The sequence below is a fragment of the Topomyia yanbarensis genome, chromosome 2, assembly GCF_030247195.1.
Source record: "Topomyia yanbarensis strain Yona2022 chromosome 2, ASM3024719v1, whole genome shotgun sequence".
NCBI classification, from domain to species: Eukaryota; Metazoa; Arthropoda; class Insecta; order Diptera; family Culicidae; genus Topomyia; species Topomyia yanbarensis.
Window position 1 is genome coordinate 440,435,516 of NC_080671.1, and position 144,179 is coordinate 440,579,694.

The 144,179-nt window shown below is 40.7% G+C and overlaps 2 protein-coding genes across 2 annotated transcripts; both read right to left on the reverse strand.

Annotated features, from left to right (window-relative positions):
* Positions 1–4,256: 4,256 nt before the first annotated feature.
* On the reverse strand, positions 4,257–113,267 carry LOC131685594 (pair-rule protein odd-paired). Its single transcript, XM_058969443.1, has 3 exons — positions 111,780–113,267; positions 8,240–8,409; positions 4,257–8,047 (listed from the first exon to the last, which is right to left on the reverse strand). Exons 1-3 carry the CDS (start codon positions 112,750–112,752, stop codon positions 7,436–7,438), a joined length of 1,755 nt encoding a protein of 584 aa, XP_058825426.1. The 5' UTR covers positions 112,753–113,267; the 3' UTR covers positions 4,257–7,435.
* Positions 113,268–138,450: 25,183 nt separating this feature from the next.
* LOC131681038 (uncharacterized) lies at positions 138,451–139,526 on the reverse strand. Its single transcript, XM_058961743.1, has 2 exons — positions 139,435–139,526; positions 138,451–139,372 (listed from the first exon to the last, which is right to left on the reverse strand). Exons 1-2 carry the CDS (start codon positions 139,524–139,526, stop codon positions 138,451–138,453), a joined length of 1,014 nt encoding a protein of 337 aa, XP_058817726.1.
* Between the last annotated feature and the right edge of the window lie 4,653 nt (positions 139,527–144,179).

Genomic DNA, 144,179 nt, shown 5'->3' on the forward strand with positions numbered 1-144,179 from the left:
GTAAATTTTGAGTTATTTTACTAGTAAAAAATCATGTAGTACACTTAACTAAAAGATATCTGTACATACATCGAAAGGTAATTTTCTCAGTTTTCAAATGAATCCCTGATAATAGCGATATAAAGCATATTTTTTAGATTAGAGTCTTTTAAGAACTTGCAAGTCAATTACAGGAAAAGTTTAGAAGTCAAATTACAAGGAAACGAGAAGAGATAGGAATATTATGTTGAAGAACAAATTACGAATCGTCCTCAAACCCAAATTTTGGATAATAGATATTGCTACAATCATAATTCATTATTTTGAGAAAATTAACAAAAACCTCATCAAAAACACTAATTTTTAACTACTTTACAACTAAAAGGTAAATAAAACTAATTATCTGAAAGATATGAGAAAATTATTCAATAGAAAACTTTCTCACCTTTCCAATGGCACTAAAAGATCAAAAATACGAGATATACTTTTTGAGTTAGAGGTGTTTTAAGATAAACAAGTTTTTTACACAAAAAGTTCAATAACTCTGTAACGGTTGAGATTTGATGGTATGTGTAGAACAATTTTTTGCTCCAAATATGACAGTAAATCACCCCTCGAGAGATTCTTACTCATGAACCAAACACCCTGTATAACACATCCTCCATTCACTCGTACTCAGGCATTGTAATTCTCTCTCACTCACGCGAAAAGAAGCTTATCCGATGTCCAACTTTTCCGAGATAAGATGAGTCGCAAAATTCTCCGTCTCCACAAATAGCATGAGAATGATTTTCCGGATAAAATTTATTTGACTTTTTCCTTCTCACCGGAGAAGGTGATAAAATTTTAATTTCGTGGAAATCAATAAAAACTTAAAAAAATACACTTAATTACAAAGAAAAGCGGCAAAGAAAAATGATAGACTTGTGTTTTCGTGTTTTGGAATAACGGCAGGAAAGCAGCGAGCGAAGAAAAGATACCGTGAAAAACTCATTCACTCATTCTCCGGCTGTTTTATTTATCCGGAGAAATAACACGTTGTATTTATCCGGAGAAGTTGTGTGAGTGCCAATAACTTTTCGTGTGAAAATGTGAGTTTTTATTGTCGCAGTAGCAAACTATCCGAGCGCATTTACTCATATGAGCGATAAATGCAATGCCTGCTCGTACTCTTATTCACTCTTCACCGATCACTCCTCGACTGTCTGCGTCTGCGTTCCTAAAAAGTAGTCCAGAAAAGAAGTTATTCTTGGCATTGAAGGTGCTTTCGAATCCATTTCGGAAGTAGTACGAGGTCATAGAATAGCTTCATATATCTCGGACTGGATACACGCAATCGACATATGTGCTCATCGTTAAGACAAATAGAGAAAAGGAAACTGAGTGTCTGCGGATGCCCTCAAGGTAGTGTTGTGTCACCACTTCTGTGAAACCTTATCGCCGATGGTTTGTTGAGGAAACTTATGAGCTTGGGTTTCCGACACCTGCATTAGTACACTTTTTAATTTGATGCAGCTAGTCTTATGTGTTATTGAGCAATAGTGTATTCATGTTGGACCTACAGTTAATCCAACTAAAACATCAATAGTACTTTTCACGCAACGAAAGATTACAACCGGAGCTTATACATACATTGAAGTTCTTTGACTTTGAAATTATTGTCACAGATCACGTTGGGGTAATTCGAGACTCAAAACTCTGTTGGTCTGCTCCCATCGATTTCAGATTCAAGATTCAGTCTGTATGACCCTCGGCTAATGTAGGCGGATATTCGGCAAATCTTGGGGACTCAAAGCCAAGTACATTCAGTGGATCTACGGGTGACAATTCAAGCAAAATCTTTGTCTTGATGTCGATGACTGGTGCGTTTACGACAACAACTACAGCAGCTCTGGAGGCACTCTTGATCATAAGATCACTAAATGTGTTTCTGAAACCAGGAGCACTTTCTTGTGCAAGCCATCGGAAGGTTACTGGACCCTGGAACAGTAACCCAATAGATCGTGCAACTAGCCGCACAAGACTGTGGCCCCAAATGGTTACTTGGGATGAATACACACTTACTTGCTCCCAGTGACTTCACACTCACACATTGTTTTCCTTTTAAAACTATTTATGTGGGAATTGCTCCTCGTGAGGAATTTGGCTGGAATGAGCGACAACTTGAATATTACGTAGTTTCTTACATTGACGGTACATTGTTGGAGGGTGCCGGTGATGATTTCTATTGTCGTGAAATGAGATTAGACCTCATTCATCTTTGGTTTGATATTGGGCCGGGTTCCATGCACAAATCTTCACGTTTCTGTGTGGCGTACAATCAGCCCGTCAACAGGGAATTTGGGGTACAAGAATTTGTTTTTGCTCCGACAGCCAGGCTGCCGCGAAAGCACTCTGTTCGGCTGATTTAAGATCGAAATTAGTAATCGAATGTTGAAGCATTTCAAATGCTATCTACCTTCTATGAGAATGAGAGGACGAATTGTCTGCTATTGATTTCGTTGGTCAGGAACCAGTTTTACCACTGTCGATAAATTGGAAAAAGCACAAGGTACGCTCTAGGGTTTCGTCCGAACCATGCAACCATTGGCGTAACTTGCGTTCAACCAAAATCTTTTCTGCGGGGTGTTAGTTTGAAAATTTCAAAAAAATTGGTGCAGTTTTCCAAGCACAATTGTAAACTGTCAATTGGCTACTATTCAGCATGCTGAGTATTATTTGTGTGATCTTTGTGAATTCGAGTACGGAACTTTACAAAATTTGACATTTAACTGTCCTACAGTAATGCAACTGCGTTTCCGGATATTTTTTTCCATTCATAGAAGAACCTGTATACACGGAACTAAAACTTAGTGATACGCTGTTGTAACCACGGATGCTGATACTTTGATGTTCTCGACGTGCTGCGCGTCTCCATCAGAATTCTTAAAATTTTAAACTTCCGGAAAAGTCGGAGAACTGAATTTAATGCTATCGCGTTTTAGAAAGTCGTAGTTTGTTGCCAATTACGACAAACTGGCAAATGACTGGCAGGTTCATTTTGAACGGACGAAAGAGACTGATTTGTTTGCATAGATTTCTCATTTAAAATCACATACACAGCTAGAACTGTGTATGAAATTTTACATGTCTCCCACGTCAGTGTTCGCGTATTCATAACACAACCCTGAATTGGATGCGATCTCTCAATCCACGTGTCAACCTTCTTCCTTATTCCCGATTCAATTGGCATTCAATTTGTCAGCTACAAACGATTTACTATAATCGCAATCATCATTCAAAAGGATCATTTCACCTCGCTTCGTTTTGCTCCATTCAGCTGCTCGATCTCGCGATTACTCGCTGTATAGAAAGCTTGCTTGGATTTCAAAAGCCCGATTCCCTGTCGCGCATTCCACTCCTCGATCCATGCATCCATGCAAATAAGCGCAATAATAACAACAACAACAACAACCTGCTGCTCGGTCAAAGAACGCGCACTCCCGATGAGCTCTTTGGCCCCCTCAAGAGACATTCGAGAGGGTAGTTAGTTAAAAACGGACATGGCAATCTGCGATTGCATTGAAAGCGTCAAAATTCTTTTCAGATCTAAACAAACAATCAAACTTAACCGGAATCGAAGCTTGAGTCTATTAATTTGCAATTAAAGGGTGATCATCGGTGGAAAAAACTTCAAAACATAACCAAACTAAATTTAGTTTGACATCCGTTTGTCTGTGGCATTAGCATAAACGCTCGAATAGGAAAAATATTATTTATGGAAATTATACTTGTCATAAACCAGTTTTCTTTCTGCTTTCGGCCCTCAAACTCCCAAACAGAGATCGACCGACGACAACGACGACAGGCAGACTTCATTCAAGGAAAGAAAATATATATAGAGGTGTCCCATCCACCAGGAACAACCGCGCGACGACGGTGTGCCTCTTTTAATAAGCTGTCGGGGTCTGTCCCGCTGCCCCCTTATCCAGCGACTAGAGGTATTGAATGAGTGTGCGACTGATTTAATTTCCCATCTGTGGCGCATATTATTCGCCGTTTTGCCATTTTCCGATAGTTTACGATCAATCAGCGCGCGTCCCGGCGGCGTGGATGATTTGCGGGATGTTGTGAAACGGGGATATACACGGGCGCGCTAGCATAGCGCGGTTCGAGATTCTCACCGCGGTTTTCGTCGTTTCGTTGGTTGGGGATGGGCAACGGAGGGACTAATTGGAGTGCCGAATGGGATGTCATTTCTCACAAAGCAGGGAAAAATCATCTGGAATTTGTCGAATTCATTTACACATTTTTTTTATTTTTATTGTTTATCAGCTCTAAACAACTCTCGAGATGGGAATCCTTCTCCTCCGATTGGGCCTTTTCTTCTGCTGTTTGTTTTGCATATATTGAATATACCTTTAAATATATAATAGCTACCTTTTTTAAAATTTTAAGTATATAATTTACCTTTTCTTGTGTTTTTTTTACTCGAAATAGGGAGGGTTTTTTCGCTTTAGGCTAGTTATTTACTAAACTTTTCAAATATATTAAATTTTTGCCCTTAAACTACGAATCGGCGTTTGCAAATTGTGACGTGGCAAAAGTGTCAAGAGGTGACCGAAACAAAAGTTTTTTTTGCTTTTTTTTACATATTACAAGTCGCCTACTTTCTCTGAAAGAGGTACCCTCGTCAGGAAGGCAGCTTTAAGTATTTTTAAACCGAACAAAAATAAATACATTTCTTTTTCGTTACACCCTTCGCTTAAGGTTCTCTTATAAACTATATAGATCGTAGTAGGTGACGGTGTGACGCCTGCCTCTGCGCGTCTTCTTCTCTGTCGGAGTGGGGAGGGAGGGAAGAGCAGCGATTTGGAAACCTGTCAACTTGTCTCGCTACGTTAGCAATCGTTTAGCATTATTTTTTTACAGTTTATATAGGAAACAAATAGTTTAAAAAGTCAATCTTTGATTTGCTAATTGGCTATTTACAAAAGAAAAGCTACTTTCTACTCTTAGCTGGAAAGTCCATATCACACAGATTTTTTTTTCTGAGAATAACTATTTACACGGTCGTTTGATCGCTGCATTGTTTACAAAACAAATCTAGTTGGCGGTGGAAGGGGTTTGCTCCCGGTTAAACTATTCGGGAAATCGTTTCCGAACTCTGAATCGGTTCCGGTTCAAATTCAAGAACCGATTCCCAATCAATCATTTTCGGAATCAACGACGCTGAGTTCCTCTGGGTAAAGACTCGCCATCTCTATCGTTTGTTTACCATTTATCTGTCAGCGTCATTCCAATCGAGCACGAAACTAGAAAAAAAAACTCTTGAAAGAGAACAGCGGAGACTCCATTTTGGATCGATTGAATTTGGGTTTAGCTGTCAAAAAACGAATCGAATCCAACATTTCCTATCCTTGTAACATTGGACGTGTTGCCATACAATGTCGGTACGTACGTTGCCAAAAACGCTGTTTTTCTCTCCGCAGTTCTCTTTCTAGAGTTTTTCTACACGAAACCTGTCGAGAAGAATTCGAAGCGCTTTTCTTGGGATAGAGAGCTTGTGACAGGTCTCGTGCTCAACTGACAGACAACCTTATTCTGCGCGGCGTGTGACGTGAGGTGACTAAACTCACCTCACCTTACGTGACTTTTTTCACCCGATTCTGAGAATCGACTCGAGTGAGGTGAGATTCACCATTACGGTTAAATGGGCGTCTCACGTCACCCGAAATAACTCTTCAGGATTGGGTGAGAAAAGTCACTTAGAGTGAGGTGAGATTGGTCGTCACACGCCGCGCAGAATAGGGCCGAGAGAGATGATAAACAAACGATAGAGATAGCGAGCCTTTATCCAAAGGGATTCAGCGTCTTTAGTTGTTCGGCCCTATTCTGCGCGGCCTGTGACGTGAGACGACTAATCTCACCTCACTCTACGTGACTTTTCTCACCCAATTCTGAAGAGTCACTTCGGGTGACGTGAGACGCACATTTAACCGCAATGGAGAATCTCACTTCGCCCGAGTCGACTCCCAGAATCGAGTGAAAAAAGTCGCGTAAATTAAGGTAGTTTTGTCACCTCACGTCATACGCCGCGCAGAATAAGGCCGGTTGCATTTGTAATGGAAACCATTCCGAATAATTCTGAGCCGCTTTCCGAATATTTGTATCGGTTTTGTGCTTCGCCATTTGTCAAATTCGTGAAAGCCTTTAGTTATTTCTAGCCAAACATGTCCAAAAGTCCAAATTGCAATTCTCGACAAATATATGATTACGGTATAAAAGCCAACTGTCAAAATTCCATTTGAATGGGGAATTCCGGACAAACCGTTACTGACAGAACACTTGGCCCTATTCTGCGCGGCGTGTGACGTGAGATGACTAATCTCACCTCACACTACGTGACTTTTCTCACCCCATTCTGAAGAGTCACTTCGGGTGACGTGAGACACCCATTTAACCGCAATGGTAAATCTCACCTCACTCGGGACGACTCTCAGAATCGGGAGAAAAAAGTCACGTAAAGTGAGGTGAGTTTAGCGGCGCAGAATAAGGCCAACTGTTCACAGCAGCTTAAAAAAGAGAAAAATGTTCTCTTCTGTTTACTACCAACATCCTTGATTGGGGTGTAACGGTTTGTCCGGAAAATCCACTCAAAGTGAATTTTGACAGTTGGCTTATAAGCCCTAATCATATGTATGCCGAGAAAGGAAAACCTCCCTGTTTACTCTCTCATCCGTTGATAACTCAGTCGCTTTTACGTTTGCTCCTTGTCTGTTCACACAATCAAAAAAAAATCGAATCAACGAAAGATGTTCGGCTGAATTGTCAAACAAATGTCTTCGTGGATTGCCTAACATGCTAGTCGAAAGCAAAGTCTTTCGCCGTATACTAAAACAATGTTAAAAAGTTTTTTGATGACGCCGTGATAATCGAAATAGAAAATAAACAAAGAGAAGCTCCCATTTGCACTTAGGACCGTTTGACATGTTCGACTAGAATCGAAGCACTGCTGCTATCCCGCATCGCAGCAATCGCTGCCGGCTGACGCCAGTATTTGACAGATCGGCGCAGAACAGTTTTGCGGTGGTGCCCTTCATTGTTTACAATCGCGGTTTTTTTCTTCTTCTTTCGAGTGTTTATTTTTTAGGTGACGTGAGCTCAAGCAGGCACAAAATGGTACATATTTCGATCTCTCTCTATTTTCAACAAATCTCCTACTATTTTCTTGAATTGGTTTTGTATTTTTAAAAGCTATATATTTATAGTTTGGTTTTTTTGGCTTGCTTTAGAGTTACGTATATTTTTTTCCATTAGTTAGTAGGAAGTTTCGAGATGATGAGCTTGTGATCGTGATGTGCTAGATGAAACAGATACCTAAGCGGGGCGTGATTAAAGCAGCATGGGGGGCGCCGACGGTAGCGCCGCCACTGTTTCAGTAGTTGAAACAGAGCTCATCGAGCAACAGTTGCTCTCAATAGGCCGTCGTGGGCCCGTGATGCACCAGATGGTGATGATGGTGGCTAAAGTGGTTCAGATGGTTCATCGTGTCCGGTCCCGTGGGTGGTGTGGCCGAGTACCAATCGTTCGGATGGTGCTGCGGGTGGTGATAAAGCAGGGGATGGTTGTGGTGGCCAACCAGCATGGACGAAGCGGTTGCCGTTGCCTGCGGGGACACCGACGATGCCGGAGTCAGCTGCAGCTGTGGGGGCGCCAAACTGCTCGGATGATTCTGCAGGTGATGGTGGTGTGAGTGCTGATGGTGCGAGTGGTGCAGCTGGTGGTGCTGGTTTTGACTCAGGTGCGAGAGGGCGCTGTTCGTCGATGAAGATGTCGTGGAGGCGCCAACCGGTGACAGCAGGTGATTGGTGGATGGAGATTTTGTGTTATTGTTATTGTTGCTATTGTTGTTGTTGTTGTTATTGATCGATTCGCTGCTCAGTTTGCTCGAGTTGTGACTGTCATGCAGCCGACTGATCGACGGCGGGGTCTGCGTTCCACCCGTTATGATGCTATCCGAGCTGGACTCTTCGCCGTCGCTGTCGTAGTTGTGCGATGGGGATTTCTCTCCTAAACTTCCGTGGACCTGTCAAAGAGAAAGAAGATGAATATCTATTATAGAGCGCGACTGTTGACCGATGGGACTCGTGAACGAAAGTGCTCCGGCACGGAGAAGAGTTGAAATCGCGTTTCGTTCGTGCGTATCACTACTTCCAATCTCAACGAAAAAAGCTTATTTGCGTGTAAATGAAGAGAAAAAAAACGAAACGAAACGTACCTTCATGTGTTTCCTCAGCGATGATGGATGAGTGTAAGATTTATCACAACCATTAACACGACAGTTATACGGCTTATCCGATGTATGGACGTGTGAATGTTTCTTTCGATCTGATGAATTAGCAAATCGTCTATCACATCCTTCATGCTCACACTTGAAAGGCTTTTCACCTGTAGGAGAGAAAGAAAGAAAAACGTAACGGTGAGAAACTATATAGTAATGTGATCTATGTCAGTATAAAACTACAAGTACGCAACCAATCGCAGCTGGCCATGACATAACCGAAGACGATGACTACGACGACCGTCACTGTCAGATACTTTTGTTTTTTTCTGCAACTCTCTTCCTCTTCGTTCCGAGTTGCCGTTTCAACCAATCTGTACGGAGGAGAGTGGCTTATTCAAATGTTTCTGCGAAACAGTCATAAATCATATTCAGCGAAGGTCCGTAGCAAAGAGGAACCCGTACTGCCGACGAAGTGCAGCAAGCACATTTTTTGGATTCCTTCCGGGGAACGAAGAAGCTGGTGGTAGGCAGCAAGCTCAGTTCCACACGGGAGGCACTAGAATTTATGGCACCTTATCCTTCGTGTCGACTTTCGGTGACCTTGTCGCGCCCGATCGGTGTGCCGAGGCCTGACTGACAAAGACCCAAAAAACTTTCGAAAATTGCAAATATTTGAGTTATGGTTTTTATATGGCGTTTAACTGTAGTTTTGACTTTTTGTCTTTTTTTCAGGCTGGTGTAATCACTGCGAAGGTCATCCGACGGCAGGAGGTTATCGAGTTGGAAAAAAAATTGAACCAGCATTTGAAAGAAAACTTTGCTCGGTTGCTTGCAGCTAGACTTTTTTTTAGCTTTTTTCAGGTTACCGATAGGCGTAAAATTTATGTGGATTTTAATCCACTCCCTCAGGATTATTACCTCTATTAGCCGACGCACATAAAATATGGTAATGGTAATTATTCGTAGAAATTCACCTTTCAAAATCGTATAGAGAAGGTGCACCTTGAGCCCTTTTCCTGGCTTGAAAAATGTCCCATGGGAAGAGTAGGATTCGACGCTGACCAAAAGCCATAACAAAAGAGGAAATCAAAATAAAATTCAACCTTTTCTTTTTTGATTTTCGAAAATAAAGAATCAAGTCGTCGCACAGAAAGCCAGGGGAAACCGACCAGTAATACACGCATAAAAATGAGAAAGAAAAAGAAAAAAAAAACGTTCGATATAATAAATGATCAATTTAATATGTTTGCCCAATTTGGTTTTCTCGATTCCCAGCGCGAACCGAGGACCGGGCATTATTTCTCCTGGGTCCACTTGGTTAGGCTGGTTGTGGAAGGCTTTTTTCCCAAAATAAATTATTTCATGGCTCGTAAAAGTGCGAGGTCCTTCGGATCGAAACTGATCGTAAATTTCTGATTTTTCTTGCCTGCTCGGTCTTTGAGCAGGGTGAGCCGAAAGGAGTCAACGTCAAAGTTCCGGGGTCTACCCAAAAAGGGAAGGGAACGATGATTAAGGTAATAAATAATTTTCAAATGACTTGACAAGTCCGTTCTGTCAATGCGGGATCTCCGGCAGGCACCGGCCGCCGGAATGTGAAAGGAATCTTCTCCCAGCCGAAGATGATCCTTTTTATCGCTTTCCCTTGAGGCTATTCGAGGCATATCCTTTCGCTTGCCTGGTATGCCATGGAAGACACCTTGGCGCACACCCCTTGCTCACTTATGCTAAAAAGCGGATTTTACACTCAATAAACCCGCTCTCAAATGATCACTTTATTTGGCCAGAACCGTGTGTCGTTCCGCGTCCGTAGCACGCAGGAAGGTTGTGATTTCCCCCATCACAGCAGCCGAGCCGAAATCTAAACATTATGATTATATATCATCTGCAAAGCGTTTTATTAAAGCCTTCGGCTCACAGCACCCTCCTCGCCCTAAAGGCTCTCAGTTGGGGGAAGTTCCGAGCATAAAGACTACTACATTATTGTCGCAGGAGCTAGCTTGCTTCACAGTGTTGTTAGCCGGGTTGCGGTAGCTGGTGACGATGTCGCTGACGCGTCACCAGCAGCAGCAGTAGCCATTCAGCCCGTCGAAGTCTTGTGGGTGCTTTCCCCACGCTTGAATGTAGAATAGTAGATCGCAAGAGTGGCTCTTCTGTGCGGCGGGTAACGAAATTGTCTGATAGTTCTCGAAATTTGGGATAGCCGTGTTCCAACTCATTACACAAAGAATACATTTTTATCTTTATCGCATCAATCGATTGAACCAAATTTTCTCGATGTAAAAATATATAGGGCCACATCTTGCATTCAAACGTCTTGGTCCTTTTCCTTTCACTGGGTTAACTTACTGTCAAGTACGACCGATTGTGTCAAACAAAATCGTGTTTACAGTTTTGTTAATTACTTCCGGATTATCAGTAATTTGTTTTACCATGGAATGGTGAAATGCAAACGGGTGAAGAGTTTAATTCACATTCACCATTATTGCAATACGTTTATTGATAAAATCATTGAAAGTACAAGGAAAACGACACACTCACATTGACAAAACATTAGCCTACAAATCGCTTAAAACCGATGCAAATCTAATCTGTTTCCAAACGGAAATTACCAGTTTCCTTCTTCCTTTCAAATCATAGCAAGCTGGGCACATATGCCTTGAAAATTAAGGTGAAGATATGTGGAAGCCAGGACCGCACGCTTGTTGCTAGGCACCGACGCGCTTGTTTACATTAGGAAAAAAAATGAAATTCAAAGTGAAAATTCAAACGCACAAATGAGAGTTTTCGGACATTTTCCTTCGATCATCTGCATACTGGCAGAAAATTTGAAGTTTAGTGTGTGATTAAAGTGCATTTGAAAAAGTGTTCTAAAAATGAGAAGAAAAATAAGAGTGTTTCGAAAAGAAACCCCAGGTGAAGAGGGGTAATATTTTCGCACAAAATAAGAGTTACAGATGGTATTTCGTCAAAAACTCGGGTTGATTGTATAGGAAAATGTTCTAGCTTCCTCAAGTGGCAGTTTCGTGGTACACCGGCAAGGTTAGTGTATTGAAAAATGTATTTTCATATTTGCTCATGTCAGATACATGGTTAGGAACGGGAGAGGGGTGTGTGCGGCATAGGAGCTATGTTGTAGTTCGCATGTATAAATAATGTCCTTAAAGGTTCTTTACTGACGCAGATAACCTCACTTTTTTTGACCGTACAGGTTACATAAACTTAGAAAAAAATTGTGAACAAGTAGATTCACTCGAAGCAAATCACAAAGAATTTTCCTTAGTGCATGTAAACAGTACAAGCGAACTGTCAAAAAAAAAACACTCGGGCTCATTTGTGACGTCAGTTTTAAGTATTCAATACGTAAAAAAGCACCGCATTTGACATTTGAGCGAACGTTCGTACCTGTGTAATAATTTGAGGAATTTTTTTTTTCGGGAAAATCTGTTCCTAAATGGTCCTTTTCAGTGCCATTTGTTTGCATTGAACCATTTTGACGTTTGAATTTGCAGGAAAACTGATCGTTCACTCGGCAAAATTGGAGGCCAACAGACCATATCTGGGTGTTAGGGAAGTGTGGTAGTATAAAGAGACATGATCTCAGTGTGCATATTTAAAAGACAGATAACTCAATGGAACTGTTTTGAAACTATGATAAACAATATCTATAATCGATGAAATGGAAAGTTTGCATTAGTTACAGACAAATTTGAAATGCGTCGAAAATCTAAATAAAAGTAACTATAGATGCTTGAGAGCAGAATTACAAAATTGTTTCGATTTTGTTAGATTTTACTGTTTTCTAAATATGTTTATTACATTATTTTTGAAATGTAGTTTAGAATATAGAATGCGCTTCAGTTTACTTTCTACTTCTGCCTGAGTTAGATGTACAATCGAGCCATGTGAACGACAAATAGCAACCTCTCGATCTAGTGTGCATTGTATGAAGAAGAAAGGAAATATTGTATTTATTCTTGCCATCATAATTAAAGTTGACGAAAAAGCTTTGCACCAACAAAACACTGCAGTCGTTGACTTTAAATTTAGTTTAATGTGACCGATTTTTCGTAAAGCGAAAATGAAGATGAAAATGCAGGTTATGTTTAAGAAAGCCGCCTATCTTCAGTATCATCATCTACACAATGCAATATTAATATCGTTGAATACGTTAACCCAAGCCGAACGGTTCGCTAAATCACGTAGTTGAAAGTGACAACTTTAAAATTAAGATTCCCGTGTAAATAGATAATGATTATATAAAGGTAAGACTACACGACCTATCATCGCGTCCGCCTCCTTGAAAAATGAATGTCGCAAGACAGAGAAGTAGAATCCGTTGCATCTAATACGTTAAAAAACTTCTTCCCGAGTATTGCTAATGGTATTCTTGGGGTGAGAATGCGGGTCGAAACTACGTTATGCACCCATAAGGGCCAAACTCCTACATGCAGGTACTGTAATAAGACAGCACACCATGGACGACCTTGCGCGGAAGATTAAGAGAAGAATGAATCTCAATCGGTTGCCAGTCGATCTACGGAAAACCATCCCAAAACAAAGTTTTCATTACCAACACCTGAACCACAAGGGGTGGCCAAATTTGTGACAGTTGTTCAGGCCATAATGGCAACCGCAAAAGCAGCATTCAGCACCCCTAAACCAACTGTAAGCAACATCGGCGAAGAAGTTAACACTGAAAACCGATTTACACCCGTAAGTGCAAGAAGCAGAGAAGAACCTCTGATCGCGAGCACCACCACCGAGCAGCTTGAACGTTGATGACTTTGATGTGAAGGACAGAGTTTAAAGGACCCCCTGACACAGTAGGCGAGCAGGCAAATGTTTCTGCACCGCGAAAGTAGGTCTACGCGCGCAATGAAAAGTTGCGTTTATTTAAAGATAATGGAAAATAGTTCGTCATCCGAGTAGATCTAGTAGGGGATCTGAAGAGGAAAATCGCTAAGAGGGAAGTAAGATTTATCGTTTCACGTCAAACGCCAAACAGAGTAAGGGTGAATATTTCAATTGATTTTAGCACGATCTTCGAATGTACCTGATGGTGCAATCAGCAAGTTCGAATCGGCATCCGGAACGGCTTTTCGAAAACGGCGCTGTGGATAGAATGCGGCTTGTCCACCTGCTTTCGTTTCGTCGTCTATGCTCCTTATAAGCTCGTTGTGTAGTTACTTTTGACACCAAGACACACATACTGAACACTACGGAAAACACTTCGCTGAAGTCTTCAATAAAGAAAGACACCGTATCCAGGCTCGGTGGGATCGCTTGCTTCTTACGGCAGGAAAAGCGACGTGTGATCACAACCCAATTATGGAACTATTAATACGATGAATTGTGATCATGCGATCACCCGAGAAGGCCACCCCAACTACAGCTTGTCTTAGTATGGGGCATAATGTGAACATCCAGCGATTGGAAGTGGAATATCGGGCTTCCAGGAGGGATGAGTCCCAAGAGCAACCACTGAGAACGGACGGAGATAGCAGTCACAGAGGACACACTGGATGTAATGCTGCATTTGTGAGTAATTCTGCGCCTTGAAGATGCCAGTCGCTCGTCCTCGCGGGAACACAAATGCGTCTGATCATGCAGCCAATTCGTGATCCACACGAACTATCCTGCACAACGTGCGAAACAGACGGGGGCAGATGATCTCAGATAGTCGAGATGTTCCAAGAGGCATATCCAGAGTTTGCTGGATATCTAAATCAAAATTATTCGGGAATCAATCTGACTCAGCAAGAAATGCAGAGGGAGAGAGAGCTGAATAGAAGGAATTCAGGATCCCGAAGATGAAGTAGTTTTAGTCAAGATGTGAACGGTAATATTCTGCCAACGCACCTGGAGCTTGTACAGGTCTTCCAAGATCTTCAGCTAAATAATGCCATGGCGACCTAGCTATGCCTCGAGAGTCGCCTCACCATTATCGAGAAGGATCGGTACCTCCAAGGTAGCGACGGTTGAAGAGTCGGATCTCGAACGCCAAAAGATTGGCGAAATTATGTACTCGTGTGACTACGATCATTGCAACGACTGAGCTTCGTATTCAGGGAATTCATCAGCTGACGAAAAGGTCGACGCAATAATAAACCAATTGAAGCCCATTTTCAAGGTCAAGGTCCGTGGCTAGGGCGCGAGGAGGAATGAGTAGGGGAAGAAATCATCGAGGTGCCACTTGTCACCGTCGGAAATAACGTTGAACGCGGAGCTACGCGGTACCTTAGAAACTGGACAGCACCTCGACCAGCCGGTGTCCAAAACATTTGGTACAAGAAGCTGATCGTTGTACATTCCACGATCGCTGTACGTTTCAACAAGACTATGTGTGATCCACGCATATTGTCGGATTTATATCACCCGTGGTGCCACAACTATTCTTCCGAAGGACCCGTCCAACTCAAGAAAGTACATGCCAATCACTTGTTTATCAAGTCTGTGTCCAAAGTGTGCAAAATAGCACCCAGGCAGAGGAGTAGAAGGGATACACAAGGCTACTAAGACAAGCTGGACAAGCAGTACGTAACCAATGAAATCTTAATATGGCAATACCCCGTGGCGAAACGTACGAGTATCTTAAACTTCGGCAACTCCCCTGAATCAGCAACACCGACATCAATCTTGAACTCCAAAATAAGTTATCGAGTCGAGTGATCTGTGTCCTGAAGTCTTTCCTGAACACGGCGAATAAATAAAGAGGATATGTGGAGGCTGGAGGAGCTTTCGAGAATTGTTTCTGTCGTGCTTCCGACGACTGGAGGCGCTTCCAGGAAGCTGCTGGAAGCACTGGAAGAGTTGAAATTAGAGAAGGAGATGGATTCTACCCTGAAGTCGGCGATTCTTAGCACCTGCGCGATCGTTCGACTGATTGGGTAGTTTCTGTAACTAAGTTTTTATGTGTTTTATGTGAAATTTTGAAAAGCTTGTGTTCTGTAGTTACATTTCTTAACGTGGTTAACGTGGTCCAAATAAATCTTTGTTAAAATCGTAAGGAAACATGCTTCGAATTTTCAGATGGCGAATCCCACACACGAAAATGTTTCAGGTGTGAAGTTTGCTATACTCCCAACAGGACTTGCCGCAACATGTCGGTGATTCAAGAGCTCGTTGACGTTGGTAAAATTGAGGTACTACTGCATGATCTGCTCTATTGGTCGATTTATTCTAAATTCCTTTCTATTCTATTCTATTCCTGAAACTAACCGTCAATAAGTTATTCATCAGTGCTTCTCTTGTCAACATTCATATAATATTAAAGTGGCCGGCCGTAATGTATTCAATATTGAATACATTTCGCTGACGTCACAAATGAACTGTCAAACCAATTTTTGACAGTTTGGTTGTTCTGTTTACTTAGAAAAATTCTTTGCGATTTACTTCGGGCGAATCTAGTCGTCAACAAAATTTTTCTAAGGCAATGTAAACAGTACTAGTGGACTGTTGAGAATAGTGAGGTTATCTGTGTCAGTAAAAAACCTAATTGACTAATCCATGTGCAGTTATGTTAGTGCGAGATTGAGCTTAAATCGGGTGGGATTTTTGCGAAATAAGGTTAAATCAGATGGCGAATTGTAAACAACGCGTTATAAGTATGTTGTCTATACACATTGCAACTGTGTTGGTGTCCTAGATGTCAAATAAATCAATAGGAAGGTCCTAGCATACGTGAAAACAAAAACTGACTCTGTGCTCGTATATGTGACAGTTTCTTCGAAGCTTGGTAGTGTCTACGTCATCAGTAGCACGTTTTATAGGCTGTCTCTGTTCCCTACCACTAACAATTTTAACGAATGCTAGAACCTTGTTTAAAGTTTCGATCTTTCCCTTCAATCGAATCGTAGTGTGCGTTGCGTTCAATTTACGTTTGTTCATTCGTTTTTGCAGTCTCGATTGGATGGTGATAGTTTGTTTGATTTATGGTGAAGATATGTGGAAGCCAGGAACGCATGCTTGTTGCTAGGCACCGACTCGTTTGTTTACATTGAGAAAAAATGGTATTCGAAGTGAAAATTCAATCGCACAAAGGGGAGTTTTCGGACATTTTCCTTCGGTCATCTGCATAGAGGCAGAAAATTTGAAGTTTAAACGATTAAAGCTTCGCGGGTGTTTTTTGCAGTGGTGTGTGATTGAAGTGTATTTGAAAAAGTGCAATGAAAATGAGAAGAAAAATAAGAGTGTTCCGAAAAGAAACTTCAAGTGAAGAGGGGTGATATTTTCACACAAAATAAGAACTACAGATGGCATTCCGTCAAAAACTCGGGTTGGTTGTATAGGAAAGTGTTCTAGCTTCGTCAAGTAGCAGTATCGTGGTACACCGACAAGGTTAGTGTGTTGAAAAACGTATTTTTATGTTTGCTCATGTTAGATACATGTTTAGGCAGGGTAGAGTGGTGCGTGTAGCGTAGGATCTATGATGTGGCTCGCTTGCATAATGTCTTTAAGACTGTCCGATCCCAACTCTCGTTGTGTATTATCGGATTAGGTTAAATAAAAAGCGTAAAATTGTGAAAAATAATAAAATATTGTTCCTTCCCGCGAGTGCCGAACTGACACCGGTCCTCGGCTAACCGGAAATGAAAGTGGTGCTATATCGATACCATTGGCGGGTCCAGAGGGAGGCACGGGGGGACAACCTTATTCAACCTTAAAGTGTTCCAATCGAAAAGCATGTATACAACCCATTCAAGAATACATGTTTTTGTAAATAAATATGAAGTGTAAGATGTTTATTTAGTACATTGAAGCTAACTGAATCAATATAATTGATGAATAAAACAGATACGAGTAATCCTTAGAGACTTCCTTGAGCAACATCTTGAATAATTTCTGTGTATGGTTTGTCAATTTCTTCGATGCTCTCGCCGCATGTCAGGAAAGGCATCTCCAAAATTCGAAACTGCACCTTCAATATCATAGATCTTATATATTTTACCAAGAAGGTCCATTCCCCCTCCCTCCCTCTCCATTTACCAAACGGCTGGAGCCGCCTAAAGTTAAGACAGTACAAGCAAATCTCTTGTATTCATCAAAAAAAAAAAAAAAAACAAATTTGTTGGAATCTTTTGTACATTCAGTACAGTTTGCGTAAATAAAATCAATAATTAGAGGTTGGATTTTTGAATCTTAACCCTCAACAAGGCAAGCTAAAATCATGACTTCGAGAAGCACCCCATAAGATCAGGGACCTAAGATTCACTGAAATTAAAACAGTTTTGTTGGTTTAGATGGGTGTAGAGTTTACCTTCCTCGGCTAGCCACTCTCGCTGTAGTGGATAAGCGAAGAGTGAAAGACACTGCAGCGTGTACAGAAATTCTTTGCGGATTATTCGTCGTATGGAGGTCCCAACAAAGAAGTAAATCTCGCCTGACTGATTAACAGTTAAGGACCGTTGCAGGAGCAAGCAGCATAACACCACATCAATTCGTTTGAAACAAATAAATTCAGTACAATAAAAATTAAAAATGTGTTATCTCGCCAGAACTGAAGAAATTGAGGTGAAACCCGGAGCCTCGGAGCAAGCCTGCTAAAACCGAAATCTCCGGGTCAAACCCGGAGGGGTGGTAAACCTACTTCTCTGTATTGCAGCATGAAATTTTGTAATGCAACATTGCAAGTACGAGCTGCCAGATCGGGTAGCCAAATATCTATTTTTCCGTAGAAACAGAAGTTTATGTTGTTCACTCGCACATACACAACGACGTGTTTTTGAACTGAGAGGTAAATTTGATCAACTTTATCAATACAGTATGCCTGACATAAAGGCAACTTCCAGAAGCCTTTGCTCCATTTTCATCCTTCATAAGTGTCTCACATTGTGAATACCTGGTCTTATACGAAAACACCGGTAGTCAGTGGCTACCGTATTTGACAGGAATGCCGTTTCTTCCTCCTGTGACTCACTCAGACGGATAGTTTCGCCACGGAAAAGCTAAAAGAAACAATTTTCTTTGTTCTTCACAACACAACATGTTTCACACACGAATATTTCTTGTTGTTTGCTTCATGGTGACAGAAGCAGAAAACAGGCAGCACTGTTGTCTTCAGTAGTTGGAAACAGACGAAGATGGTTGGTATAATTCCGTTTGTGTGCGCAGCACGATAACCGAGTTTTACACGCGAATCCTTCTGTTCATGGGATGCAGAGCGAGCAAAGGTGCTTTAACCTAGGCTTAATGAGCCAGGGCAAGGTGTAAACACCTCTGTCCCATCCCAAAGAACCAAAGGAGTGACATTAACTTTCTTAGCAAAGAAGCTCCCAACGTTTCATCTTAACCACCTATTAACGGAAACGGTCGGTACGGTTGTCCTCGTTTCTTCCTCATTCAAGTTTCAAAACGATTAGTTCATTAAATGAATAATTCAATTGTCGTATATTATTGAAACATCCTCAAACCCAACTCTGCACACTAGGCCTGGCCGTTTTAATATTTGCGACATATTATGATATGCTTGAAATATTAATGTTGACAAGAAAAACACTATAGAATAACTGCAGTGTTTTCCAGGATGCTGTTCAATACTGGCTGTGTAAGGGTTCGAATAGAATAGAATCCTTCTGTTCATGCTACTTTGTGGTGAGAGTGAGATAATGAAATCAAGGGGTGTCTGGTGTAAAGTGCTCAAACTGAAAGTAATTTTGTTTGACGATTTTGAAGGGAATGTAACAATGGACCTCTTGTGTTATGTTAAGGTTCAGTTATACATTCATTATGCGCGATAAAAAAACAAAGCAGGGGCAGCGTGTCCACCGAGATTGCGTTAGAGATTGATTCTAGAGGTTCAATTTAGCGAATATAAGAAGAATAGATTTTTGAGCCACTACGCCAGACGCACCCTTAAGCCGCCGTTTCATCAAAATCATGGCTTTTAACTGTAACTATAGAATAATCGGAGATGTCAGTTTCGCACTTTTCCTCTCAAATATCACATATGAAGGTACTAGTTACCTGAGTCACTGATGGTGGTAATATTTACTTGGGATGTGTCATTAACAGAATGATGGCGCAATATTATTCTCAGACCACGCTGTATACATATGACAATCAGTCTCCGACATGTCAGTAATGTTAACAATCAGTACACTACGGAAAACCCTATCCAAGGGAAAAGCAATTATCAGCAGATACTGAAAATGCTCCACCGCAGCGAAAAATAATTTCTGCACGCACTAGTAAATTGCGTGCGAAGAATAAGATGGACATCCACAAACGAATGCGATGGACTACGCAATAAAAAAAAAAATTAAAAAAAAAGTAGCTTTGAGATTATCCAATCACATCTGCACTTCAGTGTTGATTAAAAGTAGTAAAAGTTCCATTAGCAATTTTTTAGATGATAAAACATATCAAAACAAACCCTCGATCCAAGTAGGCTGCTGAATGCCAATATTTGACGTTTTTAGTTCATATATTATTGCCCAATTTCCTCGTTAAACTGTTGAACTATCTCGCCGTCACTGACAAACATAAATATTGTCACAAAGGACACTGTTGTCTATTTCATACTAGCTCACGGTCTCCGCCCTCTCCGCTGGCAAAGCACGCGGCGGAGGTGGTGGATGAAACCGTTTATTATGTATTCAAAACCAGATCTTCATGCACCCACAAACAACCGCGCGTAGCTGGCTACATTGAAGTGAGAAGGGGAAAAATAAATGATCCCCCGCTTTTTGTGTGTTCGCGCCTGAGCTGCCTGGCTCTTGGCTCTCATGTTCCTTTATTCCCATCCTATACCATTACATCCTTTGTAGTGAATCACATCGTTTTTTTTTTCTCTCTTCTGATTCTGGTGGTTGTTGTTGTTACTGTTGTTGCTATACACGCGCGCTCGTACAAGCATATTGGGAGCGATTTTTCTTTCGCCCTATAGCAGAAAAACGGCCTACTTCATCATCCCTGTCTGTGATTGTAGCTCGTTTGGTCGGGCACGGATCAACTGTCTCTCGCGACGAGGGTCACCACCGTAGCCGCCGTCGTCGAAGAAGACTAGACGACAAAAAAAGGATTACCGCGGATGACATATTGATCTTGCTTATTGAAATAAATCGCCGCCCCGACGAAATCTCTGCACACGCACATACCGGGGACGCACGCAAGCAAGGATCGATAAATTTGAATAATTTTAATTAAATCATTCCCCGCTCCCTTCGATAGGAAAGCAAGGGAATTCTCGGTCACACAAGAATCCCAAAGCCTACGAGTAACAGTTATTTATTTCAATCGGTTTTGTTGGAGCGCCATCGCCGGGTCGAGTTACTCCTTAACCTCCTCAACTCCAGTCCAGAGTCCAGAGACTCGGTTTCGTCGTAAACGAAAACAACAACAACAAAAAACGACATTAAAGATGAAATAATTAATCGTTTTCGTGTTATGTCCGTGTGTCTCATTTGAATATTTAGACGCCGCCAGCCGGCGTCTAGGGCCGACAGACGCCCCAAAAGTCGATCCCCAGTTTCCGAACCCGGACGAATTAAACGTTCCAAATTATTGTCTCTCAATATTGGAACGGTTTGCTCAGGTGAGCAGCCAGAGCGCACACGCGTAATCTTGATCTTAATTTGATGAGATTCATCTTCTTTTAAACGTCCCCGTCTAAACGGTCGGATCGATTCGGCCACGGCAACCCACGGTGGAAGGAAGGCTCGTCGAAACTCATTCGGATGAGAAGTGTGGCGTCAACAGGTATTTTATCGCTTTCACTCCCGCCTGCCATCCGGGGGGGGGGGGACTCGCCTGCACCGGGAGGGAAATATCTCCGCCCCGAATGCAACGCACAGTGATGGGGTCTCCTCGGACTCGAACGTCTCCGGCGATGGTCAGCGATAGATAACGAATCTAATTAATGAGTGTGGTTTAATTATTACAAATGATCGGTGCTTGGGGTCCATGGGGTGAAACCGGATCATCGATGCTATCGCGGTTTTGATGTGATTAGGAGATGTCGTGTCGTGTCCCCCGCTGATGCTGGTTCCGATAAGATGGTTCAGAGGGGGTATAAAAAATAAGGATTTGTTGCTTATTGCTGGCTGGATGGGACATAAGTGAAATCGAGCGATTATTGGTCCCGGGAGGTACACAGGTTTCTGCTGCAGTTTGCAGCCGTGTGTCGGTTTCAAGCGAGAGATGCAACTAACGGAAGCTAGCAATAGCGATCATGGGAATTAGGTCTGCCAATCGAGATCTAGTATAGAGAATAACAAACCGATGGTAGATTCCAGAGTTTAACCGAATCGATGTTTTCGTAAATTATGGGGACAAAAACAGGAAAATTGCTGCCATTTAGAAATAACTGATCTTAAAACAGTTCCCGGTCAAACCGATCCGGAATTTAATTAGGAATTCTGATTGGTTTTATCTAGACTATTGCTTTGAGAGAAATGTTTTTCTACCTTTTCTACCCGGACTAGATTCCAACAAATACGAATGAAATACGCCAAGATAAATTTTGACATGTGCTCAAATAGTAGTAAATGCTCAAAAGAAAAGTCTAAACGTAAAGTAAACGGTGCGTTGGCATGGATAGAAACGATCAAAGCATGCACTGCGTTTGAAAAAGTAAAAGTTTACTTTTATTTAAGCTGTCAAACAGTTATAATTCGTTGTGCTTGTTGTCGTCGCAGTGTGATCCCAAACCCGAAAACTTGTTTTAATCCACCTAGTGGTGCAATTTCCAGTTGGCTGAAAATCCACGAACATATTTCCAGTCGATGAAAAAGAAAATGAAGCGAGACATCTCGAAGTGGTTCGAGTTCGTTATTGTGGAACCTCTTCAGGCTCAATGTCAGAAGTATCTAAGTGTCAATCAACATGGCTTCATATATCTGGATGGACGGAGTATGGAACGTCGCTAGCAAAATGATAGCTTTGTTCCAGTACCAGGAGAAACTGGAAGTACTCCGGAGCAAACAGGGAGAAAATCGTTCCTGTATTATCTTCTTTTCTTTTTCTTCTTCTGGTAGCAAATCGGAGTGAAAAGGAGCAAGAATTTTTTGCTCCGGAGCAACAGGGAGTGACTTCCGTGTACTGGAACAAACCTGATATTACTTACACCAACTTATCAATCCTGGAATCAACGATCGTTTTTTGTAGTTATTTCGATCCTACCTCACAGATCGAGGGAGAAAGAAAGAGAGAAATATGGTTATGTTTAAAGTGGGTAAAGGGTACACATAAGTGCAATAATGAGGTATTAGACGGGAGTGTGTAGCAAGCAGTCCAAAAGGCAGGAAGGCGTGAACGCACCCCACACGCGATGGCTTGTCAGTCGCGGGATGACGGCAACACTGGAGCTGTCAAACAAAAAATCGCTTCCCAGTAAAGTTCAGCCGGAAATGAATTGGAATTCTGGCTGGTTCCAGTTCGTATTCCGGCTCCAGTGACACAACGGATTCTAACTAGAATCGGTTGTGTCGCTGGAGCCGGAATACGAACTGGAACCAGCCAGAATTCCGGTTTCATTTCCGGCTGAGCTTAACTGGGTTGGTTCAGATGTTTCGAGAGCCGGCGGAGTGCAGACGTGAATAGGGTAGCCGTTGTGCGGTTGGAGCAAAACGGAAACCTTACTACCCAGTGATAAGTAAAGCATAATTTCTGTGTACTTCCCGGAAAAAAACTCTTGGTACAGTTAGTGATAGAAGTTTTCGGCATTTTCACCATCCCAGCAACCGGAACCGTGTGTGTTTGAGTGAGCGACAGACCGAGTGTTGCGGGAATATCCAGCTCGTTCGATTCCGACGGTGAACGGTATAGAAGAACACCTTTCGACGAGAACGCAAAGAACGGTGGTGAAAAGTGCGGTTTTCCCCAATCGGATCGCGACTCCCAGGCAGAGTTACAAATAATCGAATATATTATTTTGACGGCTGAAAATGAACCTGATGCGACTCGCGGTGAATAGAAAAAATATTCATTCAAATATCCATGTTGATCATTCAGTTGAATATCGTACAATATATTCATTTCACTAATTATCAAGGAAAATGTTTTCAAATTCCGGTAAAGCATGTGAAACAACAATCATCATCGCTTACATTGTGCCAGGGCCAACTTTGATGCGTTTGATTCGTTGCTGCACGGTCGCTTCGTGTAATAATCGGAGACGAATGAAAATCTGCATGGATGAATGGGCGGTTTGTTCGTTTGACGTTTTCAGCTGCGTCACTGAATATTGAAAATGAATGCGGCTGAATATGATCAATTTTCATTCAATGAATTTGAATATTTTTAACTCTGCTCCCAGGAATCCAAGTGCATACCGTGAGTGAGTTCGACTGTAGTTGTACCTCTGCATCTCGACAAAGCACAGCGGTTCTACTTCTGGTGGTTCTTTTTCTGGATCTCAAAAAACAGCAAGCACTATTGGCAGACAGGCGGGGAAGGGACGGGTGCAAAAAGTGATTTCTAGATGCAACTAGCTCGTGGAGGAATCAAGCGTAAAAATGACTGTGGGAAAGAGAAAAAGCGAAGTATCGTGGGTACTAGCAGCTTCCGGTAGAGTCCCGTCTGGCGATGATTAAATTGCAGATGTGTGTTCTGACCTGGGTTCTGACCAATCACTAGAAAACCTGTGTCCAGGAAATGAATGCGAGGAAGTCACGACGGTCAAGCGGTAAGTCTGCACAATGTCTCCATTTCCTCTTGCATTTTGCTTCTGCATTCATGTTTGGGTCAGCTAGCCTTTTTGTTCTGTTTTACAACATTTACTTCAACGTCACGAATACTTTAGGGAAGGTACCTTGAACCTGGGATATTTTTGCTGTACTTCCATGAATTACAACTAGTGCTGAAGACACCAAGAGTATCCTTCGCGGATGATCTCAAGATATTTTGTCTGATTCGCTCAGTTAAAAAATGCAGATTTCTCCAAAATTAGATTCCAGTTTTTGTTTCTCGGTGGAAGAAAACCACGAAAACAACTGCAGAAATTGAATGCGAATTTTGTTCTCTGCCAAAATCGTGTCAAAATTCTTACTAGGTACACTCAAGCAGGAGTTACCGTCAAGTTGCGTTTGCATCGGCGGGGAACCCCCCTTACGACAATTCGTCTGATAGGGTAACACTTATTAAGTCAAATAAAAAATCCGTACCGACAGAACCGGTGACTGCTGTTTAAGAATTTGCCTGGTCATCATGGTCAGCTAGTGCTAGTCCATTTGTATCAAGAAAAAGAAGGATTCTTGATGCTCGTGGGATCTTAGCCTCTCTACAAAAACAGTCGATTTAATTCTAGATAACATTAAATTTTGCAGTTTCATTCATTTAAGAACAAAATTGGTATCAAAAATACAATTTCTAGATGCCAGGCTCCACTGGAATCGCCGGACCGACCCTAGCTCGTGAGTAAGGGATCCGCCGTCGGAGAAAAGATGGATGGCGTACACTTGGTTTGAAAAAAGTTTGGCGTTCTGACTGGATAGAATATGACTTGCGAAAACAGTGTCGCATTCAACAACAAACGAAAAAAGATAAAACTACAAAGAGTAAGAAATCGAAAAGAAAGCAGGGTACAAGGTACAGTAACATCAACAACAATAACAAAGACAACTACAATAACAACTACAACCACAACAACAGCAAGAGCAATAAGAGCAGAAGCCACAATAAGTAGAACAACAACTGCAACAAAAATGATAACAACAACAACTACAACAAGAAGTCCAATAACTTCACCAACAACTTCAATGGAAATAGCTACGACAGAAACAACAACCACAACGACAACGGAACCAACAACAAAAACAGCAGTAACAACAACAACAACACCAACAAAAACAATAGCAAAAGCTTTCATTCCCACATGCAGCTATTTTAACTGCAATGAGCAATAAGCACCATAACAATCAACATCATTGTTCATCTTGCTCCTGTGAACGTTCGCATTTTCGTCAATTTTTACGCACTTTTCCGAGGCAAACCACGGCAAACATGACGCAGCTGGTAACAGAACATTAGTTCTGGATAAGATTGTTGCGCATAACGAATCACAACAACATTCTTCGAAAGCCGCTGAAATTTTGGTTTACTGTCAAAAGTTTACTAAAATATAGAGCGCAGAAAAGAGGAACGCAGTTCATAAGAATATATCGATATTTCTGTGTACCGAAATAAGTTGGAATGAGGTTTTTAGAGATGATTGTGATTTACGACTAACCCAAAAAAAGTCGGGTGAAGGAGTTCTCATCGCAGTTTCATCAATATTTAATTCTGAGCTTATTGTTTGATCAAAATTCCAAGAATTCGAACATGTATGCATTAGAGCATATATAGCTAATGAAATATACATTTTTGTCTCAGTTTATTTTCCGCTAGATTTAGCTTACAAATCAACATATAAAATTCTAGCGTAGTTCCACCGCTGGATAATATCCGAGAAGATCTCGATTCATTTGGAAACAAAAATAGCCCCAAGAAAGCGGATATCGGTGTCGGGAGAAATTCTGCCGCCGGGAAACTCTCAGTCGGAGTAAGGCGAGTTCATCGCAGGGGTCGCTAGTTGAGTAGATCGTGATAAGGCTGGGGGCTGAATGATTCACGGAAACAGGAGGCTAAATGATTCCTGAAATCAGCAGCTAATCGGCTCACTGTGACGAGAGCTAAATCGCGACGTAATAGATGAAGACGAAAAGCAAGAGAAGAGCTTAATGGCTCAAAGATCGAGCCATTTCATGGATCAAGTGAGGCTCCGAGATAGACGAGGAAAACTTGTGAGCAAAAGAAAGCGAAGCGAAGAAAGTGCAATGAAAAACGAAAAAAAATGTGACTGCGATTATTAAAGAACCGTATCGAGTCCATCTCGAAAACGGCAACTGAGTTGCGGATAGAGTAAGCATCGCTACGATTCAAATTATGGGTAAATTTTCCATACAAGAAGTATTTGACGGTAATCTATCATCGATGTACCGTTCTACAGTTCGTCGGTAGTGAGAAACATGAACTGGAGGACAACGAAATTCTACGGCAATATCGCGGACGAGATCTCCGACGAAAAAATGAACGAAGAAAGACTTCAACAGGGAACTTTTCGTTAAGGCTCTCTGCACATATGGATGCAGACAAGCTGAAGGAATTGTTAACAATGCCTAGAAAACTGAAGCCAAGAAACAGTCGGCGTCCACCCTTCTGGTGGAACGAGACACTAAGCATTAACGTCGTAGCGTCACGTTACGTGCGAGCAGAAAAGTGAAACCGTCGGAAAGAAACAGTTCACCAATGCCGAGCTTCAGGCAATGGCCAAGGGTTTACAAATGAAGAAAGCTTCCGGCCCTGATGGAATCCTCAATCTGGTATTCCCAGATGTGTTCAGGAAGGTTAGGGTGAAATGTCTGGAAGTAGATAGGTGGAATATCCAGAAACTGGCGCTGCTGCCCAAACTAGGGAAACTACCAGGAAATTGCTGGACACTCGAGAAGCTCTTGGAAAGGGTCACCCTCAACAGTTTAACGAAATGCATGGAGCGTGACGGCGGTCTGTCTCACAGGCAGTTCGGATTCTGGAATGGAAGATCAACGGTGGAAGCAATCCGGGCAGACAACCAACACCGTCGAAAACTGGTTGTACTACCTTATATCTGCACCCTTGCTTTCAATAGTGGTTACTTAACCTAGTTACACTTGATGATAGACATAAACTTAGTTTTAATCATATTTCGTGACAAGTGGAAGGCAACTGCTGAGGCAACTCTGCTGAAAACCTGCTGAAGTTCGATGATGACCGTAGTTAATTCTTCTAAAAGGTGGTCGCAGGAGATAGTCCTCGAAAGCAGGCTTTCAGATACAGGCGATCGAGAATTGCAGATAACTTCTGGCGCACAGTAAGTCTGAGGCGAAAAGGGCTTGAGAGCAGTTTCTCCGAAAGCGGAGTGTATTGAGGTGTATTCACTGGCAATGGTTTTCGTAACTTGGCACTTGAAATCTGTTTCGCCATGGGAGATGTCGAAGAGCAAAGTGTATGAACCGGCGTTGGACAGCATTGGATTCTGTCAAAGTCCAACAGAAGTATGAAGTATGTGGTTTGAACGTTATTCGAACAAATGGTAGTTAAACTGAATCGTATGGTGTTTCCGCGTGAATTGAGCATTTACTCGGGTTCTAAACCATTCTGTTTAAAACACTCCACATCACAAAGCTCTTCAGTTCACTCCGAAGAAACTCGGCACCGGTTTTGTCCTGCATTTGTCGAGAAAATTTCATGTCATCGGCAAAAGAAAACTGGGGTCTTTGTAATTTGATATTGATGTTATTAAAGTAGAGGTGGAATGTTACTGGACCTAGATGACTTCCTTGTGGGATGTAGCGAAGAATGGTGCAGAGAGACAGCCCTTAATACTGATTTAGAGTTACCTTCCATCGAGGTAGAAACGGAGCCAGCGCAGAGATTGTCCATGAATATCGCGTTCGTCCAGCTTCGCTAGTGCCATATCATGGTTGATTTTATCGAAGGCCGCAGATAGATGTAAATACAAATAGCATCGGTTTGCAATCCGTCAACGAACCCATCGAGTACATATGTTGTGAACGAGAGCAGGTTGGTCGTTGTCGATCGGTTAGGGCATAAAACCGTGTTGGTCATCTGTATCGTAGTGTTTGCAGTGAACTGCTCAACTTCTGCAGGGTACGGTGATTGCAGGCCAGATGAATTTTTGCTTGGTCATAATTCTATCAGCATGTTGCGCAATTACCAATTCTAACAGAATCGAGCGATACTGCAGTGTTTAATCAGAATTCTACCAGATAAGCGCGACCAGAAGATTTGCTCGATTCCTGCTAGAATTTTGTAGGATTGAAATGATGTAAAATAGACTAGTAAATTCCATTATTAGGCGTCCTGTATTGATTGGTACAAGCCTCCAAATTGAAAAGTTAGTCAATCGCTCCAGCTATTTTTTTATATTAATTTTTGACGAGATTTCTGAAGTTCTACTATAAATGACATATCAATCGACAAAGACAACCACCAAAATTTTCCACCGAATGAAGCGCCATCTATATCTCATTATCTGCATTCTCAGATAGGAACGCATTATGGCAAGTGCATGCTATCACTGCGCAAAAACCGTCAAATCGAACGACGACTTTTTCGATTCCGGATGTGCAATTAATGTGTAAAGCTGATGAAGTGTTATCGCTGCTATTGCTGGGAAAACGGATCTTGTCTGTGCTGAAATAAAGGCCGAGTTATCCAAAATAACCAGCAAATCTCGCGCCTCGCTAGAAAGTTTTCAACAGCTACTCCAGTTCGGCCAAATTCCGGTACCTCTCGACTACCTTAGAAACGTCGCCTGCCTGATCCGAACAATATTCCTGTTGGTGGTCAGATCTTTTGGTGCCCGCCGACTGATCTTCCTCCTCCTCCAGAAGTAGCACGTACTCTGCTAATGCAACCCGACCCAACAACGATCCTGCAGAGGACTCCGCAACGATTTTCAATGCCACTATATCAAGTTACACCACCATTTTGAAGGAGTGTTGCATACTGAGACGCACCGCAGTTGGCCCTATGGAAGCCCTCGATCTCACCGCCACAGTCGAATAATTACAACCGACGATTATCAGTCGTCTCGGTCTTGTGTGTGTGGGATGGCTGAATCACTGATCCGAACAATTGAAGCGCTGATGTAGTTCTCGCTTTCAACAATTTCTCTTGTATCTTGTGACCAGATGGCAACCTTTTCTCTCGCAGACCACAGTCGACCAAGCGACCTTGAGTCGTTCCGATACTGTTCGTGAGATTGACGAGAAGATCTTCCTACACGCTGAAAACGGCAACATGACTTCGCTCTGTGCTGAACCTGATCTGTCCTCCAATAACATCGAGGTTTACTACCAGAATGTTGGTGGCTTAAATTCATCAATGGAGAACTATTTGCTGTTGTTATAAAGTCATCGCCTTGACCGAGACGTGGCTCGACAACCGTACTCTGTCTCGCCAGGTGTTTACTTCAACGTTCAATGTCTACCGCTGTAATCGCAACGCCCTCAACAGCCACAAAACATCAGGTGGTGGTGTGCTTATAGCCGTTCGCCATGATATAAAAGCCCGAGACCGGTAGGCGGGCTCCGAGTATGTGTAGATATCAATCAAACTTGCCGATCGCCATCTGTTCCTGCGTCTCGTGTATTCGTTCTGGAAGTATGTGAACGAACAGCGAATAGAATCCGGTTTACCTTTTTGTATTGCATTTAATGGAGTTTTAGGCACCGGCGCTAAGTAAATTTGCCAACTGTTCTCCTACAAATTTTCTAGCGTTTTTTTCCGACGAGAGCCTTCCACCACAACAAGTCGTTGCCGCCACCAACATAACTCCCTATCCTTGCATCGATAACGCTGCCATTTTTGTAGCAAATTACAATCTGAAAGCATCTAGTTGCCCGGTCCCAGATCCCAGTCACCGTGAGACAAGCAGAAAGTTAGCAAAGCAAAATTGATTCTGGCAGAGTTTCTGCAATCATTTTGCGCGATTTGTGCGGGAATTCTGGTAAAGAATTCGCTCAAATGCAACAACCGTTTCTGACAGAAGCGGTTCAACTAACCGATGCGGGTCGATTTTAGCCAGAAACCAGCCAGGAATGTACGGCCAGGATTTCTGTACGCTTCCAGTAACAACTTTGTCAGATGTTCTGCTCGATTCGTGCTTAAATTCTACCAAGTTTGAATTGCCAGGATCTTTGCACAGTTTATTTCCGAGTTGTGCCAGGGTTTTGCTCGGTTCCTGTCACAATCTGCCAGAAAACATGAGCGAAACTGAGTTCGCCCTAGTTCAGCTAACCCGGCAGGATGCGCTCAGAAATCTAACAGGACTGCTAAACCAAGACCGACGGAAATCTAGCAGAACGGTCTCTGTCAGAAAATTTGGTGACTGGGAAGGCGTTTCTTGGATTTTTGTCAAAAAGTGCATCAGCGGGTATCTTGAACCACTTCGGCGAGTCTTCGTGCAATTACTCACTACTTCTTGCTGGAAAGCAGTGCAGCAGTGTTTCCAGTTCATAAAGAAGGTAAGAGAAAAAAATGTTTGATTTGAAACAATGTTAAATAGAGGGAAGATTGCTATCGCCTTCTCGTTTCAACATGAACATCCGATACCAGATATGATGATATAAATATAATACAAACGGAAATAATAGGAATAAATCTGGTTGCACGCCCCGTAAGGGTAATAAAAAGGAAAAAAAAAACATCTAATCGCGAGCACCAAGACACCTTTAACGATAGAAGATAATTAAATAATTCCCATGACGCAGTAGGCGAGCCGCGAAAGAAGGTCTCCGCTAGCAATAAAAAGTTTCGCGCACGAGATCCAACGGGTAATCAATAATATTTGCTTTTATTTTTATTTTTCACATATTGTAAACACATGAAAGATCCACGGCTCCGTTAAGCTACCACCATGAGCCGTGTCAAATAAGCGAAATAAAAAAAAACTGGTTGCACGGTTAACTAGGTTCTTATGTGCGTCAGATTTGGCAACCAAGACCCAGTTAAACTCATTCCGGAACCGATTCGGATTTCTGAATGGAGTCATTATGGATTCCAAATCAAATGCAACAACCGATTCCGACTCAGAATCGGTTGTTGCATTTGATTTGGAATCCATACTGACTCCATTCAGGATTCCGAATCAAATTACGAATGGTTTGACCGGGGAGATTTAGCTTTTTAAAACTTTTGAAAAAGAAGTTCGCTGTGCTTCAAAAATTAACAAACTATCCGTAACGTTAATTCTATATGAACTCTATCTCAACTGCAACGACCGATTCCTAAACAGATTGAGTGGGAATCGGTTTTGGCATTTAAGCTGAAACTCAACACTTGCCAAACATCCCACCGAGAAACCCAAAAAATTGTTTCTAAATCGTTCTACACGGGTCCAACAATGAGCGTCTGTTGAACGATTATTTGGACGTCGTCTAACGTTGGTCTAACGAACATCATCCATTGAACGGTTTTGAAACTAGCCATACTTAGGGAGATCAGAGATAGTGAACCGCTTAACAAACGTCAAATCGTTTAATGGCTGCGTGCGCATTACTCCAGTTACTGTTGTTTCCACAACAGAGCGACAGTGTAAATCAATCTGGACAACAATCCTCTTCAATCACTCAAAAGGAAGCGAGCAGTGTCCAGCTCAAAAAAACCCACGCTTCAAATCCCAGTTTTGAATGTAAAGCAAAATAAAATTTAAAAAAAAAACTTCAACAGACACTATTCCTACTAAGAAATCATATCAAAATATTCCGGTCAATCCCAAGCGATTAACATTCCTCAAATATCCCCCAAAATGCCCCGGCTGGATCTAGATCAACAAACCACGGCTAGTTCCCCGAATTTAACACGCCTGTCAGAAGTGGGTGGTACGCGCGCGGTTTACGGGGCCTCACGCGGGTCAAATATTAATTACCAAATTAAAGCTATTTTTCTGGCTTCACCTTCTGGGACCCTTCGAATCCTCTCCACTGAGTATGCGTCCCCGCTTCCCGTTCGCTCATTCCGTTCGATCGTTGCACGGTATGATTAATGATTTCTCAATTCCAACAAACTCGGGGCCCGTTTTCTGCGATCCTACCGGGCTGAGAGACAAAGGTACTCGGTGTATTGATGAAGATTTTTCAAATACCTTTAAACAATGGAGCAGATGGAACAAGATCCTCGCACAAAACAACAAAAAGACACGACGATCGGAGGGAAGAAAACCACACAAAGAAACAGACAGTTTGAGATAAAGTGAGGCACGGATGGACGAGAGAAAAAAAAACGTAAACAAAACGAAGCACATGTATCTTGAAACGAGATATTGGTGTTTTGTGTTGTGGAACCTCTGGAATTCTGCTGAACGCGCGCCTTGTCCGAGTTAAGGCAAAAAAAAATACGCTCAGACGAGTAAGAAATATTTAGCTGATTCGATTTCCACATGCCTGTCCGCTCGTATGATTGGGCAGGAATTTGAATATTACTGCCCAGGTATGTTTGCGTCACGTCGAAAGTTCCAAATCTGCGAGATTGGAGGCGAATATAAAACTAATTAAGAAATTATCTAAATTTATGATCTACATTTTGGAACCGTTCGTACCGTTGCCGAACCGGTAAATATTCATCCGCCGAGAGCACGACACTAATTGATTGCCCCCTCGACATGGTCGGCTGCGTACCGGGGTCACAACAATTAATCATGGCCGTCCGATTATCGATTATGCGATCCAACAGACAGGGGCTGGTGGTGGAGCTTTGCTTACGTTCGGACGAACGTACGTACGCCCGTCTCAGTCAAGATAGAGACATGGTCGTTGTTTTGCCAGCTCACACGCCTGCAACACATTTCACTAATAGCTGTTTGTCCAGGTGTCAGCGTTTGGGATTACGGTTCCGACGAAATCAGAAAGGTGACTCACCCAAAACCGGTACGCAGCCATTAGCGCGAGCTGTCAATCTGCAACGACGCTACCCCCGACCGAAGAAAGAGAGGGATGTCCCGCGAATGTTTTTCTTTTCACCAAACCGACTTCGTTTCGGTGGTGGGTCGGTTTATGCAACGCATCCGAGCAGGCCTGGATAATTGACTTGAATTAATGCGCGTCGAAGTCAAGTGAGGGCGCGTGCACCTTACCTTACCGGTGAGATTTATGTAAACCATTTGTCACACACGCTCGCGCGCGCCTTCCTCAGACGTGAGAATGCGGATGACGAGGATGCTGGTGATCCCAGGGGCATAGCGCGGGTGGAGATGCCTGCCCGATCAATTAGCGCCGTTCGGAAGAAATTGAACGTTAAATTTCACATTTTTCAAGAGTCGTTTCCCCAGCAGGTTTGCGGTTGGCGGTAGCGTGTCAGAATAATTTTCAACAAACAAATAGCGTGTAAATTAATCACTTGCCTCAAATTGTTGCCTCTTGACGGTTTCGTTGCTGGCCATGCGTGGATGTTTGTTTGTTTTTACTTGCCACGTTCGTTCTCGATCCGCGTCCGTGCTCGATGGTGTCCAGAATGGAGGGAAAATTCGGCGCAGTCTCTGGTTTCGGGTCCCGTTCCTTGTATACGGTTTGTCAATTAAAGCATGGCGCAGCTCTTGCGCCGTCGTGGCACGTACCAGAGAAAAAAAAACCCGGTCACATCGTCCGTGTCGACATGTCCTGACGATTCGTACGGGTTGGTGTGTGAGTGCGCATGGCAAACCGTATCTCGTAATGGATTTAAATTATTTTGCTTTTCTCATTTAGATCGCTGCCCATTGATAGTTCGGCGCAGAAGGCGAAGAGCTTACCGCGAAAATTGATCCGAGGTTACCGGGGAGAGGACAGGTAGGCAATGCGTGTTTTCCATCACATCACAGATGGCCAACCTGGGGACTGCACACCAATCGGAGGGAGAAAAAGTATCGGATTTCACGTGCTATTAGTGGCTTTTGTTTGCTGGTGAAGAAGATCTCGGGATGTTTTACAAGATAATCGTCCGTAGATCGAATGATCGCGATCAGTCCCGGGGTTAAGGTGGATGGGTTTTTTGGCAGACTTGAGATGAGGTTCTGAACAGAAGAAGTTGTTTAATATACTTATACGATTATTTCTATCTTCTATCACTTACGGTTCAATTGTTGCTGCTCACTTTACGCCAGCCCTTGACTAATAGGTCCTAAAAATACATCAGCTCTGGACTCCATGGTTGAGGTGGATTAGCGTGCTCGAACTAGAGTGCCAAAAACCTCCGATTAGGCTCCAAGATAGAGCAAAAGGTTACACAAAGACAGATGCTATTTGTTGTCAAAACATTACCTCAAAATAGCCTGCTTCGATCGGATCTATGAAATTGTTTAAGACTTGCAGTTTCTCAAGCAGATATGAAATAATGCGTTCCATAAATTTTTTTTTTCGATGAACCACAAAATGACTGGGATCTTGGCGTATTTTATTTACACTTGTTTGAATCTAGTCCGAGTAGAAACACGTTATTATCGCAGTGATAGTCGAGATAAAAGCAATTAGAATTCCGAATCATATTCCGGGTCCGTTTGGCTGGTAACCAGAGATGCCTGGCGATATTTTTAGAAATCTGTGCGTAGCGTATGTAAAAATCAGTGTAAATCTGTGCTTTAGGAAAGCATAATTTTTGTCGCAAAACAAGAAGTCGCGAACGTTCTTTTAGTTTGTTGTTCTGGCACGAGATAAAAAAAATAGAAATTTATACTAGTCTATGCATTGGCAATCCTGAATTCAGCAAATGAGATGAAATATTTTGAGATCGTCTGTGCAGGACCAGTGAGGAGTTTTCAGCACACACATACACGTCATTGAAGGAAAGCAAAAACATCAACGGTCCCAAGTAGCTTCCCTGCGTTTTATCTGGCAATCTCGAATGACAACCATTATCTCACGTTATGAGAGCTAGGAATGAAATAGCTGCAAAACCGGCAGGTAAATCATATCAGTTTGAGCGCGACAATAAACAATAAAAATAAATGAATCGAATTTTATTGTATGGCCATCAGATCTTGTGTACGGGATTTGCTACTTCGTGTGAAGTTCTTCTTTCTTATTGGAGTTTCATTAACTGCATCACCTGCTGTTGTTTGGAGTTCATCATTGGGCAGTGTTTAAAACAGACGACAGGCAGTGTTCAAAGTTTCAAACATCTTGAAATAAACGGTCGATACCGCATCAATAAAAGAAAAAATGCTTTATTGTTCATACTGGCTTGGGACGACTGTCATTTTTCGATTGCTTTGCTTGCTTATAGCTCTGGTGCCATACAGGTAGACAACAGACTAAAGGCGGAAACCCTCGTTTGATTCACAGTACTGTTAACAAGCAGCGCAAATTTAGCAACCCATCTGATCGAGATGAAAAAAGTAGAATTATCAGGTACTGGTATAGATCTTGAAGGGATTCCATAATCACCAGCTCGAGAGAGCGCCCAATGAAGTTATTCCACGATAGTTATTGATGTTTCGACACAAACTAATTGAATCGTACTTCAGTAGCCAGCTGACAACCATTCCTTCTCGGTATTGTACAGTTTTTTGAGAAGATGCTCCATTCGCTTCAAACAGCTCAATACGAATGACAATTTATGGATTTTTATAGTTTGCTTCTACGTGAGATTCCTTTCACTCTCATTTTTTAGACAGAATTCTGTTTAAATCGTTAGCGAAATTCTGATGGCATCCCTTTCATAATTCCGATGAAATCAGTGTAACGACAAAACACAGACCAGAGCTCCGTTGGAATTTTGAGCAGGTTTTTCATCACATTTTTTAGCAGGATACCATGATAATCTTTCGGAATATTGAACATATTTTCCACAAAATTCCATCAGATTGCTAAGCAGAACTGATTCTTAGGATTCAATTCAACTTCTGAAAAAGATTCCACTAAGATTTTGACAATAATCTTAAGAAGTAGTCCTTCCAGAATCCATCTACCCCTACTGCCAAGTAGTAGAACTAAAACTCGATTTCATCACACGCGCGACTCGGTGTGTTGCCGATCCGCATCTGAGCCGCACACTTTAGTTACGGGTTTTACTAATGAAAAAAAATCTAGGGCGCGGGTACAGTTTAACCAATTTTGAATTGATATTTTACAATCTGATTGTCATACGCAAACAACGTGGTCTAAGCGTAGGATGTGACATCATCTAGGATATCGAAGAAAGGGATAGGATGGGCCAATCTCATTTCTCACACCGACGAACATCAGTGGAAACAAAAATCCTCTAAGTTTCTGTAACTGAAATGCTTTGTATTGCAGTGTGGGTTTTTATCCCTTTTAAGCTTACAGATCATGTAGTCGTATTCCAGTTATCGTCTAAATATACCAGTATTTTGAAATTTTCGCATTTTTTTACACATGTCTGACGTGATGAAACTGAATAGAGAAAATTAATAAACTATTTGTGTTCTAATTCTCATTCATTATTCATTCTACTTCTCGAAGAGAAGGGCCAGTCTTGCAGTTTCTAGTATCAACCCCCACACTGTTAATGCACTTTATTTCACTCAACTCGTTTCATAATTCGCTTGCAACAGGAATAGGAATAATACTTATTTGCTTTGGTATCTACCGTCTATTTATTCACATACCTGTTCCGAACGTTCACCTTGATTTAGTTTTTTTTTAATGTGCAGCCTGGGCATTTATGATGAACCATTACAAGCAATTATTGAAGGTAAACAGTAAATTCGTTCAAGTCATTGTATTGACTCCGCAGAGCTCAGTATAATGTTTGGGTAGTTCATTGGATTTTGAAAATTAGACTGATGATAAATTTTAAATCGTCCAAATATACCAGTATTTTGAAATTTTCACATTTTTTTCCACATGTGTGACGTGATGAAACTGAATAGAGAAAATTAATAAACTATTTCTGTTCTGTTACATTAACATTGCCTTATCCCATTGAATTCCCAGATTATTATAAAATAATTATTGTTATTTTTTCTAAGAAGCAGATATAAGATTTTAGATCTTTAAGAGCTTTAAACAATCTATAAAAACTGTTGGAACTTGAAAAGATGAAGCGCAATTTTTAAAGAAAGTTAAAAAGTTGTAAGAGGCGCTCTTGGGTCAAGTTCCATTAATTGCTTCTTTATCTTCACTTTTCTACCTGATTTCTGACCATCTCTCTCCACAACGAACAGCAGAAAAGAACGGGAGACAACGTTTCATTCCGTGTACGTTGCTTTCTAAGACATTTATGCCTCATACTAATTTAGAGATGCAACCAGTCGCACCATTTTAGTCGCTCTCCGGAATTACCCAACATTCTTTCGCAGCTACGTGAGTCATTTGTTACTGTAGTGTTCGGAAGCTGCATTAAATCGTCTAAAGAAGTGTTCACCCCTTGCTAGCAGCTCGCCAGAAGACGAAAGACCCCCAAAATATAATTGAGCCTGATTCTGATACAGCAATAATTAATATTAAAGCTAAAATTCACATTCAACATTTTAGTATTATTCGTGAGCTACAGAATCAAATAAACAAACTGAATATTGTCAGTCAAAACGTGTCAAAAATGATAGGGGTGAATTCATAAAGACTGTGGTGAATTCGTGTGTACACCAACCGACAGCACAACCAACACGTCCAAAATTCCCGAATCGTCGTAAATCGTACCTCTTGCTTTATTTAAGTATTAGAACCGGCAGCCTGGGGCCACAAGCTGGCTCCGAAAAATCTCGAGGTGATAATAATTTCTTCCCCCCGGAACTTTTTTTTCGGAAATCTGTTTATGTTTATACATCGCCAGTGATGATTTACGAGCTTGTAGAGTTTTTAATTTCTCTCTCCGTTTCGTGCGCCTGCTTGTTGTGCCCAACCAGAGTCCGTCCGTGGCACATACTGTGGCGTGTCACGCTAGAGGTTGTGGTCTTCTTTTAATATGTGAAATGTTTTGCTGATGGTAGGAACAGGGGGCAGAGAGAGAGTCAACTCGTAAATCAGCAACGATCCGAAGCCTCCTAAGATGTTGTTATTATAACGACGCACGACGAGTCATAAATGTGCTATAAATTTTTCGGGAGGCGATCGTTCTTCATACACAAACACACACACACACACACACACACAACCCAGTTCGAAAAGAAAACGGCTCGATTGTGCCAGGTTGGTTGGGGAGGACCATAAAACATGATTTAAATCACCCGGCTCATTACGGCTTAGCGCGATGGTAACGACGTGGCTCAATTCCCAACATTCAAAACTGCCTGTGTGCCCGAAGCCGAGAAATAGCGCCACTTTCGACTGAGACAGTTTACATCGGGAAAGTTGTTCCGGGGTACATTGCATTCATTGGCACACCTGAAAACTTTTGTCGTCTAATGAAGCTCTAAAGCGAGATGCTGATGGCGTTGATATAACCACTTTAGCCACTCTCAGTCAGAATACACTTTAATAGACGTTTTGTCACAATGGCTTCCAACAACAGCATATTAATTTAATGCAAATGAGTTATGAGGCTACGCCTCTTCCTTGCATGTCTCTGAATGGGAGAGAAGGAGTGGGAGTCGAACGGCATCTCACTTGATCTTGATAATGAATTAGGCTATCAACTTTAATAGGATGGCCTGAAATCATTGCCAGAATCTTTTCGCTTCGATGAAAAGTACGCAGCCAATATTTTCTATGTCAGAATCAAAAAAAACATTAAGCGTGTGAGTGTGTTTTAGCTGCGAGCGTCATGTTTCGCCATTAGGAGGGGAAGTTGCGAGGGCACGTCACCAGCAGATAAACGTTCACTTTTTGGGGTGGTTTTTGCGCCTTTCACCACCCTTGACAACGACGCACCAAACAACACAACATAATCATCAGCACCGACTTCATTCGGATCGCAGTAGGCAGGCATTAGGCGTTCTTGCGCAAGGACACGCAATCCACTGATGACGGTGATGATGTTGGCGATGGCATTATTACTACCGATCCCGGTACGTTTCCAGGGGTTAGGGTTCTTGCCCACGTGTGTGTGTGTTTCTGTAAGTATGCTTTGTTAGAATTGTGTGGTTGTGTATGCTTCCTTCTACCTAGGCTAGCGTTGGCAGTCGTTTGTTGAGCATTAGAAAGGAAAGCACGACCGCGCACGACGCCTGGTGTATATAAATTGTACGTTTAGAGAAACTCCCGATCCCTGCTTGGCACACGGGAGGATTTAGCTGTCACGGGGAGCTTTGCGGAGTTTTGCACGGCTAGCAAGCTGGCTGTCGGCGAAGGACTTTGACTAGCTGGCTGGCTGGCTGACTGGCGAAAGCAATCATGTGTGTGGAGCAGGTGGAGCAAGAGGACGTGTGGCTGTCCTACAGGAGGGCTTGATATAGGTTTGAAGTGATCTAAATTTTCAATTACGGAACCGTTTGCTTTCCATTTGGAATCGATTTTTTTTCTGGAGCTGCTACCTGGTGGCTTTGTGGTTGGGGATACGGGGAACGGGTACGGTTTGGAGTGTAATATAGAAGGGTATTGCTTGAAAGGATGTCAAGTTTGCTAGGATTAATACTGAATAATTGCTGGAAAAATTCAACTATTAGATTTAATAATTTAAATTCGTTTGAAAATATGAACAAAACATTACAATTGCCGATAATAGTAGGCTGGAAATGCCGACTCTCAATTCAATTTTTTAATCTCAATGATTGATTTGGTAACTGTGACAACATTAACCGCGACCCAAAGAGAAATTTGTGGACATTATGGTGCTGTGATTTTAACGACAAATCTTTTGTCTTCTGCTGGCAGGAGTCGAGCTTAGGCAGTGTTACTGCGAATCGCTCAAGTCTACCAACATGTGACACAACAAAGACAAACTTATCCCTCTATACCATGAGAACCGGCAGTGGGCTGAACATGCAGCGCAAATGCCGCAAACTGATCAATACAAAACATGTTCGGCAGAGAGCACCCACTGATTTTCAAATTGCCCAGGCCGTGAGCATCATATGAACCAATTTGTTCGGTTCCTTCTTCGATAAACTACGTCGTATATTATTTATGAGTTTTTTACTGCACCAACACCAACAGCGTCAACCTTAGGAGGCGACAAACTCTTGATCTGTTTTGTAAAATATGTTAGGATAGAGGCGTCATTTCTACGTATTTTATTGCTCGAAACTTGAACTGAAAAAGAAAGCCAATGTAAACACAAAAATGGCGTACAACACTGAAGCCCGTAGGTCCCATTCAGATTTATTCACAATAAATAGTGTTGTTCTTAAATGTAAAGTGAATGAATGAGTACACAACGAACGTGTTTGAGTCGAACGAGATGAAAAATTCAAATGCAAACACTTCAAATCAAAGAAATAACGAAATTGCTTTAAACTCGTCTTCACAGTTTGATAGAAGCACACGTAGGACAGATATTTAATCATGGGCAGTAAAGCAAGCCACCTCCTTAAAGCTGTAGCAAAAATCATGGAGTACTCTAGATCAATTATCGAGAAAACAACCCCATGCCGTACCGTAAGAATTGAAGTCTCCTCGATGCCGGGAGGAACTCCGAGATATCACAAAGTTTACGGTGACTAACCCAGGCTCAACCTGTCGTACACTAAATTTAATCTCTGGTTGAAACATCACATAAGTTATCTCTGAAAATTTCTTGTTTATTCTTAAATTCCTTTGGCGAGCAGGTGGGACCTAGTAATAGATCATGTGAACCCATTTTTCACCATTCCTGATGCAAGAGTCATTCTCCAGATTTTCTGCGCAATTCCCATACCGAGCCTTATTGCTTGCTTCAATAGTACATTTGTGCAAAGCGCCGAACAGGGAATGATCCTTCTCGAAGAAGTCGTAATTAAATGCGACGCAATCCGGCCAAAAGTCACCCGATACGAGTTTGAAGAGACACACAATTTTGCCCCGTCCAGTGAGATTGTTATTCAAAATCTTCGCATCATTATCGTTATTCAAAATTATTGAATACACCGTCGATCTCAACTTTGTGAGCGGTCATGTAGACGTGGTAGTTCTTAATGAAAGGCTTGCCGCCAATAACTTCATTTGCTTGCTTTATGTAGAAGATCACAATTCTGAGAGACGGCGCCGGTGGTTGAGTAGTAAGCGTGACCGCCACTCACCCCAGTCGGTCTGGGTTCGATCCCTGCCGAAGTCCTTGAGATTTTTCTGAGGGGAAACATCTGTGGTCATGTCTTTCTACGAAAGGGAAGTAAATCCGTTGGTCCCGGTCGCTGTGTTGATGGGGCAATATATAGGAGCCAGGTGGTGGAGTCACCACCCTGGTGTCGCTGATTGGCACTCAGTGCGGACAGAGACCGGCGGAAAATATATAAAAAAAATCACAATTCTGAGCTTTTCTAAGCCACCTTTCCAGGTATCTGTCAAAGCTGAATATTTTTGAGTCAGATCTTTCGCAATCATTGGGATCCGAAAAACTAGATATGATCCGACTTGGTTCAATGTATATAGTTTTAAACGGAAAATCGGAGCATTTGATGACGAATCTTGTTCAACATCCATTTTACCATTAGTTGGGTCTTTTCAGGAGAGTTTGTTTATGCACAGTCCTAGAGCCCTGCGCAAAGTGAAAACTGAAAGAATACGAAATAAATAATATAAATTGTGGGGATTTAACAAATTGAAAGACAAGTCGGAGGATAGGAAAGCTTAAACCGGACACATCTCAAACGTTTCAGTACATCCCCATACAAAATTTGGGCTCAATCGAAAAAAATGACCTGTAACGTCGAGATATGGAGTTATCTCGATGCCTTCCTAGGACATGACAATTTTTTGAGTTTAGATGAGGCTTGATTTTGAAACATTTTTGCATGTTAAATGTCATAGATATATAGATATTTTAGAAACTTTTTTTGAAAGAATTACTTTTCTTTTAAATTTTCAGTGTAAAAATTAAAATAGTTAAAGACTTTTTACAAAAAAAACAGGTCGTTTAAATTATTCATCTTTTCATGCCTTTCTAAGAAATTTTGCGTAAAAAAAATAAAAGCGGCCATTCCAAATCTAAGACTCCACTCAACTCCTAAACTTTCCAAGTTTCATATATCTTTAAATGTTTAAAAAACATTCTAAAATTTTTAAACATTTGGTATCAATAATACGAATTCGATTTTCAAAGGTTCGAGGGTCTTTTGGTGTATCTTCATGGTTGAAAATATTATCATTTTGCCTGTTTTAGTGACCCCTTAATCATATTCGTTTGAGCTCAAAGCTGATAATGTTTTTTAAGTGGGTCTGATTATACAACTGAATGGCCACTTTCGTTCCATACATGCCATTAGCACCCTAATATCTGTATATCCTAAATAGATGCACGCTCCGTCGCCTTCAAACATCCATCCTCAACTGATTTCATGAATATACAGTTCAAGATTTGCGGCTGGAATTGACATGACATGAGCGATAGCCAAAATGTACTTCAGTCGAATACTTTGGAAATCGAAGCTTTCGGTATTTTTACAAACTCCCAACTATCGCAAAGAAATATAACAGTTGCTGAAGGAGCAAATAGTTAAATAGATTCTTCTTATTATTGCATGGTAGAGGCGGGATAAATTCGAGAATTATCGTATGGTACAGGTGAGTAAATCCTCCATCCGTCACCTTCAAATATCTAGCGTCAACTGATTTCACAAAGTATCCCGAAAAATATTCTCTGTCCGTCAGCTTTAAATACCTGACCTGACAAATTTCAAACGAACTTATGTTTAAAAAATACTCTTTAATTAAATACTCTCACCGGCCGGCTGTTTGGAGCTCGAATTGCCTTTTGTTTAGGAAACATAGTTCACTCGCGGTAGCCGGCTGCCCAGAGTTTAAAAAATCAAAAACTAAACAAGATGTTTTCCATTTTTCTGGACCGTATACTCGTAGACTAACCGAACAACTAGATAACAAACTACGCTTTAGGGGTCGCATCACTTTATTGGAGCGACTACTTGCCCTTACCAATTTTAAATCTCCATTGGTCCATTGGTCAGATTGGTAAGAGATCCTGCTTACAATTTCCTAAACATCTGTTATTAAATAATCAGAAGTGAAACATGGCAACCCTGAAAAGGGCAAGAACAGAAGCAAATGCTGCATTCCATACGGCCAACTTCGTTTTATTCGAATATGTGAATAATCCTTAGAAATTAATCATACGTTAGTTAGACCAATGCGGAGGACGTTGGCTTAATGACTGTTAGCAACTTAGCAAAGATTAGTCGTGATTTTTGCAACGGTTGAAAGGAAACCTTAAGCCCGACTTTGACACAATCTTTTGGAAGACATTATCACCCCATAATTTTATATATTTTCTTTGTTGTCGCTGTTGGTTTGTTTCATTAGAGCTAAAATGACGCAAATTTTCATTTTTGATTGTTCCGTTTCTTAAATTCTTATTTGTGCAGTCTTAAAATCTATAATTTTGTATTTGTTCGTTTGTTATGACTAGAATCACAATTATTTCTATGTTTGCTGTTTGTGTATTAGAGCTAGAAACAGCAAATCTCTGCTCGTTTATTTATTAAGGCGGAAAATGGCAAATTATTTCAGTATTATTGTCCATTAGTGTGCGCAGTAGTGATTTGCTGTATTTATCAAGATAATAATACTTGGTGAAGGAAATGATTTTCAAATTTAATTCTTATGACTGGTTTGATAGCGCTGACGAGAGCCAATTTGTTTGCCTAAAACAATGTAGATTTTTGTTCCAATTGGCTTCGGTTACAAACACGGATCTGCACAAACCAGTTAATGCAGTCAGTTCACAGAGGCGGCCGTACCCTAATAATCCGACGATATCAAATAGCTGCATTCGACTAAAATCACAATTCTTTACGTTCAAGATCTACGGCTCGACACATGAAACTAGCGGAACCAATCATAAACTAGCTGTGGTTGTATGTTTTAAAATCGGGTTTTTTCATGTGTATGCTACTTTCACCCATCGGAGATTGAAATAATATATGGTAAAGGAAAATATTTTAAACATTAATTCTTTTGACTGCATTTGATAGCGCAAATAAGGGCTAATTTGTTTGCCAAACAAAAAAATAAGTATTTGTAACCAAAAACTGTTAAGTAAATCTGTGACATTACAGAAAAATCTGTGAAGGAGGTAACCCTAGTGCGAGTGAATACCAGTACTGCAGAAGATCCATAATAATAAAGATGTCATAATAAACGTTTTGCTCGTTTGGCATGCGAGTGACGAATGCTATAAAACGGACACACATGATGTGTATATATAACCTCCCGGTGTTTGATTGAGTCACTTAGGTGCTCCCTATTGACGGCTCTGCCTGAAAAAGGGTTTCCTATATTCATCGCGTCTTTCGAAAAAATTTCTAAAGCCTTGTTTTTGTTTTATTTATAGTAGTCGTACATTTTGCGAAAATGAATAGAAAACCGTGTGCACATTTTTTCCGATCAGATAGTTCCGAAATATTGCAATTTGGTTCAGTATAATGCAAGTTATTCGCATTCAAAAATTGGGAAAATATAACAGCAGAAATTTTTGAAGCGAAACCCCAGTATTGAAACGTTAGAAGTATTCTACTTCAAAAAGTTTTTAAGGGGTTCACAAACAACGGTCTATAACTTCGAGTGGGCTATAAATAAAGATTTTTGGTCTTCTGTAAAGCTATTCGCTAAAACAATCTCTTCAACATCTCTGAAGATTTCGTCTTGTTTTCCTTTCTTTAAAAAAGATACAAATTAGAATTTAAAAAGTGAATATCTCACTTCAAGGGGGATTAATCACTGTAAATGTTCCACCAACATGAAGGTGTTGCATCACCATAAAGCATCCTAGATGACAGCATTGTTGTATACTTCGCCGTTTTCGCGTGAATAATTAATCGCATTAAAACCACTGTACCAAGGCAAGATTTAAACCCGGAGATGATTTGGACTGAACATTTCCATAGTTTTTTTTATTACTATATGAGTTAAATAGAGTCAAACACGCTCTCAGTCATTCCTTCTGAAACAGGGATTAAAATTCCAAACTTTACTAGCATTCACTGTTTTGTTTGGCGAACTATTTCCCTCCCATTTGTAACCCCAAAAAACATCCAAATGCACCAGCTAATCTCGCTGTGGAGAATAAGCCGAACGTTAATTATGCTCCACAACTACCAACAGTCAAATAAAGAGAATCAGAGAGGACAGCGGTAGTGTCGTTCAGGAGTCCACAACCATATTAAATGTGTGTCCATCGCATTCTTCGCACGCAATTCACCTATTCGAACAAATTTTTTCGGAGACTGATGAGCATTTTCAGCATCGATTGATAACACCTGAGGGTCATTCGGTCCGCTCTCCTGGTTGTCACTTTCGTCTGTGCTATCATCACTGCTGGTATTTAGAATACTGTTGGTTGCTTTGACTAATATGTTTGCATAGGCTTTGTGTCAGAGCTTCCTAGAGCTGGTATATTTGGCGGCCTCTCATGAGCAAATTTTAAGCTTTTACAAGGAATCTCCTAAAAATCACACTATTTCTAAGCCAAGAACGTATAATGATTCATTGTGGTGAATGGCGTAGTTTTTTTTTAGTATTTCTACAAAAGAGTGTTTAGTGCATTATTTAAGATTCTGATGCTCTGATTACTCTGGTGCTGTTTATAGACGGGGAATGATCTGGACTCTCCCCACAGTAGGTACATTTTTCAGAAAAATAGCACATTTTCTTGTATTTAGTGCAAAGCTGCAAAACACGGTATAAACAGTTCAATAGGGAAAAAGACGTCTCGTGAAAGGTCTATACAACATTTGTCCCGTCCTCCATTTGTTTGTGAAAGGACACATTGTTTTGTCCCGTTCAATGCGATTGCCATTCAAAGGTTTCGGTCACTGGAACCTGGAAGTCCTGGAAGTCCTCCGTGCTTCAATTCGGATCCACGCATGACAAATTCGAATCGGTGACAACGCTGTCGATCTCAACTTTACGAGCGGGCATGTGAACGCGGTAGTCCTTCATCAAAGGATTATCTCCAGTAACGTAATTTGTTTGCTTCGACCGAGCTCTATGTGTGTGATTTTAAACGGGAAGTCGAAATATTTTTGATTACGAATCTTGGTTGTGTTCAAAAGAGTTTATTTATGTGCGGGTCTGGAACCGGGCGCAAAGTGATAAGTTAATGAATGCAGATAGCAACAGAATTTACAGCAAATATAGAAACAGAAGATAGGATAATTAAGCAAAAATATGGTTAGCTAACTTCACTTGATGTATGACTGATTGCTAACGATTTCCCTTGAAGTATGTGTAAAATTCAATTTGAGTCAGAGTAGGTTCCTATCAGGATTCCGGTTGAAATTCCGAATAACCGAAAATCAGTCGGATTAGTTTGACCGGGAACCTGTACACCTGTTTCGAACAGAAAGGATATCCCCTTTCTCTCTGTCTCTGTTTTCCTTTCTCGTTCAGCACACGATCCATTAATTACCCAGGTGAGTGAGGCGCGCGATGGCAGTCAGTCGACGCTCGACGGTGCGACGTGCCAACGGTAACAGATTGAAACAAATGTAGAAATAAAAGTGCAATAAAATTGCCATTTATTTGTAAACTCGCTGGTAGTTGTTCTTCGAGTCTAGGGAAGCAAAAAGAAGAAAAAAAGAAGGAAGAGACAACCACAGGCTATGAATATTGCATTAAACGAGATGTATCTTAATATAGTTGGATACGTTTTACACCGGTTCGGTTGTGCGCTTTCCTCCACTTGTTTGTTCTGCATAAAAGTTTTAGTTTCTTGTCTATACGCGGCGAACTCGGTTGGTCCCACGGGCCGGGCGGCCGGGTCTCGAGTCAATTCGTATCTTCCTTTTTATAGAAGTGAACAATTTGCGTGCCAGGGCTTATGTGGCAGAAATCGAATTGTAAAATAAATAATTTATTTTCATAAGAGATAAAATTTATGTCCGTATGTGCGAGAGAAGTGGAGAGCACACCGACGAATGTCATGCTCGTCGCGCTCGGTGGTACCCAACTGCAGTCAACCGGCCGACCAGTCGGGAAACTGTCGGGTCCGCCAATAGTCCCCCATCCATTCGCCGGAGCAGCGCTGCAACGCTGAGTTTGTGTGATTCGTGGAAATTGAACCGAGAAATCGACTGAAATCAATAAAAATATATAACACTCCCTTAAATCAAATTGCACGACTCTACTCACGACCTCTGTCCTCGTTGAATCGGGGCGCAGAAATATCTTGTTTCCCTGTTCAACCGGTCCCATCCGTTCCTCTCGAACGGGACAAACCAAACGGGGGGGAGGAAAATACCGAACACAAAAGTCATATTTTTGCCCGTTTGTCTTCCTTCACCTCACGGAAGAACTCGGGATGGGATGGTGGGAGACCGGGTGCAAGCGGGACAGTTTCCATATGGCACACAAGAATGAATGTGTGTAAAAAAATTAACAATCTCGATCTATTGTCTTTCGGGGGCTCGGGTCTCAACAGACCGAACAGGGTTTGCTTCTTCCCGACTTCCTCCTCGATGATTCAAATTCGTGCATATTCATTGGAAAATCGTGCACTGATAGGCATGATAAAGAAAGGTTGCCTGTGCCCTTTTGTTTTCGGAATGGCCCGTTGGAGGGGGGGGGGGACATAACCTGAAGGATGGTTTTTGGGGGCCCCCTCGTTTCGGTGTTTGAACAGGGGTTGCACTCACCGAATGGCATTTCGGCTGTTTAACATGGGTGATGATTTTAAAAATTGACCAGCAACCGTTTTTTTGCCGTCGAAATAGCATTTACTAACTGCTCGATTGGTAAAATTAATCGATTATCTTGGTCGAATAATCAATTCTATTAATCAAGGTCTAAAAAAACTCGATTTGCAGTTAATCGATTGTTTGCAAAAATCGAACATCACTACCACCAGCTGGTTATTTTTTTAACTGGGAAAACCCCATGGTTACTACTGGCTGCGTACTTGCTAGTGTAGCCTGGCGTCCCAGTGAAATTGTTCTCCGGCAACCAGCTGGTTCAAATTTAGTGCGTAGTATTTCGAGACAAGTTTCAAGTTCGATCAACCGAAAATATCCGATTGAAAAATAACTTCCCAGTTAACGCTAGCATAAGTCGAGCAAAGCGAAATTAGTGCTCACTTTTGTCTACATTCTGCGCTCATTTTTGCAAAAATTTCTGGCAAAATAGCTCAAGCGCAACAACCGATTCGAGGAGAAACGGTCGAGCTAACCAGGGCCGGCGGAACACGCGTGGGCAGTATGGGTAGTACTACCCACTAGAAAATTGCCGAGGGGGGAATTACCCACTCGAAAGTTTGAAGCAAAGCAAAATCTGAGATTAGACACGTATGTGACTCGCGCACAAAAAGCATTCGTCTGAAATTCTCGATGTACAACAATTTCATATATTAATTCAGATACAAAATTCTTTGCTTTACAATTTAAAGTTCTTGAAGATATGGGATAATAATTAGGATTTGCTTGAAAATTGAAGATCGATGCACAAAAAATATAAACGCAGTTATATTCAGTCCAAACTGCCCATGATCGCATGTTTTTCCTGTTTTCTATGGGATTTCCTATCCTTATGGGACTGATTTGCGATTATGGGCAGTAAAGGAGGCAGTAAAAAATATTTTTAAAGATATACAATGTATGATTTTTTTTAACGAGAACAATTAATTGATTAAAAATTGAAACAAAGAGAAACGCTGGTTTTCTTTTTCTAAGGAAGGAAAAGAGGGATTGATTCCAACATCAGTAGCAGATACCGTATCAGGGAAAGTGAGGAGAGGGTGGACAACAATGACACGGAAAAAAGAAATTAATCGTGCACTTTACGCTGGGAACTCTTGGGATCAGATTTTCAGCTTGCTGCTGGCATGTCAACCAAAAGAGAATAAATGACTCAATTTGGATATCTATCGTGTTTAAAAATATGTATATGAGAGGCAAATATTAGAGATCGAGGATAGCCGAAGGGATTCGTTTAACGGGGATCTGGCGCTAGAACGCTAGACCAGACAACAAGTTTAATGACGCGATAAACTGTCATCACAAGCGCAGAGCGGTCTCTTCATGACCCCAATACGCCGGAGATGTATATTCAATGTATGATTGGACATGACCCGAGATATCACCCGAAGGAAGTACCGACCATCAGCCATCCACTTTAACCAAGGTTTGTTGATGCCTTTGGGATTCCTAATCTTCCATTGGTCCACTAAAGTTGACATTTTTTTAGCGAACAAGACAAGAAATACTAATTACCATTCTAATCTAAATGTCCCTTTTTTCAGCTAATGCAAATCAGGAACTCCCATATTTTTTTTTCAGGAAAAATAAGGAGTGCTTTCCGTGCTCCTTGGAACTGTAACGATGTGGGGATGTTCGTTGATTGGTAAATATAAAACCATAAGTTTTGTGGGGAGAATGTTTGAAGCACAACCTCTTTTAGGATCGACCTCACCACCACATAGAAACTGTTCACAGCTCTCTCATAATCTGACGATCTTTACGGTGATATGCGCACTACCATGCTTAGCGCGAGCACCTTTGCTGTTAGATAAATTTATGTACTTAAAGAACAATAGTTACGTTTATATACAGCATTATCGTTTCATCGCGAAACGAATGTGGATCTGTTATCGCCGAAAAAGGATTCTTGGTTCCATGTATTCGAATCAAAGTTTGAATCGAGCACACAAAATAGGGCCTAGCCTCGAGACGAAATATTGTTTCTTTCGGTAATCCGCCGACAAACCGGTGCCAATAACCGCGTTTTTCAGCTTTCATCAAGTTTTTCATCCAGGCGATCGGACGTTCAAAAAGTTTATTTAGGACCTTTCGCGTACAATTCTGAGCACTCTGCGCACCATGGATTGGGAGACCGTCCACGGTTGTTCGCGGCGGGTACTCTTTTCGTCTGACCTTTAATCGCACTGTAGAGAATCAAGCCAGTCAAAACGTCGTGCGCTTCTATTGGAGGAATTTCTTGTTTTGATTCGATTGTTTCGGATATAGTGGACGCGTGGCTCTTTCAATCAATGGGCATACTAATTGTAGCGAGGTCGAGTACAACGATAAATGCTTGACCATATTAAATTGTCGCGAATATCATTCAGTAAGATAGATCGGTTATCATCGTGAAGACAACCCCATGGTATACCGTGGGAGTTGAAGTCTTCTAAAACCAGCTGAGGACACAATGTCAATGAGCCTTTGCCTTTGATTCGGGCTTGACAAGTGACAACCCCCATGGCCCTAGCAAATAATGTTAAAATTGCAGAAGATCTACGTCGGAAGTTAACCAAGTTTTACACAATGCAAATGCATTGTTTAAAGCCTAGGAAAAATAAAGCACAGAAATATAGAGAAACTTAGAGTTTTGGGTGGCCCATGTGGACTTTTCGAAAACAGCAGCCACTTATTTCGGTTTAGTAAAAGCATCCATCAAGGGACACTCTCAAGCCTTTACGAGGAAGCTTAGGAGAGGAAATGATTCTTCTTTTATGAAGACACATTAGAAGATGTTCCTTCAGTTTTTCCCGCGTAATTTATATGCTGTATATGTCGACAGTTAATTAGGTGTTTCTCCACAGCTGGGAAACTTTTCATGATTTTCTCCACATTCTCCCTACCGTGCTTTGTTTGTACAATGGGTAACTCTATGGCTCATTGTTAGCAGCGACGGCAGCTCATGCCCCGAAACACAGAAAGGCAAACAGGTACACGAGCTGCGTTCAAAAGAACAAAGTTTGGAAGAACGGATCCGGCGAAAGGCTCGAAATAAGGCTGATGAAAAAGTTAATTGTTTTCTTAAACTCCTCGATTTGTTGTTTAACACTTGCATACCAGAATTTTCGCTGATTGAAACAACACCATCACTCTCCACTTCCCGAGTAGGTACGTAGACAAAATGCTTCTTCGTACACGGTCGAGTATTGTTTAGTTAGATCACTCGATATATTAGTGATGTTAAATGGCTTATTTTTAGTCCGGAATTAGACCATCCAGAGGCTAGTTGTACTAGATGGATATAATTTGTATCAAAAAGGAGACTTATTTGCATTATTTTTGCCATCTGAGAAGTAATCAAACCGACGTCCATTAAGCCTGAAAGGATATATCGGTCGTCGGATATACCTTCCCGTTAGTCAACACTCGCAAAAAAAAGGTTTTATCACAAAGAACGAAAAATTAATGTGACGAAATTTAATAGAATGGAGTAATTGGTACTTAGCAGTGGAACATTTGTAGTACAGTAATCAACTAACACGTTTTCGCTGAGCTGTCGGTCATACAACCCGTTAACAAAGGGTGTTTCCAAATAGCCACCAGATATTATTAGGGAATTTTCAGTTTTACTTATACACGCCATGTTTAAACTTTCGTCAGCACCGGTAGAAATTACTCCGAAGCCCTAGAGCTAACCGGTACAGCATTCAACTTGTATAAAATCTCTAACGGTTTCGAAGGTAGTTTGGATATCTAAACCAGGTGCGCTACTGTCGTCATGTTTTTTTGTGGCTGAGTGCGACAGAATTGACAGCGGTTATTCCTCTACCCAGTCAAACTAGTCCGGAACCGATTCGGACTTCCAGCACGAATTCCAGCTCAAATGCGTCAACCGATAGAGTCGGAATCGGTTGTTTTCTTTGAGCTAGATTCCATGCTGAATCCATCCAGGATTTCGAACCGGTTCCAGAATCGATTTGACGGATAGTTGGGATACGTTGGTGTGGCGGCGCTAGTGTTTTTCGTATATTAATTCAAATGTTTACACACGTTTTTTATATATTTTTGTTCGATCATGGATGTCTGTTCTCTGTGCTTCTAGGTAGAACATCATTGTACGGCGAGGGGCTTTACTTGATTCCTGCTACAATTTTATCAGATTTTTTGTTCGATTATTGCTAAAATTCTACTAGGAAGGTATTTCCACCATTTGTGAACCATTTCTGTTTGTATTCTGCCCGAGGGGAACGAAACTATGTGATTTATTGAGGAAATGAACTAATTATTTATAATTCTGAACGGATTAATAATGATTCCACCATCTTGAGAATGGCTTGAACGAAACATTTCCAGCAGCATAACTGCAGGACGAAATCAAAACGAAAACATAAATTTGTTGCCAGAATTATTGGTAGATTCGAATACAGAGTATGCAGAGTTGCCAGTTGCATCAAATTGGTTGGAATTCGCACAATATGGGATTGAAATGGTATAGATTTGTTGTAATTTCTTCGAATTGTTTTAGCAGTACTTGATTTGTTAGAAAATTGTTGAATTTTTATAAAATCAACGGAAAAAATACGAATTCATGCAAAACTGATCGGAACATAACAATCATTCTGAAGTGACGTTCCCCTAGATTCTACCAGGGTTTGGCTCGGTGCTTGTCGCACTAGCGAGATAAATTGATTTCGCTCCAGCCTACTTAAACTTTCCTGCCAACTCATATAGATTCTGTTGTATAGCGTTGCATTTTTGTGGTGAAATTCAGCCGAAGTCAATTGTTGCATTTAATCCGAAACCAGAAATGAAACCAGTCGGAATTCTAATTCGAATTCTGCCAGAAAATATCTCGCCCATCCAAAAATACTACTCTTTTCCACGCTCCGTACTGGACTGACAGGGGACTACAGTCCCCGTCATAAGTAAATCGTCCCATCAGAAGATGGGAAGGTGAAAACCAACAACAACCCGTTTATGGCACATTCCGGCTGCAACTGGCGGCCCGGTCAGTCAAGTGAGCAAGCAATTTTCCACTTGTGACCCTTACAAAACAACTAAAAAACAACGACCACAACAGATGAAACAACGGCAATCGGTTCAGAATGGTACCATTCTACTGATGGCAGAGAAAGAGAGAGAGAGAGAGGTTGCTATGTTGAGAGCGTACGGACCGGGTAGAAGGGTGCTGTGCCGCCATGACGAAGATGATGCTGATGATAATCATAATTCCACCGCGAGCCCCCAGCCAGCCCAGTACCCCGCTAGGCTTGCTTTACATACCACACCACAATCCGGCAAGTGGCACAGCTGCGAGACACAGCAAGCCTTTGCACCTCTCGTCCGGCGTCGCTGGCAGGGGGCTCCTTCGGCGAAACGGACAATAACAACCGAAAGCAGTTCCCGGTCGGTATTTTATGATATTGCGCTTGGGGAATATTTTTGTGGTTTCGTTGATGTTGCGATTTTTTGTGGGTCAAAAAAAGCTAAACATTTTTTTAAAGAATGAAGATTTTATCTAGTAAACTTCATTCATAGGAAATATGTGTAAAAGGAACTAATGAAATATTAGATAGTGTCAAAAAATGGAACAATCTCACCTAATTTCGACACCACTAGGTGAACACAGTCCAGCTAACTTTTCCCTGGGAGCGATGGTAGGGCCAACTACCATTTTCATAATGTAAATAAAACGTCTTCCAGTGGCTCCTGTCCCGGGCCCGATTTACCCGTTCTCTTTCATACAAGCAATTACCCGGCTGTTGCCTAGAGCGCGAGAGCGAAAGATGTCGCTGAGATCACGAATCCAGTCACGTTCGCCGCGTTGCTCGGCAACGACCCGTGATAACATCGATGCGGGAAACAATAAGTGAATGTAAGAAGTTCGAAAACCAATAAAAATGATTAATATTGCACACACAAAGCGAGAGGGGGAAACCTTGCTTCGTTAAAGGGCATTCTTGGACGGCAGGTCGCTCGCGTCCATAACGCCAAGAGTGCGAAAAATTTCCAAACGTTAATGCACGAAAGACGCGTGTAAACAAATATGGTTGCTAGGTTGCGAGCGGTTCGCATTCGCCGCGGCGATGCAAAATTGAGCTATTAGCCAACTATTTGCCGGGTCGGGAGTTTTGGACCGTATTCACAGCTTGCTTGGGTTTCAGTCCAAAACTTGACTGCAGCCCCTTCGAAGCGAGCTAATTAATTGCGATACGTATGAAAGAGTTATGCGCGAGTCCTTCACACAGTGACAGCTTTGTCATCTAGATAGAGACAAGAAAAATGGAAATCTAAACAGCGTCCGATCGAGTCGAGTCGACCGGTTCTCCATTTGCGTTTTACCCAGCGGGTGCAGTAGTACCCATCAATGCGTTAAAGAAATCACTATACTTTTTACGGCTGTTTGAAGTGCAGTGTTTTGCTCAATGACATTGTAAAATGCATAGATGTTCGAAGTATGAGGTTTTACTGATCTGTCATTAATCTGTTTTGGCGAGATCTGAACATAAATAACATCCTACTAGTGAGCTCTGAAGCTCTGTTCAAGGCGTTCGCTTCGTTCGACTATACACATTCACATTTTCTGGTCAGTTATGAATCAGAATAAACATAAATAGCCGGTCAAAACGTTCGAAAATCGAATCGGAATGCTGAATGCAATACGGATTTCAGCTCAATTGAAAGAACGCTTCCGAATCAGTCAGTTTCGGAATAGGATGCGCTGTATTTGATTTAGAATGCATTCGGGATTACGAGCCGATTACGGAATGATTTGAGTTTGTAGAATTTTTCAATTCAACCTTACTCTTATTTTTTATCTAGGGGCCCTAGATTTATGTAAAGCGATCTAAAATCGGTTTAAAAACTGTTCACTATAGGAACGAATCGCTACATCATAACTAATTGAAATTATAACCGAAGTTTTTATCTAAACCAACGAAAATTTAGCCAATGATAGCGACAGATCGAATAGCCGACGAAATGTTCCTTCCGCAAAGTTGATTGATTTAATATTTGTAATATATCTTCTGACGACACTTATACTCTAAAACGTATAAGAGGGCACTGCTTTCCTCTTATTGTGTTAATTTTCTTTCTCGGTGGTATGCAATGGTCAGGTTTACCCTCTGCTGCTTGCTGATCGATCCGTCTGCCTTTTCCCTCGCTTGTGTTTGCGTGCATGTCATCGTTACTGGAGCAGCTTTGATTTTCGTTGTTAAATGTTTGGTGCTTTTGTGTTTTCGAGTGACTCAGGTATAGCAGTCATCCTTTTTGTTTATTACTTCCCTAGATATTTTAGCTGTAGGTGTGGGTATACCGTAGAACATTTTTCGTCCGGCATTTGTTTTTGGCTGGTTGTCTGTGGTATATCAGCAGGTATCGCAGGTTGTTTGTTAGTGCTGATTGTAGTAGATGAACTTTCTTTAGTTTAGCCTGTCTGATTACAGATTTGGCACGTTTACGTCTTTCCAGAGTGAGTGCATAGCGTTCTTTGGATGTAGTTAACACCTTTAGATGATCTTCGCTCGAAAGACAAGTAAGAAGCTATAGGTTGATTAAGCCGCATTTGCACCACCCGAACACCGCTGAGAATGGCAGTGAAAAAGTTTCTCCAAGTGTCATTTGTGACGAATCCCACTTTTCCATACTTCAACAAGAATTTTTTAATATAATCCGTACTAGTACGAAAGTTTAAATCGTGTAGGCGAATTTCCGTCAGATCAAGGTTCATATACATAAGGATCTTGATTTTGACGTTTTCGTATTCAGCGTTGTGTTATATGTTGCTTTTCGCTACGAAGATTTCGCCCTCGGCAAAGGAGATGAACGTTATTAGTACTACTCGTCTCGTATGATGTAGCTGTATGTGTGACACTTCTGTAAGCACAAGTTTCATTTTCACCTTGATCAACTGTTGCACCTTGCGCACTGTAGGTTCATGACGTATCTGCGTAAAGTCAATTGCGGTTGCGTTCTCCCGTAATTGGTAAAATTTATTTTGTCATTCACTCATTTCACTCACATTGCTTAAACTTTTTGGTGTCTTCGGCAAAGCAACTTGCATGAATTTAAGCAAATGAGCGACGCTATCTTGCGAAAAAATAATTTGCAGTTCGATTTTATGGCTGCTGTGCAAAATGGAAGGAAATCGGTTCAATATTTCAATATTCAAAAAACTGAATAATAATAACAACTAAAACAACTGGGTTTTCAAGGTGGAACTGTTGCTCATCCGGAAAGAATTCACACTCAATTCGGCTCGATAATTTCCCAACGGCTGTGTAGTCAGCAAATTTAGAAACTTATATCTTAGTAAAGTGAGATTAGTTTGCTGATTTTCAGGGAAATTTTTCCGTGTCTCAGCAATCAAACGTCACTTTACCAGGATCTCAGCAAAACATAATGTTTGCTGAATCTCAGCTGTTCAGATTGCGACAAAAAATGCAAAAAACTGAGATTCGGCAGAACAAATTAAGTGTGAACTGTGGCGTTATGTGGAACCGAGAGGCAAGCCGGAAGACAAAACAGTATCCGAGTGGGACGTGGCCAATGATTGATCTGCTGATTGAGTATAATCAGCACGTCCTCATTTGTGCATTCATGACGGCACGGGAAATCTTGTTTATCCTCCGAAATAAACCCTAGAAAACCAACCTAACCTCAAAAATGTCACTCCTAAAGCGAATCTGCGACAAGCGATTTTCGGATGGCAAAGATATTGTGGAACATTTGTTAAAATATCTTGGTAACGATGAACCTGTGAAGTTTGCCGAGTGTGTACGACACGTTGACGATTGCATTGGAAAGCAGATTGAATCATGACTCAATACTGGAGCTGATAAAGCGGAAATTGATTGATAAAGCAGTGAAATTTTAAGGGTCAGAGTCAGGATCGGTGCTGGAGGTCAATTCGTACGTTCACATCCACAAAACAGAACAGAAAGAAGCTCTTCGAGAGCTAACTTTTGTCTGGTACTCACCCGACCACAAGGCTTGCCGATTGCTGGATGAATCTACGCGAAAGACTACACCGTCGATCTCAACGTTGTGGTGCGGGTATGTAGACGCGGTAGTCCTTAATAAAGCACTTGTCCCCAGTAATGATATTTGCTTGCTTTAAACAGAATACCTTGATAATTCTGAGCTTATATGGGCGAATTTTCCAGATATCCGACACGGCTGAACATCAGATATTGCCCAACTCAGTTCAATGTGTATGATTTTAAACGGGAAGTGGATCTCTTCGATGACGAATCATGTGCAACATCCATTTCACCATCTAAGCTTCTGGGTCTTTTTTGGCCCACAGCACGACACCAAGTGAAGACTTCAAGAATACGAAGGAAGGAACAGAAATTAAAAAAATGGAAAGACGAGTCAGGAGATAGTAAAGCAAAAATGTGCTCACCTATCTTTCCTCGATGTGGAGCTGGGTACAGCCGATGTTCTTGGCTAGTGGCAAACAGAACGTGTAAAAACCTTTAACAGCAAAAGATCATCAAAGCACCTTTATTTTACACGCTTATACAAAAGCGATGACTGAGTAATGTCTGGAACATAATTCGGAATGTCGTGACGGAGCACCAGTTGGTAATTCAAATATGATTTCTTCTTTGTTAGGGGAAACTTTGCCACTGCTACCACTATTCAGGTTACCTTTTGTGGCAATTCAAATATGATAACATGCACCTTAAACAAACAATTCACCAATTTGTTCACAGCTCCTAAAAATTGTCTCCACAGAGACAACACAAAAACTAACATTTGTTGGGCATTCGCCCGACAACAAGGCCTGCCGATTCTTGGATGAATATACGTGGAAGGACTACACCATCGAACTCAACTTTATGGTGCGGGTATGTAGACGCGATAGTCCTTCATAAAATACTTGTGCCATTCGCTTGCTTTAGACAGAATAATAAAATTCTTATAGCTTATCTGGGCGAATTGTCCAGATATCCGTCACGGTTGAACCCCACCAGATATTGCTCGACTCAGTTCAACGTGTATAATTTAAAACGGGAAGTCGAACTCTTCGATGACGAATCATGGCCAACACCCATTTCACCATCTGAGCTTCTGGGTCTTTTTCAGGAGAGTTCATTTAAGCACAGCTCTGCGTAAAGGGAAAACTTCAAGAATGCGAAGGAAGGAACAGAAATGATGGGAGATATCAGCAATGGAATGACGAGTCAGGAGATAGCAAAGCAAAAATATGCTTACCTATCTTTCTTAGATGAGGAGCTGGGTGCAACCTGTTTTCTTAGCTACTGGCAAACAGAATGTGTAAAAAACTTTAACAGCAACAGATAATAAAAGCACCTTTATTTCTGTCGCTAATACAAAAAGATGTCAGGGGAAATGTTTGGGACATCATCGGAATGTCGTGACGGCGCTTAAACTTAAGTCAATCAAGTCACAGCTCCCGAAAATTGTCTCCACAGTATACTAATCTTGGTATATAGATGGTCAGTTCATCGCCCTCAAACGCCTAGCGCCGACTATTTTCACGAATCTACAGTTCAAGATTTACGGCTAAAATTGACATGAAATGAGCGAATGTCAAACATTAACAAGCATCGGTCGAATCCAAAGTAAACAGGCGCAAAACTGAGACTACGCCAAGGACACCGGAATACCACCGAGCTAACGATATCCTCCAAGGTGTAAAGGTAAACAAATGGCGGCAGAGCGACCTTCACGCGGAGAAAAGTCTCATAAACCTCATTATTTGCTCCAGTGTTATGACCGGTTCGAGATCCGCGCTGCATGTTCCATGCGGCAGCGGTCACTTCCCGATAGATGTCGCTTACGCTTGACTTCGACCGTCACCAGGAATATGCCCCGACGAAATGGCCAAACATATGCTGAGCCAAGTTTCTCCGAGAACCAGTGGTAGACTGTCGCGAAAATACGACTACCTGTGGAATGCCGAGGTGGCGAATGTTGGTATAAAGCTGATATAGAGCTGGTCACGTATACGGAGGCCCTGAATAAGTGACTCGGAAAAGCTTCTAATTGGGGAAGCGGACTGGAACGCCTTCGAAGCTAGCTTTCCATAGGAAATCGACCGCAACCAGAAATATTCCCCTGGCGAAAAGACCAAGTTTTTCCCATTGGGCTGCAGAACCAAGTATTCCCAGAACCAGCGGTAAACTCTCGTGCCATTTCGAACACTGGTAGAATATCGAAGTGGCGAATGTTGGAGGATCCCTTTGGAGCTCGTCATATCCACGGAAACCACCCTACTCTGGAAGAAAAATCACCGATGATCTCAACAAAAAGACACGAAAAAGCTACTGGAATAGACAATATTGGATATCCTCTTTCAAGAATTCTGTCATTCGAAGCGAAGATAGAGCCGATGAACAGTTTTAACGGGATCTGTAAGGGCAGGCCTCTACCTGAATCTTGAAAAATTGCAGCCTATTCTTGAAAGGACCCAAAGAACCAGAACACTAGGAAACTTAAGACCCATTAGTCTTCTGCCAAGTATGCGAAAACTCCTGAACGGATAGTTGACCACTGGCTAGCCACGATCTTTGAACAACAGAACTTGCTAGATCGTCCCAAGGACGTCATCTGCCAAGACACGGATACCAGATTTTCCTGGGATGCCTGTGGGAAGCTATGGAGACTAGAAGCAGCATTCACCATTAACGAGACCTACATTACTTTATGGTGGGAGGGAGTCCTTCGACAACTTCTCCGCTTGGGGATCCGGGAAATCCTCGGTCACTACGATCAGCGTTTGCAAACCACAATTTCTGAGGAGGTGAAGGTAGCAGCCAGAACTCGAGGAGATCGACGTTCCCCTGGGATCGATCTAGCCAAGCACCGTAAGCAGGTAGTTTCCCTTGTTCGTCGTTCCAAAGAGGCCATTTACGTCTTTGTACGACGACGACCGTGACCAGAAACGGATTCGGATCAATCTACTTGCGATCGGTAAAGCTGAATGCCACTGTGCGAAGTCTTTTGGTTTCCAGATCTCCATCAACACAAGCTTCATCTGCAATAGCTGCTTCATTCAACATTGGATATACGTAAGCTGACCAACTCCGACAAACACATCCATACACCAACGAACCGGGTACCTGAGCGTAGTGAACGATTAGGCTCTGTACGGTGTTCGGATTTTCTCGTCAAAGCTGGTGAGTTTAGGTATACGATAGGGCAAACTTACTTCCCAGCGTACAGACGGTAAGTGCATGTGTGGAGGCTGGTCTTCTTCCGTTTCGCTGGACGCTGGCAGTCGGCTTCCTAGAGAGGACCTCCGAAGAAAGAGATTGTAATATTCTGCGAACGGCTAAGATCAATCACCACAGACTCGTCATTATTGGGTTTGATACCGACCATGGAATAGCAGATCTTCCAATGGGGGAGCGGCACTTGAAATTGCTCAGGTAAGATGCTATCAGCTCATCGATCGCCGGCTTTCGATCCACGTCATACTATTTATGATTGTATCTAGGCTTGCATTCCATTTACTTCCGACGTGGTCTGTTGTTTTCGGTTGAAGCTGCTACCATTGTATTGGGTTTACCCAAGATACCAGAAGAAATTCCAACGGTCATCTGCTCTTTATCTGTTATATCAGTATGGGAATTGGGAGGATCTCTCCACCTCTCCGTACAAGCGATCAAAGTTCACGATGAGCCGATCGTTGTAGGTTCCCCAGATCTCAGGTAATGGAGATGCCGACCGCCTTGCCATCATAGGCCGCTTGACCAATCAGGTTCCGAAAGATGACATGTTTCGAGCCTTTAAACAAAGCGTCTTACTCGACTTCCAAAATAGTGGAGGGACTCAATCGGCTCCCTCCATAGAGTTAGAGGGCTCTTCTTCTCATTTACTCTATTAACGACGAAGGGCTCTTCTTCGTATTCTTCATGTTCTAGATTTTTTCCGTCGACCTTTTCCCGCTACGAGGCCAAACACCAGCGCCAGAGAGGTGACTCCACTATCTGGACTAGATATCGACCTATCAACTTATGGACCGGGGACCAACGGCTTTACTTCCCTTCCGAAGAAAGGCGTGACCACAGATTTTTTTCACCTCAGAAAAATCTCAACGACCTCGGCTTGGATTGAACCCAGACCAACTGGGGTAAGTGGCGGTCACACTTACCATACTCGCCGATCTTTGCCAAAAACATGGCTCCATCAGAGACGTGTTGAATGACGATCCTATGAGATAGACAGCCATCTTGCTTTTGCTCAAAGACGTCAAAATCAACGAAGCAATGTTGCTCTTACTGACCAGTCCACATTACCAATGCAGGTAGTGAACTCTTTGCACCGACTTTTGTGGTCAGGAGCTGGTTTACCGTGGTACACAAGTCAACTATCAAATGTAAATATTGCTTATAAAATTACCTCTTCGAACAATTACTGCTGCGTTTTTCCTATTCTCACCAGCTATTTTCCAGTTATGAACTTTTATCATAAGCATACTTTTGAAAGAACCTTAAAACGTCCTTCTAACAGAAATGACAGAGATTTCGAAGTGGAGAACTGGAATGCCATGGTTAACTAACTATCCCGTGAATTAGTCAATTAGAACTGATAACTACGTATGACAGTTTGACAATTATAAACAGAGCACAAGTACGTTCGCCGTTTCGTTTCGCCCTTCACCAAGCCTCAAGCATGTTTCGCTATCACCCTCGTTTCTTTTCCGTTCATACCCGGTGTTCGAGCCCTTCTACTCAGCTCGAAGAAAATTTTTAAATGACAACTGAACGACCCCCCGATTGCTGCGATCAACATTTTTGTGGATCAACTGTGATATGTCAGCAGAGAGTGATTGCGCGCGTTTTTTGCATTTCCGGAAGAGAGAGAGGGCACTTTGTGTTTCCGCTGACGACAAGGAAGCCATTTTGTGGGAAAAAAAAAGGCGTAGAAATAAGTTAATCGTTCTCATTCAAATTCAAGTCGTGCGATGGATAACAAGTGAACAATATTTTCAGTGAATAAGTGATTAAGATAAATAAAGTAGTGAATAATAGTTGAATAAGAACTTAAAAGTGGTTTAATTATTGTTGCTCGTTACCAGAACGCAAGGAAAGAAATTCCCGTGTTCCGCCATGTTTTTTCCCTTCCACCAAAGTGTATACAGTCCACTTCCGTGTTAATTTATCTCGGGACAGAGTCCCCCACGTGTTCGGTAGCCTTGAGAAATCGGCGCCGACACCCGGCAGTCAGTCAGTTAGCTAGTCGTCATAGCAAATATCAAACAAACTATTAAAAAAAACTAGACGATCCACTTTTATATTTATATCCTCTTTTATGACCTGATTTAGTCCCCTCGAAAATGCTCGCTCGGTTCCGGTTGAAAAATATATTTATCTGTCAACTGGTCTGGTGCACGGGATGACACACCAACAAGCAAGATGGCAGCGAAGGATTAAAATTGCTTTCCCTCCTTCCATCCATCACTCGCCACTGCATTCGCCATTGTCAAGGTCTAATAACTTCCGCTTGAGATATCATCTGCCTGATCGGCACGCAGGTCCGCAACCGATCACGTCATTCAGGGTCGCTCCCTCCTTCGTAGAGTCTCGTTGTTGTTGTTGTTGTTGACACCACTTCGTCGGTTCGGTTTGAACACATGATGAATGAAGTGAAAACAAAACGGCTCAGCTACGGACTATAGAAGTAGGTACCACTCATATTTATATATTTGTCAATAATCCCCCTTCATTCATTTCCTCTTCCTCTACAGGGTTTAGGTTCGCACCAAAACACACACAACAATGGATATCTGCCAAACCCAAGGGTCATAAATCGGAGAGGAAAAAGGTATTTAACATACAGTGGTTATTAGCCGATTGTTGTCGCTGTTTTTCTTTTTTTTTTTGATTCAGTCAGGGTTGCCGAGGGGAAGGCGAGGATCAAAATCTGCACAAAAGGCTCGATCGAAGAGATGCGGATCGGAGCATCCTTGAATGAGAATTGAAATACAATTTCGAAAGAAACGGGAAAAATGTGAGGTTAGATGTCAAAGTCTAAAGACGGTGAGACCGATCTAGTAGACACACGTTTAGCTGGCTGCGCACTTTTTCTACTGCCACCACGGAAAGCCGTCAAGTTGCGAAATCCTCTACCGCCATTCGGTAGATCGTAAATTAAACTGCTTGGCGATATTAAATTTGGATGAAGGCGAGAAGACGACAGCGAAAGTGCCCGGTTGTCATAGATATGTTGTCTGCGAGGAGTAACATAAAAACCGAAAAGACTATGTTACCGCAGACAGGAAAGAAAAAAGTGTAAGGAAATTTGTACCCGATGTTGGCGCTCGGGATCCCTATCGTGGCATTATTAGGGAATATAAAAAAAAACTGTCAAAATTATCATTCAAGCGTGATGTTTGGTTATAACACGCGTTGTCCAAAATTCTTATGATTTTTTTCTCCTCCGTCTGTTTCTGTTTCGCGCTTGGTTTCTTGGCTCAGCTGATTGGAACGGGTGGGAGCGAAAAAAAAACTCAGATTTAGGACGCTTAGGAAAAGGAATGAAATTGAGTTTTTTTTATTATTACGGTTTGATGTCGGTAGCCAAAAGTCCAGACATCGATCAAAGTCTTTTCGAGTGGATTTAGTTGGAAATGCCCTCGAGGTCGCGAAACCATGTCAACCTGGACCTGAACGGACGGGAATTGATTGCGTTTGTTAATGTGATACGTGATGTTTTTTTCTGGTATTTGCTCGTGGGAAAAAGCATGTCTAATTGCTACATATTTTCCACAGGAAAAATTTACGACTGGAAAGTTTTGTAGTTTTATACAGGCTACATCCCTGTTTATTACACCAATTCCTCACATGTCCAACAAGAGTTCTCTTCGGCCATCGACTGGTGAAAGCACTTGTGTATCCATACAACGCTTTAATTAGTTTCCACTTTCCCTATTCTAACTCCATCCGGTTCCCCCCGCCGTTCACCAGGTATCGAATTGCCACATAAAACTAAGTCATTTATTTTAACACCGGTTCTCATCCAAGCACACCATGATACATCAACCATTCGACAACGTGAACGACGCGTCGCCTTGGGGATCTAACGCAAAAACAAAACAACAAGTCCTCGCAAACGATCGATCCCTATGGCAAATGGCCAATCATCCGGGCAGGTTCAATTTTATTGGTGTTTCGCCTCTCCCTGCACTTCTGCTCGACTGCCGCTGCCACACCACCGCAGTCGCAGTGAATGGCATAAAAGTAAACATTAAACAAGTTGCACAAACTGCATAAATCGACCCCGTAGGGTCGACGATTAATGGGGCCGTACGAACAGCAGCAGCGGTGCGGCAGTGCAGTGCACCCACCCATTCCAAATTACTGTCTCGTCCCGTCGTCATTATTAAGTTGTCGTTCCGGAATTACTCTCCGCTAAGCCTATCTTTATTCCATTATGCCCCAATCATCGCACCTTTCGCGCGAGTAAGTCTTTTATTTCGATCTTTTGTTGTTGTTGTTGTTGTTGTTCCACCCAGTACGAAAAAAAAGAATATGGCCTCTCGTTTCAGTGTCCCCACCCGAAAAAAAAAAACGATCGCGTGTGAAATATACGTATTGAAATGTCGCTTTTCTTACTTCGGCTCTCTCGGCGCTGCTTTCGTATATATTTACATAAAACAAACATAATTCTTTCAATTTTGCCCTTTCCGTGCTGTCACCCTTTTCCGTGGTCAGGGTGCGAAATGACAAAAAATAAACGATTCTGCGATAATGAAACGATGATGGTGCTGGTGGTGTTTTTAAAGGGCTTTCGAAACTCGGTCCTTCTCTCTAGTCGAATGAGAAAAGTTTATCATTTAGGACCTATTTCTTCGTTCGATTTTTGCTCTGCTATCGTAGCAAGCCGCGCTCGAGATTTTAATTTACGGTGTGTGTGCGTGTGCTAATGAAAATAGAAAAAAAATTGTGGTCACAGCCGTCGCCGACTTAGATCGGAGGACCCTGAGTGATTTATAAACGCTTTAAGGGGAAATTTTCGATTGGATTTCCATAAAATAGCAATATTTCATAGGCGAAGGTCGGTCGCCCAGGTAGAGTTTATTGGAGTATCGTGACCGTTTCCGAGCAGCGAAAGATTGTCCGATGAGTGGGTGAATTTTGGGTGAGAATTCAACATCGTACCAAGTAGTTAATAGACAAGAAACTCTGACAATATAGAACTTGAGGTTTATTTTTTAGTTCAGTACACTGAAACCTCCATTTACAAGCTATTTTTTGCGTTATATTCGATATAGGTAACATTTCTTACGAACTAAATTCGAAATAACAAACTTTTTTTTTAAGAATCAAGTTCGTTAAAAAGTTTGAGTACGAAGAGAACCGTGTGAAGTTGCACACAATTTAAAAAAAATCTTAGCTAACTATTATTAAAAAAAAATATTTTTGAAATGAGGTTGACGAGTAAATGACGGAAATTAATGTTTTAAGCCATTTTAAAAATTAAGATGGCGACTTCCGGTTTAGAAAACTCTATAAACTCAACAATACCCATGTTTCGGGATGGGATTGATCAGTAGATGACGGAAATCGATGCTTCAGACCATTTCTAAATCCAAGACTTTCGGTTTAGAAAAATATAACCTCACCAATATAGGTTTTTTCGAAATGGGATTGACGAGAAGTTGACGAAAATAGCTGTTTGAGCCATTTTTAAATCCAAGATGGCCAGTTTAAGAAACGCTCTATAATCCCCAACACTATGGATACTTCCGGAACAGGATTGACGAGTTGATCCCGAAAGTCGATGTTTAGGCGATTTTGAAGTCCTGACGATTTCCGGCTTAGAAAACTCTATAACACAAATAATATGGGTATTTACGGAATAAGATAGGCGACTAGATAACGAAAATTGAAGTTTTAGGCCACTTTGAAACCCAAGATAGCGACTTCCGACTTAGAAAACTCTATAATCTTGCAATCTTGAATTTCAAAATGATGTCCCTCATTGATTCCCATCATCTACTCGTCACGCCCGTTCCAAAAATACACATATTGTTACGGTTTAAAAAAATTGTCAACCGGAAGTCGCCATCTTGCGTTTCGAAATGATGCCACTCATCGATTTCCATTTCTCGGAAACTATATCGGGCCATCTAATCCCCAAACAACTGGATTTGTCGAGCTCTAGTAATATGGGAGAACTCACTATCTCCTAGTATCTGAAACGTACACTGAAAATTACGTACATATTAGATTCACGGTCCGCGCGGTCATTTAAGAACATACGTATGCGAGTGACCACACGGTTGTAATATCGAATTTATATTCGCGATGTTACATATACGCTAGCAGGCAAAACCTACAAACGCCCTTCACGATCAAACGAGTTAACATACAAACGCACGAGCCCTTCGCGACCATCCAGGAGCACCTACGCTCACGATCTCACAAACATGAAAAGATTAAGTGGACGTTTTAGCTATTCTAAAATTCAAACGCGGTACCTAACGTTCGCGCGATCATGGATCACGTCCGGAAGTCGCTTCCTTTGATCATAGCAGCCTTGAGTTGGACCAATAAAAAAACGATTCTCATTTCAACTAGACATCACGTACCATGGTGACAAAACCTAGTGATATGGGGGAACTCATTCTCTTCAAACATCTGAACCGCGATCATTCAAGAGCACACGCGAATATGCGAATAGCCACACGGTTGTGAAATTGAGTTCATACTCGCGAAGTTACACATGTGCTACCACACGCGATATAAACGCCCACGCGATCTAACACGTTCACATACTAACGCTCGTTCTTCCGCGATCGTCCACGAACATCTACGTCCGTGATCTCGCAAACATAAAATTAAACCCCGGTGAAAAAGTGAACTTTTAGCACGTATAAATTTACAAACGCGGTTTTAAACGCGAACCTCCAAACGCCTGTGTGCGCGCGATCATGAATCGGTCACTTTCAGAAGTCACTACCCTCGATCTTCCCAACCTAGGTCCATGCCTTCAGTTGGACCAATAAAAAGCGATACTCAGTGTGATGTAGGGAACTCACTCTGTTCTAGTATCTGAACCGTACACTGAAAAGTAAGTATCAGATTACATAAACGCTATCACACGTGACACACAATTTCAAAGTTTTGTTCGAATCGGCGACGGTTATGTTTTATTGTTGAAAGTAAGCGTTTGTTACTACTTGGGTTTGATAATTACTTGCCTGGCAGACCCTAGGTGACAGGGCGGCTAAGTTTTATTCTGCCAGATATCAGCGATTCTTAAATCAGAATCAGTAATCAGTTCAAATGTGTTATAAACCAATAATTCTGAGATATCTGGATTTCTCAATTCCTGAATTCTTCGATTATTGAATTTATAAACTGATCGCTAGGTTCTGAGGTTCCTGTTTTTCTGATCATATGGATTAATATCCCAAATCGTAAATTTCTGAACCGTCAGCGAGTGCATATAGTTTGGAATTACTTTTGCCATGATAAATATATGGTAATTTTCCAGTTAACAAAAGGTACTTAGTGAATAAATATTTTAACAGTACCCACATGCATTTATATCGGGCAATTTAACGTAGTCCAGGAAGCCAAATCTTATTCTATGTTTCCAGAATCTCTAACAACTGAGCAGAATCTCTATTTTCATCTCGAATGTCTAAGACCAGAAGCTGTTTGCTTCGAATTTGTGTCAGAGCTTCCTCGAGCTGTTATATTAGGCGGCATCTCAAGAGAAAAATTTAAATCTTTACAAAGATATTCCTACAAGGAGATCATCAGAATCACACTCTTCCTGAGTGAGGCGAGCATATTTTTTCGTGACAAAGCTTTTCTTTTGGTATTTCTGCAAACGAATACATGAATCATAGTGTAAGGGAATGCTTCAGATTCCTTGGCCTTATCTTGTACATGGGACATGGTAATAGGTCATGCGAACTCTCCTTACAATAGGTACACTTTTTACTGCGCAACTGTTGCACCGAACCCTATTGCTACACAGGCATATTTGGAGGTAATTAATACAATGCTACCATGCATGACGCGCGGTACAAACAGTCGAACAGGAAGCTGGTTCTTGTCGAAGAAGACGTATTAAACGCAAAGCAATCCGCTAAATGTTACGCGACATGAGTTGGAAGGAACATACAAGTTTGTCGTGTCCAGTGCGAATGGCGTTTCAAATCTTCGCTCATTGGAGAAAGGTCTTCTTAAAACAGCCAAGCCCGTGCTTTAGTAGATCCACACATGACAAGTTTGAATCGATGACTGCACCATCGATCTGCACTTTGTGAGCGAGCATGTAGACGCGGTAGTGCTTCAAAAGAGGCCTGTCGTCAGAAACATCATTTTCGGGTGAAATCTCGAGATATTTGTCACAGCTAAATATTTCTGCGTCAATTCTTTAGAAATCTCTAGCATATTTGGTGAATTATCTTTGACGTGAAAAGGGATCGAATATCATCCGACCGAGTTCAATGTATTATTATGTATGGGTCTTTTCTTACCTATTTGCCTACTGAGCACATGGACCGTGGGATATTTTGATTTCTAAATTGATATCTGGATGAACAATTCACGGCTTAACTTGAATTGTTCATCCGATATCCCAAAAGCCTGCAAAAACATTGTGAGATTTGAATTATTCAGGGAAAAAGGTAAACTAGGATTTACCTAAATCTTGAATTATTCGAATTCAAAAATATTATTGTCAGGAACGCTAATATCCAGGGTATTTGAAGTATATATAAAGTGGTGGAACTTGAGGAATTTATGATCTTTTTACGGGAAATTTTCGATCGAATTTCTATAAAATATTGCCACATTTCATAAGCGAAGGTTGGTCTCCTAGGTAAGAGTTTATAGAGTACCGTGACCATTTCCAAACAACGAATGTTTTTCCTATGAATGGGTGAATCTATGACGAGAATTCAACGCTGTACCAAGTATCTCAAAGAATATAGAATTTGAGGCATAATTTCATGTTTTTAGTTCAGATGTTGAAAAGTTGATTGTTGAAAATCCGAATGTTCCAGGAACGAAGAATATTCCTGATTTCAGCAATTTTGGATATCTCAGTGCCTCATCTGTTGAATGCTGGGTTACTGAGTCTTGCGCATTCCTTAATTGCTGAATTCTTCGAATACAAATCGCTGTATCCTTGAAGATCGGGACTTTGAATTCCCTGAACTTATTAATCAATTTCTGAAATCGGAAAATCAGATTTCGGAATCAGTTTCGCAATATAAAACCGAGGGTAAATTACCAGTTAACATTGAAGGCAATCTATTCCCCATACAACTGGATTGGTTTTTTTCCCGACAGAACTGTAAAACTGAACTTTGATTGTAATATGATTGCGAGTGTGCATAGCTGATTTTAGAATGCACATTTTTTCTTCAGTTCCAACTCCAAAATATTTCAATTAGTGAACTATGTATCATTATACGTAACATGTATACCAGAAATTCTAGATTTCAGGAAACCTCGACATCTGAGCCTTTAAACTATTGAAAATTATTATTTTGGGACACCTAAAAGTTTAATTTCTGAATTCCTTGATTTCTTCAATCAGAATTTGTTCCCTCCTTGTCTGTTGAATGCATGAACCCTAGGATATCTGGGCTTTTAGTTCCTGACTTTTTTCGATTCATGAACAGATGCATTAACCGCTGGATTCTGGGATATCTAATTTTTAACTTTTTAGCTCTTTTTAGAGTCATGGAAATAATTTTTGATTCCAGGAATCAAGGAATAATTCAACGAATAAAAATGCTATGCATCTCAGATCCCTGGAATCAACACTTAAAATTCAGGCAGCAAAAAATTCGGAAATAAGGAAATCTGAAAGGCCTGGCATTCAAGTATTTAGGAGGTGACCAGGATCGCCAACAGTCAGGATTTTTGTAATCTAGAATGTAGTAAATATGCGTCGATTATTTCACTATCTTCGTCAACGTTTCGACAGTTCGACAGGCTCGAACCCTGAAGAAGGCCCAAACCACGGGTCAAAACGTTGACGAAGATAGCGAAATAATCGATGCAATAGACTGTACTGCCGAAACTCACCATAGATGAGGTAAGCATCAGTCGAAAATATCCAGCCTTATCTGTATCTGGATTTAATAATTTCTTGCTGTTTTTATTCTTGAGCTTATAGATTGATTATTGGATCATTGGTCCAAGCATTGAATCATGCGAATCCAGAAAGTTTGCTCTCAGGAGCTCAGATATACAGAATAACCTAAGCCTAGAATGTCAGATATTATTGGATATCAGAATCCTGAAATCATGCATCATAATCTGAGAAGTTTTGATGCACTGTTTATTGATTTATCTGAGCTGGTAATTCTGAAATTTTGATTCCAAAATTACTACACTGAATATTGAATCCTGGGCTATCTGAGCATTTTAGTCCCTGCATTCTTCGATTCGTGACCTCACAAATTCCTTTCTAGGTGTTAAGATAACTGTTTTATTGTAATTAATGAGTTCTTCGACTGGTATTTAACCCATTCATGCCCTTGTTATTTGTGGACAACAACGTTTTTAAACAGCTATAACTTTTGATTGAAGCGAGATTTGTTCATAAAAACAAGTAAGGCTCTTTAATGTGATTATTGCCTTTAATTTGAGTAATAAAAATTATAAGGAGCTCTAGAACTGAAGTTATTGCAATTAGTCTGATTGGATTCCGATGGAGCAGTGCTGCCAGGGACAGTTTACGTTGACGACGGAAAATGATTTTTTCATATATCTTCGTTATGGTGCAACATTATTGAAAACTGATAAAACTTATCAATTTAGACTGTCGTTGGCTACGTTTTCCACGTTATTGGACTATTGTAATTATTCTAGGAGAATTGTATTGAGCATTAGAAGGTAAAAATTGACCAGCTTCTAGCACTGCCATGGAAGCACCTATCTTTATGAAAATAGGCTTTTCGTGTTTCTTGACCCCACCGTTTTCAAGGCAAAATTGTTTTGAAACCCTACATACACTAGAAAAAAGTTGGGCATGAAAGGGTTAACAAACCAGAAAAAAAATCATGAGATCAAAATTCAAACAGTTCCAGATATTCTGCGTTCAATGTTTCAGTTAATTAATTCCGGATTCAAAAAATCAGGAATTGTGAATTCCATAAACAAGTTGAACGATCGAACAGTTCAGTTAGCAAAAATCCAAGATAGTTACTTGTTAATTAAATACTTGGATCTTGAGATATCTAGGGTATTAATTTCAGGAATCTTTCGAACAGAACAAACTTTAAACCCATCTAACTATCTAGCTATCTATCTCTCTATATAAAAGTCAATGTTTGTATCTATATGATTTATGGACTCCCAAACGGCATAACCGATTGCGGTAAAAATTTATACGTAGTAGACATTTGTAGTTGAGCGTGTTTGTGTGCTATTGGTTGGGGATTATCTGCCCGCCAGATGGCGCTTCGGAACAAATTGTGTTTTCCTCCTATTTCGTTGGAAGTGGCTGCAACGCGCGATGGGTATTAGCCAGTTCTCGATAAATCTGTGCATAGGGTCTATCTAGATTTTTGAATGCCTGAATTCTTTGATTTTGCATTATCGACTGAATTGTTGGAATTCTTACATCTGGGGAAAACTGCATTTTTCAACTTCTGCATTCTTCGTTTCTTGATCTCAGTGAAGGATCCCTAGATTCTAGGTTTGGTTTTTAATTATTACATTATATGAACTCCGAATTAAGTGATTCCTGGATCCTGAGATATTAGGATTTTATATTCCCTGGATTCATTAACTACTACCTGATAATTTCAATTCCGGATGCCAGACTTTCTATTCTGTTGAATACTTCGACACTAGGGATGCGCCCTGAGACCTGGATCTGCCGAACTCAGGAATCAATATCTGAATATCTGCAAAGTACTCCGTACTTGGAATATCTCGATTACTGAATTTTCGAATTATTAGCTTCTTGCGGAAATAAATTAATTTCTGCGTCTCAAGATTTTAATAGTTGTTTCCCGATTTCTGGAATCTTAGATTCCTGATTTACCTGATTTACTTTAATTAGATGGATTAATTTGTTACATATTCATTACATTGCACCCAAATTGTCTATATTCTCGAATTCTTTATCCGGAAATTACTATAATAGTCCCGAGAAGCAATGACTCGTGGAATCCCGGATAACAAAATTTTTAGTCCACTAAATATTTATTTTGTGATTTCTTAGACCTTCTCGAATGAGGGACACCCAGAATTCTGCTTTCTAGATTTTTAAATTTATTGATTTCTATGTTCTTGAATTCCGCTGGAATTACCTGAAATCATAGTTCCGAGTTTGTTTTATTACTTATTATTTGGAAGTTTGATTCCTTGAAGATGCAAAAAAAAGTTTTGAACAAATGACTGCCATCCCATGACAAATAAATACTTGGACAATAATTTTCGGATTTCTATTTCCATTGATTCCGAGTTACTTGTATTCATTATTTTTGTTCTTTGAAATGATTACAATAATTCCTGGACTCGTTGGCTTTTGGAATCCAGGAAAACTAAATTTTTTGATAAGTCTATGTTGGCCTGGATTGATAAGTTGTTTGATTTTTAATTTTTAATCTTCACGATTTATTGATTCATAAATCACTGTATTCGAGCTGCCGAAATTCAATGATTTCAATACATGCACTTGTTAAGTTCCTAAATTGCTTTAAAGACTTTTGGTTCCGAATTGCTACATTCGTGGATCTTTACTTATTACCATTGTTGAAGCTTTGTTGTAATGTTCCTTGAAAACTAGAATTCTGAGGATAATGGTTTCTGAATCCCATAATTTTTGTACCTTAAATAAAGCCGATGCGATAGTGTGATAGTTCCATATTAATGGATCTTAGAAATCCGAAATCATACATTGTAATGTGGTATGTTTTGCTGTACTGTTTATCTCTGGTAATCTGGTAATAGCTGTAATTTTGGTTCCGGAATGACTGTATTGATTATAGGATCATGGGATATCTAGGAATTTAACTCCCCTGCTTTCTTCAAATCGTGACCTAAGAAATTCCTTTCTAGTTACTATCATTTGTTTTATTCTAATTAATGAGTTCTTCGACTAGTATTATACAAACCAGGAATTGATTCATCATCAGGATTCCAAAATTTCTGAATTCTTCGATTCTTGACCTCATAAATTAATTTTGTACTGCAGGTTCGCAAGCAGGAAAAGGGGTTTAGGGATTCAAACCCTTTCCATGAGAGTTTTTTTTTATTAAAGATTATTTAACCTTATAATCATTTGCCTCTTTATTCGGGTTAGAAAACTCTCTAACCCTATATGCAGAGTAGGGAATTGAATTCAGGTGAGCCGCGTACAAGGCAATCGCATTACCAACTACGCTATACGCGCACCTCATGAGGGTTAGGAATTATTTTAAAAACTTTCTTTTCAGGAAAAGAGCCGTTTTGATACATAAATTGCCATTTGAGTTCAGTCACTCTAGAAACAAGTCGTTGAAGAAACCTTGCGAGTGTGGCGGAGAGGGATGAATATCAAGTTGGTTGGTTTCTCTAGATCGGTTCACGTTTAAAAAGGTTTCGATATTAGCAACAGTTGTGAGTAGACCAGTTACACAGCAAAGATCGATCAGCGGCAAGCAACCGTAGCTAAGGAGGAAAAAGACGAAGTCGAAGAAAATCGGGATATCGTTGTCGGGAGACATTTCATGGCTCGCAAAATGGGCATTGGTATAGGGAGAAATACCTCTGCTGAGAAACTCTCAGCACCAGTTTGGAGATTACGGTCGACACCTCCGGATCGATTCGTGTCTCAGCAGGTGACGATATTTGCATAGGACCTGAGCAGGTCAAATATACCGCGAAGCTTGGACAGCAAGCAAAAAAAAAAACAGCGATGGGAAAAAATAACATGAACAATTAACACAAAATAAAAAGAGGATGAGAACAATCCCTACCGAAGTAGTACCTAACGGTTAATAGAGATCTACCTAATCGGTTAAGTTGAGTCGATTAATATACAAGACTCGGCCCTCCAGGCCTCTGAAAAATTCATCAAGGTTTGTTGCTTTTTATGCCTTTTTCATAAGGAACGTCAAAAAATAAAAACCCTCCCTTAAGAACTTTCTGCGGACGGGTGTGAGGTACTGGATCCTATGGCATCCTTGGGTTGTACGATTTTTGAAAATTTGGTTCTCAGATATTCAAGATTCCCGAAATATAGAATATTAGAAATTAAATTGCAAAATCTAGATATACAGGATTTAAAATAAATATCAATCGAGCAATTAATGATTTTAGCATCAAAGAATACAGAAATCATTTTAAGTCTCAACAATCTCTAATATCGCTGTTGAATATTTGGTTATTCGCAATCCTGAATTAAAGAATTGGGTTACCTTCTAATTGTATTATTAAATTCTTTGGTAATCCCGCAAGCAAGGAATATATTAATGATATTAGGAGACGAATAATTCGAAAAACAAAATTCCAAATATCCAAGGATTCAGGAATCATTTTCAATAAATTAAAAATTAGAAAACGGGTAATCCAGATACGTCAGCATTTAATTATTTCAAACCCATATGAGTTCAGGAATCGTACAATTCAGTAAGCAAATATCGAGATACTATAGGAACCTAGACATCAGCAAAGCTACATAATTGTGGTTCATGTGTCTTGAACATACCTTAATATATCTACAATTTTCGAACTTTTCTGGTGGTATACAACGGGGAAAACAAATCGAAATGGTGAAGTTGACGAAAGCAATTATGTGAGAAAAATCCCCCCAGAGGCAGGAATGGAACCTGCAACCCTTGGGACTCCGGCTCAATGCGCAAATCCTGGGCTATGATGATGTCCCAGGAAGAACACATGATTATCGATATTGGCAACAGTGATCGCAACACTGCCACTAGAGACCGCAGCTACCAAGGACATTTGATTTATTTTAATTTTGCCGTTAGATACCAAGGCCAGGGTTTTTATTATTGTCTGATGTTCTGATTTTCGTTTCGATATTAGCACTTACGTCAATGGAACCAAGAAATGATTGAATTGTTTACAATTTTGTTTTCCTGAATTCTTTGATTGAATTATTATATGAAACAATAAAAACAGGATAACAGAGTGCCTTTTTAACAAATTCTTAGATCGGGTGAAAATTTTAATTGACTTATCAATTTTGTGAATCTTTCAAATATTCCTCTCAGGGAATGATTCTTGCATCGTTGGTTCTTGAATCATACGATTTCTGGATTAATTAATTCCTATATTCTGGGATATTTGGATTTGATTTTATTTTTCGAGTTCATTAATTATTAAGTGACAGTGTAAATCCCATATATCAAATTTTCTTGTCGGTTAAATACTTCGATCCTAGGTGATCTGAGTTTCGTAACTTCCAATTTCTTGGTCTTTTTGTTGGTTGATTCTCGTGGTCTAGAGTATATGAATTAAATGACCGAATCCTAGGACATCTGAATTTTTAGTTTGAGATTTTTTAGATTTCTGAATTCATCGAATGATTCCTGAATCCTGGTTCTGCTTAACTCGTGAATCTGAATATCTTAAAAGTGCTTCGATAATGGAATAGCTCTATTTCGTAATTTTCGGATTTTTATTTTCTTGCACGAATAAGTTTATTTTTAATTTTTTTTTGAATTGTTGATTAAAGTTCTATGTTTTCGGAATCTTGGATATCTGATTTACATGACAAGAGATTACTAGTTGTGGGTAATTATTACATTGAACCTAAATTGCTTGTTTGCTCGAATTCTTTATCCGGCAAATACTATAGTAGTCCCTGGAATTAATGGCTTTTGAAATCCCGTATAACTTTTTGACCACTGACTGTTTGCTTCCAGACTCTTTAGTTTTTGAACCGAATGATGGACTTCTAGATTTCTGGTTTCTAGATTCTTGAATTTATTGATATGAGCTCTTAAATTTCCTAAATCTAAATATCACAGGAACCAAACTACTCTTAACAGATGGATAACAATCTAATCCCTTTCATGCCAATATAATTTTTTAGGCTTAAAACTAAACTGGCAGCACTGTCTACAGCCAGAAATTCACCACATCATTTCTGCCCTAGCTAGACGCAGCAAATATTTCCCAGTTTCCCATTTCAGTGCCCCTTCAACTCTGCAAACTCAAGGAGCCCATTGTCTCGGATTTTGCCACCAATTGAAAAAGGCACAATGAATCAATATGAAGAGGGCGAAACAGATTTCCCGTTATCCATAGACATATACCCGACCCAGCTCATCATAGCTGAAGAACGAGAAACGAATTGTCTTCTATTACCGTCACCATCACCATCACCACATAGTACCAGCCTGCTAGTGACCTCTTCTTTGTATGTAGGCACCATAAACGGAGCCAACAAAGGAAGGAGCGCATGAACCTTCATCCTCCCAGAAGGAGAGCCCCGAGCACAATACCGTTTTTCACGGATCGATGACAGTTGGTTTTGTGCAATTGTTCTCGGCCGTTTTCCGAGATTCGGGATCCTTGAATGTTACGGCATTTGGTTACGGGGTTTTGAGCACTAAGGAGCGGCAGCCGACGCCACCGACAAAAGCGGTGATGGAAAAAAATATTGCTTGGCATGGTGTTTCTTTTTTTCAGCTGCAGATCTAAAATGGAAGGTGTGGATTTGGCTGCGTGCAGCAATGCAAAATCAGGTCAGGCCTACTTCGATAGACCGATGGACCAGCAAGCAAAACCAATTTAGAAACGCTAATCATTCCTGACTACTGTCAGTGGGAGGAGGGCAACGACGGTACCGTGAACTGTCCACGGATGGATATGAAATGTGACGTTCAATTTCGATCCCACGATAGAGACCACGACGGCGCGCAATGGCGCACCGGTAAGCGATTCGCTTCCATTTGGTTCGCCCCGTCGTCGTGAGCTCGCCGCGATCACTATCGGATCTTGTAGTTTGTAGCTTGTACCCAACCAGTCAAGTCAGCCGAGATCGGGCCAATGGATGGGGCGTCAAAAAGAGCAAAATTGAAAATAACAACAGCGCTGAGTTCGTTTTGTTTGATTAGACAACACACATAATCGAACTAAAATTTCAAACTCGACTTCTGACACGCCATGAACTGAACGAAATAACAACAGCTAACTGCCAAGCTGAACGGACGATAGAAAGCAGCTTCGTATCAGATTAAAAAAAACCCTCGTCGTTTTCGTTTCTTTCCTAAACATCAAACCCGGGCTCTGAGGCTGTATGTTTCCGTTTCGCTCCTTCTTCCCCCGGCTGGTGGTGATCTACACAATGGAGCGCTTGGAATGGAGAGCTAACTGTCATAAGCATCAGGTTATTCCTTTATTTTTTTTTCGGTGGAGACAGAAACGAGAGAAAATACGATTTATTTTGGTCTTGTTCATTTATGTTTAATATGTCTCAACATCAAATAAACATAATCAACCATCTTCGATGTTGACGTCTGCCGAAGGCAGCGCAAAGAAGCAGGAAGGCACGATTTCCTCCGTATATACCTGCTCTCTGGGTTGTTTGTAGCAAATCGAACAGGCAGCATCAAAAAAGCAGTACCCATCCAAGTACGCTGTCTAAAAATTGACTTCTTAGGTAATTTCAATTTGAAGTTTCTTTTATGTTTTCTCGTACTGGCATGACATGCTTCGCTTCCAATCGCACTCCCACACCTTTCACCGGAGCTGTGCCTGCTATGTTTCTTCCCACTGGCTGGCTGTCCTGCGAGGGTGGGTCGATTCTCAATCTAGATGTACACACTGCCAATAATCTTAACAAACTTATCAGCTTGCTTGGCCTACTCGGTCGGGGCTCCGTAGGCAAATGAAAAAATCAACCACCTACTGAATGTTATCTTAATTTTCTAATATTCCACGCCAACCGAGATAGAGATCTTCCCGGGCCTGGCATCAGCCAGGACGACCCGGAATGATGATGCTGATCATGCAATTTTCTCGCTTCAACGACCAGGGAAAATTACACCCGATAATCCTCATGGGACTGATGCTTACCTCAAACTTCATTTTTTCCCTTTTCGGCTCTGTGTTCTCGTGTTCTGTGGCAGAACTTTTCGCACTCTCTACAGAGCTTTTGTTTGCGTCCTCTTCTCGAGACAGGTCGGATTAGCACTCGAAAAACTGTAACAGACTCGAACTGATTTCCACCGGGTGAAGGGATCAGGCTAAACCCCGCAAAAAAAAAATAAATACTCAAGACGAAATCTATAATAGCTAATCAGGCGAGATTTTTTTTGTTGTTGTCAGAGATTCTTCAAACTCTCGACGACTGATTCGGGAGGCTGTTTTCGTTGTGCGGCTTACACCCCGAAAGTAAACTTAACTTGTTTCTGCTGGGCTCTCTGTTATCCTTCTCCCGTCAAAGAATCCACCCGCCGTCTGTCTGTTTTACTGCTTTTCTGCCTGGCAACACCCAACAGCAGAGAGGCAAAGGATCAAACAAAAATAAATAAACATATCGCTTTGAATTGATTTCGGCTGTTTCTGAGCTAACTTTTGTGAAAGGGATATCCTTCGATAAGCTACTTCAAAACCTCCGGGATTAGATCACTCACGAGTGAGAGGATGCGGTGCGGCGGATGGACCGTATGGACCAAAATATGTACGGTGTTTGGGCATTGTGTAAGGTGTTTGTAATTCGGGTGTCGAGGCGAGAAAGGAATGTCATTTGCCGACGGCTTTTTGTTTGGATGGACATCAAAGTAGGCTTTCTGTTTGATGTAGTGGTGCAGGGAATAAGCTGGCCATTCGACTAGATGCTGTCATATTCAGTCTATTATTTTCTTTCATATTTTTCAATTTATTAGACTAATTCGGCAAGAATGATATTTCCTCATGCGAATTGCTTTCGCTCAAGGATGCCAGGTATTTTTTCAAACTTTTTCGGGCGCTTAAAAAATATGAAAACCTGTGATTCGTGCTTATTTAAACAAGCAAAATTATCGGTACAAACTGTTCTGATGGAGTCTTGAGAAAGATCACTCTACGAATGCGTAACGAATTTCTTAATCATTTAAACAAATATTAGATGATGTGCTTTTTAGCATGTTATGCAACCGTCTCCCCGAATAACTTCTAATTGAAGGGATATTATCAATTTCCTTTCACACAATACAGAATCAGTGTACAATGTTTGGGTATTGGCTTTCACAGTGGTGTATAAATATCAAACAACTTATTTATTGATTGTCCGACGTTTCGGTCGTTTTTGGTTGCCTTTTTCAGGGAAAATCATCTATCCTTGAAAAAGTGTGGGTGTGAGGGCGGCTGTCGTCTCCTCCGATAGACAGAAAGATATGAAGAAGAGTTATAGCTTTTTGTTTCCGGTCCGTAGTAATTATTTTTTGTACCGAAATGTACGAATCACTAGATCCGAAGTGAAGCTTGAACATCTGTCTCCTTATCTCGTGCGTCAAAGCATCCGGATGTGCGAGGTCAGTGGTTTTTCGCTTGAAATAATACAGTGTAAAATAAATTTGCAAATATGGTTCGAACAACACAAAAAATGAGTAACGATGAAGTTTGTTTACATCGTGTTTACGTTTTTTTGCTCTGAAGAGGGTTCCATTTTATCTGTGTTTTACTTACCGTTTTCCGGCGAAAAAATTTCCAGTCGCTTGACGGACATTCTGTTTTGTATCGTGTGCTGCTCACCAGTGAAATACTTGTGCTAGAGTGCTTTGTTTCGCCGTGTGAACGCCTTGTGAGTCTACGGTGGAATCGTGAGACTGCAATCTGTGTGTAATTCTCCACAAAAAAACGCGCTCACTTCGCCATCTGCATGCGAGTAGTGAAAAGTGCTCCTCACACTTCAACTTTGCGCATCTATATTCACGGTATGCAGCGATCCGCACTAGACCTGTTGTCTAGTTTCAATAACAATCTGTACTGGCTCTGTGACGATTGTGCTGGCTGTTTCAACGAGTGGGTGCAGCAATCCGTTTCCGCTGTTCCCATTGTGGACACAAAAAAATTATGTGAGGCTGTAGATAATTTGAACACGGTCGTCTCAAATCTCTCGAGCCGTATTGAAAATCATTTTCCGGCCAATTATGGTTCTGTAACTCTGACTTCCGGAGGATCCACCCACTCCGAAACGACGTCGCGAGAATAATGCTGAAATTCGCGCCACTGCAGTCGCTGTCTGTGGTACTAAAGCCATTCAGCGGGAAATCAGAACAGTTGCGGATGAGCGAGAGCAGTTTTGGGTCTCTTTGAGCCATCTTGACCCGAGCCATACAGTGGAGGAAATCGTTGCTATGACCCAAGAATGCCTCGGAATAAGCGATCCACCCAAAGCAATTTTGTTGGTCAAGAAGGACACCGATCTCACGAAACTCAACTTCGTTTCTTTCTGCGAACTAAGGGACACTGAACTTAAAGCGTCTACTTGGCCAACTGGAGTACTCGTTCATGAATTCAATTTCGACCAGCCAAAGCAGGATAGATTTCGTTAATGGGATACCGGAATGCACCTCAGATTGTATTATGGAAGCCCTCGATCCCCCCGCCACAGTCCAGCTACTGCAACCAACGTTCACCAGTCGTCCCGTTCCTGTGTGCGGGATTGGAGAAAGGGTCTTCCAAACTTCCCTCTGCAGGAACTACCCATCCTTTCTGAATAATTCAAGCGCGGAAATGTTCCCCGATTCCAGTTCTCCGTTAATTGTACCGTATCAGCACCAGATGCCGTTCTTCTTGCATGCTAACCGCAGCTGTTTACGAGAGACACCTAGTCCAGCTGTATTCCATACATCCCACGTAATGTCGTCTCTTCGGTCACCGGGACGGGACGCACACTTGCTGCCAGCCGTGAGGAAGCCCTTAGTCCCCCCACTACAGTCGAGCCCTTCCTGCCAGCGACCAGTAGCCGTCCCGGTCCTGTGGTGGAGATGGGACGAGGGGTCTTCCGCAAACCTACCTCAGGCAAGTACAATGCATCTGTGAGCTCTTCCTTGCCTCAAAGCTCTTCGATTTCCAGCATTGGTCAACGACGGGATAAACTGCTGTTATACTACCAAATTGTTGGTGGTATTAATTCAATCGTTGAGCAATACCGTCTTGCAGTCTCCGATAAGAGTTTGACATCATTGTCTTCATCGAAACATGGTTGAACGATGACACGCTTTCCAGTCAGATGTTCGATACTGAATACGAGGTGTTTCGCTGTGATCGGAGCCCTAGCAACAGCCGAAAATCCACCAGAGGCGGCGTATTAGTAACCGGTAAAAACCAGCTTGAGGGCAAGAATTGTCGAGATCACTTCTTGGGTTTGTCTAGAGCAGGTTTGGACGATTATCCGTAATTTGTACTTGTGTGCGTTGTATGTTCCAATGAGAATAGCCGCCATCTCGATCTTTGCTTTGTCAGCGATCAGGTTTCCGCCACATCAATAGTGACGGCTCCCTCTCCTCTAGTAAAACCAGTGGCACATCATCCTCCAATGATCGCCACGATCGATAGCTTTGTGGTGCATTACTTCGATATATTACCGCTCTCTGTCTCCTACGATTTCCGTAAAGCTGACCATCGCAGTATCGCAGACCTTCTTTCCACCATCGATTGGGAAAATATTCTGAACTCCGAAGATGTCGAAACGGCAGTTCAAACCTTTTCAAACGTTCTGGTGTACGCTATTGACATGCACGTTCCAAAGAAAGTTCACCATCTACAAACCGGCCCTCCATGGCAAACGAGTACACTGCGACGGCTGAAGTCTACGGAGGTTTACCAAGTATCGTACAATATCACTCAGAGACTATTACGTCAGTCTCAACCATGCGTACAAACGAGCCAGTCAACACTGTTTCTATCGATATCAGCAAAATATGCAGCGTAACCTCAAGTCGCATCCTAAACGTTTCTGGAAATATGTGAACGAGCAGCGCAAGGAATCGGGACTGCAGTCGTCTATGGCTTTTAATGGGTACACAGCTACCACATCTCGAGACATATGTGCACTTTTTCGGAAAAAATCGCGAATGTATTCACAGATGAGGCACTAACTATTGAGCAAATCGAACTCGCTGCTAGCAGAGCTCCACTTGTGGGCCACACTCTGGGTGCTATCGATTTTAATGCAACTATGATTACCAGAGCTTCCTCTCGACTTAAGTCATCTTTCAATCCGGGGCCCGACGGGCTCCCCTTCGCAATACTGAAAAGGCACATCAAAGTTTTGGTTGCTCCGCTTCTTCAGATCTTTAGAGAATCAATTACTAGATGTATTTTTCCATCTTGCTGGAAATCAGCGAACATGTTCCCAGTTCAAAAAAGGGCAATAAGCGAGACATCAATAATTACCGTGGGATAACTTCATTGAGTGTTGTCTCGAAGTTGTTCGAGCTGGTTGTCACTTGAACTAGACGCAAGTGCGCGCGCCTTACCTCAACTCACCCTAGCACCATTGATGAAGACACCCTACATGAAGCACCTTGGTCCACATACCATAAGTCAACCCTAACAAACGAGATCGTTGAGCAACTGGGAGTGACAGGTACTTACACTTGTCACTTGGGTGAGTTAGATAAAAGAAGAATAAGTTCTGATCGTACCAGTCGTCTAAAATCTTGCATACATCTAAAATCTTATCCTAGCTTATATCTAAAATCGTATACTTAGCTTACATCTAAAATCTTATACCTAATCTGCCTAAAAGTGAGTGTGCTGAAATTATAGGTAAAGTTGATTGCTTTTTATTAAAATTTATTATGCTAATAGAACCTTTCTGCAATTAGTGGATTTGCTCTACGTTGTCTTACAACGAGTTTCTATTCCAAATTAATATGCTAATGGAAATTGGTAAGCATTGCATTAAATCTAAATTACCCTCTTATTATATAATTAAATTACTTAATAACTACAGGAATTAAATGAACTAAACTAGTTGGCGCGGTGCAAATTAAAACATTAATAATAGCTAAGGGACTAAACGTAAGTTACACATAACCTAAATTTATACACACGTGCCCTATCTCTATTACTTTCAATACTTATACTGTTACGTAAATTTACAGGAATATTATAATCTCGCACATTGAAATCCTACTCTACGGTCGTTTTATTCGAGATTATATTATCGGAAACTACCCTGTTGACTATCGTCAACACTGGTGATTATGGAACCTCTTCAGGCTCACTGTAAGCAGTACCTAAGTGACGATCAACATGGCTCCACGTCCGGGCGGTCAACTGCATCTAACCTGTTATGCTTAACATCCTACATAACAGAGAGTATGGAATGTAGCGTTCAAGCCGACACCGTTTACACCGACTTATCTGCCGCCTTTGATAAACTAAACCACGATATCACAATAGCAAAAATTGAGAGATTTGGAATAAATGTGTTTTGCAGTGGCTTCGATCTTACCTCACAGACCGAGAGAAAGCGGTTGTCATATATTCAATTCTACGTCAGGAATACCTCAAGGAAGCCACTTGGGACCGTTGATGTTTCTGATATGCTTCAATGATGTATATCTAATTCCGAAGACTCCACGATTATCCTTCGCGGATGATCTCAAGATTTTTCGCATAATTCGTACAATTGAAAATTGCAGATTTCTCCAACAGCAGCTTCAAGCCTTTGCTGACTGGTGTAACATGAACCGCATGTATGTAAACCCGAAGAAGTGCTCGGTAATATCATTTTCACGGAAAAAGGATTATTTTAAGTACCGTTTACTAGAAACAGAAATCGAACGCGTCGGTCGCATGAAGGACCTGGGAGTGATTATGGATTCACAACTTACGTTCAAACAACACGTCTCCTACGTAGTCGGTAAAACATCTCGAGTACTAGGATGCATCTTCAGGATAGCCAAAAATTTTACAGATGCTTATTGTCTCAAATCGCTGTACTGCGCTTTATCCCGATCAATCCTAGAATATTGCTCTGAAGTATGGAGCCCAAACTACAATAACGGCGTTTTTACGTTTCGCGCTCCGTAAGTTGCCGTGGAGAGATTCTGTCCGATAACCTAGCTATGAAAACCAGTGTCAGCTGATTCAACTGGAGCCCCTTTATGTTCGAAGGAATAGAGCTTTGTTCATCGCCGACACTTTGCAAGGTCATATAGATACCCCAGCTATATTAGAACAAATCAATATAAACGTCGCACCACGAACATTACGTAACAACATTATGCTTAGATTACCGTTCAGACGCACTAATTATAGTATGCATGGAGCCATCACTGGTCTACAAAGGATTTTCAACCGGGTTGCTTCAGCTTTCCTTTTCAACGTTTCTAGACAAACTCTGCGTCAGCGATTTTCTAGACTTTTTAATCGATCTTTCAACCACATTTGACTTATTTACCGTTTTTGTAAATTATTGCATGACCGCTATTTTTGTATATGACTTGAATGTTAGTAATAAATTTGTTATTAAGACCAACACCATTGGGGCTTTGGTATGCCTGTTGGTTTGTAAGACTAATAAAACACTGAAAACTAACGTGCTCTGTCTCGTTTGAACCAGAACAAGTGTCACGGGAGGAGCTATTCAAGATTTACGGAGTCTCTGGGCGTCCGGCCACCAGGACACTTACAAAGAGCCTAAAATATGTTTTGGGAATATCGTAACGGCGCATAGCGAGAAAAAAATCTAGAAACATTCGAAATCAAAAATTAACTTTTCTTTTAACATATGTAAAATTAGCATAAGGAAAAGTATCACATAGTCTCAAAAAAGAAATTGAGGGTAGTGAACAAACTGAAGCTACAATTAAAAAAACCTATTGATTGTACAGGCGACGAGCATGTGAAATAATTTTGAGCGGCTTGAAATAAGCATTATATGTATCATTAAACGACTTGAAGTTAAACGGGTTGCCAGTTATTTACCCTCAGTTAACGTCAGGAATAACTTACTAGCAAACGAGTGTTCGGGTCCATGTATAAAAGCTGGAACTAGTAATCTGGCAAAATGTGCGGATATATAGTACATATTATGTTTGTTTGCCAGTCGGAACAACATATCCTGCCCGGGACTCTTAACGATTTCCGATAGGCGTAAATCCTTCCTCAAGATTAAAAATTCCAGCTAGTTCCAACCAGGAACCCGATTTAACTGAATCGAATTCAACTGAATTTCATCCTAAAACCGATAACCGGTAGGGCGATATTTAATCGATTAGTGCACAAAATGACTAAATTCGTTTTTATTTCAGTCGTCTTCGAACAGCATTATCGAAATTATGATCGAATAAAACTAGCCAGAAGTATTTTACAGTGCAGCTGTTATTTTAAAACCTATTTTAATCCACCTAGCGGTGCAATTGTGCCTTTCTCAATCGTGAATCACGAGAATGTGTGCGTTGTTTATATTCATTAAAAACTTTTAAATGCATATATTACATTTTATTATTATACATCACATGACAACTATATACAGGAAAATAAATCATTATTCGAGTTCTAATATTTTGAAAAAGAAAAAACAGCCACGGTAATATTGAACTGAAAAAAGGTGCGAAATCGGCAAAGTCCCAAAAAGTCGATTTTCATAAAAAAAAAATTTTTCGAGATAACATAAAATCTCGACGTTTCATGCATTTTAAAGATGTTTGGCATCAAAAATACGAATTCGATTTCTGAAATTTCAAAAAAAAAATTTGAGTTCCGGCTTATATGGGAATTTCATATGTGACCGGACGATTTAGTCTATATTTCCGGACCCATATAAGCGATCCGTACGAAATTTTATAGACATCTGTGGGGATAGCTATCATTTGGGACTAAGTTTGTGAAAATCGGCCCAACCATTCCAGGAAAACTGATGTGAGTTCGTAAATTTTGAAAGGTGGCCGCTTTTCCCGGGCACTTCCGGAACCGTCTATGGTGGTCAATGTAGTCAACGAAAGTTTGGTTGGCCGTCGGTGACCTAGAACAGCAAATTTAAGTTGTTTGAGAGACATTTTAGCGAAATTTTTACCTTTTTTGCTTTCATCGGAGTATCGGTTTGAATCACAATTTGCTATGTGATCGCACGCCACAACCTGTAACTCCGGAACCGGAAGTCGGATCGGGATGAAATTAAATAGCCATTTACGGGGACGCAATACCTTTCATGTGAGGCCAAGCTTAGTCGAATCGGTCTAGCCATCTCCGAGAAACCGATGTGACTGTTATTCTGAATTTAGATACTTCCGCCGGGGCTTCCGGAACCGATGATGGTGGCCAATGTGGCCAAATAGACTTTGAATGGATGTTAGTGACCTAATACTACAAATCGAAGCAGTTGTAGTCATATTTTGGAAAAAAATTCACCTTTATACATTCATTGCAGAATTTATTAAAATCGACATTTTCTGCGTGTTCGTACTCGTCACCCTGTAATTCCGGAACCGGAAGTCGGATCCATTAGAAATTCAATAGCAGCCTATGGGAACGTTGCACCTTTCATTTGAGACTAAGTTTGTCAAAATCGGTTCAGCCATCTCTGAGAAAAATGAGTGACATTTTTGGTCACATACACACACACACATACGCACATACACACACACACATACATACACACACAGACATTTGCCGAACTCGACGAACTGAATCGAATGGTATATGTCACTCGGCCCTCCGGGCCTCCGTTAAAACGTCGGTTTTCAGAGCAATTGCTATACCTTTCTATTGAGAAAGGCAAAAACACGCTGCTTACTTTGATCATCGATTTTGTCTTACTCGTAGTTCATTTTTGAAACTTTACTTTGATATGCGTTCCAATTAGATGATTACCGATAGTGAATCTAGGTAGAGATGAATTTATTTTTTCGATTCAATCTATCCGTTCACAACACAGTTAGCTACAATAATATAGTTAATCACAGAACTTTTATCACCCAAATCACTTTCATTGTTGTCAAATGAAATTTCTTTTAAACGATCATTCCCTGAAAATCACCGTGTAGTGGTTAATCATTCCATTTCTTTTCGACTAGAGAAGCCTTTTCTAGAAACAGAAAACAACCGCTACATCCCAAACAAAACACTCTATAAATCAATTCGAAAAAGCACTTTTTAATGACCCGAAATCGATCCGGAAAGCGCCTAGGAATCGCATTCAAATCACTCTTTTTTACGACGTCTTACAACTTTTTCCCATGCTCGTAAATCGACCCGAACCAATCGACGAGCCCAATGACCAATGTTATTATTACACACCCATTATTCGGCCTCATGATCATCGTATTAGCAGCCGGCAGAGCGCCATCTTGAAATGCAACAATGTTGCTGCACTTTGAAGCGGCTGACTACGGTTCGCTGCTTGAGTACCGTACACGGAGCTACATGGAAATCAATAGTCTGATTTATATGCTACTACTACTCCTCGGATAGTTTGCATTGGTTTCAGTGTCACAGACTAACGGGACGTTCATGTTCATTAAACATGTCGACTAGTGCGACAAAATTCCGCCAGGCTGCGTGGTTGTTGATTCCTGACATTTCTTGCATCTCTCGGTTGCTTTGATTGAATCGAACCGAATTTTACTTCAGTTCAGAGTCCATTCGGTCTGTGCCGGAAAAAGAATGTGTGATTTCCAACCGCCTGACCAACGAGCAGATGTTGGTGCTGTACCGGGAAATTTATGTTTACCCCGTTTAGTGTAGTGCATTTTCCGTACACTTCATAGACAGATGTCGGGATGGTCGATAGCGTGTGTGTGTATGTATATTTGTGGGATTAAAAAAAACTACAGCGGATCAGGAACCAGAAGCAAACTGCAGAACCAATTTTGTATGAATGGCGTTCGTGGTCGATGCACCACACCGACCGGGGCTACGGAAACCTTCAGTGCCTGAGGGTGGGTTTGGGAACGGAGATACTGAATATTTATATGGTGGCCGAATAGACGCCAATAATTCATACGGGAGTCAACTGAGGCGCGAAACTTATTTCTCCATTCATGGATGCAATAAATATTTTACATATTGTTCAACACGGCTGGTACTCGTCGCTGGTTGGTCCTGCGCCGGACTCTGGCCCGTTTGTCGGAAATGGCATTCAAGTAGTGCTTTTTAAACTCCCTTCGGGCGCTTGGAGAGTCGCCAACTTTGTTGTTGCCCCAGGTCAAACGAATGGTAATCGTCAGCAGTGGTTGTTGACCATCCGCTATCGCAGTGTGCCGTGCGCGACCAACATGATGGCGGACGGGAAGCGTTCATTTTCCTTTTTTAATACTTTTCCACTTGAGCAGAAATCAAACGAAAAGGAAAAAAACGAACAGATGATCAAATTGTTATTAAAAAATACTGAAAGCGGATCGGAACCCTCCGACCAATGGAACCCGTTTTTACCCGACGATGATGATACTTATCATCGTCAGCGTCGTCATTATGCGTTTCACGCTTCATAAGAGGCATCTCAGGAGCGCCCTAATCATGATGATCTTTCACGTTTCTGGCTGATGTTGTTGATGAATGGCAGCGTGAAGATGAGTCCGCGCTGGGCTGGGTCCCCTCCCTAAAACATTTGCAAGCGTCCTACATTGTTATATCGGAATCAAGAGCCCTGCCTGACACAAAAACCTGGTGGAGGGAAGTGCGTACCGAATCAGGCTAATAAATAGAATGAATGAGCGAGAGAGAACGATGGGATGAGTTGGGAGTTTTTCTTTTCGCTTTTGAGGTCGCTTTTGTTGCAGTAGGCCCTGGCGGCTCCGGTGTAAACAATTCCTTTGTGTTTTATGAAGTGCTAAACTAATAGCTAATATATTACTCAATATTTTATCGAACGGGAGTCGGGGTTTGGTGACGAAAAGTTCCTCACCTTGCTGTCGTGGCTGTGGTGTCCTCGGAGGACACACACACATACGCGGAGATAGAGAAGAAGCTGAATCGGGGTACTTTGGAAGGAATTTCCTTCAGATCCTTTTGTATTTGGGTAGATTTTTAGTTCCAGGTTGCAATTGGTGCGGGCAATATTAATCTTTGTCATATTTGATTAAATGCTTTACGATTTTTGTTTTGATTGCCTTTGATGGTTCGGTAATGAATAAGGGAGAAATTATCTAAAGACGTTTACGAAGAGGATGACGACTTGCTACTTAGGAATACTTCCCTGTGGGATTAAACTGGGAAGTTCAAAGCGGACGAAAAAGGTGTTTCCTAATTTTAAAACTATTCTAATTTATGTTTATAAATATTCATTTTTTAAATTTTTGGAAATCAGATAAATTACTTTGCAGATCAATAATGATAAATGATCAATAATGATAAAATTTATTGTATTTATGACGACTGGGTTGAGTGTTTGAACGGCTGTTTACAATTTTATTCATGCATGTTTTGAATAATTCCTGACGTTACGGCCTTTGATTTAGGCCTTTTCACGGGAAATTACATGTTCACCTGCAATAAATGTAGTTTCCCTTAAAATACGCTAAAACTAAAGGTCGAAAGGTCGGGAAATAAACAAATTTTCATTTTGCTTGAACAAGACTGTTGAGGGTTTGAAATGAAGAGTAGGCGTTGACGAAAGACACAAGACTGTTGTCATCTCTTCTCTTAGGGCCACTGAAAAAACTCTCTATGCCTTTGCGATTCAGTTTTCCATCTATCAGCTGACATCGACCGAATCGCTACCCCGAAGGGTAGTTAAGGCATTTTAATCCTCAGAAGCAAAATAGAAATAGATTTCTTACCGGGATAAAATTCAGAAACATTGGTTTTTTGACATATAGTCTCGATTCCACATTTTCATTGTTAAATTATACATATCAACTCCATTTAGGGCCGATTTCTTCACCCTCGCTTAGCGCTTAAGCCAGGTTTAAACGTACTGGTGAACCTGGTTTAAAAGTTAAGCGAGGGTGAAGAAATCGGCCCTTAATAATAAAGTGTATTTAATTGACTACTTTTAATGTAAAAGTAAGATAGGATGTTTTCGACTGGTGATTAAATAATCTAAGGTGAGTTTAGGCATTTACAGTCAAATTTCTTTAGCTTGATTATTTCGTTATTTTCGCCAACGTTTCGACCCGCGATTTGGGCCTTCTCCAGGACTCGACAAACGACAATTTTGTCGAGCCCTGCAGAAGACTCAACCCGGGGGTCGAAAGGTTGGCGAAAATAACGAAATAATCGGCGCAAAGAAATTTGACTGTACTGCCGAAACTCACCTTAGAAAAAAAACAAAGCTCTCTGAACTGTCAGAAAAGTGATCGTGCAAAGTAAACAAACATTGTTCCTTCGGAGAACAGGCAAGAAAAGTATCGGTGTTGATAAAAATAATGTCGTAGCGAAATATTTCAATCGATTAAATAAGACACTGTATTCAGTTTATTTTACTTTTTAGTAACAATGTACAATAAACTACATGGAAGAATATTATAAATAAATGCTGTAAGCCACGAAACAGTAAATTTTCAATTCATTTCGCATGATTTTATTGTGTAACTCGGTGGAAGTCAAACTTACAGCAAAAACTGTGGGTGCCAGGAACAAAAAAGTAGACATAATTTTGGGCAGTGTTGCGCGTACACAGAGTGGATGTTGTCGCGTCGATAGGCTCTGACGTTAGGGATGCCTGAGCAGTGACGGTTATCTGTCAGAACGTGGTCAATCTGTAATTCCGCATGGTTTGGTGACCTCAAGGTGTAACGACGAGAGAGGTTGTGCCGGAAGCTGCTTCTACGGACTGTCATGTTTGTGGATACGGTAAAATCGATAGAGCAACGGCCGTTTCCAAAGGTTCAGCTGGTGGGTGCTGAAATTTCCATACATTAATTTGAATAGCTTCTCATGGCCAACTTGGAGGATTTTCAGAAGTGTTTCAGTTCTAGATTCATAATTTTGACAGTTCTATTCAGTTCAAAATTCATGTCTCGTCATGCCCTCAGCGTTACTGCATTCAAATTTATTTTTCCCCAGTCTATCGGGTCTAGGTGTCTGTGCTGAAAACTTTGCATGTATTTAAAACACAGTTCTAAACGTGTTTTAAAATCAGCAACAAATAGAACGGCGTCGTATAACAGTTTTAAATTTTGAAACAAAACTATTCCAAATGATAAAACAAAACGCTCCTGAACATGCCCTTAGGCGGTGAAATCCCCATAGTTGATTTTAATGTCATGGTTTGGGCAGCGGTTGTATACACACTCAAGCTGCGCGTAAAATAGTTCTTCCTCATCGTTGGTACTTCCGATGTAAGCGTTATGCACGTTGATGATGCTGATGTTGATTAACCTGGCCTTGATCGGCCACCTTCCAACCATCGTTTCTGCATCTCACCCATTCCTATGAAGGCTAGCGAATAGACACAGAGTGTGAAACGCACCGATAAAAAATTGAGCAAATTAAACACATCAGTCCGGGAGATTTTAATTTCCATTCAATTTTGAAGTATTTAAAGTGCGAAAACAGGTTCTCAGACGATCTTTCGAAAGCGGTGCTAAAAACCGAAATTTTCCACTTTATTTCGATCAAAGCCATCGATATGGAGTCCCAACCTAACAGAAATTTTATATTCAGCTTTTTACGTGTCATAATGGCGGTCTAAATTATTTGGTTCGTAATACGTTTGATTGTCCCTTTTTGACAATAATTGTTTACGCCAGCTTGACAGCTACGCCCAGTTGAAGATGTCGGGCGTTCATTGAATAAACATCCAACGCGTTGGACTAACGTAGGATGACTTTCTCTCACTGGGCGGATGACGTAAACGATTATTGTCAAAAAAGGGCAATTAAACGTATCCAGCTTTTTACTTGCCATAATGGCGGTCTAAATTGTTCAGTTCGTAATACGTTTAATGGCCCTTTTTTGACAATAATCGTTAACGTCAACCGCCCAGTGAGATTAAGTCATCCTACGTTAGTCCAATACGTTGGATGTTTATTCAATGAACGCCCGACATCTTCAACTGGGCGTAGCTGTCAAGCTGGCGTAAACAATTATTGTCAAAAAGGGGCAATTAAACGTATTGCGAACTAAACAATTTAGACCACCATTATGGCATGTAAAAGCTGGATATAGATGTCTGTAATTTGTCTGAAATATCATCATTGAAGATTGAAAACGGACGGCACATTTTCTCGGAGGGCTTTGCAAAATTCAGTTGACGCTAGGTGTTTGAAGGCGACGGACGGAGCATTTTTCCTGAAGACTGCAGATGCAGATCGGTTAACTGAGTAAACGATTTTTTAGGAGAATTCAACCCACTTCTATCATAGATAGATTCGTAGATGTTTTTTAACTGTTTGTTTATTCACCACTAAATATAACTCTTTCCGAAGGTTGAAAACTTGTAAAAAATCACCGAAAACACTTTTTTTGAGTGTCGTTAACTTTCTTGTGAATTCAAGCCACCAATCTTGAGCTGTACATTCGTCGAATCAGTTGATGCCACATGTTTGAATTCATCGGACGAAGCATGTATTCATAAGACTTCATATCAAGACCAATATACTGAGGAAACAATTTTCAGAAACTGTGGTTGGTGAATTCTTGTTTACGGTGCATAATATTACAGTTGAGTTACCAGTCCAAATGCTGTGCACAAGCGAGTGAACCAAATATGCTTTTATGATCTATTTCTGTTAAAAGTTTTTACACATTCGCTTTGCCCTTTGGTATCTGTAGCATCCAGCCGTACATCAGGAAAATACAGGTGGCAGCATTTTTGCTATACTATCGCCTCACTGATCTTTCAATTTATCAAATCTCCCGTAATTTCTTTCTCCTCAACTTTTCACTTTGTGTCGAGCTCTAGGGCCGGGTATAAATGAATTCGCCTGAAAAATACCCATTCCAAAGAACTGACACAGAAATATTCAGACGCGACGGATATCTGGAAAGTGCGTCCAGAGAAATTCGTCTTTGTGACATCCTCTCTAAACTGCTTTAGGAAAAATTAAAAAAGCATTGGGCAGATGACATTACTGACGAGAAGTACTTTATAAAGAACTAACTTGTTAGCATCCCCACCCACAAAGTAGAGATCGACGGCGTGATCAATGACTAGTTTTAAATGCTATTATAGCCGTTTTTGACAAAATATAAAATACAGTGCGCTGCCATTAAAATTCTTTTTTACCGCTGTTGTATTTAGTCAGTCCGTTTTTAATAAAGAACTCCTGTATGTTCTCTTCTTCCAACGTTTCGGTCGTTATTGGACCTTTCTTAAAGAGGTGAGAAACATAAACAGTCAAAAGCATAGCAAATTACCATTGTTGTGCATTCAAAATGCTGTGTACTAAAAAGAAGCTTTTAAATTGATTTTTGAATGCAGATTAACAACAGTTAGGCATACTAAATGCTAGTATGGTGCAAGAATCATGCTATATAATATGAATATGCTGCATATACTAATGCTTGGTGGTTACCTGGGTTAGGAATGATGAAAAGGGTACCTATTGTGGGAAAAGTACACATTTTTAAGGGATTATCAAATATAATAACTATCGGAAGCACTGATACAAAACCTACCCAAATCGCTTCTGATCTTAGTAATTCGCGATCAAACGAGAAGTAGCGCTTTCATGAACATCAAAACTCTCAAGTGGCCAAAATTTCAACCAGAGATTCAACTTAGCGCAGAACTGGGTAGGTTTAGGTTGAGCACCGGTTTGTCTTATTCCGGAACTCCCCCGACACCGAGGATACTTCAATTGTCACGCTATGAAATGGAGAGCTCTTCTCGATCATTTTTATTTCGATTAATAGAAGTTTGAACTTTAAGGGTTCTCCTGGATTCGGCAGAAAATCAAAGAAATATTTGAGAATTTTTAGTGGAAAAATGAAAAGGCATACGAGCTTTTGATCTTTTATTCGTTATTTATCTTAATGTATTATTTAATTTAGTTATTGCGTTGCGTTGCGTAAGCACGGTATACTTCGTAGATTGCAGACTGATGACTCTCATTTCCAGCCAGACTACTTGAGGAGCATTGTTTGGGAATAACAATTGATCCAGTCCAAGCGAGAGCTTCGCCTGAGAGCCACCATTGCGGGCCACGACCATCTTTACCGTAACTTGGGATGAGAAAGGAAGTGTTGATGTGGTACTTACTTAACGGAAGGCCCCGACTCAGTGACACTCCCATAAGTACCACGGATTGGGTAGTGGGTGGGTTGTTAGTCAGGATTCGCTTCAAACAAGCGATGCGACTGAGAATATATTTTCGTGCATGTTTGAATAGTTTATTGACTGTAGGATTCGTAAATCTTCTAGGCGTTTAAGCTCTGGCTAATCGTTTATTGAGATTGTTTCATCAAAAACAACTTGAACTCCGGACAGCCGGCTATCGATAGTGTTGTCGACAATGTAAAATGGACCGTAAACAATGAGTGGCTTGGTGGAATATTCAAAAATTATGTCACACAAAGATTACCCAATACTAACTAACTCTCTGTCATATTACCACGTTATTTTTCCCCTTGGTCTAATACGAATCAAATTATTTTAGTTTTTCCTTCGTTTTGTAGTAGCACTTTTATGCCGCTACTAGCAAAAGTGTTCATGTTCTATGGAATTTACTGTATTCATGGCGCAATCGTGCGTAAAACGGCTGATTGCGTCAAAGCACATGACGTGCTCCCCTTCCATTTATGTCACAATTATTCATATCTTTTCCTCCTAATATCGAGGCAGAATTTTTGAATGATCCTTATTGGTATAATCACAAGCATATTGAGATCCTGTAACTTGAAATTTTCCACCTCGTTCGAGTTAAACGTTCCGATATTACAATGAAGACGCGAAATAGAAAAAATACAAATACTGCGTTCCTAAAAGATATTAACATCATGCACGAATCAAACACCCCCCGTTTCCAAATAGTACGTACTTATTCTTAGCTCAGTATAATTGACTGATGAGTTAATGGACTAAAAGTAAAGCATTAAATATGACCATAAAACATTTGTTCCTCGTGCTGAAATAATTGCCGCAAATTGGTAATTGGATTTGAATTGATCTTGCGAATTGTCAATTCTCCACGCTCATACATAATTCAAAAGTCATTCACTCAGACAAGACCATGCGTATTTCCCACCCGCATTAAAGACCCAGTGGATTCGTTTCCTAGTTGGTCAAATAAACACTAAACAAACAAATACATTAGTTTGTTCAGTCGAAATAAATGTCAGCTCGATTGGCATCAACCGATGGATACTTGTTCTCTTGCAGTGCCATCAAATGAAAGTACATTTAAAATTACATACGACAAAATATGTGCAATTCAAAATATAACGAAATGAAGATTGCTTAATTATTTGCATTTCAAACAGATCGGAAAAAAATAGTTACATAACCAAGGTGGTTCATTTTCAAAGATAGCACTGCTGATGAATCACTGTATAAAAATTGGTGATAAGAGACGCGGACGAAAATAGCTGACCACCGCCTGTATTATTTAATTTAGTTATTTATTATTTAATTTAGTTATTTAAAAAAAGAGGTTTTTTCCAAAATTCAAAATTTCAGCCAGAGATTCAACTTAGCGCAGAACTGAGTAGGGTTAGGTTGGGCACCGGTTTGTGTTATTCCGGAACTCCTCCCGACACCGAGGATACTTCAATTCTCTCGGTATGAAATGGAGTTGTCTTCTCGATCTTTTCTTATTTCGATAAATAGACGTTTGAACTTAAAGAGGACGTCCTCCTGGATTTGGCAGAAAATCAAAGCAATATTTGAGAATTTTTTGTGGAAAAATGAAAAGGCATACGAGCTTTTGATCTTTTAATCGTTTTTTATCGTTATTTAAAAAATAATTTTTTTTTAAATTCAAAATGGCGTTTTACTGTTTTTCTTCTAATGTCAACAATAGGTCTTGTTCTATTGATCTGATTTCCTTTAATTAGTTACGGAATTTGCGTTTCGACTTCGTCTCATCAGTATCCGACACTAACTTAGTGACAGGATTTTTTACCAAAATTGTTATCCACTAAGGATAAAATAAACGTTTCTCAATCTGCAGTCTGTCGTCGAAGTTGCGTGCCTTAAGTTTTTCTAAACCCGCTGTGAAGGTGAACGCGAAGTCCATTCGCATACAAATATTCATACAAAAATCCGATAAAGCTACAAGAAAATAAAAATATATTACAGCTTCCATCGATCCCTTACAAAAAATCCGAAAAAAAAATCTTCTTTAATGTAAATGTTTTCATATTCTCCGTTGTTTTAATAAATGTCACAGAGGAATATGTTCGCGGTTCATATTTTCCTTAATGACAGCAAGAGTAAACGCTACGATGAACGGAATCAATTAGGGGAGTGGTGAATATAAATGTCATCGCTGTTCACGCCAGATAGCAATCCGACAAACTGTAAACTGGCAATTGAACGTGAAATAATTGTTCACGACTGCAGCTGTGAACACGGAAAGAAACTCTACACATATTCACGTTCCTTCGCGGACCGTCGAAAACATGGTTCATTGCCCAGTAAACCCAGCAAACGAAAAGGCGGCTAGGCGGGTAAAACTAGATGCTGGCGATCAGTAGGCTATTGAAACTTTGTTCCGGGCCCGCCTACTACTTTCACAGTAAACTTGCCGTTTACTGTAAAAGTAGTGTAGGTAGGTACACAAATCAATGACAGTACAAATATATTCCACTGACCTGTCAATTTTCGGTTGACTTTTCGATAGCCCCACCAACCCGTAACGGTTACAATGTCTTCCAGCTCGTCAGTTAAGAGAGGCATCTACCTGCTACGGTAAACCACTTCCCGAGAAAATCCACCTCCTCCAGAAACACCGAACCGAACCGAAAAGGTGCGGTAATTATTAAATTATTCATGCCTTGTTCCCAGTAATTACCGTTTTGCCTCTCCAGGTCTCGATTTCAAGGAACCCAACGGATGACGTTTACAGCAGCTTAGGTTGGAACGAACGAAATTTAATTAACGTGTAACATCAATTTTCCCTACTATCGATTTCGTTCGTCTTGGCTTGGTGCGTTCGAGAGAAGATGGATCTTAATTAATTTCTTATTGGTTGAATCGTTTTTCAAGATGCTTCAAAAATTCGTTCCCTCTGCGCGCACGCCTCTGGCTCCGGGGCTAAGAGGTAAGATTGATTGATAAACAAACGATTCCGGTTTGAGCCAACTCACCACGTATAGAAAAAAATAACACACACGAGAAACAGCTCGTTTCGTCGATTCTCAATCGGTGGTGATCCGTCAGTTCGCAGCTCACCAGCCAGCCAGACCCGGGACTGTTTGGGTAGACTAATAACTGTGGGAAAAGGTGATTATTCGGTTAATTGAAAACAAAAACCGAAGCGTAAAGTGGTTCACCACACTAAAGCACACGAAATCACCTGACCTGGCGTGGTGAGTAAATATTTATGCACGCTTTAACCTCCACACCGGATGAAGGTGTAACAATAAAGCGTTCGCCATTAATCAAAGTAAGCTCTGGTGGTGGTGTTATTAAAGCAGCGTAACCGGGTGCTCGGTTTAAAGTTAAACCACAAGGCCGCGACCGGCGAGCGAGGCAGGAATGGCATAAGCGGGTGGAGTATCGATTTTTCCATTACCGGGCCGGTGACACCCCACCCGACACGGCAAACAAAGGCCATCGGATAGACAGAGACACATAAAACAGCACAAGCACAAACCTCAATAAAGCAATTCCAACTCCACCCACAAGTTGTTAGAGTTGTTCTAGAGCTGATGATGCCCGACCGAGACCGGAGCTGGAAGCTCCCGTTTGGCTAGTCGCTGTGGTCCGTCGTAGTGGGCTCCCGTTTTTGTCCTCTGTCAATGACACGCTGCCTGCTCGCATGAAAGCAGAACCACAACCACCCCTGGCAGACAGGCGCAGGCAGACAGAAAACATGGGGCCCAGTGAAAGCAACTCGACCAAACAATTAAATTGAAATCATATAACACAGTTATTCTGCCTCTTGTGTGCGGGATGGTTGGTCAGGGGTTTCCCCCTTTGTCAAGTGGTACAGTGAGTCCTGAACTGGGCCAAACCTGACAACGTTTCTGTGCGTAAATTGAACTGTCAATTAGAGCGGAGGCAGACGAAGGTTCGCCTACGCGAGACGAAACGTTGATATCATGGCCTTCTATGACGGTTCACCAACTAGAAGTGAATAAATGCGCTCCCGTGTCACAAGATGTCACCAGCATCGTACACGTCCGGCGAAAAAAAAAATGCTCAGCATCGAAACAGTTCATGAACTGAACTATAAAACTGCAATAATCCCTGGCAAGTTCGCTGGCACAATTCCCGACCGCAAACGGAACGACGCAAAAAATGTCCAACAGGCGGAAAATTTAATGAAAACTTTATCTCACCACAAACACTTTAAAAAGGCCAACAGACCAACATCCGAACGCAGCCGACAAAAGCGGTGACGACCAACAACCGACCGACAACGAGACCGTCGTGGTGGCATAGTTTTTCCAACCAGAGTGGGAAATGTCATCGGTGGTGTAGCCAAGTGTAAACAATGCACGGCAAGGGGGCAAACAATGTGTGTGTGCCCTTTTTGCGGTTTCGCCTTTTTTGCATTGCATCAACCAGCCAACCAGCCTGGGTCTGGGTGTGTGGTGGGTACGAAAAATGGGCGAAAACTTTCCGTTACCCAACGCACACACACACACACACCCATCATGGCCATGGCTGCTGAGGGACGGCGACGTTTTTATTGAATTAGTTTTGGCTCCGACGACGGGGGGCGCCCCCGGTCGGTTGTTTGACGAAGTTGTCAAAAATTTTCCCACGTTCATCATTTCATCGCCACCGCGCGTGGAAAAGGGGAGTAGATCGAATATCATCACATTGAAAAAAAAAAAAAAACATCTTGATTTACCTTCGAAGCGAGAATCCACCGGCACAGCCCTCCAGGTTGAAGGTTGCAATGAAGCTGGAGGAACTGCCGGTAATCTAATTTAGTTGCTAACGTATAATTTGAGAAGTTATTTTCACAGCACGACCCAACCCAGCGCGCTTCGTCGTGTGTTTTTCGCAATTCTCTTCGCTTCTTTTGTTTCAATCGCTGGCCCGAACGCAGAGGGATCCTCCATGCCCTAAGGCTATTTACACAACACACAGTACGCGGTCGAGCCTTCTCCTGTACCGAAGAAACTCGTTCTTTTTTTTCGGGTAAGGAAAAACCCATCCATCCAACCGAGTGGAGTGTTATAACTACATAATAATAACCTCACTATTATGTATAATTTAACCGCCTACTTATCACGCCCTCTTTTTCAAATTGATTTCATATTAGTGCAACATCGCTCCGATCAGAGCAGGCCGAGATCGGGATGCAACATCGGCCGCACATGTGGTGAATATATTCCCTGATCTGTCAGTCGTACGGTTCTGTGCCGACACGATAGTCTACAACATGGTGAATAACAAACCGCTCGATTAACGAGAGTCCGCTCAATGAATGTTTATGACGCGTGGTGCGGAGTAAAGATTTATCGATCCACCTTACAGACGGCTAGTCATCGTGCGATCGCGACAACGCCGACGACGACGACGACGAGAACGGCAAAGCGTAAAACGTTGAAAATTATCCCAACAATAAATATTTGACAAGATATTAATTTGTTTATGACAGGCCTCCAATGGTAAACCGGCTGTAAACTGGGATTGAATTTCAGCTTGTTGAATCGTACAAACATTTTCGTCGCCGTTCGTCATCTGCTCGGCCCCAATCCGGTCACCACGCAGGCACACACACGCACACCCCGGTTCGGTATCTGGACCGTATCGATTTTCCGTCAACCGGTCGTCGGAACGCGTACCGTATTTCTGTGTGTGTGGTGTTTAATCTGCTGAAATCATTTAATCGTATATATTCTCGCTCATTTGTCACAATAAATGGGATTGATGTGTTGCTTTTGCACAATCGTAATGAGGTGAGCAAAGCCCTCGCCCTCACAACTGTCAAAAACGGTGTGGTGAATTCACGCGCGTATCGTTAAAATGCGTAGATCAAATTTCACAAAATTAAAAGCCGTTTGTTTGCTTCTGTGTTTGATTTTTTATCGATCAACTGTCATGTCAGCTACCAGCTACCAAATCGAAATCCTTTTGTTTTTATCTTAATCGGTGCCATGTCAACCAATTAGACTTCTTGTTTTTTTTTTTTCGTTGTCGGTGACTCCCTTAAACCGTTTGAGTGGCCGAGGCCTCCCGGTTCGCCAGGGCCGAGGACCAAAAGTCGAGTGTCAAATGATTTGAAAACAACCACTTAAGATAAGATTTTGTTTTTTTTCTGCCTCATTCGGTGTCTGGCTCTGTTCCTTGTGTTTCCACTTGATGCCCATTCAACGGTGGCCTGGAAGTGACTCTTACGGGGTTCTACGGGATTTTTTTTTCTTTTGTTTTACGCTATCGGTTTTTTTTCTTCTACTTTCAAACTCGGGGATCACATGTCAGACTACAGCGCGTCATGGCACACTTTGACGAGTAATTTGAGTGGACGCATTCAGTGAACTGGCGAAGTGACGCTCTGTGGTAAAACAAGGAGGCTGTAAATTTCCACTTCAGTTGATGGGAAAATTTGTTTGTGCTAGGAATTCCGTCACGGTCATAGTAAAAAAACGAATAAATTACGCTTCCGAAAGTGTGATTCATTGTTTCTGGATTCGTTGGACGATTTCTTTCCCGTTTTCCCTTTCGCAATATTGTTCTCTTTATCATCATTAAAAATCTATCATCACCACTCACTGCTCCGAATAATATCTGCGGAAAGGAAAATCTATTTTTCCATTTGTCCCCCTCCCCGTTTCCACTTCCAACTCCCACTCCTTGTAGCGATGATCGTTTCTTTTCTCTGTTATCGATTCCCTCCCGATCACAGCAAAGGGAAGGGAAACAATGGCTACCCCTACAGTTTGATTGGGGGAGTGAAAAGAAAGATGAAAAAATACGGAAACGTTTTCTTCATCTTTGCAGGGGCAGAAAAACTTTCTCCAACGGTGGGGGTGACATCCCGACAAAAACATTCCGAAATCTGGATGAAAAATGACCAGCCGGATAAAGTTTTCATAATCTGGTGAAGGGGGAAACGGAATCTAGGTCGGGGTTTACCATGGCAGAATTGTCAGCAGGGTTGCCATGTTTGCAATATTCCGTTTTGTGTATGATGAAATATCGAACCTTACTTAAGGCACTGTTGAGCAATGTGTCAGTGTCACGTATTACTATCACCAGAGTTAAAAATATTCAAATTCATTGAATGAAAATTGATCATATTCAGCCGCATTCATTTTCAATATTCAGTGACGCAGCTGAAAACGTCAAACGAACAAACCGCCCATTCATCCATGCAGATTTTCATTCGTCTCCGATTATTACACGAAGCGACCGTGCAGCAACGAATCAAACGCATCAAAGTAGGCCCTGGCACAATGTAAGTAATGATGATTGTTTTTTCATATGCTTTACCGGCATTTGAAAACATTTTCCTAGATAATTAGTGAGATGAATATATTGTACGATTATCAACTGAAAGAATAAGGATGGATATTTGAATGAATATCTTTTCTATTCACCGCGAGTCGCGTCAGGTTCATTTTCAGCCGTCAAAAAAGGGCTTCGATTATTTTTAACTCTGACTATCACACCAAAATTTTGGGATGAACATTCAGCAAATGAAAATGCTGAAAGCCCGGTAAGTTAATTACAACCGTTTGACAGATTCTTTTTGCTAAAAACTCATCCATTGCTGGATTACTGCAAAGTCGGCGATTGTGCTGTCAATTTGACAACTATATTGAAGAAATTTCAGTAATAATAATCTGTCAAAAAGGTTGAAATTAAATTGCTGAGCTTTCGGAATTTTCATTTGCTAAACATTCACCCCAAAATTTTGGTTTGTATACTATTCTTCTTGAGTATACTAGTTCATTGCAAAAACTTGATTCTTTTGTCCGGTGCTACAAATCCCTTGCCAGATCAGATGTTTCTGGTTCAATTATTAGCGAAATAGAAACATCCTCACGACTCGTGGGCACACACATAGTTTGTCCTAAATCCATTTTCCACTACTCGGGATTTTGCTAGTACAATCTTCTACAATCTTCGAGCACGTCTTTTAGCTACCAGGTTAGCGTCCGATTTGGTTGCATGACAAGAGTGGCCATTGGAGGCATGGCTTCAATTTAAATTAAACCAGAAGCCAGCTTTATTTGCTGATCTTCTCCGTGCTAGGAGATCTGGTTATGAGGAAAACAAATCAATCAACGATTATTTTTGATTTTGATTCAATATATCGTTTGGAAATTGCATTTTAGGATTGTTAATTCTTAATCGCCTTATTTCTGGTACACTGATTCATTGTAGGCTGATGTTTATCATAATTATTCGAATTTTAGATTTTCCGATATCATGTGCCATTGATCACTGTGCTTCTGGATGAAGTACTCAACTTGAACCACAATGTCATGGAGGTCAAAAAAAAATCTGGCTGTCGAAGCTTTGCTTGCTAAACCCTAGGACACACTTTTTTGGAAATGTACAATTCGGGATATCTGAGTTCCCACGATTCCACGTTTTACTTATTTTCACCTAATTCATTCACGCTGAAATGTTCAAACTTGTACTTCTGTAATGAACAGCAATTTTTGGAAAATAAATCCTGCTGCTATCATTCCTTAACTGATACATACTTCAGTTCTATTAATTTCCACTTTAGAAGATTAATTAAGAATTAATTTCTATTAATTTTCACATTGATTTCATTTACGCTCTTATTGTTTATAAAGAAGAACGCTTGATTTTTGTTAAAAAAAAATAATCAAGTTAGTAGTTGGGATCATTGTTTGTCATTTAAATGTCAAAAATTATTAAAAACAACATTAAAGTTTTTTCCAACAAATGCGGTTTCTGTTGGCTCAGGGTTGCCAGTGATTGCTTTTGCTCACGCAAAGAAACAAAGTGTACACAATTTCGTTATCGTGGAAACCAACGAAACGAATCAAATTAGACGAGTTTGGACGCATCATCCGTTTAAAACTCTGAAAATTGGCAAACAGATTTCCACTGAGAAGTGATATGTAAAAATTCTACCATAGTACTGCGAGAGTAGTTTTGATCGAAACAAAATAGCTGGATTGATGCGCTCCAAATATTCTAGGAAAAAGATGATTCCGACATCGTTAGTGGCAACCTCGTCAGCCGACTACATTGCTATCGGTAAAGAACAAGTATCTCAAGAAACCAAAATAGTGTTATTTTGTTTTGTTAAGTTCAGGCAAAATGTTTCCAATTTTTGAGGAGTAATGCGAACTTTGATTTTAACTTAAAAACATAGAAACTACGGTTAGCCTTCTAGAAGACACTCCTAAAAAGGCGCGCTAAAAATGATATTTGTTTCTCTTTACTTTACTTTCAGAAGTTTTAAGCTGGTTAGAATACACAAATAGAACTTATATGATTTATCAAGATGCTAAAAACACTTTTGAGTTTTAAAATGTTTCTAGATTACACAAATCAACTTTTGTGAACTTTTATTTTTCGTACAGTGAACAAATAAAACGTATTTTAAATTTTTTGAGCTGGTAAAAGTACACAAATGAAGCTGTTAAACGAAATATGTTTAAACTTTCGAATCGCTATGAGTACATTAGCGGGATTTCTTTTGTAGTTTTAAGTTGCAAAGAGTACACGAGCGGAACTCGTGTGCAATTCTTACCTCGAAATTGCTAAGTGTTCTATTCAGATATTTTTGATCAACCGTGTTCGCACTGAGCACATTTTTGTGGACTTGATATTGTTAAAAGTTTTGGAGTACTTTAGGAAAACCAAGAGTTTGTTGAACTTTAGATGAACTAATGATAAACTTAAAATCTTTGATCCATAAAGAGCACAACCCCCTCAATTTTCAAGGTGCAAAAAGCACTCCAAATGAGGATAACAAAACGGAATTCATGAGAATTTCCAAGTTACTCAAAGTTTACAAATGGACCCCTTTTTTCGAAGTTTTTTACAGTACACAAACGGAACGTGTTTTGAATTTTCAAGTTGCCAAGAGTAGGCAATTGTGTGAACATCATGCTTTTAGATGTTGGGAATTCAAAGTGGAACGTCTTCTGAGCTACCTCAACGTTACGAGTCCCCAATGGAACCTCCACTTATTTTAAGTTGCTAGGGGCAGGAACAGCGTAGTTGGTAAATCGGTTGCCTTGTACGCAACTCACCTGAGTTCGCTTCCCAACCCCGCACATAGAGTTAGAGATTTATCTGCAGAGATTTTTTGAACCTTAAAAAAGAAGTGATTTAAAACATCTTTAACCGCAGTAACAAAAGCTGCTAGAATTTCTCTGTATACTTCAAAGTTACCTGGGAACTTTAAATAAATTATTTTGGACTGGAAACTTCATTGCAACTACGGGCAGTTTACCTAAGCTAAGCTAAGAACGGGTTTGTTTTGCCCAGATTTGACATGAGTTCGAATTTTTTTTAAGGATTTCGCTCGGCTTACGAATTTAGAAGTCACTAAACGAAGATTTTACATTTAGTGGTATAGTCCTACGTCTACAGTTCGTGCAACCCCATAGGGCTGCCCCTTGTAGTTTTTAGTTTTAACTGAGTTCCGTTTTTTTGTCAAAGTGTAAGTCAGGGTTTTAAGCCCAAAATTTGTTCCGGCAATAGGAAGACGAAAGAATGGATGGGGTCGAAGGTTACGACAATAACTGTAGAAGATCGGGGCAGTCGATTCGTGGTTGATGTAAATCGGTTATAAAAGTTGCTTTTGAAACATCCTGACGAACGGATAGAAGATCAGGATCGATGAGTCTGTATCGATCAGGATAGGCCAGGAGATTAGCGGGTATCTCCATGGATGTCGCCGACCCAGTGAGCAAATTTTCTGGCAGAGACCGCTCTCCTAGATTTCTGTAAGTCTTGGTTTGGCAGCCCTGTCAGATTTCTGCGCGTATCCTGTCGGGTTAGTTGAGCTAGGGCGAACTCGGTTTCGCACACGTTTTGTGGCAAATTTTGACAGGAACCGAGCAAAACCCTGGCATAACTCGGACATAAACTATGCAAAGATCCTGGCAATTCCTACCTGGTAGAATTTAGCACGAATCGAGCGAAACATCTGACAAAGATGTGGCAGAAAGCGTGCAGAGATCTTGGCCGTACATTTCTGGCTGGATTCAGGATAAAAGTGAGCAGCTTTTAAGTTGGTTTAACCGCTTCTGTCAGAAACGGTTGTTGCATTTGAGCGAATTCGTTACCAGAATTCTCACACATATCGCGCAAAACGCTCGCAGAAACTCTGCCAGCATCAATTTCGCTTTGCTCAGCTTTTGCTAACTTTCTGCTTGCCACGCTGACCGGGGAAGTGCGAATCGGACAAATTGGACATCGTCGATGCCTTGAATGTCGTTTTGGTAATAATCTACCCAAACAACAGAACCATAGCACGATGTAGCGTCATTAACCAGTGTACATCGACGAATTCCGTTGCAACACAAAAAATAAATCGTAAAAGTTTGGAAGCTTCGAAAATGTTGTATGCTGTGTGTTTTTGAAATCAAGTTTGGAACCTAGCGGAACTCCTAAGTCCTTCACGGACGATTCACGCTGAAGAATAGTCTGAGAAATTTGATCATTAAATGTTTGCGGGTAAAAGCGATGACTGAGTATTTAGAAGCATTTAGTTGCATACTGCTGACATGACACCAATTTATGCATATATCCAACTGACACTGTAAAAATTCAACATCGGTAAATGTTTTAATGAGGTGGAATAGTTTACAAGTTGTTACTATGTTTTAATTGCCGCAAGGTTCTACTGTATCGATTTTGTTGGCTATTTTCGGCAAATTTGAGACTAAGAGAAACGAAAGCAATGAAATTGAAAGACGGATAGGTATTCTAGAGCGAATCAGTTATAAACTTAGAACGGAAAACTAGAACTAGGCAGGCTCATATGGGCATGATCGAAAGGAAATGTGAAGAATTTTTTGCCTTCTGCATAGTAGGAGTTGGGCGTTCCACCCAAGTCTACCGCATGGTCTATGGTAGAACATAACTCATCATCATGTTTTACCGCCGACGCCGGCGTCGGCGGTAAAACATGATGATGAGTTATGTTCTACCATAGACCATGCGGTAGACTTGGGTGGAACGCCCAACTCCTACTATGCAGAAGGCAAAAAATTCTTCACATTTCCTTTCGATCATGCCCATATGAGCCTGCCTAGTTCTAGTTTTCCGTTCTAAGTTTATAACTGATTCGCTCTAGAATACCTATCCGTCTTTCAATTTCATTGCTTTCGTTTCTCTTAGTCTCAAATTTGCCGAAAATAGCCAACAAAATCGATACAGTAGTTTACAAGTTGTCGGCAAATGATAATTTTATACATTCTACCAAGTGGTTCAGGTCGTTGAGATAGAGCAAGAATATAAAAGGTCCAAGATGATTACCCTGAGGAACCTCAGAGCTGACAACAACTGGAGAGATCACGCAGTCTCCGATTTTTACAACCATTCCTCGTCTAGATAGATAGGAGTAAAGCCAATTCAAAAAAGCCGCCATATCCAAGCCTGTTCAGTTTAGAAACTGTTACCTGGTGGTTGATCTTGTCGAAGGCTGCCGAAAATTCGGTGTATATGGCAACAGTTAGTAGTCTGACTTGCAATTAATGGATGATGAAGGATGTGTAGGATATTTAGTTATTAGAAGTTCATCATTTAGACATGAAGCCGTGTTGGGTCTCGAATATGTAATCGGAACAGTTATTTTTGCAAATATACCTTGATTTGTCTGATTACAAATGCCTTTCTCACTAATGTATTCTGTGCAATCAGGTGAAACAGTCCGGATCGGTCGAATATTATACATTCTGGGGAAAGTTATTCCTAGTTTTTGAAACTCAAAGCCTCTTGTCCCGGTTCTCGTTGACATAAGGAATTTAAAAAAGTAAATAAGTATACCATGTAAGTAGTTTAAAGTACTATTTTTCAATATTAAAGTTATTACTGATGTAACTAATTATTTGAAAATAATCTATCATACAAATAGGATCACCTCATAAGAAAGGTTCGATAGCACTTTATGGATAATGCATCTCAATGATTTTGTGATTTTTGGCAAGGTACGCCACATTTTAGATTTTGTCCAATTTTTGTTCGGAAATCTGTCCGTAAAGTGGAACATTTGTTGACATGAAAAATAAAATTGAGATTTACGGCCATGGATCCATTTGTCATGGATTGCAGTTGTGAAATCTTTCAAGATTTTAGTCAAGACAAAATGCTTTACTATGGCAAACTCAGCTATGCATACGGAGTCTACAATGCTGAGTCTATTAAATAATGCAAGCCATATTAGAGATATGTATCTCTATCTGTTTCGTTTGTGACTTGGAACAACGTCTTCCCAAATGTTCTCATGTCCCAATCCAGATCAAACGCTTCCTGCACAACCCTAGGGACTCCTGTGAAGTCCAATATTATTGCTCGGGCAAAGTTCTGTACGTATCACAACCAAGGCAAGTTCTGTGAATAGATATCACACCAAGTAGTATTTGTATCTGACTTAAGTCCAAATATAAAAATTTGATACTTATTATGTTATATGATATTTTCCCCTCATTAAATTTTAAGAAGCTAGTTTACGTACATTAATTTGAATGACCTTTTTTATTTTTTAGACTGGAAAATTCAGCTTGTGCTACCTATTAAAATAGATTGAATTAAGCCGTTATGAACTAGTAGTCTTAGTAAAATGTATTGATCCTGTTAAACTTCAATACTAAGGCAATAGAACCGACGGAAAAAAGGTTGCAGCGACTTGTGACCTTTCAAAAATTGAGCCTTTTAACTCTACATTTTAGAATGATGCACTATGAATATTTTGGATGGTATTGTTAAAAAATTGCTCTACATAAAAGGAAATTTACGTGTTACTAAAACAATATGAGTGATATTTCAGAGAAACTAGAAAAAAAAAATTCTAAATTTTATTTTGATGAAATAATTTTGGGCAACTTTTTTGTCCTAACTGAATAATTCTTGCGACCACTGAAAGCCCTGCGAAGATACTTTTGAAGCAAATTAGTTCACTGCAATCAACACCAGCTCACAAACGAACACCATTTCAACCACTAATCCACCTAATTTTGACCCAATTACCATTGTTATTAACACCACAATAAATGCAGTAAATTAGCCAGCGCTTTCAGCAAAAAGGGTAACTCTAAATAAGAGAAACGGTGACATGTACGTAAGCGGACGTATTACTTGATTATCTGGTGGCCAAGTAGATCTGCCGGATACTGATGAGATGAAACCAAAATGCAATTGTAGGTAATTTTAATCCAAGATGGTGCCTGCTCCTTTGGCAGTAAAACAGAAAAAAGTAAAGGTTGTTTTTGGAGGATAATGAGATGTATGAGATTAATTTGTAGTGCGTGCTTATCGGATGAAATATTCAGAAATAAAAAGTGTGGTTGATTTGAACATAATGAGACTGGCCGGGTAAGAAGGTTTCCCCAAATCGCCGGGTGTAGTGATACTACAGACTAACACACATAACACTATGGGGGAATTCCCTCAAAAAACATCGATCCGACAATTTTCCCAGAACACTAGCTCCACCTTTTATTCACGGTCCCAAACACTCATTAACTGGTGGGTTACCCCTCAGGTTTGGGAACAATTTTTCACTAGTGGTCTATTCCCCATATGCTTGTTCATATGTCAGTGGCGCCATATTTTCAAATGTAGCCACAGTCCCAATTACAAATATATTTAAAATGACCGTTAAAGCGGGCGAAGCTTTGTTTTTGAGTGTTATGTCTGTTAGTTTGTGGTGATACTGAGATATATAATTGGTCTTATGAACCTTTCTGCAAATGTTCGCGGAAACTTCACACCTTGTGATTCAATTCTGAATTTTTTTTTTCATTTTAACCAAGAATTGGCTACTACATTTTAGGGTAAGAAGTCCTCTTCTATTCCAAGCACCCCAGAATTATCCGAAGCGTAAAAATGACTAATCATCGAATCATTTCACGGAATCAACGTACTAATGCTTCGAAGGAGAAAGGGTTTTCTGCAAGCATTTGAACCAATTAGTAAGAGTCAATATTTGGTAGAACTTTTCTGAGCGACTAATTTTAATATGAAAGTTCTTACCTCCGTGCCACTGTCACCGACGACAGAAACTTAACCCTTTCAGGCCTAACTTTTTTTCTGGTACATATAGAGATCCAAAACTATTTTCGATTGAAAGTGGTGGGGCCAAGAAACCCGAAAAACCTTCTGTCTGTCTGAGATACGCGTTTTCCTCGCAATGCTAGAGGAGCTTCTCCACGAATATTTAATATTTTTCAAAAAAATTACATTTTTCATCGCCAACGTAAACTATCCCTGGCAACTCGGCTCCATCGGAGTCCAATTGGACTAATTGCAATAACTTCAGTTCCAGAGCTGATCCTTGTAACTGTTAATGCTCTAATGAAAGAGAATAGTCACATTTATTAGCCTTATTTGTTTTTGTGAGCAAATATTGCCTCAATCAAAAGTTATAGCTGTTTAAAAATGTTTGTTGTCAACAAAAAACATGGGCATGAAGGACCTCCTTATCAGTGGCTCATAATAAAGGTGGGTTTTGAGGATTTTATTTAACATGAAAACAACAAGAGAAACAAATTATCTTTTGCGTATTTTTGAACAGTTTTCTACAAACTCAACGGGCAACTTAAAATACGTGCACGAATCAGCCCATAGTTTTTACCTGAAACAAAAATGTGAAATACTTCCTTATTCGGAAGACTTTTTTGCGCAGGATAGACTATTATGGTGATTGAAAGTTGAAGTTTTAACTATTTAAGCCATTTTTTAATAAATTATTCGATGTGTTGGCTTTTTAGCAGTACAGGAATGAAATGTTAATCAGTTTTACTCTGAAACTTTGGAAGAATATTCTCGAATAATAATTCTAACGATTGAAGCAAAAAAATGATTTTTTGAAGCTGACTGATAAGGAGACCTTCTTAAGGACATTATAAAAACGAGCCACAACATAGCTTCTATGCCACACACACCCCTCTCTCTTTCCTAACCACGTATCTGACATGTGAAAATATAAAAATACTTTTTTCAACACACTAACCTTGCGGAGTGCCACGAAACTGCTACTTGAGGAAGCTAGAACATTTTCCTATACAATCAACCCGAGTTTTTGACGAAATGCTTTCTGTAGTCCTTATTTTGTGCGAAAATATCACCCTTCTTCACTTGGGGTTTCTTTTCGAAACACTCTTATTTTTCTTCTGCTCATTTTAATCGCACTTTTTCAAATGCACTTTAATCACACACCACTTAAAAAAAGCCGCGAAACTTTAATCGTTTACTAACAAAACTTTAAATTTTCTGCCACTTGTGCGTTTTTAATTTTCACTTAGAATTTCATTTTTCTCAATGTAAACAAGCTAGTCGGTGCCTAGCAACAAGCGTGTGTTCCACATAGTGCGTGCGTTCCTTAGGAACAAGTTTCAAAATTTGATTCAAAATGTACATCAATTGGAAACCAAAGCTAATGATCACAATACGGTACGATTTGAGAAAATAATTAAACTCATTTAAACCTTCGGAACGGGTTGCCAAATTCTAATATTGAAATCGTAATAAAAGGAGTGTTGTCGTTTTGACTGGTTTTATCTTCTCTTTCTATTCTGTTCGGTGAAAACTAATAAGGACGGACATATCTTGAAAAAAAAAGGCAGACAAACTGCGAACCTTTCACTCCATTATGAAAAAACTAGCAACACTCCCAATGAAAGGTTGATTGGTTCAGTTGGCTTAAGAATTGACAGTTTTCCTTGCTCAATCTTTACATATCTCTTCCTTTGAGGATAACTAATAAAAACTACAAAGCATAACTAGGAATTTAACCAAAAACATTTTTGACATTCCTTACAATGTCATGTTGCCCAAAAAAAATTCCCCGTCGGGTAAAATTGAATGCCGATAAGAGAACGTTTAATTTTGTTCCAGTCCTTACTTCAGAAGCCATGGTTCTTCGGACTTCGATTATTCATCTGAAAATTACGGACCCGAATGACAACATTTAAAGCGTCTAATGACAAAAATTTAAGATATAGGGGAACAGTTTCCTAATTCATCTTAGCACATCTATTCAACCCATCCATTTGAGCACATTAGTCAGAGCAGCGTCTTCTATCCCTGTTCGACGCATTAGCTTAAATGGAAGGATGAATAAGGGTGTATTGTACCCGCCTTTACACTTCGCTCAAATGCGAGTATTTTACATTTTCCAGGCCACATTGTTAACTGTTTTACTTTCTTAGGAACAAAGTTGTTGAAACCTATTTAAGCGCAATCCAGTCACAGTTGTCCACGTTATCAACGAAATAGTGAGACATCGTGACTAATGAGATACATAAAGGCACACCTACCTTACTACGTTAATTTAATTAAGGAGGCTCCTAAAAATGCCAACAATTTTAATTTTGGCGACTTTGGGAGATGTTTTGGGTGATTTAAGGAGCAATAGACAAAGCTGTGCAAATCAAACATTTTTAGAAATCCGAAAAGCTGTTTTTCTACACCGTTTGGTAAAGCTTTATTAAACCAATCCGGGTTTTCATAATACTGTAGAAGTTTTTTATATAGTTTAAATTAAAATTAAAATTGCGTTGGTATCGAGCTGTTTTGACTTTTAAATTTGAAGTTTCCACGAAGAATTTGAAGGCAACAAATAGAGAGCGGCCGTGTAAAAATATGAGATCTCAGTGTGCGTGTTTCAAACGTCAGATGTCTCCATACTGCACTGATACTGCTACTGATTCCTGAACGTGAAATCCAGTGATTACTTGGATTGCAATTATCCCAGACGAAAAGCGCAAGCTGATGGTTAACGGGAGCATTTTGCTGGTTCGGTAAATAGCTCTATCACTCAAGGGCCAACGAGGGGCTACTGGAATGCATCTTTCAGTTCATAGAAATTTAAAAAAATGCACTTGCACTATATATAAAATTCTTGCAAGGCGATTGTTAAAAAATTGTTGATAACCGACGGGGAAATTCCCTTAATCGAACCAGGCTAAGTGATATATATCGCAACCAAAATCTTGGTGCATCGATTGAAGACAAACTTGACGAAATTCAATCCAAAAATTAGTAACAGACCCTAGACTTCAGCCCCTAGCACATATTATTTGCCACCAACCAAGTTTGTTTTGCCCAAAACAGTACCACTCACTTCACAGAACCGACGGAAGGTCACAAGAGCTCATTGTTCGTGATTTTCTTCTCGGAAGGACAACCTTTGCTGTCGGGTTTCTCGTCGACATGAATGAGAGTCTCCTTGTCTCTCTCACTCTTTTTAGGACCTTCAACTACACTGCCTTAACTCGGTTGCGTACTTGATCGAGTCAAACAATTAAAACTTAAATAGGTGCCAAAAAAAAAACTTACCGGTATGCGTCCGCTTGTGGATCTTCAGGTTTTCCGATCGGGCAAACACCTTCCCGCAGGCCGGGAACGGACACGGGAACGGTTTCTCCCCGGTGTGCACCCGGATGTGGTTGACCAGTTTGTACTTGGCCTTGAAGGGGCGCCCGTTGCGGGTACAACCGAGCCAGAAGCAGGCATGGGTGGTACACTCGGGACCGCCCACGTGGTCCACCGTCAGATGGGTTACGATTTCCTGCATCGAGTGGAAAATCTTGTTGCACGTTTTGCGGCTACCGTCTGCGACGGCAGCGGCGGCCACCGCACTCAGTGCGGTAAGGCCCAACCCCAGATGATGCGGGGGAAGTTCCGGTTCAACCCAGAGGCATTGCATTTCCTGCTTGATCGACGGGGGATGACGCATGTAGCGGAAGAATGCCCCCGAGGTTCCCGGGTTCACCGGGAGGTTCGCTAGGTGCTGATGATGTACCGAGGGATAGTTGCTCTGATGATAGGGATGTGCGTATTCCGCTGACAGACCCATTCGCATCTGATGCGGATGGAAGTGGTGATTACTCAGCGACGAAGCCGAATGATGATTGAGGTTGTCGTGAACGGCGGGATGGGCATGATGGAACAACGAAGTAGGATCGCCACTAGCACTGGCAGCGGAGGAACTAAAGTAGTCATTGTCACGCTTCAACGCGAGGAAGTCCCTCGAGTGATACGGTGCCATGTGGCTCATGTGCGAAGGCGGTGATAAATGATGAGCGTTGTAAGTACTGCTTGCGTTCGCCGATGATTGATAGAAGGATTGCGATGACAGCATGTCACTTGGCGTGTTGGAACTTCCCACCGATGGGGGCAACATGCTACCGGTGCTGGCCGTGTCCACGTCACTCTGCTCCAGATGATCCGGAGACATCTTAATCCCGAACGTAGCCAAGTGAGAGTGATGTGCCGTCGAACCCGTGTCCATGAAAGCATTCATCATCATCTTGGAACGGAAGGATAGCTGAAACTGTGCTCTCACAAAAAAACAACCAATCACCGTTCTTCACTAAACTAATTCACTTGCGGTAGTCACTATCAAATCGTATTCAAATCATTTGTCTTCTTTAGAAACTGTGATCTGTCACTGCTTTTCACTTTCACCATAAAATCTCCAAACCAAGCGATTTATTAGTAATTTTCACCACGCGACACAAACGTTTCAGTTCACGAACGCACGAAACCTTTCGGTTCTTCTTCTTTTTTCCGTTTTTTTTCTTCACGCTGTGCGATCTCACCTTGTGATATCTCGCTGTTGCAATTGCACATTGACACTCACTCCTCAAAACGACCCGGGGCTCGTCGGTACTGGGCTCGATGGCTTGTCTTAATGCCGAAGCGCGCTGTGAGAGCCACAGCAGTATGGTGTTTACAATACGACGCACGCAGCGGGACTAAACTCTAAAATTCTATCAAGATTTGACCTCACTACAGGAATCCCCGTATCCTATTGAGCGAACGAGCGTTGGTAGCGTACTGACTCGAACGCTAGCAAGAGCAGGAGAGCCAACGGCCAACATCCAAGCAAGCACTGCCACTGCCACTGCTGAAGCGATAAACGGTGGGAAGGTGAAACCACGCCTCCTACCGCTTTACACGCTTGATTGGGTTTCGCTACGTAATGTGACACAGCAGTTGTCTCACTCTGTCTCCCGTTCAAAGAAATTACTCTCTCACTCTTCTCTGGCCGCAAACCTCTTCCATTTCTTTCCTTCCCACAGAGTAACATATCGCATCGCACGAATGAGAGAACAAATCGAAACAAAGTAACTGTCTTCCGTGCCGCTCTTTTTCTCTCTACCCCATCGATTCCACCATTGTGAAGATCGTATTAATTCGATACGAACCGAGTTTGAACCATGGAGGAAGCAGAAAAGAAACTGAAATATTTTTATTTCGCCCACCCATCTCGCTCTCTCTCTCTGCTGCTTCAGGCAGCCCGGCCGCATTCGCCCTTTCATTCCTTCCTTCGGCAGCAACCCAACCAACGCGACTCTCGGCAATGAATATTTTATTATTAATTTAACCCAAAATTGTTATTGTTAAAATATTTGTCAAATTTGTCAACCTTAGTCAAATATACACAGTCGGGGAGTCTGCTGTCGCTTTCTTCGTCGGCCAACTCGCACCAAGCACCCGGGAGGGAGAAAAGGGACAGTTTCAGTGTCCCAGCAGTCAGTGCGAGTGCCAGCATACTGAAATGCGAATGCGCGTTGTGTGTTTGTGGGAAGGATGGACTGAACGGACACTGTAGTGACAGTCAGGCAGGCAGGCAGGCAGTGTATGCTGTTGCTCCCTGTAGCGGTCACAGCTGCGGCCCAAATGTTGACGCCGCACACCTTTGCTCATCGAGCGCGACGATCGTTTTGGGAGCTGAGATGATCGCAAGCGCCGATGTCATTTTTCTCTCTTTGTTCGCGTAAATTTGATAATTGAGTGGTAACATCTTGCCCGCTGATAGGTGACCGAAAATCGACTTCCAAACAACCTTCTGCTCTGATCTAGTCTCGGGTTGGGCCGAGTTCACCTGACGACAAAACCGGCGAACGGGTTGGTCAGGAAAAATGGCGTCCTCGATTGATGCCCGCAGCGTGTGTCAACGGTTTACTGCGATGTCGCCGAAGTCACACCAACTGTGCGCGAGCGCGAGAGTTTGTTTGTATGTGTGATTGTGTGTGTTTTGTTTTGAGCTCACGGGTAAAAAAGGTGCGATCATGTTACAGTTTTAATTAGCCCCCATTGCGCTGTATGGGACTGTCCCGTCCCCGTGCAAACGATCGTGGCGAGTTATTGCCTTTTTCGCCAATTGCATCCATTCTCGGGTGATCGGTGATGTTTGTCGCTCTCGGTGGAGCAATTATAATTAGTTTGCGTAAATGGTGTGATCGTGATCGATTCCGTTCGGATGAGACAGATCACGATCGGGATAGATGCTAGGGAACGGTAACTGATGCTGCGTAGCTTCGATGAGCTTTTTTAGCGATTCCATCTTGAGCTCATTAGCATAATTAAAACCGTGGGACTTCGGTAATCGATCGTGATGATCCTTTATGGAATTATGAAACAAAAACCCATTAATTGATAGCGGCATAAATATCGATCTTCTACTTTGGTTATAATTTTGCAATCTCGGATATGGCAGAATTAAAAATGTGATTGATGGAAAAAGAGGTGTTTTCGGGACGTCGCTCTATTCGTTACAGAAAAATTTACATCACTTTCTTTTTGATCGTTTGCGTATGAGCACTTTGGGCTAGGAGTTTTGGTAACATCACAAAAAGATAAATATAAAATCATAGTTGCTATCAACACTTGCAACGCTACGAAACTTACGAAAAAGGTGCGTTCCTTTTTGTCACTAAAAAGATGGGTGAGTAATGTCAGATTCAAAATCAAAGTAAAGTAGAATAAACTTTAGGCTGTTATTTCGAATGCAGAGTTCGACAGCTGAAATTAAAAATATTTTTTGAGTATTTGTGAAAGGCTGCAATCATCGGGTTTTGGCGATTCATAACTAAAAATATATGTTAGGGGACCCGGGGCTATTAGGATCGTGGGTGTAATTCGGACCCCCTCGATTTCTCAGAAAATCGCAAGATTTTCTGACTGTCGTACATATTCGTGGAACCGCTATTCTAAAACACTAATTTTGACAGCTGAATCTAATTATTTAGTATTTTTAGAAAGGAGATACAACGTGTTTCATTTTTTGTCATCCTTAAAACAAAAATCACTATAATGGTAAAACCGTAATTAAATCAACAAATAAAAGTGAAAAAATAACTGGTAATAATTTTAGAAAGCTTTAGGCTCCTGTTCTATGGAATGACTGTTGTTTGGGTGAAAATACAGATATTTTCAAGACGCTCACCACTTTTGTGCGAGTTGAGTGTGCAGGGCTGTTCGGACCCCTTATTCCATCAAACACCGTTCAGCGGCTTGCAGCTACGCAGACGATTGCACACGCCACAGCAAAGAAAAAAACATTTTGCTTCTTAAGGAGTTTTTCCAATAACAATTTCATTGTAAAAAATGAAAAAAAAAATGACTGTCTGAATTGCCCCGTCGGGAGGTCCGAATTACCCCTACATTGTAAAAGAATGGAAAAACGTAGAGTTTTGCAAATCGTCACCTAGCGCTGCCATGGAGTGGTGCAAATGAACTTTTATGGCACCAAAATATAGCTGAGTATTCAAACTAAGAATTGGAGGAGTGCTTTTGGGGATCAAAAAGTTCTATTCCTTCTACAGAATTAACCTTCCCTCGATACTCGCTTGGCCAGTAACAACCAAAGGCAAAAGCCTTTGCATAGCTTCCATATATATTCCCCCCAACACCGCGGTTGGGCACCGACGGCTACAAGACATCGTAGAATCCCTGCCAGCACCGCGACTAGTTTTAGGAGACTATAACTCTCACGGTACAGCATTATAAGAAAAATTGACATATTCAAATAATTTGCGTTTCACCGGCGACTAGCGACTACTAGGTGTCGCCCCAAATTTCATCGGCGATAGTACTCTTTGAAAATGAGCCGCCATGGATATTTAACTGTTTTTTGCGATCTTATTTTATTGCTAATGAGTAGAGGTTTTGATTCTTTTATATTCGGCATTGCAGATATTTTGTCGCATGTAAACTTTGGGTGCACGTTGATGTGATGGCACTGTAAGGGAATACGTATCCGCCGGTAGGCCAACTTTTCTTTGGGTTGAGCAAACTAATTTCTATATTTATTAAGGGTTTGTTTTACCAACGGGGGAACTGATCCACAGAGCATTCAATGTGCTTTGGGAAAATACATGACCTTATTTGAGTGGAACGATGCCTTCAATCATGTATAAGGTTTGAGAATTGACAATTCGCGAGAGGGATCGGGGACCGCCTGACAGTTACCTTCAGTTATGTCAGCACGAAGAATAAGTGTTTTGCTGTTGTGACTGAGTACTCAGTCTGCTTGGGATGTGCGCGGGGTTCTTCTATTGTAGATTTGCGTTCTGTGTTTCCTGTTTAAATGTCCAAAATAACTTGACTAAGATAATACTGTTACCGTTTTTTGCCCTGAAGATGAAGGCGTAGACCTTCGAAACGTTGGTATTAGACGAAATATAGATATTGTCGTATGAAAACCGTGACCAAAAAGCCATCTCTTCATATTAATAAAGCTCCAGGGCCAGACAGAATCAAATTCAACTTGTTGAAGAATCTCCCAGACTTTGCCAAGAGACGCTTGTTGAACTTATTTAATAAGTTTCTTGGGGCTAACATTGTCCCAATCGATTGGAGACAAGTGAAGGTCATCGCCATCCAAAAACCAAGAAAACCAGCCTCCGACCACAATTCGTATCGTCCGATCGCAATGCTGACCTGTATCCGGAAGTTGTTCGAAAAAATGATCCTATTCCGCCTCGACAATTGGGTCGAAACAAATGGCTTACTGTCAGATACACAATTTGGCTTTCGCAAAGGCAAAGGGACGAACGATTGTCTTGCGTTGCTCTCAACCGAAATTCAAATGGCTTATGCTAGCAAAGAGCAGATGGCATCAGTGTTCCTAGATATTAAGGGGGCTTTTGATTCAGTTTCGATCAACATTCTTTCAGAGAAGCTGCACCAGCATGGTCTTTCAGCGACATTAAACAACTTTTTACTAAACTTGTTGTCGGAAAAGCACATGCATTTTTCGCATGGTGACTTATCGACATCACGATTTAGCTACATGGGCCTTCTCCAGGGCTCATGTCTAAGTCCCGTGTTATACAATTTCTATGTCAACGACATTGATGAATGTCTTGACAATTCCTGCACGTTAAGGCAACTTGCAGACGATGGCGTGGTGTCTGTTACGGGACCCAAAGCTGTCGATCTACAAGGACCATTACAGAATACCTTGGACAATTTGTCTGCTTGGGCTATTAAGCTGGGTATCGAATTCTCCACGGAGAAAACTGAGCTAGTTGTATTTTCTAGGAAGCGTGAACCAGCACAACTACAACTTCTATTAATGGGTCAAACTATCGCTCAGGTCTTCACAGTAAAATATTTAGGGGTCTGGTTCGACTCGAAAGGTACTAGGGGCTGCCATATTCGGTATCTGAAACAGAAATGCCAGCAAAGGATCAACTTTCTTCGTACAATAACCGGAACATGGTGAGGTGCCCACCCAGGAGACCTAATTAGGTTGTATCAAACAAAGATACTGTCGGTAATTCGGATGATCGGATGCTTCTGCTTTCGCTCCGCCTCGAACAGATATTTCATAAAACTCGAAAGAATTCAGTATCGTTGTTTGCGTATCGCCTTAGGGTGCATGCCGTCGACCCATACGATGAGTTTCGAAACCCTGTCGGACGTTGTCCCGCTGAAAAATCGATTTTGGGAACTCTCATATCGATTGCTTATTCGATGCGATATCTTGAACCCAGTGAAAAATTTCGAAAGGCTTATCGAGCGCAATTCTCAGACCCGTTTCATGTCCCTGTACTTCGATTACATGGCGCAGAATATTAACCCTTCTTCTTACAATCCCAACCGTGTGCATTTCATAAATACTTCTGAATTTACTGTTTTCTTCGACACACCCATGAAAGACGAGATTTGTGGAATTCCGGAACACATATGCCCACAAGTGGTTCGAAACATTTTTTTTTAATAAATTCCGAGAAGTCGACTGCTCCAAGATGTTTTATACTGACGGTTCAAACCTCGAAGGGTCCACTGGCTTCGGTATTTTAAATCAAAAGTTCACCGCTTCCTACAAACCCATTGACCCTGCTTCAGTTTACGCTGCAGAACTAGTTGCTATTCAGTATACCCTTGGAGTCATTGGCACATTACCCGCAGACCATTACTTCATCGTTTCGGATAGCTTCAGTTCCATTGAAACTATTCTTCAAACTTCATGGAGCAATGGGAAACTAGGAAGGTGGCTACATTCGATAATCCCTAAGGTATCGACGAAACCTTGGTTCGTTGGATTGTGGCTCGTGAATGGGTGCTATCGATTTTAATGCAACGGTGAATACCAGAGCTTCCTCTCGACTTGAGTCATCTTTCAATCCGGGTCCCGACGGGCTCCTCTCCGCGATACTGAAAAGGTACATCGAAGTTTTGGTTACTCCGCTTCTTCAGATCTTTAGAGCATCTATTACTAGAGGTATTTTTCCATCCTGCTGGAAATCAGCGAACATGTTCCCAGTTCATAAAAAGGGCAATAAGCGAGACGTCAATAATTACCGTGGGATAACTTCATCGAGTGCTGTCTTGAAGTTGTTCGAGCTGGTGATTATGGAACCTCTTCAGGCTCACTGTAAGCAGTACCTAAGTGACGATCAACATGGCTTCACGTCAGGCGGTCAACTGCATCTAACCTGTTATGCTTAACATCCTACATAACAGAGAGTATGGAACGTCGCGCTCAAACTGACGTCGTTTACATCGACTTATCTGCCGCTTAGCTAAACCACGATATCACAATAGCAAAAACGGAGAGATTTGGAATAAATGGTAGTGGTTTGCAGTGATTTCCATCTTACCTCACAGACCGAGAGATAGCGGTTGTCATAGGAGATTGCCAGGGCCCTTTATTCACTTCTACGTCAGGAATACCTCAAGGAAGCCACTTGGGACCGTTGATGTTTCTGATATACTTCCATGATGTACATCTAATTCTGAAGACTCCCCGATTGTCCTTCGCGGATGATTTCAAGATTTTTCGTATAATTCGTACAATTGAAGATTACTGTACTAACACAATTGAAGATTGCAGATTTCTCCAACAACAGCTTCAAGCTTTTGCTGACTGGTGTACCATGAACCGCATGTATGTAAATCCGAAGAAGTGCTCGGTAATATCATTTTCACGGAAAAAGGGTTCGATCTATTTTAAGTACCGTCTTCTAGAAACAGAAATCGAACGCGTCAGTCACGTGAAGGACCTGGGAGTGATTCTGGATTCTCAACTTACATTCAAACAACACGTCTCCTACGCAGTCGGTAAAGCGTGTCGAGCGCTAGGATGCATCTTCAGGATAGCCAAAAATTTTACTGATGTTTATTGATTTACGCTGTACTGCGCTTTATCCCGATCAATCCTAGAATATTGCCCTGAAGTGTGGAGCCCAAGGTACAATAACGGCGTTAAGAGAATTGAAAGCGTACATCGTCGCTTTTTACGTTTCGCGCTCCGTAGATTGCCGTGGAGAGATCCTGTCCGATTACCTAGCCTAACTATGAAAACCGGTTTCAGCTGATTCAACTGGAACCCCTTTATGTTCGTAGGAATACAGCAAGAGCTTTGTTCATCTCCGACAGTTTGCAAGATGATGCCCCAGCTATATTAGAACAAATCAATATAAACGTCGCACCACGAACATTACGCAACAACATTATGCTTCGAGTACCGTTCAGATCTCGACAAACATATGATTACGGCCTAAAAGTCAACTGTCAAAATCCACTTTGAATGGAAATTCCAGACAAACCGTTACTAGTCGAACACAGTTCACAACAGTTTATGAAAGAGAAAACTTTTCTCTTTCATTTACTACCAACATCTGTGATCTGGCGTGTAACGGTTTGTCCGGAATTTCCATTCAAAGTGGATTTTGACAGTTGGCTTTTAGGCCGTAATCATATGTTTGTCAAGAGATGCACTAATTATAGTATGCATGGAGCTATCACTGGTCTACAAAGGATTTTCAACCAGGTTGCTTCAGCTTTCGATTTCAACGTGTCTGGACAAACTCTGCGTCAGCAATTTTCTAGAGATTTTGATTAAAAAATCAATCTTATAACCACATTTGACTTTCTTACCGTTTTTGTGAATTATTGACCACTATTTGTGTATATGGCTTAATTGTTAGTAATAAGTTTATTATTAAGATCAACGCCATTGGGGCTTTTGTATGCCTGTTGGTGTATAAGACTAATAAAGAATAAAGAATAGTTGTATCTGCGCTTGTGACGACGGCTATCACGATATCGAGCACGTTGTCTGGGCGTGCACCGAGTATAGTTCCGCCAGGTCTCGGCTAATGGATACCCTATGGGCCCGAGTATGACCACCGGTTCGAGATGTTATGACAAGCCGCAATGTCTCCTATTTGTCCCTCATCTTTCTGTTCCTAAAAGCAATCTATATATATATATATATATATATATATATATATATATATATATATATATATATATATATATATATATATATATATATATATATATATATATATATATATATATATATATATATATATATATATATATATATATATATATATATATATATATATATATATATATATATATATATATATATATATATATATATATATATATATATATATTTCTCGTTTTCAGAATGCTACTAGGTGATTATCTTCACTCTCACCTTTGTGCTGGCAAAAATTGAGCCGAAACGAGCTGAAGATCTGATCCAATTTGGAGAATTCAAACTATCGGGTCCGACGAGAACCACCCGACGTCCCGCTGCGTGCTGTCTTGGCAGTACAGGCGTCCAGGTCGTACCGTCGACGATCTGCCACCAACTACAAGCTTGATTCGTCTCTTCTCTGCCATCATCCGCCCTCTCTTCCTTGTATGTTTTGCTATTACTACGACGTTGAAATTAAATCCCCTTGAAATTTTCTCGCTCAAGTAAATAGGCCGTTGTTAGAAAAAGTTCTCATCCCCCCAAAAACAAAATGTGTATTTATAGTATTATATTTAGTTACCCCCTCCCCCACTTTTTTTTAAATTTTAGTGATTAATTCCCCATGTACATTTAACTTTATTATTAGCTAAGATAGTCTAAAAATTGCTCCTTACTTTTTAAATGTAGTTAAAAATCGTTCTGTAATCTTCTAGTTTTAAGAAATTTAAAATGGAAAATGCAACATTTTCTTCTTTTAGCTGTAATGGTACCGTGCCTTAGCAAATAAACAGATTGAATAAAAAAAATGGGCGGACGAATTAGTTAGAGCGGGTGCTGCGACTGACTTCGTTGGTCCAGAACCAGTTCTACCACTGTCGAAAAGTTGTATGAGGCACAAGACTCGCTCTTGGGTCGCACTTGAGGATGGCTTGCGCTCAAACAAAAATTTTTCTGCTGGACGTGAGTCCGAAAACGTCAAAGAATTTTTTTTAATTATCACATGACTACTATTCAGTGTGCTGAGTATTATTCGTAAGATCTTTGTGAATCCGATTACGGAACTTTATATCAATAGAAGTGTAACTGCCCTACAGTAATGCAATTGTGTTTCCATACATAGATTAACCTATAGGTACAGGGAGCTAAAATTCATGGATATGCTATTGTTCCTAACCCAGTGTGGGTAGGAGCTATAGACTGTATAAGCAGGATTCATTATTCCTTCGGGAGTGAAGAATCCAGTCTGTTTATTGTTTTGTGTTGGGATTGCATTGTGCTTTCATTTTACATTTCCATAACTTTATTTCTTTCGCCTCACTTTCCCTTCCCTTCTGAAAAATGATGAGACGACATAACAGACACTATTTTCCAAATAACATGGAGAAAACGCCGATCGAGCCAATATATTCTAATTCTGATTTCTAAATAAATTTCGGGAATACAACTCACCAAGAACAAGCAGGAAAATTACTTTTTTTAGATCTTCCAGTCATACGAATGGATGACAACCCTTTAAAAACCGATTGGTAGGCCAAACCAATATCGTCCGTACGACTTTTAAATTTCAATTCTTTTCACCCGATGGATCAGAAAATCGGATTGACAACCAATTACATTAACTGGATCCATCAACTTAGCGCTGTTCGTAGCATTGATCAACAAAAGATAGTCATCACCGCTCATCTCAAACGCAATGGCTACCCCAGAAAGTTCATCAATCGCGTACTACATCAACCAACAAATAATAATACGAATGAAGTCTTCCAGGAAGAACCAACCATATATGCAAACTTATTCCGTTTATCTATGGACCTAAACTAAAAACAGCACCAATCAATAGTCAAAGATCCCCTCCTTCAGATGCAAAAAAACAACATTATTTACAAAATAGCATGTTTCAACTGTGATCAATACTATATCGGAATGTCACGAAACCAGTTAAAAACCCGTATGTGCGGACACCAATCTCTGGTTAACAAACTAGATCAGTGACTAGCAGATGGTCACAAATATACGATAATGAAATACAAGACCTGAAGCAGAGAACCGCTCTCATGGAGCATTGCATCTCACACCAACACCGTTTCGATCTAAAAACTCCAAGGTTCTTGATACGAGCTTCAAATCCAGTGCTCTTCCTATGTTGGAGCTGTATCACATACCGACTGTTCCCACACTGTAAACCACCGTGCCTAAACAGCGCCTAAGCACACATCCTGGAATCCATTGGAAAAATGAGACAGATCGATACTCGAAACACGATCGCTCTCCAACAAGTAGACAGCACAAATTTCCACCCAAAATAGATTGAATCCATACCTACCGCATATAGTGACCAAGTGCGAGTTCTCAGGAAATCATTTTATTCAATTTGAGCTATTTTAAATGGATTTTACATCGACAGTCCGATCAAACAAACTCGTTGAGTAAACTCCTGAAAACACCCGATTTTAACCCTGTCAGACCTGACAGTTTCTCGCATGCAAAACGATCCGTGCCATTGTCGAATCTTATCGAGTGAGTAGCAGTTCGCGAACGTTATGTTTTTATGATTATTTGTGTAGTACATGTAATACAACAGTTATTTTCCACAATAAATTATGCCCTGAAGAAGATCCCAACCATGGATCGAAACTTCAGCGAAGTTAAGTTAGAATCGACGCAAATTTTTATGTGACTGACTGCACTGCCGATATTATTTCCCGTTCTTACAACTCATCATCTCTTTGAGGATTTGAATACAGCGTACGATTCGGTGAAACGGTAAGAACTGTGGCAGATAATGCTCACGATCGGACTGATTATAAACGATAACAGGAGAAAGCACATAGGTAGTCCGAACGGTGTTAGATCCGTAGTACAAATCGACTATATAAGGTTTACGTAGTCAACTGAAGTTCCACAGTGTACAGACTCGTACAAAATGGAAAAAGGCGCAGACGTAAGAACCAGTTTAAATGTACAAAGTATACAAACAGGCGGCTCGAGATCGAGAAACCTGGAAATCTTAAATACATTCGGTCATGGGTCTAAATTCTAAATAAGATGGTTATGAATATTTCAAAGGGTTCAATAGCAAGTTCTATTGAGGAATAGGTGTTAATAGAAAATCTGTAAACATTTTTTTTTTTGCTAAAATAATGTAACGAATTCGAAGACGACGTTATCTGTTTATATTTCTCTAAAACAAGATTAAAATTCAATAATTTTCTCAAATCATAATATCATAACAAAAGGCTTCTTATGTCCAAACAATTCGATGAAGTCATTACTCGTTTAAAAACGTGGACGAAATGACGTTTAAAAACGTGGACGAAATGACGACCAGATACAACAAGATTTAAAATCAACCGATACGGTATCGGACCGAAATGAAAAATAAAATTGTTTGGTGCTTCACTCATCTCAGTAGCAATGATCACCGCTGTTCATTGTTCTTTACAAAAGTGTCATGGGGATAGAATCCCAATGGATCAAATTCTAGTCTATTATAGAACGAGGGCATTAAATCACCGGATACCATGCGGCAGTTAAGCCTGTTTTGTCCACATAAAGGTAATAGTGCTATCAACCTCATAGTAGAATCAAGCCCGTATAAGATTAGAATAGGGTATCATTTTTGTTGGAAGCTCCTAAAATTGTTGTCACATAATAAAATAATCGTTACTATTCGCAAGGTCCGTAAATCATATAATCGACAACCGACCCCTCACCCGTTCCCGCATTTCTTCTTCATCCGGCGCGAACGGCTGCTACAAAAAGCAATTCGGCATATTCATAATTCAGGCCCCGGTCTGGACACTCTGAATAATTAATTGCTAATTTTAAGTTATACCAAATAATCCACAACATCTCGGGGTGGATTCGTGTGACTCCGGTCCGAGTCTGTTTTGTTCCGGCGAAAATATAAACTCCGAATCGCAGTCTCTTTTTTTTTGGGACTGTTCTACATAAAATCCTCCGTGGAAACATGAATCAAAAGTCAGAACATTTGGTAGAATTTATCGCTCTCATTACGGCTACAAATAAGGCGCATCCATAAATAAATGGCAATCATATTTATCTGACAGTCGCCGGGCAGACGAGTTGGGTTTTCGCTTCGTTCTTGCTTCTGCTCTAGCAACCCGTACGAACGAGCCACGGTTGCGTTGCTTGGACAACGGTAACAACAAACGACCAGCCTACTAATGAATAGGTCAGGGGGTTCCGTCATACCTCGGCAGTGTTTCTGGTAGCTAGGTACATACTTACAATATAAATACGATAAGCCTATCAAAAACAAACTGTCGAAAACCGCAGTCTCTACTCGTCAGTTTATGGGAAGTTCTTCGTCAGTCAGCACCACGCAGGTTTTCGGGCCCGGCCAGTGCAATAAATTCTCCTGGAGGCAGCAGCGAAAATCAGTAAGTGTGTTGTGTTTACATAAATTAACATATAATTCAATTTACATATTTTACATTGCTTCGTTGCGCTCTCCATGCTGTTGTTTTTTGTCTTGGTTTTATTTCTTTTTCTTATTCAACGACGAGTCATATTTGGCTGGCTGGGGAGACGTATTGTGCGGTAATGTCAGATCCTTCGATTACGGAGGTAGACTTTTTTGGCAAAGTAAGTAAACGCCCTGTTATTTTCCACCCAATAAGTCTTTTCGTTCATTTTTCCTGCAGTATTTTTTGCCTTGTTTGAACTTACAGTCAAGACTCGTGAGATAGCAGTTTCTTAGTATATTATTTTTTTCATATATTCATCATATGATAATGTCAAATGTTTTGAAAGTATCTAGTGCGTTCTCCCAGGTTCAATAACGAATCGAAAATCTGTTTTTGGTATTATTGAATCGCAATTTTACAGTTTAAAATCGTAAAATTAACCGTATCCCAACCAACAAAACCATCCGCCAGAAGACGCGACTGCAGTTCGCCTTTGCCGAACAAAATAATTTCACTGACCGCCTGCTTTATCCACATTTTGATAGTTTCAAACTTTGTGCCACGGCGCTGCTGCTGCAACCCAACCGGTAAGAATTATTGCCCATGTTTTACGGGAAATATTTCATATATTATTTTTTTTTCTTTGGAGTGGTTAGCAGGCAAAATCACAATTATTTAGCCATTTTTGCGTGGAACCCGTTCCTCCCCAGGACTGGAACTGCGTGCGCTCATGTTAACAAACTTTTTGATAAATTCAAACAATTTGAATGTTTCTGAACAGTCGATTAAAAAGTCAGAACCGAGCGCATAAATCTGCTCAAATTGTTTGAGCTGGGGCTTGGCGGGGTACCGCTCGGGACCATAAACAGAAGCTCAAGTCTGATTATTGCGCAGTGTGGATGAAGGTTCGTTTCCTCCGGCGATGAAGTTGGGCAGAGAATTTCCAGCGTGTATGCGGGTGAGCTGATGCACGATTGTTTGATGTACAGTGGATACTGCTGGGGGAATTCATTTGTAATCGAAAGTTTATCGCGGTTGCAGATCGTTCTAGGTTGTTAACAGAGTTTGTTTTTCCACTGCCTACTGAGAGATAATTAGAAAGGTGTCAAATTGTTTGTCGCGAAGAGATGCGTTGCGATTTAAGATGCGATCCACAAACCATTATTGAACCAAAATGAGCATCTAGTATGGTAAACAGGTCTAATACGCCCCCCTTAAGCCAAAATAGTTATATTAGTTATAAATTAGTACCCGTTTCATTTTTTATTAAAATCATCCTTATACAAGTATTATTAAACATTTTACAAAGATGCTTAAATTCTAGTTTTTTCATTCACCCGGGGCAAAATGCCCCCGGTTATAGTGCAATCTGCCCCATAACAAGAGGATGGTATGCCCCACAGCAATCGGTGAGTACGCCTCACAATAATGGGTGGGGCGTTTTAGCCGGTGTTGAGCTGTTGTGTATGTGTGAATAATTCTACTCGTACACATAATATTAAGCCAAGTTAAAAACTAAGGCAGTAACCATAATATTCTACTACTACTCGAAATAGTTCTATCAAATCCGACTATTTCACCGGATATAATTTTATTTGAAAAAATGGGAACTTACATCAAAATATCTCTTTTTAAACTTTTGTGTATATTGTTGTTTTGCAACATATAAAAAATACTAAACTAACCCTAGTAACAATTGTGGTTTTATGATAGTTGTAGCGTGCTATAAAACTTCAATTGTTACTTGGGTAACTTAGCACGTTGATTTCATGAAACGATACTGTTATTAGTCATTTTTACTTTTCAAATAATTCAGGAGTCCCAGGAATTGAAGAGGGGCATTTTGCTGCGATGGGGCGTATTATACCCTTTTACCCTACCTACAACTGAAAATGTGTCTTTTTGCCTTTCTCATAAAGAAAGGCCATGCAATCACTCCAAAAATCGACTTTCCAACCGAGACCTGGAGGACCGAGTGTCATATACCATTCGATTCAGATCGCAAAATGTCTCTGTATATGTTTGTATGTGTGTGTCAAATATTGTCACTCAATTTTATCAGAGATGGATGGACTAATTTGCACTAACTTAGTTTCAAATGAGCGGTGTAATGCTCCTATAAAACGCTATTGAATTTTTAGTTGACTGGACTTCCGGTTCCGGAGTCACAGATTGAAGAGTCCCATCACACAGCAAATTCCCGTATAACCCTATGATGTCCCAATAATGCAATACATATTCAAATAGGTTCAACATTACTTGGATTTGCGGGTCCAGATCAATTAAAGTAGCTTTGACTACATTGGCCACCTAGGACAGATCTTAATGCCCCCTGGGAACTCGCCAATTTCCTAATGTCATACTTATTTCCCAACAAACTCTTAACCGATTTTTACGAACTTGATTTCAAATGAAAAATATAATACCCCCATTAATTGCCATTGAATTTCATTCAGTTCTAACTTTTGGTTCCGGAGTAACAGGTTGGTTATTGCGGTCACATAGGACTTTCTCATGTAAACCGGTACAATCGTACTACTTCATAGGTTATAAATCTATTGAAATGAACATCAAATTACTTCGATTCGCAGGACTAGATCACTGTTGGCAAATCAAAGATTCTTGGAATATATTGTTCATCGATAATTCCGGAAGGTTCGGGTTTCGGGCATAACCAAAGCCACTTTGGTGATAATTGAGCCAATTTTCCCTAATATAATCTCAAATGGAAGGTGTACGCGTATACGCATTCGATTTCTGAAATTTAATGGGTACCCCATTTCAAAAAAAAGATGTGAGTTTATTATTTTGGAAATCTGGCCGATTTTTTCCGTGCACTTCCGGAACCGTTTATGGTGGTCAATGTAGTCAACGAAAGTTTGGTTGGCCGTCGGTGACCTAGAACTGCAAATTTAAGTTGTTTGAAAGACATTTTAGCGAAATTTTTACCTTTTTTGCTTTCATCGGAGTATCGGTTTGAATCGGAATTTGCTTTATGACCGCACGCCACAACCCATAGCTCCGGAGCCGGAAGTTGGATCTGGATAAAATTTAATAGCCATTTACGGAGATAAAACAGCTTTCATTTGAGACTTAGCTTGGTCAAATCGGACAAGCCATCTCTGAGAAACTGATGTGACTGTTATTCTGAATTTAAATATTTCCGCCGGAGCTTCCAGAACCGATGAAGGTGGCCAATGTGGCCAAAGAGACTTTCAATGACTACAAATCGAAGCAGTTGTGGTAACATTTTGGAAAAATTTTCGTACTCATCACCCTGTAATTCTGGAACCGGAAGTCGGATCCATTAGAAATTCAATAACAGCCTATGGGAATGTGCCTCTGTACCTTTTATTTGAGACTAAGTTTGTGAAAATCGGTTCAGCCAGTCTTTGAGAAAAGTGAGTGAGATTGTGGTCACATACACACACTAACGCACATACACACACACAGACATTTGCCGAACTCGACGAATTGCATCGAATGGTATGTGTCACTTGGCCCTTCGGGCCTTCGTTTTCAGAGCAATTGCAATACCTTTCTATTGAGAAGGGCAAAACCGAAATCTGTGTGTCAATTTTTTTAGTTAAATATTAAAAGTTAATTTTTCTCTCAATACATATGAGGGATTCCATGAGAAACCGGCCGACCGCAAAATATGACCATCGTCGATTCGAACGAAACTTTGCAGGTGTGTTCGCTGTATGAATCTCCATGATATTCTCTGGCAATTGGAATATTTTGATACAAGAGTAATTTTTCAAAAGGGCGTAAACGTTTCTACGTGTATGAATTTCAATTTTTGCCTTTCTCATATAAAGAAAGGCTATGCAATCACTGTAAAAATCGACTTTTTAACCGAGGCCCGGAGGGCCGAGTATCATACACCATTCGATTCAGTTCGTCGAGATCGGCAAATGTCTGTGTGTGTGTATGTATGTGTGTGTGTATGTGTGTGTGTATGTGTGTGTGTGTCATTTAAACTCACACAATTTTCTCAGAGATGGCTGAACCGATTTTCGCAAACTTAGTTTCATCTGAAAGGTATAACGCTCCCATAAGCTGCTATTGAATTTTTAGTTGATCCGACTTCCGGTTCCGGAGTTACGGGTTGAAGAGTGCGGTCACACAGCAAATTCCCATATAAACTGGTACCATCATAATGTTCAAATGATGTAAAACATATTAAAATTGATGTAACATTACTCTAGTTTGCGGGTCTGGATCACTAATGATCAATCAAAGCAGCTTTGACCACATTGGCCACCTATGACGGTTCATGACGCCCTCGGGGAACCCGCCAAGTTCCTAAGCTAATATCACACCCATTCCACAACGAATTCTCTACCGATTTTTACGAACTTAATTTCAAATGAAAGATACAGTAATGCCATTGACTGCTGCTGAATTTCATTCGGTTCTGACTCTTGCTTCCGGAGTTACAGGGGTGTTAGTAAGGATACACTGGAATTTCCCATATAAATCGGTACAATCGTAATACCTCGGAGGCTAAAAACTATTGAAATGGTCACCAAATTACTTCTAATCGTAGATCTAGATCACTGATTGCCAATCAAACATTCTTTGAATATATTGTCCACTATCGACGATTCCGGAATTCCGGGCATATTCCACAATTAAAGTCACATCGGTTCATCGGTGATGACTGAACCGATTTTCTCAAACCAAGTCTCAAATGGAAGGCAAAATATGCAGTTGAGTATTGCGTAGCCGCCCCTTTCCCCCCCTCCCCACCTTGCCCTTACACCTCCCTCCTTCATCACTCCCCTCTTCTTGGATCACCCTCACGCCCAGATTTCCTTCATCCACCCCGTATACCGAAATAAAATGAAGGATTTCTGACGCATCCTCCACACCCACTCTACTAAACCCCCATTCCCTACACGTTCAAACGCATCCACCAACCTTTGCAAATTATAATCACATGAAGATAACATTGAACTCATGCTTATTAAGCTAATTAAATATTATTCTTTTGCCTTTCTTATATAGAAAGGTTATGCAATTGCTCCAAAAACCGACTTTCTAACCGAGGCCCGGAGGGCCGAGTCTCATATAACATTCGACTCAGTTCGCCGAGATCGCAAAATATCTGTGTGTATGTATGTGTGTATCTATGTATGTGTGTATGTGTATGTGTGTATGCATGTGTGTGTATGTGCGGATTTGTTAACAAAATGTCCACATCGGTTACTCGGACATGGCTGAACCGATTTTTACAAACTAAGATTCAAATAAAAGGTATAATATTCCCATAGGTTGCTATTGAATTTCATTTTCAACCGACATCTTGTTCCGAATTACGAGTTGAAGAGTATGGTTACAAAACAAAATTTGTTGATTTTTCCAAATCGGTTTCTTGGAATTTTCTGAACCGATTTTGACAAACTTAATTTTAAATGAAAGGTCCATCAGCTGCTGTTGAATTTTGTGTGGATCCGAGTTCTGGTTCCTGAATTACAGGGTGATACGTACGATCACGCAGCAAATCCCGATTCTAACGAATTCTGCGATGAATGTAAAAAGGTGATTTTTTTCCAAAATGTAAACACAACTGTTGAATTTGTAGATCTAGGTCCCCAACAGTCATTCAAAGTCTCTTTGGCCACACTGGCCACCATCGACGGATCCGGAAGCATCCAAAGTCAGAATAACGGTTATATTGGTTTCTCGAAAATGGCTAGATTTGCTCAACTTAGTCTCAAATGAAAGGTGTTGCGTCCCCAGAAACTGATATTAAATTCCATCTCCATCCGACTTCCAGCACCGGAGTTACGGGTTGTGGAGGTCGATCACATAGAAAACTCCGATTCAAACCGATACCGCGATGAATGCAAAAAGGTGCTCTTATATATACTTACCAAGTGTAATAAGAATGAAAGACATTTCCATAAAGTTATATTGTACGAACCAGCTATTAAATCATAGTTTGGAGAAATGAGAAAGGCACAATTGCACCTCTAGGTGGATTAAAACAGGTTTTTTTTGTTCGATTACTGTATTTTATACAGCAAAACTATCTGAGAACGAGTTACAGGGAATGAATACTTCTGTCTGAAAAAAATATGCACTGAAAAAAATGTTGTGTCATTTTTCAAAAAAACAAAAATTTATGATAAAAATTTAAATTGCGAAAAAACCCATTTTTTTAATTTTTTATATTTTGTTACCAAAAACCTGAAGAGAAAAGAAACATTTTGAATGTGATTGCATGATGGAGAAAAAATCGGTAAAAAAGTTTTCCTAACAATAACTTCGTACATGTTTTTAAATTTCATACTAATAGACATACAAAATTGTAATTCTATTACAGAATATAATTCTAAGCATCATTTAAAATCAAAATGCATTTAACAAAAATCTTCCAAAATGCGATAGTTTTCGAGATATTTGAAATTTTGCTCCTTCAAAAACAATTAATTCGTGTAATTATGCTCTTTTTAAAAGTAATTCGCGTTACCCCATCAAAAAATGTCAAAAATTTAATGTTTATCGTTTTAAAGACGTAAAAGCAACCTTTTTAGTGTATTTGGATCATGGAGAAGCTTTCAATAAAAAAGTTTTCCTAACAACAACTTTTGACTTTTTTTTATAATTCTTACTATTTGCAGTCAAAAATACAATTTTCTTTTTGAATATGATTCTAAACGCCATTTTAAATCGAAATGCTCTTAACAAAAATTTTCTAAAATGTAGTAACTTTAAAATGTTTCACAATATCGCCTTGATGTCAAAGAGAAAGTTGCAGGAAAGTTTACGGGCCTTTTGAAAAACCTATTATTGTTGACGGAGAAATGCGACTAACTTATGAAAAGGTCGTAATAAAACAAAATAATTGTGTTGTTAAAACAAAAGCTAAAATATCTCGAGAACTACTACATTTTAGAAAATTTTTGTTAAGAGCATTTCGATTTAAAATGGCGTTTAGAATCATATTCAAAAAGAAAATTGTATTTTTTACTGCAAATTGTAAGAATTTTAAAAAAAATGTCAAGAGTTGTTGTTAGGAAAACTTTTTTATTGAAAGCTTCTCCAGGATCCAAATACACTAAAAAAGTTGCTTTTACGTCTTTAAAACGATAAACATTAAATTTTTGACATTTTTTGATGGGGTAACGCGAATAACTTTTAAAAAGAGCATAATTACACGAATTAATTGTTTTTGAAGGAGCAAAATTTCAAATATCTCGAAAACTATCGCATTTTGGAAGATTTTTGTTAAATGCATTTTGATTTTAAATGATGCTTAGAATTATATTCTGTAATAGAATTACAATTTTGTTTGTCTATTAGTATGAAATTTAAAAACATGTACGAAGTTATTGTTAGGAAAACTTTTTTACCGATTTTTTCTCCATCATGCAATCACATTCAAAATGTTTCTTTTCTCTTCAGGTTTTTGGTAACAAAATATAAAAAATTAAAAAATGGGTTTTTTCGCAATTTAAATTTTTATCATAAATTTTTGTTTTTATGAAAAATGACACAACATTTTTTTCAGTGCATATTTTTTGCAGCCAGAAGTATTCATTCCCTGTAACTCGTTCTCAGATAGTTTTGCTGTATAAAATACAGTAATCGAACAAAAAAAATTTGAAATTCATACACGAAGAAACGTTTACGCCCTTTTGAAAAGTTGCTCTGGAATCAAAATAATCTTATTACCTGTGGAAAATATTTAGTCTTGCATGACGGTGAAACGTGTAAAGTTTCATTGGAACCTAAGATGGTCGGTCACGATTTTAAAGATTTTCGGACGGATCTTCGTGGAATTCCTCTTTTTTAACTCTCTAAACTATGCACAATAAAGCTAAGGAGGTTTGGAGTGTGGCACTCTCGAACCCTATGAATAGCGTAAGCTTAATTTATCATTTTTTTTTTTACTTTTTCAATTCAAAAATCAGCAAAAAAAAATTTTTAAGTTTTTTGCCCCAATTTTTGAAATTCTTGGTTCAATATTCAATTACAAGTATTATTTTCACTTATACCTTAATATTTCAGATTTTATAAACGTGGGAGCAAAAATGTAAAGTTTTTAATATCATTGGAGATTCTAAACTAATATATGCTCAAATAGACATGTCATAATGAGTTTAATGCTTACAAAAAAATATACCATTATTTATTAAATTTTGCGAAAAAATCGAAAAAAAATTTTTTTGCTGATTTTTGTATGGAAAAAGTCAAAAAACATGATAAAGTAACCTTACCCTATTCATAGGGTTCTAGAGTGCCTCGCACCAAACCTTCTTAGCTTTATTGTGCGTTGTTTAGAGAGTTAAAAAAGTGCCTGTTCGTGAATTTTGGTTTGCACCTTTCTTTCTTATACGTAGTTGAAGTTGGTGTAAAAAAATGTAAAAATCTTCAATAAGTTTGAAACAAATGAGTATTTTTACATACAGTCTTCGACAATATTATGTAGTTTTGATATCTACACATTTGTGTTATACATAGTTTGCACGAAAAGTCACAATGAAAAAAGTTATATTAAAAAAACTAGATTTAAGGGGGTTGTCGTAGAAAATGTATTATAAATCGATAACCTTTAAGGCCCGAACACAATCAATGCGGTTGCGGCACGGCACGGTGCGGCCAATTTTTAAAACAATGTGCTTGCATGCAAGCACCCACAATGAGTACGGTGCGGCGCGTTGCGGCAACTGCGGCGTTGTACTAAATTTTAAAATTTCTCAAAAAATGCGATGCGGCAGAGTGCGGCAAGCACCTTGACGTTTTCAATTTGTTCATTCTTGTCAAAATAATTGAATTTGAAGCTACCACTAGTGTAAATTCAAAATTCTTGTGTTCTTTATGTAGAATCAGGTAGAAAAACAGCATTTTATTAATATATCGAAGCGGTTGGTCCTACAGGTGAATTTCGAGAGGCCCATATATTTAACTATCGCATTTTCCAATGAGGAGGAGTAAAATTGTATGGGCTTTTGCAATTTGTTTGAAAACTGATCGCTTCAATATTACCATGATAGAGTTGTGTCACTTTAAACATGTAGTTTGTTATAGAAATATGCAAATTTGGATTTTGCACATAGTGTACTTCGTATGCTGTATGAATTGTTTAAAGCAATCAAATTCTACCGAACTAGTATAGGAGTGCTAGTGTGTCATGCTTCCTCTATATAAAGCAGAACATGTACGTCGAATACATTGAGAAATCATCCAAAAAGTGTTAACTAAAAATGAACCTTTCAGTTTTGCATTGCGATATTTTGGATGATAGATAATGTTATACTTGCTGAAAGGAAATAAATTTAGAAATGATATTAACATTTTGGATTACCTGGATTGATTTTATAATTAAAACCTAGGGGGAAATCACTCTAAACTTGATCTGAGCATGCGGCCCCTAAGAAGTCGGGAACATGACCGAGGCTGCCGGGGTTACAAGTCGAAAACAGCATCAGCGGAAAATCGGCGGTTTTCACGTGTAAAAGAACTAAATTTTGGTCATAACCCGAAAGAATGTGAAGATTCTCTTATTCCGTTCAAAGTCGATTCCACTGAATACCGAAATCGTGATTTAGATCGGTCAAGGTCAAAATTATTGACAATTTGCAGCAGTATCAAGAATCGAACCGTTTGAAAAAAATTCTCAAGGAAAATAACTTGCAGATTAACATCAAACCTTGTACAAATAGCTGACCACAGATTTGGGTTATATTCCGAACATGCAGTGATCGTGGGACACTGAGCACATTGGTGGAAATTAACTCGCGCCCCGGAATGAACCGCCAGAAATCCCTCCCTTAGGGTGCTTACAGAGTGGCCGTGAGAAGCTGAGCAGGGGTTGGCACTGACATTAAAATGCGAGAAACCTGCTTGCAGCATATCAAATCGAACCTGTCAGAGTAAAAGCAGGCAATCGGCGCCGATCCGCTCAGCTTTCACTCTGACAGGTTTCTCGCATCTCGCACTCTAATGTCAGTACCAGCCCCAGCTCAGCTTTTCGCCGCCACTCTGTAAGCGGCCTTAGATTGGTGGTATTGACGGCGTTGTATACGTCAAGCAATATTACATATTTCGGTTCCAATAAATTCAATGTATTAACTATATATCCCCAAATATTACTGGTTTTTATCATAAATCTGCATTACGTTTACTGGAAAACAACCATGCATATTTTATTAAAGTTGTGGTTACGGTTCAGAGTGACTTCAAAATGTTGATGGGTTGTATCGAGGAGGCCGGACCCCATTATGCCTTTTTAATGTTTCATGCTCTCCAAAATTCCCACCAGGTCAAGACCAACTATCAGTCGTAATAAAAATAGATGTCATGAGACTTTTAGCAACATTTATTTATTTTTTAAACTATAGTATTCGAATTATGAATGAATATTTATGTGTAGTGTATTGCTTTGTATTTTTACAATCTTGTAGAATGTTCTGATTTGGCTAAAGCTAGACACCATTAACCAACCTGCGATATGTATCTAGCACGAGTCACGATTTGACAAGTACGCGTGTTGGCGATTGAGGTAAAACCGCAAAATCCTTATTATATCACCATATTATCTGCAATCACTAAAATTACGCCAGATGTGTCTACGCAGAAATCAGTTCTCGGTCGAAATTAGTTCCGTCAACTGGTAACAAGATTGTGACACGCCTATCATCATATTTCCAAAGGTACGTTCGTACTCCTAGAGGTTAAATTTCTGAACAGCGTGAAACGGTTGTACGAGGCCATGACTGCTACTTTCGACTATAGTTATCGTTGCGTTCACGCAACTCACCGCATTGAAACGGCTGCTCTTGACACTCGGTTATTGCTGTGCGTCCTGCTGCACCATGGCTTCTAGTTGTATTTTATGCTACAACATCCCTTAGCAAATACTTGTTTGCGATTCCATTGCATCCTGGTACAATAACGTCCGCTTTAATGACGACGCTGACGATTACTTTTGAAACGACTTGACAAGATATTTTTTGGTATTTTTCTTGACATTTTATCAAAATAACCGGTAGTCTTATTTATGCACTGTGAAACAAAGGCGATTCAAAATACAAGCCCTTTTGGCAACTCCGGAAAAAATCCAACTGCGTGCGGATTAGTGGTTTTACTGGAAGCGTTCTCGACTACTTCATTGGCCAAAACGGAAAGACAATACGTCTGCGAGACAATGTTTCCATCCGGAGCACTGCTCTGGACTCTAAAAAGTACTTTCAACTAGTACCGCACTATCTTGATGTTTGCATTGAATAGTATTACGCCAACGCGCAAGAGTCCTTTACATGATCCACTTCAATTTTGTACGTCACATTCACCTTCGCTTCAGGTATTATTCACACATGGCTTGAACGACCGATTAAGTGCAAGGGTTCAAGGCAAAGGTTACATGTTTCGTATCCAATATGGAACACAACTCCGGATCGTGATTCTGTAGTAGCAACCGTAAAATATACCACACTTCCATTTTAAATGCGAATCTTTGGGATGTCCATATTCCGAATTGATTCAGAGACTTTGGAACGCGACAGTTGTAATAACAACGGTGGCAACAACAATTCAATGCGGCTGTTTTGAAAATCATTAATTCAACTCCTACTATTGCAGAGGAATGAAGGAGGCTATTTCAAATTCGTTACAACTGCCAACTTATCAAATCCCAGCTTCGCGACGAAATTATGACACTCCTGCTAAATCGTATCTTGAAACGACAGGTCGAATGTTCATTGAACTGGGAGAGCTGATTCACTGTATCCCTTCCATTGAGGCAAACCTGCCAAACATCCGTTATTTAGAGAGATTTAGCTTGACAAATAGTATGCCAGAAGGGGGGTAACTCAAGCTCTATCAACCTGAAAAACATGCCTCCGTTATCAATCAACATTGCGCTTATCAGACATCGTATTACTTACCACAAACCCTCCATCCTTGAAAGAGTAATTTTAGCGATGCAGTTTTCTTTTCTAGATCTTGCAACAGCATGGAAGTCGTCAGCAACTTGAATCTACCAATAGTGAAAAACTAAAGATATAATCCGCGAAAAATCAAAATTAGACAAGGAACTGATTGGCAAACCATTCTTTTCTGCAATAATAAGGCTTTGTAACTTTTAACTTGCTCAAGATTCTTCTGTCAGCTACGCAGGAATAATAGAACAATGTTTTTTTCACTTATCGACTGCGATTTTTTCTTCTCGTGTCACCATGTTGTTTGGAGTGACACCCGGTCAAACCCATCAGAATGAATTCCAGCTCAAATGCAACAACCGATTAAGTCGGAATCGGCTGTTGCATTTGAGTTGGAAACCATACTGACTCCATTCAGAAATCCGAACCGGTTGCGGAATGAGCTTAACCGGGCAGCGCCCAGTTAAACTAATTCCAGAACCGGTTCGGATTTCTGAATCCCAGTTAAACTCATTCCGGAACCGGTTCGGATTTCCAAATGAAGTCATTATGGATTCCAAATCAAATGCAATAACCGATTCCGACTCAGAATCGGTTGTTGCATTTGATTTGGAATCCATACTGACTCCATTCAGAAATCCGAACCGGTTCCGGAATGAGTTTAACTGCCCTCTAAGAACGGTTGGTTTCAAAATCGTCCAATGAAGGACAAAAACAGCGGACGAACATGGTCAGGCGATTTAAAAAGTTTGACGTTTGACTCAACTCGCCTGTGCTAATTGCCCCTAGGAACAAATGCAATTTGCGAATGCGATTTAAAGGCAATTTCAATACTTATGGCGATTTCGCTTGAACCTGAAACTGAGTCAGGTTCTAACCCCAACCGCTGTCAGTTCATACATTTTGACAGCAGTTGGGGTTAGGAACTGACTCAGTTTCGCCTCAAACGAAAACCGCATTAGACAAATTAGTATATAGTATATAGAAGGTGGAAACATTTTTCGATGTGAGATTATCACTTTTTTCAAAAGAACTGGATGATAAAGGTTTAAAAAAGTTTCGGAACCTTAGCATTCTCATTTATTTTATTTATTTAGAGAAACATACTAATTTTGTTTATTTTTAGTAACAAGAAATATATATTTTCATGTATGTAGTGATATTATTATTCATGGAATTTTATTTTCAAGTAAATATTGAGCCAATAAATCACGTATGTCATATGCACTACGCGCTGCGTTGTTCCCACGTTGGACAATGCCTGCGGAAACGCTCGCCATGGGTTCAACTAGCTTCCTCCACTCACCTTCTTGAACGTCACCGTCTTCGTTAGCAATGTCAGCAAATCCTCGCGGAGCGTATTGGGATCCACAATGCTGTTTGACAAAGTTGTGCCGAATCACCACTGATTTTACAATATGCTCCGCTGACATCGGGTGCATGATGAGTGGAGATTTTAAAATTCTCCAACGAGCAACCATAATGCCAAAAGCATTTTCGATGGTCCGCCGTGCTCTAGACAATCGTCGGTTAAAATTTTCTTTGGTCAGAGATAGATTCCTACCTGGATACGGCCGCATCAAATTAGATTTAAGTGGAAATGCTGCGTCACCTACTATATAGTGTGGAATAATATGTTCACTTCGTGGTAATGCGCATGGGCCAGGTAAATTCAACTCATCTCGAAGAAGTCTACGTCCGAATTCGCTAGCTGCAAACACACTTCCATCTGAATTGCCTCCATATGCTCCTACATCAACAGCTAAAAAATTATAATTTGCATCACAAATGGCCATGAGCGATATGGAGTGTTGTTTCTTGTAATTGAAATAGAGTGAGCCGGATTTTGGTGGGCAGTCCAATGTAATATGCTTGCCGTCAATGGCGCCGCAGCAATTTGGTAGGTTCCACTGTATTTTAAACTCGTTACTATACTGCTTCCAAGAGTTCTCATCCACTTCGGGCAAATATATGGCACACAGTTTGTTCCATATGATTTGTGTAACTTCCTGTGTTATTGACCGCACTGTTGACACTCCCATCCGGAACAATCGTGATAAATAAAAATGGCTCGAACCGTGAGCTAAGTACCTAAAAATCAAACGGAAGATTTTATACAATTTTCGAGTGGTTTATTGATGCTCAGCTCTTACATCAATGTGAGGAACAGTCTGCATTTTGCAGGAATCGGTTGACGCAGTTTTCCGACCACATCGAAAAGTTTATCAAACGCTGCTGGGGTCATCCGGGTGCACCGGAAAAAGTATTCCGGATCATGCTGCCTCATGAGATCGAATGAAGTCTCGAAAAAGCCTTCAGTGGCCCTTGCTTGATTGGATGGCCGTACCCACCAACGACGTTCTCTATGCTCGTTGGCATCGCAAAGCTCTTTCACTTCTTGCAATATGCTTAAAATATTCAACGCAGTCGAAAGATTTTCCATGCTCAAAATTTTAATTTTTTGACAACTATAATAACGCTACACGTTGAATTAAAAATAACATTTGCTAGGTTGACAATACAATACAATAAATGTGCATTTGTCTATAAGCGTGTACGAAACATCAAGTGTCAAACTTTGCCGCAATAGTTGCATTGTGGTTTGAAAATGCGGCAAACTCTGCGGCAGCGATTTTAGTACATGCCGCATTCGCCGCATCTTGCCGCAACGCACCGCAGCCGCATCCATTGTGTTTACACCTTTACTCCTTCAAACTCAAGTTGTTCATCAAAAAACTTCACTATGAGCATTCCTAAAACTGTGTCGAAAACACCAACTTTCTATCTCGTCAGCATAAAAAGTTAATTTTTTTAGTTCGATCATAGTAAGCCATGCCTAATTTCAATTGTTATCAGATTGTGGGGAATATTCATACGAACAATTCCTCCAAAGACACCCTGTGAGTATATTCGATGGTTTGGCCTCTAGTGAATTAAGCTCACGTTTTTGGCGTTTCCGACCACTGTGAGACGGTATCCCCAACGTGGCCCTGAAAACAGCAATCCTAATTAACCCGAATATGTTTAGGACTGCCTTGCAAAAGTGCATCGACGATGGTAACTTCCCCGATATCTGGAAGCGACAAAAGCTGGTGCTGTTGCCGAGGCCAGGCAAGCCCCCTGGCTTACAACCTACACGGAGGGAGAGAAAGGCCTATCCAATAAGCAATTCGGTTTCCAGAAAGGTATATCAACTGTGAATGCCATACGAACGGTCGTGGAAACTGGAAACTGCAGAGAAGCATAAGAGAAGACCAAACCGTTACAGCGGAGTTGGACCGCAATCGCCGATTCGCTGCACAGACTGAGAATTCCCTAGTACCTCTGTAGGATTCTGAGGAGCTACATTCAGCTGATTGATGCGTGTCGGTTTTGTGGACGACGTGGTGCTGCTACTGATCGGCGAAAGTGATTTCGGCACTATCGCGGATCATGCCCAGCAATTCGGCAATCAGCTGGATCAGCTAGAACAATTCCCATAAATCTTATGCTCCAGTGGTTTTCAACCTTTTTCGTTCCATGTACCCTTTTCCGAATATTGATCCTTACGATGTACCTCTTTTCTGAAATTGTTTTACCATCATTACCCTCTCAGAAAAAAAAATGATTTGCAATTGGATGAAAACCATTATTTTTTAATTAGAAACCTGTTCCTGAGCACTATCAGTAAGCATCTCAATTCTTGACACACTACAACAATATATAAAGACAAGATTCCGATAACTCACCCCCTACAATAGTCTAATTTATCCTTGGGGGTGAATTCACCGCCGGTTGAAAACCACTGTTCTACTCGAAGAAGATAGCGAGAGGAGTCCGTAAACGAGCCCGAGCTGACAGCAAGGGGCAACATCAGTAGAATAACGCTGGACCCGTCGACTAATTCCATGCTTGTCGGTGTGAGTTAACAGAGCGCACGGTGAGGTGAACTTCCACCATGACGCAGCTCTTGTCTGGTCATGGCTGCTTCAAAAAGTATCTGAACAGGTTCGGCCGCGCGAGTTCGCCGTTATGCATCGCGTGCGGTAATGCAGAGGAAACGCCTGACCACGTGGTCCTCAAATGCCCACGATTTGAGCACGAGCAAAACGAAATGAGAACCATTGTCGGTCCATCAACATGACCAATATTGTCCAAAGAATGTGCGCGGACAAAGAAAAATGAGACGCGGTGAACAGAACAGTAGTTCAGATCAAGTCAGCGTTGCTGGCGAGAAGAGCAACGACCAGCAACGTAGCTCGGGTCGTCGAGGCACCGATGGACCGGAAGTTACACTTCAACTGGAATCGCCGGACAGACCGTGGCACTCAGTCTGAGAAAGAGAGATAAAGTAGACCACCGGACGCGACCAGAGTAGGCTAGATCCACCACCGGAGACTAGGCTGAGCGGACGCATCGTCGACGGTAGGTCGTCGGGGCACCTGAGAACCGGAAGTCATCCCCCCCCCCCCCCTCGGAATCGCATGACTGACCTCAGCACCTAACCGACCAGCATCGAGATAACAGTTTCAAGAGAAATTTCAACGCCAGGAAATTCGGAGTCGATACAGGAAAGATCCACCGTCGCGGACTATCCCGAGCAGTCCATAGCGAAATACAGGCTTGAATCGTCGGGGCACCAGTGAACCGGAGGCAATCCTCCATCCGGAATCGCTGGACAGACCTCAGCATTCTGCCGGACTGCATCGAAGCAGGAATAACGCGTCCGTCAACGATTGCGTGAGACATTCTTTCGCCGGGGAACTCTCCGCCGAGGTAGGCTAGCTCCACCGTCGGGGACTACGCCGAGCAGCACCGAACGCGACAAACCACCAGTATAAGGTCGTCGGGGCACCAGTGTAATGTAAAAATGTTTGGAACCACTTGTGGGCGTATGTGGTCCGGAATTCTACAAATCTCGTCTTTCATGGATGTGTCGAAGAAAACAGTAGATTCAGAAGTATTTAAGAAATCGTCTCGGTTGGGATGGTAAGAAGATTGATTGAGGATTGATATTCAGCGCCATGTAGCAGCATGCGTAGTAAATTACCGACAATGTCGTTGTTTTGTGCAGTCTAATTACGTCTCCTGGGTAGGCACCCAGTCCAATTCCAATTGATCCTCTGTTGACACATCTCTTTCAGATACCTAATGTGGCATCACCAAGTACCTTTCGATTTGAACCAGACCCCTAAATATTTTTCTGTGAAGACCTGAGTGATAATTTGGCCCCTCAATAGAAGATGAGTCCCACTAGTAGAATCACGGAGATAAGGCGGTGATCGCAAAACTATTGGGAATTTTTGATCAAATCATCACAGTTTCTCGAAGGTTATTGCACCCAATTAGAGTTCAAAATCTGGTATTTTGCTGTAGTACGTGACTTTTTAGAGAGGAAAGAGGGTAGTACCATTTATGTTGAAGGGACCTCCATTAATAATTTGGATTTAACTTTTCGATTTGATCTTATCAGTATATGTTAGCAGTCTTGATCATCATATGAACGTTAAGTCCAGGAATGGTAAAACTACTTGTGCTCAAATCAAGGTTTAACCCAACTTATTAAAGTGAACATTAATTTTGTAAAATTTTGGTTTTGTTAATTAGCAATGCTTTGTTATACATGATACATTTTTCCCCTTTTCATGAGTTTTCTTTGGATTTTGATCCTTCGAACATCATGAATTGCGGTTCGCGATGAAAAATGCCAACATAACAGAGTTCGAAAAGTCAACCTGTAATATGATTAATCAGAGTAGTGAGAACCAGTAAACTACTACTATCAAGCAAAAGATTCGTCGAATTAATCACCATCTTTGTTACAATCTATTATTTTTATTAACAGAATCACAGTCACCGACGTTTACCTGAACCAATCAAAATAACATAACTGCAGGTGTACGTTCAATCAAGGTACACATTTCGGTGTCCTACAAAAGCTGATTCAAAATGTTTGCAAGCACCTACGTGGCAGCGATAGTAAATCACACTCCAGAAGGTAGGATGATGACAATTCCATTGCTGCCCCGAACAAAAACTATGTATGTTTACCTACCTACATTCCATGCATAGCCAATGCAATTTAAAATTGCACAAAAATAGGAAGAGAAAGTGCTGCACAACCGTCGCAGGAAATTCCTCTCACCATAAACGGGTCCGTCCGTCGCCGATCGATCGTCGGCACGATCGTGTTTCCTTCCGCCTTGTTTGTAGCGCCTGCCTGCTGGAAGCGAAGTTTCCTACCACTCGCGCGATGTTGACGAACGAGTGAAACCAGCACACCCAGTGGTTCCGACAAGATATCCAACTGGTTTTATTTTGCTTCTTCGCGCTCGGGCCACGCTCTTTCACGCCCCCTTCTCGCTGTTTCGAGTACGGAGTTTTGTTACTCCGCACAGCCCGAGACACAGGGCGCACGCTCCCGCCACAGCAAATTAATTCATGGATGGATATTCTGCCGTCGGGTGCTGTCCCACTCTAACCCACTGTACGCTTTCATTCGCTGGCAGCACTGTTCGCCATGCTCGCGCATACCAAAAATGCATCCCGATCTCTCGACCACGCCGCTGGACTTGTTCAACATGTAGCCGACAGCCGACCGGCCGACCGACCGTTGCTGTTGTTGATGTTGCCTGTTTGTGGTGCACGGGTTCGCGTGGGGGAGGGTGCTTGCGGCGGACAAAGAGAGAAAGAGTGAGTAAACCACAAGTAGGCAGTCAAGTGGAGTGAAATAAAACAACTAAGTGGGCGCGGTTCTTTCTCACCCGGCTGCCGATGTTTTTGAGCACGAATGGACGGAAACGCGCGTTCGGTGGTAGCAACAATATCAAAGTCGGCGTTGCGTTCTCTGTGGGTTTTCATAGACGGTCTGAGAACTGGTGAAATTCTTTGTTTTAAGTTAGATTTTTTTTTCAAATAA

Bases quoted from the DNA above. Each gene is read 5' to 3' on its own strand.
- LOC131685594 (XM_058969443.1), bottom strand. From the start codon at position 112,752: ATGATGATGAATGCTTTCATGGACACGGGTTCGACGGCACATCACTCT. The intron at 8,410-111,779 runs GTAAGTTTTTTT...TCTCTCCTACAG, and splicing joins CCACAAGCGGACGCATACCG to GTGAAAAGCCTTTCAAGTGT. The intron at 8,048-8,239 runs GTACGTTTCGTT...TCTCTTTGACAG, and splicing joins CGCTGAGGAAACACATGAAG to GTCCACGGAAGTTTAGGAGA.
- LOC131681038 (XM_058961743.1), bottom strand. From the start codon at position 139,526: ATGACCCCAGCAGCGTTTGATAAACTTTTCGATGTGGTCGGAAAACTG. The intron at 139,373-139,434 runs GTAAGAGCTGAG...TTTGATTTTTAG, and splicing joins AGACTGTTCCTCACATTGAT to GTACTTAGCTCACGGTTCGA.